Source organism: Giraffa tippelskirchi, chromosome 4, assembly GCF_054371585.1.
Source record: "Giraffa tippelskirchi isolate mGirTip1 chromosome 4, T2T-mGirTip1v1.2.pri, whole genome shotgun sequence".
NCBI lineage: Eukaryota > Metazoa > Chordata > Mammalia > Artiodactyla > Giraffidae > Giraffa > Giraffa tippelskirchi.
In genome coordinates, this window is record NC_137278.1 from 209213139 (window position 1) to 209349781 (window position 136643).

The 136643-nt window shown below is 57.1% G+C and overlaps 5 protein-coding genes and 1 pseudogene across 15 annotated transcripts in view; 3 read left to right on the top strand and 3 right to left on the bottom strand.

The window, feature by feature from the left end:
• Positions 1–3701: 3701 nt before the first annotated feature.
• On the bottom strand, positions 3702–11781 carry LOC145546868 (polycystin family receptor for egg jelly-like). 2 transcript variants are annotated; one of them, XM_081594986.1, is made up of 2 exons: positions 6929–11713; positions 3702–6823 (listed from the first exon to the last, which is right to left on the bottom strand). In XM_081594986.1, the coding sequence occupies exons 1-2, from the start codon at positions 11627–11629 to the stop codon at positions 4637–4639; spliced, it is 6888 nt and encodes a 2295-aa protein (XP_081451112.1). In that variant the 5' UTR covers positions 11630–11713; the 3' UTR covers positions 3702–4636. The 2 variants fall into 2 exon arrangements, with proteins under 2 accessions (XP_081451112.1, XP_081451110.1); XM_081594984.1 differs by having other exon boundaries at positions 3702–11781.
• A 2816-nt stretch (positions 11782–14597) lies between these two features.
• On the top strand, positions 14598–39440 carry TTC38 (tetratricopeptide repeat domain 38). 2 transcript variants are annotated; one of them, XM_081594990.1, is made up of 14 exons: positions 14598–14662; positions 15606–15747; positions 18546–18627; positions 19988–20159; positions 21132–21305; positions 22851–22926; positions 26156–26275; positions 28994–29053; positions 29929–29967; positions 31931–32012; positions 34143–34308; positions 35386–35545; positions 35773–35846; positions 38122–39440. In XM_081594990.1, exons 4-14 carry the CDS (start codon positions 19990–19992, stop codon positions 38213–38215), a joined length of 1215 nt encoding a protein of 404 aa, XP_081451116.1. In that variant the 5' UTR covers positions 14598–14662; positions 15606–15747; positions 18546–18627; positions 19988–19989; the 3' UTR covers positions 38216–39440. The 2 variants fall into 2 exon arrangements, with proteins under 2 accessions (XP_081451116.1, XP_081451115.1); XM_081594989.1 differs by having other exon boundaries at positions 15606–15683.
• Positions 39441–41495: 2055 nt separating this feature from the next.
• Positions 41496–63325, top strand: GTSE1 (G2 and S-phase expressed 1). Of its 2 annotated transcripts, none has more exons than XM_081594987.1 (12): positions 41496–41558; positions 41976–42176; positions 47357–47414; positions 47513–48137; positions 51155–51325; positions 51988–52111; positions 54715–55089; positions 59008–59080; positions 60974–61204; positions 61411–61615; positions 62072–62284; positions 62739–63325. In XM_081594987.1, the coding sequence occupies exons 2-12, from the start codon at positions 42155–42157 to the stop codon at positions 62820–62822; spliced, it is 2181 nt and encodes a 726-aa protein (XP_081451113.1). In that variant the 5' UTR covers positions 41496–41558; positions 41976–42154; the 3' UTR covers positions 62823–63325. The 2 variants fall into 2 exon arrangements, with proteins under 2 accessions (XP_081451113.1, XP_081451114.1); XM_081594988.1 differs by having other exon boundaries at positions 62072–62275.
• On the bottom strand, positions 54103–54634 carry LOC145546871 (microtubule-associated protein 1 light chain 3 beta pseudogene; annotated as a pseudogene). The gene has a single exon (XR_014083360.1). The product of XR_014083360.1 is annotated as a microtubule-associated protein 1 light chain 3 beta pseudogene (transcript).
• Positions 63326–69354: 6029 nt separating the features above from the next.
• TRMU (tRNA mitochondrial 2-thiouridylase) lies at positions 69355–88685 on the top strand. Of its 7 annotated transcripts, XM_081594994.1 has the most exons (13): positions 69355–69475; positions 73325–73490; positions 74218–74324; positions 76049–76171; positions 76272–76349; positions 77442–77518; positions 79397–79510; positions 80119–80172; positions 80257–80323; positions 81462–81562; positions 82770–82914; positions 83632–83714; positions 84151–84531. In XM_081594994.1, exons 1-13 carry the CDS (start codon positions 69394–69396, stop codon positions 84301–84303), a joined length of 1350 nt encoding a protein of 449 aa, XP_081451120.1. In that variant the 5' UTR covers positions 69355–69393; the 3' UTR covers positions 84304–84531. The 7 variants fall into 7 exon arrangements, with proteins under 7 accessions (XP_081451120.1, XP_081451119.1, XP_081451123.1 ...); XM_081594993.1 differs by lacking the exons at positions 76272–76349; positions 77442–77518; positions 84151–84531 and adding an exon at positions 87372–88685 and having other exon boundaries at positions 79338–79510; XM_081594997.1 differs by lacking the exons at positions 76272–76349; positions 77442–77518 and having other exon boundaries at positions 69355–69849; positions 79338–79510.
• Positions 88686–89846: 1161 nt separating this feature from the next.
• The window catches only part of CELSR1 (cadherin EGF LAG seven-pass G-type receptor 1), a 151716-nt gene continuing 104919 nt past the window's right edge, over positions 89847–136643 (bottom strand). The window contains exons 9-35 of the mRNA XM_081594991.1: positions 134618–134784; positions 129390–129575; positions 128310–128423; positions 127384–127558; positions 126702–126843; positions 124580–124700; positions 122781–122964; positions 122335–122436; positions 121639–121733; positions 121003–121212; positions 119639–119822; positions 118018–118161; positions 113262–113466; positions 112067–112234; positions 110322–110448; positions 108376–108576; positions 103187–103361; positions 97845–97957; positions 97382–97461; positions 95702–95828; positions 94873–94998; positions 94432–94526; positions 94086–94189; positions 93808–93957; positions 93183–93413; positions 92677–92938; positions 89847–91851 (exon numbers count right to left, since the gene is read on the bottom strand). Coding sequence (XP_081451117.1) covers positions 91827–91851; positions 92677–92938; positions 93183–93413; positions 93808–93957; positions 94086–94189; positions 94432–94526; positions 94873–94998; positions 95702–95828; positions 97382–97461; positions 97845–97957; positions 103187–103361; positions 108376–108576; positions 110322–110448; positions 112067–112234; positions 113262–113466; positions 118018–118161; positions 119639–119822; positions 121003–121212; positions 121639–121733; positions 122335–122436; positions 122781–122964; positions 124580–124700; positions 126702–126843; positions 127384–127558; positions 128310–128423; positions 129390–129575; positions 134618–134784 — 4013 coding nt within the window. The 3' untranslated portion in view covers positions 89847–91826. The remainder of the gene's footprint in view (positions 91852–92676; positions 92939–93182; positions 93414–93807; positions 93958–94085; positions 94190–94431; positions 94527–94872; positions 94999–95701; positions 95829–97381; positions 97462–97844; positions 97958–103186; positions 103362–108375; positions 108577–110321; positions 110449–112066; positions 112235–113261; positions 113467–118017; positions 118162–119638; positions 119823–121002; positions 121213–121638; positions 121734–122334; positions 122437–122780; positions 122965–124579; positions 124701–126701; positions 126844–127383; positions 127559–128309; positions 128424–129389; positions 129576–134617; positions 134785–136643) is intronic.

A 136643-nucleotide genomic window follows, 5' to 3' on the forward strand; every position in this document is an offset into this window, starting at 1 on the left:
CTGTTTCCCCAGTCCTGTGTAAGTTCTGGCAGCTCTGTGGTGAGGTTAATGGCGACCTCCTCCAAGAGGGCTTATGCCATACCCAGGTCTGCAGCACCCAGAGCCCCTGCCCCTGGGGCAGGCCACTGCTGACCCGTACCTCCTCAGGAGACACTGAAAGGCAGGTCTGACTCAGTCTCTGTGGGGTCTCTGGGTCCTGGTGTGCACAAGGTATGTTTGAGCCTTCTGAGCATCTCTGGCGGGTATGGGGTTTGACTCCAAGCACGAATTAGCCCCTCCTACCATCTTGCTGGGGCTCCTCCTTTGCCCTTGGATGTAGGGTATCTCTTCACGTTGGGTATCTCTTGTAGCTGCTCCAGCACCACTACAAGCTCTATGGTAGGGTTAGTGGTGAATTCCAAGAGGGTTTCCGCCAAGGGGGACCTTCCAGTGCCCCCGTCTCTGTGGTGAGGCCCTGCTGACCCACACCTCCACGGGAGGCCCTCCAACACTAGCAGGCAGTTTTGGTTCAGTCTCCTGTGGGGGTCACTGCTCCTCTCATCTGGGTCTGGGTGCAGGTGAGATGTTGTTTGTGCCCCAAAGACTGGAGTCTCTGTTTCCCCCAGCCTTCTAGAAGTTCTATAATCAAATCCTGCTGGCCTTCAAGGCCAGATTCCCTGGGGATTCCCAGTCCCTTTATCAGATCCCGAGGCTGGCAAGCCTGACATGGAGTTCAAATCCTTCACAATAGTGTGAGAACTTCTTTGGGATTATTGTTCTCCAGTCTGTGGGTCACCCACCCAGTGGGTATAGGATTTGGTTTTATCTTGATTGCACCCCTCCTACCATCTCACTGCAGTTTCTTTGTCTTTGGACATAGGGTATCTTTTCTTGGTGGGTACCAGCATCCTCCTGTTGCTGTTTTTTCAACAGCTAGTTGCAATTTTGGTGCTCTTGCAGGAGGAGATGAGCCCATATCCTTCTACTCTGCCATCTTGAACCAGATCATGTAATGATTGATATGTCTGGACTTAGATCTGTCACCTAATTATTTGTTTTCTTATTATTCCTGATTTTTCCTTATTATATCTGATTTTTTTCCCTTTTCATTCTCCCTTAATTCATTTAATTATAGTTATTTCATACAGGGTTCACAACCAGCTACATTATACCCAGCATCTTCCTAGGCATCAGCCCTAGGCTTAGTTCCCATAGACCTTCCATTATAATGGGGGTAAAAGAAATACAAAATAATCCAAGCATGACATACCATGTGATTTTACTGTGATAAGTGATATGAAGACAAATAAGGCAAATAAGACCTTCTAAGTGTGAGGCCCTGTGCAACCGTCCAGGCCACACCCAGGACAGAGACACCCAGGCTTGGGGCCCTTACAACACGGCCCCTGGTCCCACTTGTTCAAAGGGACCGCTGCCCCAGGACTCTTCTGCCTCCCAGGGGACTCTGCAGTCACCTCTCAGAGGGTCCCCATGGAGAGGGACTCCCTCATCCCACCCACTCGCCCACTCCCGCCCTCCGCCCCTGCCGCCCCTGGCTCCTGTCTGATCGGGTAGGCGGGGGCTCACACCAAAGCTGCCAGCCAGGGGTGGCCCTGGGTTCCCCGCACTGGGAGGGTAAGCCTCCTGGCGCGGTGGGTGTGTCGGAAGCAAGTAGTGGGCGGGGACCGCGCCCGGCCCCGCCACGCCTCCCGCCCCGCCCCCGAGGCTCGACACCCCGCCCCCACGCGGGAGGACGCGGCGACGCGCAGAGCCCGCACCGCGGACGCGGAACCCGCTCACCATGGCCGCCACCGCACCGCTGCGCGACTGTCAGGTACCTGGAGGCCGCCATCGGCAGAGCGCCCGCGGACCCGCATCCCCGGGGTGGCCTGGTGCGCGGGTGGCAGCGCGATCAGACCTTCCAGGGGACCAGACGGGGCGAGGTCCCCAAGAGATGAGTGCGGGTCCTGGGCAGACGGAAGGGACAAGTGGACTCTCCAGTGCAGCCAGGCCCCAAGAAATACGCGGCGTGACCTGGCCGCTCAGAGACCACAGATCGTCCTAAGAAGTTTAGCCCCTTATATAACAATGTAAGTTTTATGTTAGCAGGCTGGCTTCCTGACCTGGCACTGGGGCCTGCTGGCCAGCCCTTCTCTTGAGTACCGCCCCCACCGGAGGGAGCCGCAGCCGAGGGCACAGAGCTGGGTGGGATGCTAAGTGCTTCCCGCAGGCCTGGCCCCTCCCTCTGTGCTGGGGCACATTGGCTGGCCGCACCCTGGACGCACCCTGGACACCCGGGCTTGCAGGCCCCAGGGCCTCGGCTTCTCTGACTCAGAGGCCCCTCCTCCAGCGCCTCCCCTCCCAGGAGCAGAGACTGAGGCTCAGGGAGGGACCAGCATGTACCCAGGAGTGACAACCGCTCCTGGGCCTGGCTCAGCGCTGGCCCTCACTTGGACGTGCCCAGTCCATCTGCTGGATGCAATGCCACAAGGCATTGAGCCCTTCATCACTCAGAGGAGAGCAGCCAGGCTCCGGGAGGCCGAGGCCAAGGCAGCCCAGCCCACAGAAAGCAGCGCCAGGCTCCCCCAGGCTGCCTGAGCACCGTCCATGCTGCCTGGACAGACCTGCTCCCCAGTTTTCAGCAGGGCTCGTCCCCCAGACCTTGCCCTGGAGGGCTCCCAGCACCCTCCCCCTCCGCAGGGGGCAGCGGTGCCCTCCTGGGGCCACAGGGCCTCTGGGTCTCTGCAGACCTCTGGGCTCACAGAAATAGAGGCGGGACTTGACAGGAGGTGACAGGCTCTGTGATGCAGTCCTGAGTGAGGGCTTTTGGGAGGGACACAGGGGACTTCATGGCAACCTTGGCTCCGTGCTCGGGGACCAGGCGTCACCACCCAGGGGGTCAGCTGCAGGAAGGCCCCCTGGACACCTTGGCATTGGGCCCTCCCGCTGGGTGCCATCTGTGTGGGTACCTGTGGGTGGCAGGGTGGTTCAGGAAGGGGTGATATGGCGGCCCCCTCTCTCCTTTCACACTTGTTCTGAGGGCTTCCTTGGTGGTTCAGTTGTAAAGTATCTGCCTACAACTCTAGAGGCTCAGGTTCAATCCCTGGGTCAGATAGATCCTTGGATAAGTAAATGACAACCCACTCCAGCATTCTTATCTTGAGAATCCCAAGGACAGAGGAGGCTGGCAGGCTACAGTCCATGGGTTCTCAAGAGTCGGCCATTCTGACCCCAGAACCAGTCCCGTACAGTTACTGGGCAAGGCCATGGTTCTAAAAAAGTACGTGTGAAAGTTGGGTGATAATGAGAAGTGCTATGCAGGAAGTGCACTTCACCCAGAACCAGCTGACCAGAACCTAGCCACACCCGTGAATCCTACCAGGGAACTGAGAAAACACAGAAATGAGCATTTGATCATGACAGTTTGGGTGGTCTTCGGTGAGTCAGAAAGACTATTGTCTAATTGGCAGGAAGACCACCCCGACCCCAGCGACGAAGGGATGGAAGGCCTTTATGTGTGCCTGTGCCCATACCTGCCAAGGTGCAAGGTGCCATGGCCATGCAGTGCAGCTGAGTGAGCACCATCAGGGCGCCAAGCGAGTGACAGACACTTGGGTCAAAGCGGCCACCACCTGCGGTATATGCTCCCCTTTGCTGGCACTGCATTTGGAGGGCAGGAGCCGTCTGTGTACCTGCACCTCTCACAGAAATCACTACAGGCCTCACAGAGGAATCACATATTTAATTCTGATCAAGCTTAGCAAACATTTACATAAAGGAACACGCTTTGGGTTGAAAATACAGGAGCTGTTAACCAATTTTCTTAAGCAGTGTGTTCTAAACAATCCACCAGGTCATCAACAACCAAAAGCCCAAATCCTGGAGATATATATATATGGCTACACGCATTACATAGACTATTTACTACCTTTAAGTGTGAACCCTACAGCACGCACACACACATACACACCTTCTTGTTTAACAAAAGTCATGTGGCCAGAAACACATTACTATCATAACTTGCAGTGGCCTTAAGGAGCACATGGGAAGCTTCAGATTGCTACGTCCTGGTCCATATTCCTCCATTTCCAGGCACAAGGGCTACTCCTGGGTCCCCTCCTGAGGCCCCTCCAGCCCTGCCCAGCGGGAGTGTGTGTGGTGGCAGGAAGGAGGCGGGGAGGCTCTGCAGTCCCATCAGCAAAGGGAAGGGCCAGCAGGGCTGAGGGACCTGGGCTCTGCCCTGAACCACTAGCCCTGGCCTCCCAGCCTCGGGGAGAAGGGGGCCGGAACAGCAGGAGCATTCACCTGCTGCTTCTGACAAGCTGAGATGAGCTTGGGGGCCCTTTCAGCTCCTTCCCTCAAATCTAGATCTCTAATCCTCTAAACTGCAGTCAGTGCCAAAGACAGCAGCTTCTAAGAAAAAGGGAAATGAACCCAGGACTCACAGATGGTCGCCCTCCTCTCTCCGCAGAGGCCACACTGCCCTTGACCCTCTTTCAAGTCCCAAGAGGGGAGGCCACCACAGCAGACATGTCCAGACGTGGGGTGTGCACTGTGAAGGATACGGGTAGAAACACAACTGAACCATTAAACATTCCTTGATCAGAAACTGAGCCTTTGGGAGAAACCTGCCTGTGGGTCTTGGAACTGTCATGGATCACACGACTAGGTAAACCATTTTCTTCCCATTAATGTGTCTGGTCTTCAGCCCCAGGTAGCGGCGGCTATTCTTCTCTGGCTGCCCGTACACCATGTCGATGAAGAACTTGGGTCCGTCTTCCGCCCTGGGTTTGAAGCACAGGCAGCAAATAGCAGTTCTTAGCCGGCGACACAGATAAGTCATGGCTTCCGCCTCTTCTGAGGGCTCCTCGTACACGGGCTGCTTCATTTCCTCGTAGGCAGACAGAATCACTGCCTGAAATAAGTTGACCAATATGCAGATCATCACCAGCATGAAAGATGAGAGGAAGAGGACCCCGAGAACCCGGTTATTGGAAAATTCCGTGTTCTGAAAAGCGGAGACACAGTAGGAAACTACTGTCTGGGTGGCGTGGGTCAGGTCACTGTAGTTCCACTCGTGCTGGCCGAACACCAAGTACCCGAATGCCATGAAGACAAAGAAATACACGGACACCACCAATGCCATGTGGCAGATGCCAGGAAGGGCAGTCTGGATGGCCCTCTGAGCCAGACGCACATCGTAAAAGACCCTGGAATACCGGAGCGTCTTCAGGACCGTCAGAAATACCAGGAAACCCAAAATCACCCTCATGGTGTGATCCACTCGAGCCACTGCGTGAAAGGGAATGAAATCCTCAGGGTTCGACCGGTAAGCCCGAACTACACCGACGGCCAAGAAGTGCTTCCTGAAAAAGAGCACGATCCACAAGGTAAAGATGCATTTTAGAGCAAAGTTGAGCCAATTATATACACTTTGCACATAGGCAGTCCTTTCTTGTGTGATTACGTAAACCTCATCAGCAGCGTAGGCAAGGAAGAAAATGAAGATGGCCAAGTACAAGGAGTTTTCTGCTGAGTTGGCTGAGTTTTTTCTGTTGAAATCAGTGAGCGAGAAGGAGTGTGCATTCAGGCTAGTGTTCACAACACCTAACTGAGAGACCTCGAAGATGACCGAGATGCTGCAGAGGAGACTGATATCTGGATTGAAGGTGGTCAGTTCCACAATCACAGACCAGGTCTTCTCATCCAGCCAATGGCTTTTCTGGAGTTCGCTGAGCCTCAGTGTGGAATTAAACTGCTGCTCTGCTGGGAAAAAATAGAAGGCGTACCCTCCTGAGCCATAGGTATGCAGCAGCCCATAGGAAGAGTACGCCCATCTCTTCTCTGGAGGCTTATAAGTAAACCCTTTGGTCGTCTTGCCAGTGTTCCGCTTACTAACTTTATTCCACGACCCAGAGTAGTTTTTTGTGTCTTCTGGGTCAATGCCATATTCGGGGTGACAGCGAATCTCTCCTTTGAGGCTGCCCTCCACAAATTTCTTGGCCGGCAGACACGCTCTGTCTCCAGGTTGAGCCCTCAGCTGCCTCATCAGCGGCAGGCCAAGGATTTTAGAGGAGCTGTCAGGGAAAAACGTGGGATTCGGGTCATTGTGGAGCAGCGGCAACAGCACCCTGTTCAGCCACTGATAGATGCCTTCCAGCCTGGTCACGCCTGCCAGATCCACAGAGAACTGGTCACGAATAAACTGATTATAGTAAAAGCTGTCAGTGGGGCGCAGGACGGCAACTAGGCTCAGCAAGAGAGCCAGAAAGATGAAGTGAGTGAAGATGTAACTCAGGAACAGGAAAGCTCTTCTCTTGATCCTCTTCTTTCTTTTGAATATCGTGATTTCATCTTGGGTGAGAGGCTGGTACATTCTCGAGTTTCGGAGCTCCATGACATACCGGTGGCGTCTGTCCATTTCTTCTGGGTCCTTCTGGATGTTGTGCAGCTTGATCTCAGTGAAGCGGCTGTTGCCGATCCACGAAATATTTTTACAGTACTTGGCCTTCCGTGTTCTGTAGCCTGACCCCAGTATGACTTTAGACGGCTGCACTAGAAAGACTGACTGAATGAATGCACAAAACGATGCAAACAGCCACGCTGTTGACTTTTCGAGGCCGTAAGTCAGTCCATAAAAGATAACGAAGAAGGAGGATATGCCAGAGGTAAGAAAAACCAAAAACCAGGCAACACAAACACACCATTGTGGCAAGACTATTCTGGTCTTCTCTTCAAGGGTTGTCGAACCTGCCTGGGGAGTCTTCTCCTCTTCAGAAACATTTGTATTCTCTGCAATATTTGGGTCATTGGTGTTTATATTTCTTCCCTGGATGTGGGAGACCTTGCTTTGTGCTTGAGTGACCTTGCTTTGGGCTCTGGAGACCTTGCTTTGGTTTCTGGAGACCTTGCTTTGGGTACGGGAGACCTTACTTTTGGTGGGAGAGACCTTGCTTTCTGCCTGCTTGGCCGGGGGCTGTCTTTGAGAGGTGACCTTGACAGAAGCCTTGGGTTTCGCACGACGTCCCTTAGACACAGGCTCCAGGGAGCGTGCCTTGTCAGTTTCATAGGCGTGCCAGTTTCCCAGCCGCTCTTCCCAGTGCTCACTTGCGGCCGGTTTCAAAGGATGGATCCGAGGAGTGACCTCACCTCGAGTCACCCGAGGTCTCCGCTGGGAATAGATGAACAAAGATGTGATCACCAGTTGCACCGGGAGGGTAATAAAGGCACTTTCCAATCCGATCACCATCGACCGGATGTACCTCTGCTCTTGTGGCTCCGCTTGGATCTCCTTGCCTAGACTAAAGAACATAATATTACACAGAAGCGTGGACAGCAACATGGCTAAGCAACAGGACAGCCTCTGGAGCCTATTGAACGGTGTAGAAATGACACCAGAAAAAACAGAGAACCACAAGTGGCTTCTCCCCAGCTTGTAACTTAAATCTATGAGGAAAAAGTCCATTTTCTTCAGAGGCTTATCTGGGGGGGTCACATGAAAGGTTCGATCCAGAGAGGTGTCAATAGAAAGCCATTCTCGGCACATGAAGAGCCAGATGTGTCTGCTGAACAGATTCTCCACTTTGATTCTACTTAAATACCATTCGGGGGACCTGCCCTCATTGTTGTGCCACACACGGAGGGAATGGATGTCCCCCAAGTCCTTTTTTGTCGCTAGGAGGAAAGTGCAGATGCTTCCTCGGTAGAGAGTTGTGAACTGCGGGTGGCTTAAACAGTGCACATCGCTGCTACCTTTGGTTCCATGCAGTTGGATAAAGACATTGGCCCTGGTCCCAGAACCACAACGGCTTCCTGTAAAAACAGTGACTAGGTAACACACATTATCATAAGGATCGTTATCAAGCAGAACTATCACATGCTCCCTAAGATACTGGTCCATTTCATCTCTGAGCAAGGCCCAGAACGCAAGGACCAAGTACAACAGCATAATGAGAAGCACCGTTAAGAGGGTCACAGGGTTGTGGGTGATGTTCTTGATGACCTCCACTCGTAAATCCACAGGGTTAGGGACGACAATCACCTTGGCTGTCAAATAGTGGGTACGCAGGCGAAGGTTGGCCTGTTTGATTATATCCAGCTGCCGTTTGGCCCGCCGTGGATTCTTGCAGATACAGTGCACTCTTTGCCAAGTGGTCTTCTCTCCAACAACACAGGTATCTTCTCTCCAATCGCTCTGGATCCCAAACATGTCCAAGCATTCACTGCTGAAAACAGAAATTCTCACCAACTTGTTATTGGGCTTTAGGACGAAACGAGGTGCCTGTAGAAGCACAGCAACGGTGGGCTCGGAGGAATCGGTTCGCTGAGCTATGAGCTGCAGCAGGGCCGCAGGGAGGCAGACCACTCGGGCCTCCTTCACTGTACACTCCGGGTCAAACAGGTCACTCTTGTTGGCAATTGGAGGGATTTTATGGGGCACCAGGTAGCTGGCCATAAAAGTGGTGGGTATGAGCTCGTGGCCGGCGTACACAGACACCGTGAACAACACGGATACTTCTGTCATGATGTGGATCAACACGTCCCTCCCTGCTGCACTGTCCACAACAAAGCTAAACGCCCCTGTCGTCTTTGTCAATGACTCATCCATTGCATAAGGCTCTGCCCTGGGTCCCACCGTGAGATTAAACGTTCCAAAGCTCAGGTTTTTCCTGATGAGGTACACTTCCACTGCATCAGGTGGGATCTCAATCACATCACCCGTGGCCTTGACTCCTGTCATTCGGAATCCAACCACCTGGGTCAAAATGTTTTCCCCATAATTGAGCCAAGGGAAAGGGTCATCTGCAAATTCACAAAACATCGTGGAAATCGGAGCGTTGGCAGGCAGACTAGGAACGCTGTTCACACTTAGGGTGGGATAAAAACAATTTTGACAGTGCTTCTGGGTGCTGAAGAACTTGGTAACATTCCACTTTTCCGTTTTCTTCACATACATTTTAAAGTTGGAGGTCCTCAAGGCAGTGGTCTCGTTCTCTGGCACTTTCACAGCCAATATCGTGTCTGCTAGAGATTCAACCACGTGGAAAGGCTCTTCGAACACTTCGTGTTGAACCAGCAGTTTCAGGATATTAGACAAGGTTATTAATATTCCAATGGACACACTTTTTATTTGCTCAGAAGAAATGTTCTTATCTCTCTGATGACTATCTTGCAGGGCTTGGCTCGCTTGCCAAGTCCTCACTGTGGCCAGTTTCTGAGAGAATGCGTTGATCTCAGAGGTTTTCTCTGTTAATTTAGTAACAGCCATGACCACCTGGCTAATATTCACCAACGTGTTTATAGGAAGAATGAGTGTCTGATTGAAAAGGTGTTCTCGGAGTTTAATTTTGTCAGCTTGCAGACTTAAGTCAGTTTTCATGCTATTCAAGACAGAAGCTACTACGTATATTAAATAACTTGCATTTAAAAAATCCTGCTGTTGAAGCAAAGTAGACAGGGAGGAATTTGGTCCCATGGTGAAGTTGGATAACTCTTCCAGCACAGTTATTGATGACTTTACATCAGTGGGAGGCTGCACAGTGGCGTAAAAGTTCACCTGAGAAAAAGCTCCCAGAGAGGTATTATATGCCTGAGCAATTAGTTTCAAGGCATAATGACTGTCCGACACACCAACAGGGAGAAAGGAAGGGGGCGATGTGCAATTCTTCCCCAAATACAGGATGGACCCAAAGTTATTTTCTTTCAAAGAACTGATCTCACCAAATCCATGTACATCAGGAACTATTATTTTATATGTAAGAACAATGTTCTGAGCCTTGAATTGACTACATTTAATGATAAATTCAGTCATGAAGGAAATTCCTTTTTCTGGAACGATTTTGCATTCTGTGGTTTCAGATACATGGCGAATAACGAAAGGATACCTTAAGGCCAAGGTGACTCCACTCCAAGTTGCTGCATTTAGAGAAATCCAAAACTTATCTTCCTCGAAACTCCAGAAAGCAAAAGCTTTTATAGACAAGTAAGCACCATTCCGTCCTGTTGAAGTTTGCCCTGTCCAGTCAAATGGCACCTCCTGACCTGAAGACGTCAGAATGGACCACCGATAGACATCTCGGCCTGCTGTACAACCTGTGCAATCCAGAGACAACGAGAATCTCTCTGATAGAACCAAAACCTGGTCACAATTTTCAATACACGAAATGCTTGCTACCAGGTCTCCTTGAAGCACCTGCACCGTTGCATCGGCAAATGCTGACCGGCCGGTCTTCTGGATCACAAGTCTGAAAAAATATACACGGCCACCTTGAAGGGTTTCTGGAGAAAGTGTGAGAATAGGACCAGAGGCCCATGTCCACTTGAGATCAACCTGCTCCGGGAGACAAACGTCCTTGCTGATCACTGTTATTTTTTTTCCATCATAGTTTCTTGGGTTTGTGGTACAGTACCAGACAAACTTAAGTCTCTCTTTCTCTAGAGGGCCTGTTTCCTCTGGATCAGAAGACATATTTCCATTGAGGGTCAACCCATCTGTGAAATTAATTGTGATGTTGGAAGGCCCTGAAATAACAGCATTCAGGGGACGTCTAAAAATGACAACATAGATGCCATCTGAGTCCTTCTGCCCTGGAACCTGGGGATCACGCGTTATGACAACCACTGTGAAATTAAACAGATACACCCCCCAAGTGAAAGAATATGGGGGTATAATCAACTCTGTTGAAAATCTACCTGTCTTGATTGGTGGGTTTTTCACAGGTTTAGTCCAGTCAGGCACGTCCCCTACAGAAGCCACGGGATAGATATACCACTTCTGTAGAAAGTACTGTTGGACTGGACAGAAGAGGCTGACTGTGGCATTGAGGGTGCCTTCCATGTCCCTGGTCAGTTGCACCGGTTTATCGTCGTTCCTATTTATCCGCACGGGGTCCAATTTACAGACCGCCGGTCGGGATACCTGACAGGACACCGAGGACTCAATGGGTTCTGAGCTGTTCGGGCTGACAGCTTCTAAGACGACCGGGGTGGGCCCATCCGTGGGACACTCGGTTCGGGCCACGAATCCCGGGTAGGAGCGCCGGCCGCGGTGCAGAGCCCAACGGGGCAACGAGCGGCTGTCGGCGACCGTGGGCCCGAGCAGCCCGAGGCGGAAGGTCCACTCCAGAGGCCCGAGCGTGCGCGGGAGGCGGGACAGCCAGCGCAGGGAGAGCCGGCCGCCGGGCGCGGACAGCTGCAGGTCCACCAGCACGGCGGCGGCAGTAGCGGCCGCCGCGCGGCGGGCGCGCAGCTGGACGTGCGCGCGGAGGCAGCGCTGCGAGAGATCTGGGAGCCGCCCGGCCTGCAGGCAGAGGACGCGACGGCCGCTCAGGAAGATGCCGCCGTCCGGGGTCTCGCGGGCCCGGAGGCTGATGCGGGCGCGGCCGGCTCCAAGGCCGCCAAAGCCTGCGGCCCGCTCCCCAGGGTCCCGGGAGCCCCTGAACGAGCGGAGCGCGGCCTCCGGGCGCCGCGCCTGGACGAGGGCCCGGGTCTCGGACGGGGCACGCCGGGCCGAGGCGGGCGTCGGGACGGGGAGGTCTCGGGTCGGCGAGCCGGGCGCCTGCGGCGGAGCCGGGTGTGGAGGCTGGCGGCCGGAGCCACATCCCAGGCCCAGGCCCAGGCCGAGGAGCAGGAGAGCCGTCCCGGGCCCCATGGCAGCGCCCGGTGCGAGCTGCGTCGGAGGCGCAGGGCGGAGGGCCAACGGACACGGCGTGTAGGGCGCGGGGCGGCCAGGCCGCGGGCCGGGGTCACGGCGGGCGTGGGGTTCGGGGGCCACCGGGGCCTGGGGTCAGCGTGGTCAGTGGGCTTCCTGCGGCCCAGGAAATCAGTCACTTAATTTCCCGTTTGGGTCTGACCTGTGAATTCAAGTTACACTTTCACTTACAGATACTTAGAGGGTGTGTAAAAATCCTCCCAGTTATTGATTTGTAATTCAGTTCTGTTATGGTCACAGAATATTCTGTGCGATGGATGCTTCACGTTTTTGAACAAGTTGAGACTCGTGAAAGTTCACCGTGTGGTCTGTCTTAAGTCCATCTGTGTGTTCATGTCACTTGAAAAGAATGTGTATTCTACTGCTGTTGGGTGTACTGTCCTCTGTTTGGGAGTCAAGTCGAGAAGGGTGGTGCTGTTCCTTAGATCTGTATCTTTTCTGCAGTTTTTTCTAGTTGTATCGGTAGTTAAGGAAGATGATAATCTCTCCTACTGTAACTATGGAATTGTCTATTTGATTCTTTAATTCTGTTAACTTTTGCTTCCTATATTTTGGAGCTCTATTTATTAGGTCGATACACAATTTTGGTTATGTCTTCCTGCTGTATTGTCGCTATTATCATTATTAAATGTCTTTATCTCTGGTCAGAATCCTTGTTTTGAAGTCTCCTTTACCTGATATAAAAATAACCACAGTATTCATTACTTATATCTCAATAAACCAGGGCGGGTTGGGGGATGGTGGGGATGAAGTCAAATAAGATGATCACACTTGCCTTCTCGTGCTTGTTTTCTAGGTAGCATATTTTTTTTCATTTATTTACTTTCAAATTATATCTTTATTTTATAGTGTTCTTTTACAAGCAACTTTTCATAGAGTTTTACAGTTTTATCCACTCAGTCGATCTATTCCTTTTAATTGAGTTATTTAGACCAGCAACCATGAATATTCATCGGAAGGCCTAATGCTGAAGCTCCAATATTTGGTCACCTGATGGAGAGGGGCAGCTCATTGGCAGAGACCCCGATGCTGGGAAATATTGAAGACACATGGAAAAGGGAGGGCAGAGGATGAGATGGTTAGATGGCATCATCGGCTCAATGGGCATGAGTCTGAGCAAGCTCTGAGAGACAGAGGATGACAGAGAAACCTGGGGAGGTTCAGTCTATAGCGTGGCAAGGAATCAGACGGGACTTAGTGACTGCGCAACGATAGATGGCCATCAGTATTTAATGTAAGTACTCTCAGCGTTTCATGTAATTATTGATATGTTTCAATTAGATCTGTCACCTCATTATTTGTTTTCTTATTTTCTCTGATTATCCATTGTTATGTCTGTTTTCCTTTTTGTTCCGCATTAATTCATTTAACTTTGGTCATTTTAGACAGCTCTCAAGCACCTACTATATACCAGGCATTTTTCTAGGCATTAGCCCTAGGCCTAGTTCCCATGGAGCTTCCATTATAACGGGGTTGCGCGACAATCAAAACTAACCTAAGCATGAGGGATTTTGAGTATGATAACTGTGAGATGTGATGTGAAGACAAATAAGGCAGGTACAGAGATAAGAATGACAGTGAGATGGGGAATCAAGGCCTCTTTGAGAAGGTGCCCTCTGAGCCAACAGATCAGCATGAAATGAGGGAGCATGCCTCACAAAGAGCTAGGGAAGGGCATAACTGGGACAGGGAACTGTAAGTACAAATTGTGGGAGGCAGGAAGGAGAGAGGTGAGTAGTGGGGCTTGAGTAAGCAGAGAGGAGACGAAGTGGTAGAAGATGTCACTGGAGAGACGGCCGATGACCAGAGCAAGCTGGGCCTCAGAGACCATGGTCGTGTATTTGAATTTTATCTCAAGTGGGTTGGGCAGTGTTTGAGGGTTTTGAGCGGGGAAGGGCCTGATCTGATTTCCAGGTTGGAAGCATCCTCCTGCTGTGAGGGAGATAGATTGTAGGTGGACAGGATTGAAAGGACAGGGGCCTCTTAGGCGGGGTCCAGGGAAACCAAAGGCACAGGCCTGCCTGCTGCAGGAACACTCGGTATGTGAGTGAGCTGGTCCTGACTCAGTCTGGGGTTAGTGGCTCTGGAGGTGGTGAGCAGTGGGGAATTCAGAAAAGATGCACGTGCTAATGCATTGGCTGTCAGAGGACCGACGACATGATTTTCAGGGCCCTGTGCAAAATCAAAATGTAGGATCCTCGTTCAAAGATGGTCAAGGATTTCAAGATGACCACAGCAGAGCTTTAAAGTGAGCATGGGGTCCTTCTAAGTGTGAGGCCCTGTGCAACCGTCCAGGCCACACCCAGGACAGAGACACCCAGGCGTGGGGCCCTTACAACACGCCCCCTGTTCCCACTTGTTCAAAGCTGCTCCTAGCACCCAAAACCAGCTCTGGACCCAGGCCCTGCAGGGGCACAGGTCAAGGGTCTCCAGAAGGCCCTGCTACTTGCAAGGGTGAGCTGGAGGGGAGGGAAAATGTTACATCACCTCTTTTTGGTCTCAAAGACACTTTTCCTCCCGGCCACTTACAACCTCTACCCTGGAGCGGGTGCAGGGCTAGCTAGCCCTGAGGTCAAAATGACCTCTGTGAATGCCCAATTCGATGATTGGGACCCCCTAGAGCTTCAAAGGGACCGCTGCCCCAGGGCTCCTCTGCCTCCCAGGGGACTGCAGTCATCTCGCAGAGGATTCCCTTGGAGAGGGACTCCCTCATCCCACTCCCCCTCCCACGCCCGCCCTCCGCCCCTGCCGCCCCTGACTCCTGTCTGATCGGGTAGGCGGGGGCTCACACCAAAGCTGCCAGCCTGGGGCGGATGTGTCGGAAGCAAGTAGTGGGCGGGGACCTCCCCGTCCTGCCCCCGAGCCCCGCCCCCGAGGCTCGACACCCCGCCCCCACGCGGAAGGTCGCGGAGTCCGCACCGCGGACGCGGAACCCGCACCATGGCCGCCACCACGCCGCTTCGCGACTGTCAGGTAACCGGAGGCCGCCCTCGGCCGAGCGCCCGCAGCCCCGCAGCCCCGGGGTGGCCCCGCGACATGTGGGCTGGTAGGGCTAGAGCTTCTCGGGGTGCGGTGGTGGCAGGGCCCCCCGACAGCCCCGCGGGCTTCCCGGGCGCACGGAAGGCACCCCGGTGCGCCCCACTACCGAGGGGTCTGTGACAGGAGGCTCGGCCCCTCGGAGACCGCAGATCCTCTTAAACAGCGTAGCCCAGCAACCCCGTCGTCGCACGGAGGGGAGGCCGGGCATTGGAGGGTGTCGTCTGGGTCCCGCTGGGGAAGGGACCTGCCCCCATTTTCACTTGGAGGGGCCGACGGCTGTGCTCCCCGAGCAAGAGGAGAGGCCTGTGCCCCCGGCGGGATGCCTGGGCCGCCACTACAGTGCAGAGTTCTGAGAGCTGGAGGTGTTCCCTAATGTGACTGAAAAGTGGGATGAGAGGAATCCCTTTGGTGGTTGGCACCCTGCCGGCCAGGGAGAAGGACCCCCCTCCTGGTTTTGGACTCCAACTCTAGCCCCCCCTTTGCCCTGGCATTCCCCCCTGCAGCCTGATGAGTGCTTCCCCCTTGCTCGGCGTCGGATCCCTGGGGGACACGTCCCAGTCACCCAGGTATCGTCCAGAGCCCCATTTCACAGATGGGATAGACAAAGGTCAGAGGGAGGGAGGAGCTTGCCTGAGGGCAGTTGGCTGCTCAGAAGTCCCTGGCGTTTACTTAGGGATGGCCCCACCCAGGATCAACTCTCTCTGAACTGCACCATCATTGAAATCTGGGAGTCCACACCTGCCCCACAAGGATGGGGCTTTCCCAGGCCCATACCTGCAGAGTGCAGGCATCAGCATCTTCGGGGTTTGGGGGTGGAGGCTCGCGTGTGCTCCTTGGGAAGGCTACAAGGAATAAGACCACTTCTTGATGTGTGTAGGCGTGGAAGGATGCCAGGCTGCCACTCTCAACCCCAAGCAACGAGGCCTGCAGACTGTTTGATGCCACCCTGACCCAGGTACGCCTGCAGAGACAAGTGGCAGTTCCATCTATAAAGATCCAAGAGGAGGTTTCTTAAATCGGTGAATGGTTTTTATGTTCATGAGATAAATGTTTGGTGTGTCTTACAGCTGCATTTATTTGCGCTACGAGGACATGGTGCTTCCACACGGTCACAGTGATCTCTAGCTTCCATCCGCATAGCTTGCTTAAGGTTACAGCTGAACTGCCGGTCATCCGATGTGCTGTCCAAGTAGAGCTGGTCAGTGGTGACTGCATACAGGCATGGCACTGGAAGCTTTCAAAGCTTTCCCACTTTATCCTGATTTTATAAACATTGCAGCCCGTTAACCCCACTTGTACCCAGAGTTATAGTACCCTGGTAAACTCGAGTGTAGAAAGACTTCCTGGGGACCATGATGCTTTGAAGCATCCTTGGACAGGACCAATGGCTCAGGCTGCTCCCAAGTCCCACAGTCAGTGGCTCAGAAAGCCATGGATGCTTTTTAAGCTGCATGCAGACTTGAGTAATCCAGTGCAATAGAATCCATGTCCTCTCTATCCTCAGGATGGGGGAACAGTTCTGTCTGCCCCAGGACTTAGCTGAGAGGTCCTCCAGGCAGCAGGCGTTGGTCTGTGAGGGTGCTGGGGGTTTTGGTGTGGAGCTCCTCCATTTAGGACATGAGCCCCCCCTCCCCTCTCCTGGGCCTAATCTGTGAATATACTGCTCCACTTGTGGCTGTTCTAAGACCTTCCACTGTATCATCAATCATTTCTAACTGCAGTGAAGGAGCCTATAGTCTTAGAACTAGGAGCGTCTCAGAGGTAAGGTCCAAATACTTTGGTACTTCCCCAAATATTTCCCCTCAGCTCTCAGGGGATCTGAGGCCCAGAGAGTGGGGCTGACTCCTGCAGTGAGTTAAGAGGGGCAGGAGGCACCTGGGTCTACACACCCTGATGGAAAACTCTTCCAAGAGCAGTAAGGCCGCTACCTACTGATTCCATCCATGTAGCATAAGGACCAAGGAAGCTGCTAGAAACATAAGGGCCATCCAAGGGACAACCGGTGAGATGCTGTCGGCTTGCCCAGGGCCTCCGCTGTGTGCATCTGAGCTCTTTGCCTGTTTGTCCCCTTCCCCTTTCGGCTTTTGCAGAGCATGATTTGTTACAGGAAAAATTCCCCAGCGCAACCCCACGCTCCAACCCCTGCCAGTGTGTGTGCTCTCCCACGCGTCCTTGTCTCTGTGCCCACTCCCCTGTGTCGTGGTAAAATGCCACGTGATGATTCTGTATAGAGGGAGGTTGGATATCTGATAGAGCGCATTCTGAAATTTAATGCATTATTATGGTTTTAGGATTTTTTTTTAAAGATTTATGTTTTGATGTGGATCATTTCTAAAGTCTTTATTGAATTTGTTACAGTATCGCTTCTGTTTTATGTTTTGGGTTTTGGGCCACCCAACATGTGGAATCCTAGCTCCCCTAGCAGGGATGGAACTGGAAATGCACCCCCTGCGTTGGAAGCGCACAGACTCTCAACCCCTGAACCGCCAGGAATGTCCCACAGAGTTTTAAAAACTAGGCATTAAGGGACTTTTCCTGGTGGTCTGGTGGCTACAACTTTATACTCCCAATGCTAGGCCGGGTTCCATCCCTGGTCAGGGGTCCTGCCTGCTGCCACTGAGCTCGAATGCTGCAACTAAAAGGTCCCGCTGCCGCAAGGAAGATCAGGGACCTTGAGTGCCACAGCTAAGACCTAGTCCAGCCAAATCAGTAAGTAGGCATTACTTACAGAGAGACTAGAAACAGATTGTCAAGAGTGATAATGAGATGAAATTAGGGTGAAAGTGAAAGTTGCTCAGTCGTGTCTATCTCTCTTTGCGACCCCATGGAATATACAGTCCATGGAATTCTCCAGGCCAGAATACTGGAGTGAGTAGCCATTCCCTTCTCCAGGCGATCTTCCCAAGGCAGGGATCAAACCCAGGTCTCCCACATTGCAGGCGGATTCTTTACCAGCTGAGCCACATAAGGGATGCCCAAGAATACTGGAGTAGGTGGTTGGTAGCCTATCCCTTTTCCAGTGGATCTTCCCAACCCAAATTGAACTGGGTCGGGGTGGGGGGTCCCCTGCATTGCAGGCAGACTCTTTACCAGCTGAGCCACCAGGGAAATTAAGATAAGTTTGATCTTTCGGCTTGTGCGCCTCTTCCTCGTTCTTTTCTTTTTTAATATATATTTTTTTAAATTACTTATTTTTTAATTTATTTTTGGCTGCACTGGGTCTTCACTGCTGCTCAGACTTTTCTCTAGTTGCACCCAGCGGGGGCTTCTTGTTGCAGTGGCTCCTTCTGTTGCAGAGCGTGGCCTCTAGAGCATAGAGCACAGGCTCAATAATCGTGGCACGTGGCCTTAGTTGCTCCACTGTCTGTGGACCATGGACCAGGGATCGAACCCGTGTCCCCTGCATCGGCAGGATTCTTTACCCCTGAGCCACCCGGGAAGCCCTTCCTAACTTTCTATAATGAATGTTTACTATGGTTCTTTTTTTTAAAAGAATAAATAGAAGTACCCAAATGTCAGGTGCCCTCTTGGGGCTGATGAGGCTGACACTGTGGGCAGGTCACCTGTCAGGAAGGACTTTCCTTTAGATGTGTCTTTTTTGAACACAGAGACCTCACTAACCCTCGAAAATGTGCTTTGAGTTACATATATTAAGTCTCTTCATCTGAGATGCACCCAGTTACATTTTCTTTTAGCTAAGGTCCAGAAAATCCTCAGTGTTCTAGAAAGGAAAAAAAGAAAAGTTTAGATACAAACCTTCATTTACATGAACTAAAAGCTCCCTTGGGACAACTTTGTTTCACCTTTTAAATTTCAGTATGTAAAATGGACCAACGACCAGGGCCTTGGTGGCATTGAGGGCTGCCTGTCAAAGCTCAAAGCGGCGGATCCGAACTTCGGTGAGTGATGCTTTCTCTGGGTTGAGGGCCATGTTTCATGAGTCCAGCCCCTTAGTGGTTCTCTGAGTGCAGACCTCAGCTGGGCCGCAGAGGGCAGGCCTGTGGTAGTGACCAGGTTGGAAGGGAAGATCACAGACACCACTGTGCTTGGAATAACAGCTGCTCCCATAAAGAGGCCAGTTTCTATAGAAGGTGTCTTTCAAATGTTTTCCTTAATTGTACATCAATTCTGCAAGGAAGACTCTGATCCCATTTCTCAGATGAGGAAACTGAGGTTCAGACAGAGTAAGAAATACACCCAAAGCTACCCAACTGGTAGTTGGGGATCTGGGATCACACATGGCTGTCTCAGTCCAAAGCTTGGACCCCCCGTGAAACACAAGAAATGGCCACTGCAGCCTCTCTGCACACTGGTGAGCCCTCCCCCTAGTGAGGCCCTCCCCAGAGAGGCTGGGGCAGGGGAGACCGACCTGGGGACAGAGGCTGCGGTCACAGGCAAGCCATGTGCGTGGCAGGCATGGGGGTCAGCCCAGTGCATTCCAGAACCCCAGCAGGGTAGCCCCAGCCTGGGTAAGGTTCTGGGCTGGGGGGAGGGGCTGAGGAGGGGAGGGCAGCAGGGACTCCCGCCATGGCCAGGTTCCACTGAGGGCAAGGGTCACAGAATAGGGGATGAAGGAAGCTGTCAGGGGAGCTAGCCTCTGGGTGTGGGCTCAGGCTCTCTGAGCAGACCCTGGCCCCCATGTCAGACACGGGGGCCACATGTGGTCCCAGCACTGTGGTTGGGTCCTAGGTCCCTGACCCGGGCTAGGGACTGGAGTTTGAAACACCAGTGGACATCCTTCCTCTGTCAGGGTGGGGGCTGGCAATCCCAGGTGGGACCCGGAGGCCTGCACACCTGCCAGCAAGACTGCTGCAAGGCGCACCCCCCCATCTTCCTCGGCCCCCAAGTTCTCAGCGCAGGAAGGCAGCCAAGAGAGGGTCATGGCTTCTGTGCTCTGGGGGCCAGCCCCCCGGCAGCATCTACTGGGAGGCCCTGTGCTGGTGGCAGTGACAGCAGCAGCTGATGGAGGAAGCAGAGGGGCTTCAGAAGCACCCCGAGGCAGCCCCTAACCAGCTCCCCACACTGGCACTCCCCAGAATGTCCTGGCTGGAAAAGTGTTTAGGGGGGTGCAGGATGTTCTAGGATTGCTGCGCCTCCACGCGCACGGTGAGGATCGAGCTCTGCACTGTTGGTGGGGACACAGCCTAAGGCCACCTGACTTACCTCTCCTGGGACGTGGGGTGTTTATTTCACCTGCGGGGCCTGCCTGGGCTGGGCAGGACCATCTGAATCACCAGCTCTTTTCCCACTTTTCGCCAGCCATGGGACACGCCATCGCTAATGGCCTTGTGCTGATTGGCACCGGAAGCTCCGTGAGGCTGGACAAAGAGCTGGATGTGGCCGTGAAGACGATGGTGGAGATTTCCAAAACCCAGCCCCTGACCCACCGGGAGCAGCTGCACGTGTCTGCAGTAGAGACCTTTGCCAAGGGGTGAGGGGCCTCCCTCGGCGGGCTGGCGCTCCAGGGCCACACTCGCTAGCCGATGCCACGGGCTGCCCCAGCGCTGTGCAGAAGGGGCCGGGGGGTGATGCCCACCCTGCCTCCCACGCCGTCTGATTGAGAACCGCACCTTGTCTGCCGCCGTATCCTCAGCTGACGGAGGACGCGGTTGGTTCAGATTCCTAGTCTGACATTCGAAGCAGCTTATTTGGCTTCATTGAATAAGTTGGTTATTATTTTCGTTACAAAAATCATTGCCACAGTCCATGGGGGTTGAAAAGAGTCAGATGTGACTTAGCGACTGGATGACAACATCAAAAATAATAGGATCACAGTAAAGAAATAGATAGAGAGGAAGACCCTTGCCCTTAGACTGCTGATCCTAACACACCAGGTGAGCATCTGCCCATTGCCTCCTGCCCCTGTGGTTCCTGTGCCCCCAGGACAGCTTGTGTGTCTGCTCGTGCAGGGGAGATGCCCACAGACCTGGGTGACCGGAGCTGACAGAATAGGAGTTCTGAAGCAGTGACAGAGCTCCGTCCCGGGCTTCCTGGTGTCATTGCGGTTGTTCAGTCGCTAAGTCATGTCTGAGTCTCCGTGACCCCATGGACTGCAGCACACCAGGCTTCCCTGTCCTTCACTGTCTTCCTGGGGAATCAGTGTGAATGTCAGCGCAGGGCTGGAATTCCACCTCTCAGACTTCCCACAGCTGGTACACAGTCTCAGGTGAATTGGCAACTTGTGAAACCAGTTTTTGTTTGGTTGGTTTTTTTTTGCTTGAATTAGAAAGTAAAACATCCCACCGGCTTTTGCATTTTCTGAGCCACAACCTGCCACAGAAACATGCCTGTGTATTTTAACCAGCTCAGTGCAAGCCGTGACACGGGCAGGAAGTGAAGCCCCTTCCACTCGCCGCGTGTGAACTGGGTTCAGCGTTGCTGAGACACCTCTCTTGGCTTCCAGGAACTTCCCGAAAGCCTGTGAGCTGTGGGAGCAGATTCTCCAGGACCACCCAACAGACATGCTGGCCCTGAAATTTTCTCACGATGCCTACTTTTACCTGGGCTACCAGGAGCAGATGCGCGATTCTGTGGCTCGAGTTTATCCCTTCTGGACGGCCGACATCCCCCTGAGCAGGTCGGTGCCCCCTGGGAGTCACGTCATTCCTGTCTCAGCCTCTCTCTGTCCTAAAAATGTGGCAGCTCTCCCGGCCCTGCCCCGAAACTCGTGAGACTGCTGTTGCTCTTTCCTGTTTCTCTGGAGTGAAAAGGTGGGCATTCCCTGCTGTTCCAGTAGTCAGGTCTCTGTGGCTGGGTTTGACTCCTGGTCAGGGAACTAAGATTTCACAAGTCTCAGCCAGGAAAAAAAGAGTGAAAAGGCTTCATGTCCTCATTTGATCTTTATCCCATCCTGGGAATAAAGTAATACTATTATGTATCAGTCAGCACAAGGTAGTTTTTGCTGCAGTAACAAACATCCTCTAGATCTTTTACTCCACTTATTACAAGAAAGGCGAGCTTCTCTCTCATAATACATGTCCATCACAGGCGGGTGGAGGCTCTGGGCCCATGCCACTGTCCCCCTCTGGGATCCCAGCTGATGAAGCCGCTCCTCCCTGGACACAGCAGCTGCTAAGAGGGAAGAGAGCTCTCCTGGGGGACTCGCAGTGGCATTAGTGCTCAGAGCGAAGTGCTCCGAGTCGCTGGCCAGATCCAGTCACCCACCCACAGGAGGCCAGGAAGCGCAACACTACAGTGGGCTGGAAAGAGAGGGAGGTGTGGGATAGCTGTGAACGGCCCTCGGGACCACCGCACAGGATCAGCTCCACTGCACCTTGGTGTTAGGATTATTGTGAAGGGCAACTGGATTAATAGATTGAAAAGCTGTGTTAGTCAGGGTTCTCCAGAAAACAGAACCAGTAGGACGTGTATTTATTGTTATTTGGTCACTAAGTTTTGTGTCCGACCCCATGGACTTAGCCCGCCAGGCTCCTCTGTCCATGGAATTCTCCAGGAAAGAATACTAGAGCGGGTGGCCATTTCCTCCTCCAGGAGATCTTCCCGACCCAGGGATCCAACCCAAGTCTCCTACATTGGCAGGCAGATTCTTTACCACTGAGCCGCGAGGGAAACCCAGGATATGTATATCTATATCTATATTATTTACACACACACACACACACACACACACACACACAGAGGGAGAGAGAAAGGGGGGAGAGGGAGGGAGGTGCATTTATTTTACAGAATTGGCTCCAGTGACTGTGGGGACTGGCAGGTCTGAAATCATTCCAGTCTCTGCCTTCGTCTCCACGTGACTGTCTGTCCTCTGTGTCTCTGTGTGTGTCCCTTCGTGTGTGTCCCTCCGTGTGTGTCCCTCTGTGTGTGTCTCTGTGAGTGGTGTGTGTCCGTCGTGTGTGTCTCTGTGAGTGTTCTGCGTGCAAATCTGCCTCCCTTTCCTTTCTCTTGTAAGGACACCAGTCATTGGGTTTAGGGCCCACCCTCATACAGGATGACCTCATTTTAACTTGATCTTGATAATGAGCTGCAAAGATTCGAATTCCACGTAGGGCGTATGTTCAGACATACCATCTGTGGGGACACAACCCTGCACCGGCCATGTCGAGGGTGGGGTGGTTCCCATCTGCTTTTAAAAAATAATAATTTTTGTTTCTGTTTCTAGCTACGTGAAAGGCATCTATTCTTTCGGACTGATGGAAACCAACTTCTACGATCGGGCAGAAAAGCTCGCCAAAGAGGTAGGTGTGCCCTTCCCAAGGTGCGGGAGCCCTGGGGGAGCGGTGTCAGGTGGCACAGAGCAGGCCAGGCTCGGCCCCCAACTCTGCACCCCATTTCCTGCTGGGAGGGCTTGTGTTACCAGAGAGGGCAGCTCCCTCCGGTCGCCTGTGCCCCCCGGGTCTGCAGAGCCACCTTGTATGGGTGGGGAAGGCCCGTGAGGTTCCGTCCACCCCCTCCCTCTGGGTCACACGGCGTGGCGGCTCTGTGCACCCCCAGCTCCGTGTCTCCAGGGCCCCCCATTTGTGTCCTGGACCCAGACTGTGTAGGTGGGAAGCGGTTGTCAGTGTTGCTTCTCCCACCGGGAACCGCAGGTTTCTAAGCGTCGCCGATAGCATCAAGACTCCGGGAGGGGACCATTAGATGATGAGTGAGGCTTGTCGCCAAAATTCCACTGAACTGTCAAGTTAAGAAGGAAAGAAAGGGAATTTTACTCGAGCCAAACTGAGGATTGTAAACCGGAAAGCAGACAGTTCTGAGCACTGTTCCGCCTGTTAGAACGTGAAGGTACAGTCACCTACTTTTGTGAGACAAAGGACTGAACATCAAAATGACATCCTGATATTCTCCCTAAAGGTCACCGAGGACACACAGTCTAGATAAGCAAGGACGGAGTGAGCAGCGAGTCACCAGGCCCCACTGCAGCGCTGGGAGGGCGGTGTTCTCTTAGGGACTTAGACTGCTAGCCTCAGAAGAGAGGGAAGACTCCTCCTCTAGGGCTGAGCAGGCACTCCCTTCTTTGAGGAGCTCTGGTTAATGTGTAATGCAGGCGTGCGCTGCACATTGGGAGCCAGGGAGGAGGCCCGAACAAGCACAGAGAGGATCTTAGGCTTAATTTTTCTTGTCCTGCCTTAAAATATACGTTGTATCTCATCAGGCTGCTTCCAGTGGGCCCTGACCTGGCACTGGGGCCTGCTGGCCAGCCCTTCTCTTGAGTACCGCCCCCACCGGAGGGAGCCACAGCCGAGGGCACAGAGCTGGGTGGGATGCTAAGTGCTTCCCGCAGGCCTGGCCCCTCCCTCTGTGCTGGGGCACATTGGCTGGCCGCTACCCTGGATGCACCCTGGACACCCGGGCTTGCAGGCCCCAGGGCCTCGGCTTCTCTGACTCAGAGGCCCCTCCTCCAGCGCCTCCCCTCCCAGGAGCAGAGACTGAGGCCCAGGGAGGGACCACCATGTACCCAGGAGTGACAACCGCTCCTGGGCCTGGCTCAGCGCTGGCCCTCACTTGGACGTGCCCAGTCCATCTGCTGGATGCAATGCTACAAGGCATTGAGCCCTTCATCACTCAGAGGAGAGCAGCCGGGCTCCAGCAGGCCGAGGCCAAGGCCGCCCAGCCCACAGAAGGCAGCGCCAGGCTCCCCCAGGCTGCCTGAGCACCGTCCATGCTGCCTGGACAGACCTGCTCCCCAGCTCTCAGCAGGGCTCGTCCCCCAGACCTTGCCCTGGAGGGCTCCCAGCACCTACCCCCTCCGCAGGGGGCAGCAGTGCCCTCCTGGGGCCACAGGGCCTCTGGGTCTCTGCAGACCTCTGGGCTCACAGAAATAGAGGCGGGACTTGACAGGAGGTGACACGGTCTGTGATGCAGTCCTGAGTGAGGGCTTTTGGGAGGGACACAGGGGACATCATGGCAACCTTGGCTCCATGCTCGGGGACCAGGCGTCACCACCCAGGGGGTCAGCTGCAGGAAGGCCCCCTGGACACCTTGGCATTGGGCCCTCCCGCTGGGTGCCATCTGTGTGGGTACCTGTGGGTGGTAAGATGGTTCAGGAAGTCAGAGGGTGACCAAAAGGTGAAGGGTCACAACCACAGGAGCAGGAAGGGGTGATGTGGGGGGACCCCTTCTCTCCCTTCACACTTGTTCTCCTGCAGGCGCCCACACTCTGACCCCAGCACCAGTCCACCACAGTTACTGGGCAAGGCCAGGTTTCTGAGAAACTGAGAATAGGCTCCACAGGCTCTTCTGGGATCGGGAGACGCTTCATGATGGTGACACCTGGGCCTCATCTGTAGGCTGAAGCCCAGGGCAGAAAGAGCAAAGGGCAGCCTTGGGGAAGCGGAGCGGCAGGCCCAGCCTGGCTGATGGACTGAGCGCTGATAGACCGAGGCTTAGGGCAGAGGCGGGAGGGGCGGGTGCTAGGAGCAAAGTCTGGGGCAGCAGGGCCAGGCTGCGCTGGCCAGGCGGACTCTGCCCCTGGGAACTGTGGGGGGAAGCAGGTCAGCGGGGACGGGCAGCTATGATCCCGGCACGGGTGAGAGTAGCCCCTGCCCTGAGCCCTGGCCCCGCGCTGTACCCTTCGTGGGTCCGTTCACAGGGCCCGGAGCCTCGGCCTGCTCGGCTGCACGCCCGGGATCTTCTGTGGGGCTCCGCCCGAGGCCCCCGGCGTCCCTGCAGACGGGCCCCTTCTCTGTCCCCACGCAGACCAGATGGGCCCGTGCAGTGGGGCTGCACACCGCCCGCTGCAGTGCAGACTGCCTGGCAGGGGCCAGGCCAGGGGCAGAGGTGAAAGGCACGGGGGAACCGAGGTAGCAGGGTGAGGGGGCCTGTGATCGGGTGTGGGGGGCCTGGGCTCGTGTGGGTGGTCCCCAGGGTCATGGTGAAGTTCGGCTTTCTGCCCCATGCCGGGTTCAGTAGGCATTCAGTAACCTCTCGTCCCTCTGCCATGTTGTCGCTGGCAAGCTCATCAGTCCTGTGAGTGGCTGTCGTCATTACTAGCAGTAGTATCAGAACAAGCCTGGAAAGCCACACGTGTGGTCCTTGCGTGTGTACTAGTCGGGAGGGGCAGCTGAGAGCCCTGGAGTCCGTGCACACTCAGTGTTGACTGGTCTCCACGGCAGACCCCAGAGGAAGGTGGGGACGCGGGGCGGCACGCTGCACATGACTCAGCTGTGTGCCTGAGGTTGGGGGCGGAGGGGCTGGATAAGCCCTGCTTTGGAAAGACCCCACTGCCATCCCGCCGTGCAGCTCTGGGCAAGTCACTCAGCCTCCCTGAGCCTTGGTTTCCTCATCCGTGAAGTGGGCACTGACACCCTCGTTGGCAGCATCCAGTGTTTGCTTAACAGGCTGGTCTTTGAGGTCGTTACTCTGAGGCAGAGCGCAGGCCCTGGTGCCCTTGCACTTGGGACGCCTTGTCACCAGACGGACTGACTCACACATCATCTTGATTTGTCCTCCCCACTCCCGCCCACATAGGCTTTATCCATTAACCCGACGGACGCGTGGTCAGTGCACACCATTGCGCATATTCATGAGATGAAAGCCGAGGTCCAGGAAGGACTGGAGTTCATGCAGCACTCAGAAGCCCACTGGAAGGTATGGTTCTCGTCCATCCACCTGCCTGGAAAATTCTGTCTGTCCTCCTAAGTTAAGCTGAGGATTAACAGGGTTGCTGGGTGCAGCTTAGTTCTGGGGAAACTTATGTTCCACTTGGAAACATTTCTATCAAACCACCGGTCCCCTGGGAGCCACACAGCTCCCCAACACCTGCCAGCGTTTTACAGCTGATTCTACAATTGGTCGTGGCCTGAGGCATTTGGCTATAGAAGGAATGGATGAGAAAAATTACTGGGTGAACAAGAACCCAGGCTTCCCAGGTGGCTCAGCAGCAAAGAATCCTTCTATAATGCAGGAGACTCAAGTTCTATCCCTGGGTCAGGAAGATCCCCCCTGGAGAAGGGAATGGCAACCCACTCCAGTATTCTTGCCTGGAGAATCTAATGGACAGAGGAACCTGGCGGGCTAAAGTCTAGGGGGTCGCAAAGTGTCAAAACAACTGAGTGACTAAATAGCGGCAACAAACAGAAGCCTGGCACTGGTGAGAACCACAGAGGCTCTGAGCGGCTTCCTCCGCCACTGGCCAATGGGCTGGACGCTGACCCCAGAGCCACAGAGTGTCCTCAGGGAGCAGCTGGTGCAGCCAGGGGCCGATGGGGTGGATGAGGGCCCGGCGACCATCCGCAGGGCTGGCATACGGGGGTCCGGTCCCTGGTGGGGCAGCGGCACCCATGCCATGTGGACCCCTCAAGCCCTGCCAGGCCCTTTCCTGGGGCCTGATCACCCTGGAGCCTCCCTGTGCCCACCTGCGCCCAGCTGCAGTGGCCCTCCATCTTCACATGTGCCTGTTGTCCTCGGGTTTGTCCCTGGCACACACCCGGGCTACCTGTCCAGGTGTGGTCTGCTGCTCTGCCCTTCTCTGGGCCACGTTGGGCACCCAGCAGCAGGTGGTCAGTGACTGAGCAAACGAAGGAGAGACCAGGAACCAGGCAGGGAGCAGGGGCTGGCTCGGTCACCTCGGTGCGTCCCAGCGGCTCCCTGGCTCAGGAAGGCCAGTGAGAAGTCATTGACAAGAAGGCAGCGTCCTGGCCTCTCCAGAAGGGGTATTAGGTAGAGCAGGCGAGCAGGCGAGCAGGCGCAAGGAAAACTTTGAGAACTGTGACGGCATTAGGTTCAGACTCACATCTTTTTAAGGATCCCCAGACCCTGGGCCTGACCTCAGCCCTGGGTGGGGAGTGGGGGGCGCAGTGTGGGTCGGGCCCTGATCCTCAGCAAACCCCCCCCACCCCGCTGCAGATACTGACCCTGCATGGAGGGGGCGCCTGGGCGGCTGTGCCCTCCGAGGGGGAGGCCGGGGAGGCCTGGCCAGGGCTGGGTCATTTGTATTCATTCCATTTACTTCCTGCCCCAGACTCTGGATTTCCTGGGCCTGGGTGCTTGAGGCCTGGCTCTCCCCCAGGGCAAAAGCCCGATCCCTCTGAGCCTCAGTTTCCTTATCAGAAAAACCTACTGTTGCCACCGCTGTGAGGCCCCTGGCCCCAAAGGAGCACCCTTGGATGTTAGTCTGATTCTGTAACACGAGGCAGCCTGTGACGGCTGGGCTCATCTCCTGGCAGGCGCTGGGCTCCGATGCCTGCACACGGTCCCTGCAGAGGCTCCTGGAAGCCTCCAGCCCAGCTACACGGCCCGGGGGCAGACGGCAGGGCCCGCGGCTCCCCATTCCGGTCCTCCAGTGCCTGCCCCTGGCCCTTGGCTGCTGGCACCAAGCTCAGTTCTTCAGGCTCCAGTCAGTGTCCCAGGCTTTACCTCATCCCGGGGACCCCACTGAGAGTTCTGCTCAGACTTCTCTGTCTTCAAAAGACCCGTTGAGTGGAGCCAGCAGCTCCCAGCATGACCACAGCATGACAGGGGCACTCTTAGGGGTATGGAAACCCGGAGGAAGCATCCTACCCAATTGGGCTTGAGGGGGAAGCAGTCAGAGAACGCTTCCTGGTGGAGGCAGCCTATGAGATGAATGTTGAAGGGTGAGTAGGAGTTTGTAGACAAAGGACAGGGAGGTGTAGGATCACTGTAAACAGAAGCCTGCAGTGGCCTGTGAGGGAGGGGAGCTGGGAGGGTTGAATCCTCAGACATAGGTGTAGACATGGGCCATGGAGGAGGCAGCATCAGCTCCCTCCCAGGAGGTGGGAGGTGGTGTCCAAGCAGAGAAGGAAGTGTCTGCCGCAGCCCTGTAGGCTGGCGTTCGTGGCAGGGCCCAAAGCAGAGCAGCCACAGCTGTCCAGGTGTCACCCCTGCCCCCTTATCCCTTGGGCTGTGCCAGGACCTGCAGAGGTTCGGCCCTGGGCGCAGTGGTCCGTAGGGTTTTACTGGGATGCCCTGCGCTGTTGGGCACGGTCAGCCTCTGCAGCCGTTTGGATGGACTTCCTCATTTTCTCCACTCCACACCTAAGGAAGGCGAGGCTTGGGGTGCCAGGTGGCCCCCTTTGGGTGGTTCTGGTTCTCCTGCCTCCTCGTCCTGGGGCTAAGATGCCAGCCTGCTGTAGCCTCAGCACCCTCGGTAAATTCAGGCACACCGCTTGCCGAGGCTCAGGACCGAAGGAACGGACAGGTGTGGACTTGCCGGCCAGGGCAGCCGAGGCAGGGGCTGGGAAGTGTTTCCTGCACCCAAAGCTTTGGGGTTCTGCGTTAACACAAGACAGCAGCTGCTTACCCCCTGCGCTGTCAGACTTTTCTCTCTCTCTCTTTTTCTTTCCCCAGGACTCTGACATGCTTGCTTGTCATAATTATTGGCACTGGGCTTTATATCTGATTGAAAAGGTAAGATGACTGGCCGTCTTACCCTACAAAGATGTAGGGTCTTAGGTCTTCGTAAGGTCTTACCCTCCAAGGAAAGAAATGCTTCTGTACCTTGTGCTGTACTTTATACCCTGTGGAGCAGTGTTGTGCGTTTCAGCGGTGTTCTGATGCAGTAGGGCACTCATGTTTTCAAACAGTTTTTCAGGTTTGAACTCCTTTAGTTATTTCCCACTGTCCTGGACTCAGAAATCCTGTACACACATGTGCCATTTGTGGAGACAATGTAGACCCAGTGCCTCTCTGCCCCTGGGGTGAACTGCCAGGCCCGCACCCCATGGTTGTACCTGAATGAGCCATGGGACCCGCACAGTGCTTCACCCCAGTGGGGGCGAGGGTGTGGGGTCATGCTTGACCTCAGCGATCCCACCACTGGGTCCCATTTATAAGGGCTCTTCTTACAGTTTGTCGTAGAGTAAATCTAGAAGCTCCCTAAAGGTCCAAAGAGAAATGCTTGGAAGGTAAGGACCCTGAAAGGATATGCAGATGACACAGCATCTTCAAGAAAGCAGTGAACCCAGCCGAATGGGCCATGAGGAAAAGACCGAGAGGAAGAAACCATCCTGGAAGAAATAGATGAAAGAGCTCACAGCCGCTTGACAAGCGCTTCATGCGAAAAACAATGCTTCCGCGGAAGGGCTCCCCTAGCAGCAGCTACTGTCGTGTCTCCTACCTGGGGAAAGAAGGGCTGGGGCGGGGTGGGTTCCTCTCCTCCCATCCTGGGAACCACCAAGCTGTGGGCAGGCAGGCTGGGGCCTTTGTCAAGGTGTTTTCAGTTTATGTCTCAGCATCTCACTTCACCTCCTCCCTGTGTTAATCCCAGAACTTCATTTTTCCAGGGTGAATATGAGGCTGCGTTGACCATTTACGATGACCACGTAAGTCCACGCTTGCACTCGATTTAGTTTATTGTGTGGATTTACCTTCAGTCTTGAAGGTAAATCTCCCTGAGCCGGTCCGTGTTGCCCCAGACAGAACCACAGCCGGAGTGAGAGCACAGCTCTTGTGTAAGACCTCACGGTGTTGATTCTCTCCGAGGGCAGTGTTGAAACCCAGAAAGATTTGACTCTGCTCGCCCGTGGGCGTTGGGAGATTGCTTTCCGAGGTGGCTTGGTGGTAAAGAATCCACCTGCCAATGCAGGAGATGCAAGAGATGCGGGTTCGATCCCTGGGTCGGGAAGATCCCCTGGAGGAGGAAATGGCAACCCACTCCAGTGTTCTTGCCTGGAGAATTTCATGGACAGGGGAGCCTGGTGGGCTACAGTCCAATGGGTTGCAAAGAGTCAAACATGACTGAATTCGCGTGTGCGCACTCACACACAAACACACATACACACACACCTGTGGGCATTGGAAGAGTGCGCATGTCAGACGGTCATCTCTGAAGTCTCGGGCTTCCTTCTCGTCATTTAGATTGCCTTTATTTGGTAAAAACATTGATCTGCCTGAAATGGTTTTGGCTGTGCTGCGTGGCCTGTGGGATCTCAGTTCTCTGACCAGGGATTGGACCCGGGCCATGGCAGTGCAAGCGCTGAATCCTAACCACGAGACCATTAGGGAACTACCAGGAATTTTTTTTTTTTTGGTAGTAAAATATACACTGGGGCTTCCCAGGTGGTGCTAGCAATAAAGAATCTGCCTGCCAATGCAGGACATGTGGGTTCGATCTCTGGGTCGGGAGGATCCCCTGGAGAAGGAAATGGCAACCCACTCCAGTATTCTTGCCTGGAGAATCCCATGGACAGAGGAGCCTGGTGGGCTGCAGTCCATAGGGTTGCAGAGTGCGACACAATTGAGCACTAGAAAAAGCATACATACTGTATTTTATTATGGTAACCAGTGTAACTGTACAGTTACCACGGCAACCAGTTTGTGTGTACAGTTACCATGGTGACCAGTTTAAGTGTGTGGTTGCCACGATAAGCAGTTTACATGTACAGCTCTGTGGTGTTCAATACATTGACGTGGCAGTGCAGCCTTCACCACCATCCATTCCTGCAACTTTTCTATCTTTCCAAACTGAAAATCCCCACCTACTCAACCCTAACTATCCCCGTCTCTCCAGGTCCTAAGTATCTGTTTGAAAGTGAAAGTGTTAGTCACTCAGTCGTGTCTGAGTCTTTGCGACCCTGTGGACTGTAGCCCACCAGGCTCCCCTGTCCATGGAGTTCTCCAGGCAAGAATACTGGAGTGGGTTGCCATTCTCTTCTCCAGGGGGTCTTGCTGACCCAGGGATTGAACCCAAGTCTCCTGCATTAGCAGGCAGACTCATAACTTTTGAGCCAAAGATGTGTTTAAAAGAAAAAAAAAAAAAGCCTAACTCACAACTTCTGGGCACCCCACTGTGGGCTTAAGAACAGAGCCTGGGGCACAAACATGCTAGTGATTTGAGGATCTAAACCCTCAAAGGGAAAAATGCTCAGTAGGGCTTCCTGTAAGAGGAAACCCTATATAAGTTTCATCCTGTACAAGGCACTCCTTGTGGTAGGGAGTGAAGGGTGACGAGAGATTGTGGGGAGGGGTGCAGAGCCGCTGGACGTGGAGTCGTCGGCGGCCCAGGTGATTCTCCACCCGTGTGGCCCGGGGCTGGGGACACGAGGTGGCAGGTGGGCCAGGGCCTGATGCCCACTCCCCCAGGCGCCCGTGTGCTGGGCTCTTTCCCAAGTCTGTCCAGTGTCCCTCGGACACCCGGAGCGGTCCAGGCCCTGAGAGCCGATAGGCCCTGAGGGGTGGGGTGGAGGGGATGCTGGCCGTGGCTTCCATGGGCTGAGGGTCTGGCCCCGACGGGCGGACTTGGGCAGTCCCTGCAGCCCCTCACCCCCCACCCGCCCTGTCTTCCAGATCCTCCCCAGCCTGCGGGCCAGCGGGGCAATGCTGGACGTGGTGGACAGCTGCTCCATGCTGTACCGGATGCAGATGGAAGGTAGCCCTGTCCGGTTCCTGGTTCCTCCCCTCCCGTGTGACGAGGGGGAGGTGCCACGGCCGGACCCCAACCTGGCAGGAGCGCTTGAGCGAGTTTCTCCAGGGCCTCTCAGCCCCGGGACAGCGTGGCCCTGGGTACCGGCTCTGCGGCTGCCTTCCAGCCGGCCCCAGGCCAGGGGCTAGGCCCCCGCTGCCCTTTCTCCTGGTTCCCACCGCCCCTCGGAGTCCGGCTCTGAACCTGGCTGGCGCCTGCCGTTCCCACAGCCTGCCTTCCCAGCCGGCAGGGCACAGGCGGCCCCTGACACCGGTGTCTGGGTGTCACCTGATTTCTCAATGCCTGGGGATGGCACAGAGAAGAGTTTCTCAACAGTGTCACCTGATGCTCGGACGTGGCTGGGACGGGGTTAGTTGTACCGCTGGGGGCCACGGAGCGCTTCCGGCCGACCGCTGGGGGCACCAGATGGCTCTCCCCTCCCTCCCAGGTTCAGCAGAGCCAACCCTCTGCCCACTCTAGGGCCCGGGTCAGCGGGACAGTGTGGGGATGAGGCTGTTTCTAGAGGGTTCTGGGGAGGCTTCCTAGAGGAGGTGAAATGGAAGCCATGAAAGGGAGCGTAGGGTTTTGCTGAGGGGTGACAGGAAAGGACATCATAGCAGGGAGTGGCCTATCCAGCGCCCCAAGGACAGCAACCAGTGGCCTGTTCCGGGGACGAGCGAGAGGCATGGTCCACATACTCAGATGGAGCAGAGGAGGCTGAGCGGCGGGGATGGAGGGTGATGAATGTGGCTTTTATCTGCGTCCTGGAGGGCCCGTGGGGCCAGGTTGAACAGGTTCCGTCCAGCAGGTGGGCTGAGCCAGGGGAGGCCAGACTGGAGGCCAGGGCATCGTCAAGGAGCCCTCACTGCCGTCCAGGCGACAGGGCTGGGACACCACAACCCAGCTGGTGGGGGCCTGTGTCTCTGTTCAGCCAAAACCCTCCAGAACTGTGTGGGGAGGGGAGGGCTGGGGGAAGCTGAGTCCTTTTGACCCCGAGACCCTGTGGACCCTTCGCCTGTGGAGGCCCAGCCCGGGCTGCAAACCTGGGCCCCCCGAATGCCCGTGAGGAGGGGCTCAGAAGGGACAGGCCCTGGTCTGGAGGCTGGGAGGCCCCATTGGGGTGCTGCGGGGCCGGGGAAGGGAGAGGAAGGCCACTCGCTTCCTCACCGCGCAGAGTGGAGCCTCCAGGCTGCTTCCAGTTGACAGGCAGAGACACGGAGGTCCAGGGCAACCACGGGGTCGTGGGAGGAAAGTGAGGAGCAGGAGGGGGAGTCAGGAAACTTGGAGGATCCACGAGGGACGGGAGGGGAGGTGGTGTGAGAGAGCAGAGCAGAAGGGACAGTCTCGAGCTGGAAATCCAGACCCAAAGGAGTGCTCAGTCGCTCAGTCGTGCCCGACCCTTTACGAGCCCATGGACTGTAGCCCACCAGGCTCCTCTGTCCATGGGGATTCTCCAGGCAAGAATACTGGAGTGGGTTGCCATGCCCTCCTCCAGGGGATCTTCTCAACCCAGGGATCGAACCCAGGTCTCCCGTATTGCAAGCAGATTCTTTACCATCTGAGCCACATCTGAGCCACCAGGGAAGCCCCAAAAGGAAGACCTAAAGGATGCTCTTTATGAATTCCGCAGGTTCTGACTGGCCCCCTGCCCTGTGTCAGGGGCCTTCCCAGTGAGAACCACAAGAGGAAGTTTTACAGTGGTTTTGCTCAGCCGCTCAGTCGTGTCTGACTCTTTGCGACCCCATGGACTATAACCCACCAGGCTCCTCTGTCCATGGGATTCTCCAGGCAAGAATACTGGAGTGGGTTGCCATTTTCTTCTCCATTACAGTGGTTTGGAGTTTGTCAAAGGGGCCAGAGACTTCACTGAACACCCTTCCATAGCTTTTATTATTTTAATTTGCTTTCTACCTTACCCATCTGCTGCTTTTATGATTAAACAAAGTTAACGAAAGCCAGGCCCCAAGGCCTAAGCCCGACGCCAGATGCCGCCTGCCGGCTTTGTAGGGCCTCCTCCCCTGGAACCACCTGTGGGTGCCAGAGGCTTGTGCACACAGCGCTCACGCCAGGCCCGCGGGTGTCCCCCCGTGTCCCCAGGGGTCTCCGTGGGTGAGCGGTGGCAGGACGTCCTCTCTGTGACCCAGAAGCACAGCCGAGACCACATCCTGCTCTTCAACGATGCTCACTTCCTGATGGCGTCCCTGGGTGCAGGGGACACCCAGACCACGCAGGAGCTGCTGACCACCCTGCGGGACGCCAGCGAGTACGTGGAGGGCTGGGCCAGGGGGCAGGGGTGGCGCGGGCAGACCGCCTCTGCCAGCTGGGAGGCCGGGGGTGGAGGCCCCAGCTGAACACAGCCACACGGATGCCCGTGGAGGGCTTCTCCCAGGGGTGCCCCTTAGACGTGCATCCTCCGAAGGTGTGTGCCCCGGGTGTTCAGTCTCCCCCAGGTGTGCGTCCCCGTGGGCCGTGCCTTTCGAGGGTACACTTGCTTCCCCCTGGGACACAGAGCAGTCTGTGTCCCCTAGGCCTCAAGGTCAAGGTCAGTGTCATGCTCAGGGGAGGCGGTGAGGCCCTGGAGCCAGAGAGACTGCCCCTTACAGGGTCTCAGCTCTCTACTCTCAGCCTGTTTCCTTGTCTGGTGGGACAGGCTGGTAGGAAAACGGGGGCAGTGACGTGGCAACATCCGTCGCTCCATTCCTGGTGCCACTGGAGCTGGTTCCAATCACAGCGGGGGCCAGAGAGTCCAGAGAGGCACAGTGCAGGGCACCAGGGATGTGGCCAGCCCTGGTCTCCTGACTGGAGGGCTACAGCTGGGGAACCTAGGAGCCCTGGTGGTTTGTCCTGGCTGCCCAGGGGTGGGTGACACCCATGGCCACATGTCCTGCCCCTCCTCCTGGGGCTCTGGCCATAGCTTCTGGCCCCCAGCCCTCATGACCCAGATTAGCCACCTCCTGAGGGCTCTGGGAAGATGAGGCCTGCCCCAGCTGTTCATTCAGTCCAGGGGCGGCACCAGCTCCAGTACCAGCCTTGACCTGCTTTCCCTGCGAGGTCAGCTCTGCTATTCCCATTTTATAGATGAGCAAACTGAGGCCAGGCGTCAGGGCACCGGCCTGAGGCCACAGCACCATTGAACTGAGTTGAGAGCCCTGTTCTCTCCCGTCCCTGGTGGCCTGTCCTCTGTCAGCCCACCTGATCAAAGCCCCTACTGCATGGGGCACGGAGTCAGGGATGCTGGGCTGAGGAGGAGGCCACCCTCTTAGGGACCTGAGTCGGGTGGGAGACCGATGCACTGTCACGGGGGCAGCGCAGGGCTGAGGGCATCTTCTCGGGCCGGCAGGTCCCCGGGGGAGAACTGCCAGCACCTCCTGGCCCGCGACGTGGGGCTGCCCTTGTGCCAAGCCCTGGTGGAGGCCCAGGACGGGAGCCCCGACTGCGTGGTGGAGCTGCTCCTGCCCATCCGCTACCGGCTGGTCCAGATAGGAGGCAGCAACGCCCAGGTGAGCCCCAGCCTCGCACGTGTCAGCAGCTGCCGCGCAAGGGCCCTGGGGCCAGGAGCCCCTGCAGCCCGCAGTCCCCGTCTCCGCGGTGTGGGTGCCTGCGGGGTGGGAGGGTCCTTGTGGTTCACACCCCCGTGAGCTTGTCCCTGAGGACTGGCCAGCCTGCAGTGGGGGAGGGAGTCCCCACCCCTCGTCCCGGGGTCTCACGTGCCCAATGCATCTTTCAGAGAGACATCTTCAACCAGTTACTGATTCACGCGGCCTTGAACTGCTCATCTGGCCTCCATAAGCACGTGGCCCGGTGAGTTCCTCATTCCTGTCCAGAGCTCAGCCAAGAAGGACCCCAAGCCCAGCCCCTCTCACTTGGGGGTCTCCCCCCAGACTTCCAGGGGCCCAGAGGCTCCCGCCTGCCTTGGCCCAAGGTGGTGCCCGTCTCTAAGCCTGCGGAGACACGAGGCCCTGAGGGTGCCTGGTTCTCCCCTCTGAGCATCTTCAACTCGACCAAAGGGGCTGAGGGCCCTGCCTTCAGCACCCCCTGCCTCGACCCCCCAGCACACTCCTCGTCCTGGCCACGCTGAGCTCCTTACTCCTGCAGGCCCCTGGGCCTTAACACGTGCCACCCCTCTGCCTGGGACATCATTCCTTCTCCTGCACCCACTGACGCCCACTGAGCCTTCAGGCATTGGCTCACATTGTCCTGCCAGACTGTGCCAGGTGCCAAGGCGAGAGATGGGCAGGTAGGCCCCAGCCAAGGCTGCGAGGAGCTTCCCTCTCCTGCAGGGAGTAAGCGATTCATCCCACAAATGTGTGTGAAAACGCTGTGGGCGTGGGCATCCTGCCCGGGATGCCATGATGGAGGTGCTGAGTGGACAGGGGGTCAGGCAGGAGGGTGCCCTTGGAGGTGACATTCAGGGGGACTCCTGAGACCAAGCGGGTTTAACCGGCTTAGAGGTGATCTGCTCAGGAGGAGGGGTGCGGCTGGAGGATTGGGGGTGTCGGGGTGGGGGCACCCCAGGAAGAAAGCTCTGGGAAGCTAGCCACTGCCGCAACCTCCATGCTCCCACCCCCGGCTCCTCAGCCCCACTGACCCTGGTGCCCCGGGGGTGAGATGAGACCCCCTCCTCGCCCAAGTCTCCTGGCCAGCTGGAGCGCCAAGGGGAAAGGGGAGCCGGGGTGCCAGGTGGGCAGAAGGGGTGTCCTGAGGCCCCGTGAAGCTGTTGCTGCAGGTCCAGACCGCGCAGGGGGTCCTGGAGGCCCTTGCTGGACTCTGGAGGTTAGCAGTCCGGTGGAAGGGGCCAGAGTCCATGCAGCCCATGGCAGGCAAGGCCCAGCTTCCGCAGTGGCGGTTCCAAGCCGAGCAGCGCAGGGGTTGGCGGCGCTGATGAAACACGCAGATGCTGTGACCCACAACTGTGGACAGACACACAGGAAGTGGCTACACCCTGTAGCGCCCTGGACGCATGGCCCTCTCTGTCAGCCCCCATGGCCACGTGCAAAGCTGCACACATTCGGGGCCCTGTGGACAGAGAGGCGGGCGAGGCCTTGAGCAGGGGAGCCAGGGTCAGCTGGGGGGCACGATGCCGTCCACGCTGGGGGTGCTGGGGAGCCCGCTGCCAGCACAGCTCCTCCAAGTGCCCTCCTGGTGTCCTCACGCTGCTTAGCCCCCCGCCCCTCCAATGCAGAAAGCCTCGGCCCCCTGCCATGGGGTCCCCACCCCCAGTGCCAGGCCCAGCCCCTTAACCCTGCCCTCAGCACACAGGATCACTATGGCCAGTTGTTTGGGGGGTCTTCGCCTGAAATTATCCTCCCTTGTTGAAAGCTGGAATTTCCCCCTCACCGGCCCTCTGGCCACTTGATCTCCCAGAACATTCTCAGGCATGTTGTTGTTGTTCAGTCACTCAGTTGTGTCCGACTCTTTGCGACCCCGTGGACGGCAGCACGCCAGGCTCCCCCGTCCATCACCAGCTCCCGGAGCCTACTCAAACTCATGTCCATTGAGTCGGTGATGCCATCCAACCCTCTCATCCTCTGCCGTCCCCTTCTCCTCCTGCCCCCAGTCTTTCCCAGCATCAGGGTCTTTTCCAGCATTCTCAGGCATGGTCCTCCCCCCTTTCCCACAGTCACGCCCCACCCTCTGGTCCAGGCACTCCTTATGGCGAGAGGACAGTCCTGGGGCAGGTGAGGCCACAGGGGTGTGCCCACCCTGAAACGCTCTGCACTTGGGCATCACCGGGCATCACCTGGAGAGCCAGGGTGCTCTCCAATCACCGACGGCCTGGGCCAGCATGAAGACATGGGAGCCCAGGCTTTCTCAACCTCACGGCTCTGCCCACCTGCTGTCCGGTCCCCGCCCCTGCCAAGGCCCCGTCTCCTGCCTCTGGGCCTTGGTCCCACCTGTCCCCTGGGCCGTGATGCCGGCCCCTCCCTCCCTCTATCACTTGGGGGGGGGTGGGCGTGTCTTGCTTGCTGCCACCTCAGCCCTGGCCCGTGCTGCTCGTGTCCTGCCTTGGGGTAGAGGGCCATCCGTCCCCCAGCTTCTAGAAGTTTCCAACACCGACCCTGTCTTGTTTCCCCAGGAGCCTTCTGATGGAGCGAGATGCCTTAAAGCCCAACTCCCCACTGACCGCCAGGCTCATCCGCAAGGCAGCCGCCGTCCACCTCCTGCAGTGAGCCGGCCTGGCTGCCTGCCCCATGGGGCCTCCACGGCCCTCAGACAGGCTGCTGCATTGGCTTCGCGGGGTTACAACCTGGCCAGTTGGCCAGGCCTACAAAGCAGAAAGCGCTGTAACCAACAGCATTACAGGAAGAGGGGCAGAAATCAATTTTCAGCATGGTTCCAAATCTTCTAATCCTTGCTCAGGGCCACAGTGCGGTTTCAAGCAGAGCTGAAGTGGGGGCTTGCTGTTCCACTTGCCTTGAAAACTGTTTTCCCAGGGGACCCTCTTTTACACCTCCCAGTTGTTCAAGGGTTGGAAGGCGGGGGTGGGGTGGTGGTGGGCTCAGGGAGGGGAGGGGAGTCTCCCACCCACCCCTAGGGGGCACCCCTCTCCCCACTCTAGGCTGCCCCTGGGATAAACCCCATCATTCTGCCTTTCCTCTCCACATTCTGGGAAGGTTCTGTTGTCCCACCTTTTGGGTGAGGGTACCCATGGTAGAGAGTGACTTGCCCAGGGTCCCAACTAGTGGGAGCCCTGTGCCTCCTGGGAGAGAGGGCCCCCACCTCAGTGCCTGGGCCCTCAGCCCTTCTGCTGTGTCTGCAGAGACATCTGCAAGCTTCCCTTGGGGCTTTAGTGGCACTGATTTGGGTTGATTTTCTCTTAATTCTAAACTGCACATTGTCAACCATGATTCTTAAGAATTTTTACTTCTCATGGGAGTATAGTTGATTTATACTGTTGTGTTAGTTTCAGCAAAGTGATTCAGTTATACATACACATATATGTGTTCTTTTTAAAATTCTTTTCCCATTTAGGTTGTTACAGACTACAGAGTAGAGTTTCCTGTGCTCTGCAGTAGGTCCTTGCTGATTATTTTTGTCAACCATTATTTTAATCATACGTATGCACACTCGTTGATCTGCTGTGCTTTCTGAGGTGTGAGGATTGAGCGCAGAGGCAGACACAAAAGCCTTGTGATGTGGCTTTAATAGGATCTGAGCCAGTTTTATAACTGCTGCCTCTGTCTCTCCCCGTGGGTAACCCAGCCCTGACATCCAGCTCGGTGGTGCTGTGAGAGGCATCTCAGCCCACTGGTGTTTCTTAGGTTCCCTCAGAGCAAACTGAAGTTAGGGTAGGGACTCGGGGGGCAGGGAGGGGGCGGGTCTTCCAGGAGGCAGCAGACACCTCTAGATCGACTAGATGCATTTCCTGGGATTAAAATAAATTAGTTAATTGGTTCCTTTGCCTGACTGTTACTGGGTGGGCACCTCTTAGCCTCCTCCACGTGCCAGGCCTGGGCTGGGTCCTGGGGAGACAGGCTTCTTCTTGAATGTGGGGGTTGAGCAGGGCAGTGAGTCAAGAGCAGAGTCATTACAACGGGATTTCAAGAGAGGTGCTGTCTGTCCCCAGGAGCTAGGGACACATCCCAAGGGGAGCCTGCCCTCCCAGTCTGAGCTGTCCCTTCCTGCCAGTTCCCCTGCTCACACCCCATATGCCCTCCCCTCTCCTGGTTCCAAGCAAGATACAGCCTGGCCAGGGGAGCAGGAACCCTGGCCCCCTCCCCCAGGAAGGCCTCCGGCCTCCCACTGCAGGCTGGGGCCGCACAGTCCTTGCTATTGCACCTTTCTCCCCATCTGTGCCCTCCCCAGGTCAGGGACAACATCTGTGTCCCAGCATCACCCAGCACAGAACCCGCCCTGACTACCTGTCAGTGAACCCATGACTGGTGAATGAGCCCTTGAATGAGTGCATTACAAAATGAAGCAGAATCCTACGGGGGACAGGAAGAAAAGAACTGACAGTGGGTAGGCCATTAACAGAAGAGAGGAGGGGCCCAAGAGAAGAGATGGATGAAGGTAGAATTCAGTTAGCCATGATGCGTTATTAACAATTGGTGTGTTCACTGACCGAGTCTCACATGCTGACATGATACAGGGGGAGGGGCATCAGGAATGGGTGTTTGGGGACCCTCGCCCCCAGCAGACACCCACAAGGGCTGTGTGGATCTGACACCTGGGTGAATACCCCTGGAGTCTAGGACCCACTGGGCTCTTGCCACAGTGGCCCTGTGGTCATGAATCAGGCAAACCCAGGCCTTGGGACTGTGGGCTGAGCACACACGACACTAAGCCAGCCACTGTCTTCAGGAGGCCCTGGCCGGCAGAGGGAAGCCCGGGGCCCCTGGGCGGGTGGGCTCAACAAAGGCTCCCGCCGGAAGCTGAGCAGGACCCAGAGAGGCTGCTGGGAGACAGTTCGACCTATTGCCCCCTTCAAGCCCCTCTCTCCATCCGCGCCTGCAGCCAGGGCCGCTCCTGGACTTCCCAGTTCCCGCCAATAAATTCTTTTTCTGAAGCCAACTTGAAGCTGGCTTTCTGTTACTTGCAACCCTGAGGCTCGTGACAAGTATCTGTAGCTGGGATTTGCCTTGGGTCTGCCTGGCCCCATCTCTCTTCTCCAGTTAAGTAGGATCCTGAACAAGTGATGGAACTCAGAAGGGAGCCCGTGGACGGAAGCTCAGGGAGGGTCGAGGGGGTGGGTACCCGGCACATTAGAAGTGAAGGGGACCGCCAGGAGCGAGGCCGAAGGCTGCAGAGGGAGCCTCTAAATAGAAACGAGGTGTCAGGTGGTCCAGGGGCATAAAGTAGGGTGTCTGGTCACCCAGAGTCACTGCGCGCTCCGCGGGCAGGGACCGGGTTTTCTTACCCCCCAGAACGAACCCGCTGCTGCTGCTAAGTCGCTTCAGTTGTGTCCAACTCTGTGCGACCCCATAGACAGCAGCCCACCAGGCTCCGCTGTCCCTGGGATTCTCCAGGCAAGAACACTGGAGTGGGTTGCCATTTCCTTCTCCAGTGCATGAAAGGGAAAAGTGAAAGTGAAGTCACTCTGTCGTGTCCGACTCGTAGCGATCCCATGGATTGTAGCCTACCAGGCTCCTCCATCCATGTAATTTTCCAGGCAACCCGCAGTGCTCTACAAAGCGGGCATACGCACCTACTTCCTACCATAGGAACTGGACCTTCACTTACGGGTGAAGGTCTGGTGTCGAAACCATGTCCCTTGCGACACGTAGCTGTCCAAATGCCGATCCTACGGAGACACCAAGCGAGCCCTAAGGCACCCAGCCCCGCGCGGCCGGGCTCTGGCCGGACGTCGGGCACGCGCAGCGAGCCGAGGCAGTGCGCATGCGCGCCGCCCTCCTTTTCTCCCCCTACTTGGGGCGCCGACTACAACCCCCAGGATGCACCGGGCCCCGCTGCCTTTCAAACTGGCCAATCAGCAGCCCGCAGAGCTTCCTGCGCGCCGCGTTTAAACCCGGGGCGCAGGCTCGTCAGCCGGGGTGTCGCGGCGGCTCTGGGGTAAGGGAGTCGCCGGGCGACTCGGGTGCGGCTGTGTCAGTGGGGAGCGGTCAGGGGTCCTCGGAGGGGGTGGGGTCGGGCCAGGTCGGGGGTTCGGGCCGGGGACGGCGGGCTCCCCCTTGCGCGCTCCGGCGAGGCTGAAGGAGGTCTTCAAGCCGAAGACCGCCGGCTTGAAGCCCAGCCGGGGAGGTCTGGTTGTCCGGGTCCGGGGCCCCCGTTCGGGCCTGCCTCGGACGGCGCCGGCCCGGAGGCGAGCGGGCCCCGGGGCCGAGGGTCTTGGGCTGCGGCCGCGGTGGCCTCTGCCGGCCTCGCGGTGTCTCCCTGACCCGGTGGCCTCTGCCGGCCTCGCGATGTCTCCCTGACCTGGTGGCCTCTGCCGGCCTCGCGGCCTCTCCCTGACCCGCCCTCTCTGCCCAGCCGGTGCTGCAGCGGCCCGCATGGTGAGGGCTTCCCTGGGGGGCTGGAGGAACCCGGGCTCCGACACCCGCCCCGCTTCTGTCTCCTGCTCCTTGCTGTGACCTCTGGCAGCCCTGGCCGCGGAAGGAGGGGGCGGCAGCGACGTGCCTTCAGCCTGCCTGGCCCCCCAGTAAGCGGAGATGGAGACTCCCAAGAAGGAAGGTACGTCCTTGTATCCGCAGCGCTGTCTGTCCGGGAGCTCAGGGAACACGCAGGTCGATTTAATACTCCTGGGACAACTTACTCGTTTATTTATTCAATGCTCACCCGGTTCTCTGCGCCCCAGGAAACTCCCTGTCTTCCCAGAGTTTGCATTCCTCGAAGTTCTTTCTTTTCCCTGTTTCCTACATTCCCTTTACCCCCGCAGTTGTGACTTCCCTGCGGAGCAGGGATTCTTCTCCGTTCTATACACTTCAGTGTCCTCAGGGCCTGACACACTCCATACACACTCAGGTCTGTGGAACTGATGTTGCCTTTTGGCTGGTTGCTGGTGTCCGTTTACTGAGACTTGTCCAGGATCTTTGCCAGCACATCCGTGAGTCGGCCTGGCCTGTAGCCTTGCGGTCGTGTTCTGTTCCTGTCTGCTGTGAATGTGGAAGTGAGAGCACAGCCTCACAAAAGGAGTGGCTCAGACGGTAAAGCGTCTGTCTGCAATGCAGGAGCCCTGGGTTCGATCCCTGGGTTGGGAAGATCCCCTGGAGAAGGAAATGGCAGCCCACTCCAGTATTCTTGCCTGGAAAATCCCGTGAAGGGCAGAGCCTGGTAGGCTACCGTCCATGGGGTCACAAAGAGTCGGACACGACTGAGCAACTTCACTTCTGCTCCTGTCTGCTGTGAATGTGGAAGTGAGAGCACAGCCTCACAAAAGGAGTTAAGGGCCCTGCCCTCTTTTTCTGCTGAAGTGTGGGGATATCCTTTATATCCCTTGTCTTCACGACACGTGTGCGAGTCAGGGAGACTGGGTACCCCAGTTTCTCCTTAACACCCCCATTCTGCAGAAACAGCCCTAAGACTGCCAGTCATCAGCGCTGCTTCCTCGGGTCTAGAATAGCATTTGCTGCTGCAGCCTGTCCTCCATTCTCGCGTATATACGCCCTCCCTTTCCAGTCCCTTCCACATGCAGCTGAATCCCTGTTGCTGCTTCCTGAGGACTTCACCTGTCTGTCACCCATCCTTTACATCTTTTATATCTTTTCTTGTCTGTTTGTTCATGCTCATCACACTCATCACTGATGTACAAATAGGTCCCGTTGTCCGACTTGTCCTCATGTGCTCCACGCCCTCTCCACTGCTGTGCGCCTCATTCAGAGCCAGACTTCAGAGCAAGAGCTTTCTCCACTTGTTCCACTGTGTTTTTCCACAACCTTCAACCCACCCGAACCCTCTCTGCCCTCTCACTTCACCCAGACTGCCTTTGTCCGTCACTGAGCACATCTGTATTGTGAAATCCACGGTCATTTTTTCTGTCCTTTCAGTGACTTTTGAACCTTTCCTTCTACAAGAAACTTGGGCAGCTTGGCTTCTTGCTTTTCCTTCTGCCCACTCTGGCTTGTATATCTCCATCTGTTTGCAGACTTCTGTCCCACCTTCCGAAGCTGAGCTCCCCAGGACCTGGTCTGGGGTCTCTTTGAACTCCCCCTGCCCTCCTACAGGTTCTCAGACAGTCCTTTGAATCCTTTTACTTTAAATGGTTTTAAATCCTTCTGCTTTAAATGGCTTTAAATGCTTCCACCTTCTGGTGGTGCCCATGTTTTGTCTGGAGCACAGCCTCTCCTCTGAGCTCTGGGCTTGTGCCTGCACCTGGCTGGCTGGCGTCTTCACGTGAATGTCTCCCACCTCTTACTCAGTGGGTCCCACCTCCCACCCCATTCTTGGCTGGTTCTTTGTCTTTGTGAAAAGTGAAAAGAAACTTAGTCACTCAGTCCTATCCGACTCTTTATGACCCCATGGACTATAGCCAACCAGGCTCCTCTGTCCATGGAATTCTCCAGGCAAGGATTCTGGAGTGGGTTGCCATTCCCTTCTCTGTTGTCTCTGTAATAGAAGTCAATGGCCTGTCCATTCACCCAGCTGAGAAAGTTGTGAAGCATTTGTTCAGTCGTCAGTTACTCTCATTTCCACCGTATATTTTGGATCCATCTACCTCTTTCTAGCTCCACCCAAATGCCACCACCTTGGTCTCAGCCATATTAACTCGCCTCCTCCTACATCTGTATTTTGCACTTTGGCCAATGTGTGCACTGTAATTTCAGTAGATACCACCTGCTTCCTTTATAGCACATTCACCAGGGTAGCCTTTTAAAAACAGAAGTTAGAGTACAACACTCTTCTGCTTAAAGCCCTTCGATAGCTCCCGTTGCACTCTGAATAAACTGAAAGCTTGCCATGGCTTGGACGCCACCCAGGATCTGACCTGACCTGTGTTTCCACCTCCTCCTGCCACTGGCCTCAGAGGTGTCCCCACTTCCACGGGGGCCCCTCCCTGCACTGCCTTTCACCGTGTGTGCCCGCTAGACAGAGCACCCCCGAGGAGCACCTCACAGAGGACGCAGCCCGTGTTTGCAGAGTGGATGGATGGGGCAGCCAGCCCAAGTCACCCTGAGCCAGTGGCGGAGCCTGGCGTAGAAGGCTTTTCCCCTGACTCCTGGCCCAGGATTCCTTTTCCCACAGCAGATATTTGGAATTTTCTGATAGTGACCCATGAAATTGACTTCCTAGGTTCAGACACATTAAAAAGTAAGACGTCCATCTCCTCCTTTCTATCCCTCTGCTGCCCAGTTACCACCTCCAGAGGCCACCGATCTCATTGATCTCCTGGGCGGTCCAGACCTGACTTGTGCACGTGCAAGGCAGTACCTGTCAGTCCAGCCCCCCTCTTCTATAGCATGTAGAACCCTGGGCGCCATCTTGGGTTTTGCCTCTAATTTATCTTGATGTGCTCTGTGTATCAACATAGGAAATGTTACTATTCTTCGAGCCTATGTCGTGTTCCATTCCACCTTAGGGATGTGCTGTACGCTTCTCTGCCATCCGGGAGCTTTTGCTTTGTGGCTGGTATCTTGCTGTTACAAGTGCTGCTGCAGTAAACCGGGTGGGGTACTTGACAGCAGTGGGCTTCCCGGCAGGGTGTGCGCGTTTCTTACTTGGTAGGTGCTGTCAGGTTACCCTCTGCAGAGCTGTAGTAACTTACAAATCAAGCTTTTAGATTTTTAACAATCTTATAAATGAAAACTGGAGTCCTGGGAATCTCTGAGTTTTTTATTGCTCTTGTTTTTGAGTGCGACTGAACCTCGGGTCATATGTTTCAGAACATTTCATTTTATCTTCTGTGACTTTCCTTAGTTCACGTTCTTTGCCCGTTCTTCCTCCCGCGTCAGGCGTTGTTCCCGTCGGCCGCAGTGCTCACCAGCAGCCTCTGTGACCTGAGCCGCCCGTTCACGTCCTTTGCCCGTTCTTCCTCCCACGTCAGGCGTTGTTCCCGTCGGCCCCAGTGCTCACCAGCAGCCTCTGTGACCTGAGCCGCCCGTTCACGTCCTTTGCCCGTTCTTTCTCCCGCGTCCGGCGTTGTTCCCGTCGGCCCCAGTGCTCACCAGCAGCCTCTGTGACCTGAGCCGCCCGTTCACGTCCTTTGCCCGTTCTTCCTCCCGCGTCAGGCGTTGTTCCCGTCGGCCGCAGTGCTCACCAGCAGCCTCTGTGACCTGAGCCGCCCGTTCACGTCCTTTGCCCGTTCTTCCTCCCGCGTCAGGCGTTGTTCCCGTCGGCCCCAGTGCTCACCAGCAGCCTCTGTGACCTGAGCCGCCTGTGCTGTCTTCCCGTCTGTTGTTTCTTCTTACTCTGCTCGGGGTGATTTCTGTCACGCAGAGATGTTAAATTTTTAATGTGTTGGACTATCAACCTGTTGTTTTATGGCTTCCAGCTTGGTGTCACAGTTAGACCTCTGCACTCCACGCTATAAAGGGATTTCCCGATGGTTCCTTGTTCCTTTTGGGGTTTGTTTTTTCGTCTTTGACCTTTTTGGGATTTGTCCTGGTATGGTAGATGAGCTATGGATCAAACTTCAGATGCATATATTTCTCCCTCTCAAAGGGTTATCTAGTTTATCTCAATACCAGTTATTGAATAATGCATTTTCCCTTTGTATTTGATATGTTACTTTTATGATATGCTAAACTTTCTTTATATCCATCTTGCATATTTCTTGTTAATTCATAGGTGTTTTGCATTTTTTGGTGCTATAGTAAATGAGGTCTTTTTTCCATTATATCCTTTGTAGTTTTTAGATGTGAAACCTGTTGATTTGTTCTGTAATAATTTTGTCCTCAGACACGTGCTTTTATTCTTTCACAATTTATAATAGTTTTCGGTTGATTTTCTTGATATTTCTTGTATGTAATCATAGCATCTGTCCATTGTGGCAGTTTTAACCTCCAAATTCTTTCCATTTGTTCACTTGTTGGTTAATGTTGCTTAGTGTTGGTTAAGGCGGATATTTAACCACTGGGCCACCAGGGAATCCCCAGTTCATTGCATTTTGAGAAATATTTGCTAAGTGTCCAGACCCTGAGGTGGACTTTGGGGAGTTTGGGAGAGTACTAGACATTTACTGTTTTGGAGGAGCTTCCAGGCTAGTTGGGGCCACAGAAGGGGAGAGACACTTACAGGATGGCGATGCTAAAGCAGAGGTCCTGTCTGGGGCTTCGGGAGCCCTGGAGGAGGCGGCGTGAAGTTGGGTGTGGAGCTGGGGAAGGGGGCAGTGGCCCCAGCCAAGCGGTGTGCTCGCCCGGAGGCTCATGGACTGTCAGGGCTGGCAAAGGCCCTGTGTACACAGGGTGTCAGCAGTGCTTTATCAGGCCACTCAGGATGGGCTCCAGGGAGAGGTGATGGTCCTCGGGTGTGCATGGAGCCCCTGCTGTACCTGTGAGGAGCACTAAGTTTGCCTTTGAAAGAGGACTAGGTGTCGTCTGTAAGTGGGGAGTTGGGGGAACTGAGGCAGGTGGTCTTTTGAAAATGGTCTGTACCAGAAAATGACTGACTTAATCTTGCAAAGCTAATCGAATGACTCAGTGAAAGCATTTTAGATCATGTCTTTAACATAAGGACTTAAAAACAAGGACTTGGGCTTTGATGGCAGCTTAGCGAACACAGAATGGCTGATGCTATTTTTTTTTTTTAAAGGAAAAATTAAGATAATCTAGAGCCCCTTGAGAAAATGTGATTATTAAAATACTGATGTCACACTTGGAAAAGTGAAATTTCAAAGCGTTTTGATCGCTGTGGAGACTGGTGATGTTTCCTCATTATTACCCCACCCCTAAGGTAATGGCCGACTTTTTCCTTCCCAGACGTTCTTCTGTTGGCTGATGAAAAGTTTGACTTCGACCTTTCGTTGTCTTCCTCAAGGTAAAAAAATGAGTTTTCTCCCTTTGCCTTGGTGTAACCACATTCAGTCAAGTCTTTCGTGTAATGCCAGTGTTGTTAATCCTTTTCTTTTAAAATAGTGCCAATGAAGATGATGAAGTCTTTTTTGGACCTGTTGGCCATAAAGAAAGATGTATTGCTGCCAGCTTAGAATTAAATAATCAAATTCCCGAAGAACCTCCTTTGCCAGCTTCTGAAAGACACTTCACCTGGAGCCCTCTCACGGGGGAAAAGTTTGTGGAAGTTTATAAAGAAGCTCACTTACTGGCCTTCCAGATACAAAGCAATGGCAGAACCAAGGCGGCCCAGGCTGCCAAGCCCGAAGACCCTGGGAGCCAGGAAGTGGAAGGATTCATACAGGAGTCAAAACTCAAAATAAACCTCTTTGATAGAGAAAACGAAGTGAAGAAAAGCCCCAAGTCACTTAAGAGGGAGACATACTGCCTGTCGGATGGCCTCTGGAGGGCTCCCCTGCTCCGGGGCACTCAGCCCGCCTCCAGCGCAGCCCCTCCGGCCACCCCTGCCAAGGCCAGCTGCCCCGAGACCTTGGGGCCACCGCCCGCCTTGTGCCCTTCTCTGCCAGCAGAGCCCGGTGCTGCTCAGCCTCCGAACCAGGCCGTAGCTCAGAAGAAGGTCACTAGCAAGTTGCCACCTCCCCGAACCTCGTCCCTTCGAGGAAAGAGCCTTCACTCTGCGGTGGAGAAGGTAGCCCCACCCAGCCCCCCCAGCACTTTTATCTGGGGACCAGATGCTGCCTTGCTTCCGAGCCCTCTGGGTTTATGCCCCGAAGCACCACTGTAGGGGGAGCCTGGGGATGTTTTGCTCGGAGGGAGGGCTCAGAGGTGCAGGCGTGGGATGTTCAGAAGGAGCTGTGTCTGTGGCATGGGGAGCCAGGCGGGGGTGGCGTGAGCAGGGCTGCGTCCCTATCATGGTGACTCAAGGACACCTCCTCCTCCTTTCCATTTGAGATCTTCCCTTTCGTTTTGTTACAGCACTGGACATTCCCCCTCGTGTCCCCCTTGCCTTTAGGGATTTTAGGTGCCTTAACAAGCAGCTTCTTCCCCAAATCCCCCACCTGGATGGCCATTAGTCTCCCTCTGAACCGTGACTATGTTTAGATTGCCTTCCTCACAAACATGAGTGGAGGTGCTGCCCTGGGATGTGGTGGGGAACAAATGTGCCTTTGGGGTGCAGTCAGCTAGCTCCAGGAAGCTGGGGGTCCTAGTGGCTCGTGGGAAGCGGGGTAGGGGTCAGACTGCGGCCGCCTCCTGGGTTTGCCTCGTCTGGCTCTGAGCTCAGGGCAGCGCGGCAGCACAGGGGAGGCGAGGGAGCGCCGGGAGCCTGCCCTGGGCCGTCGCCAGCTCCGTGGCCCTGGCCGCTGGCTTCAGCACGCCCAGTCGGTTAGAGAGGAGCGTTGCTTCGCGGGGCTGTCAGCAGGGTTAGGGCAATGCAAAACACCCAGCACGGGCAGAGAAAATCTGTTTCCCTCCACAAGCACGGCTCCTGACCCCCATGACTGCCTGCTAGCAGAACCCGGAATTGAACCAGGCTGGACGCGGGTCTGCACGGAGCCCCTTCGAGGGGGCATGTGGTCTCTGCCTCCCCAGGTCTGAAGCTGTTCTGTAGTCATGCAAATGCCTCTTCCTGGAGATCGTTTGGATGTAAATTTCTGAAGTGACTTTTCCAGAATGAAAGCAATGTGGGTTTATGTGCAACACAGGACTTGGGCCCAGATTTGTGTGGGTAACAGATAGACTCAGGGCCGGGGTTGTGATGTAATTTCAACTGTTCTGTGCTTAGTCGCTCAGTCATGTCCAACTCTTTGTGACCCCATGGACTGCAGATGCCAGGCTCCTCTGTTCACGGGGATTCTCCAGGCAGGAATACTGGAGTGGGTTGCCATGCCCTTCTCCAGGGGATCTTCCCACCCCAGGGATCGAACCCAGGTCTCCTGCATTGCAGGCGGATTCTTTACCATCTGAGCCACCAGGGAAGCCCATGACTGTTCTGGATCCTTTTATTTTCTGGGTTGTAAGAAGTACTCTTTTGCCAGAGAGCTGAGTTTTGGTCAGTGAGGGACTGGCTGGACCACTGAGCTGTTTGAGCCCACACAGGGACCCCTGTCGTTTCTATGGAAAGTGACTCACTGACACCGTCAGCTGTGAGGATCGCCTGTAGACAAGGCTGGACCTCTGACTAGCAACTAGAAGTATCTTTTCAAGACACCTGCTAGGATGGCTGTGGTGGTGGTGAAGTCGCTAAGTCCTGTCCTACTCTTGCGACCCCATGGGCTGGAGCCCGCCAGGCTCCTCTGTCCATGGGATTCTCCAGGCCAGAATACTGGAGTAGGGTGCCATTTCCTTCTCCAGGGCATCTTCCCGACCCAGGAATCAAACCAGGGTCTCCTGCATTGCAGGCAGATGATTTACCAACTGAGCTATGTGGAAAGCCCAGGATGGCGGTAGTGAGAATTAAAAAACAAAGTAAGTGTTGATGAGGACGTGGAGAGTCACGCCCCCTTGCGTTGCCCATAGGGCTGTGCAGTGGTGCAGCTGCTGTGGAAAAACAGTTGGGCAGTTCCTGGAAAAGTTAAACTCAGAATCATCACATGATCAGCAATTCCACATGTTCCACTTGGGCATATTCCCAAGAAAATTGAGAACATACGTCCACACAGAAACCTGTGTAGCAGTGTTGAAAGCAGCTTCATTCATAATAACCAAAAAGCAGGAACAATTGAGATGCCCCCCAGCTGATGAGGGAAAGGTGATTTGTCCATGCGGTGGGAAACTTTCGGCTGTGAAGAAATGCTGGACTGACACGCAGTAAACATGGGTGACCCTGGGAAATGCGGTCAGAGGGACAAGCCAGATGCAGAAGGTCCTGTCGTATGGTCTCATTTATAGGAAGTGACCGTAGCAGGCAAGTCGTGTCATGCACTGGAGACAGTGGATCCGTGGTCACCTGGCTGGGAGGTGCAAGGAGTGCTGATGGCCAGGGGTTGCTTTTAGGGGCAACAAAAATGTTGTCAAGTGACGCTGTGACAGTATTCTAAAAACCACTGAAGTGTACACTTTAAAATGGTGGACTTTAACTTACATGAAGCATATCTCAATGTAAACAATGATGTAAAGGAGAAAGATGGTTACTACTTTATGAGCTGCTTTTGCGTCTTATGAACTCTTCTTGGTATGAGGGGTTATTTATGGAAGCATGAATTACTTCCATGAGTGCCCTTGTACCTAAATGTGAGGAATTTATTCTTTGTTGGGCTCTGCTCGCCCAAGAAAAATGGCCCTCAGTACTAGATGAAGATTTATTGCCACTGAGCAGCTCCCCTGGCAGAGGGCATGACCATTTAATGAATGATTCCTTTCCGTGCGGCATTTTAAAATTTGTGTAATGAGATCCAGTTTCCTCATTATCACCCTTAAATAAGAATCCTGATTGAGGACTAGCCCTAGAGGAGTTCTCTCCCACTAATGGTCTGTCTCGGTATTATTTTACCCTGTTTTTAATGAGGAAGCGGGCTCCATCATCATTTTTTTTCTGTGGTAATTTGGTGGAGGAAGTGAACCGCTGTATTCTTTTTTCTCCCGTTGATGACTTGAGGACTGCGTGTTGGGAAGATGGATGGTGCCGGCACCCTAATTGAAGCCTGCGTGTGTCTCGACGTTGTGAGAGACTAGACAGTTCTCACATTTCAATTCACAATTTTTCAGCCTGCGAGAGAGAAACCAGCTAGTCCTCCCAGGGTGAAAATCCAAAATGAAAAGGAACCCCACAGCAGCATGCCCCTGGACAAGCCCAGCACCACCCGGGACGTCACCAGCCTGCCAGCCAGTGGAAGCCACTTGGTCCCAGGCAAGCGGTCACTCCCAGTTCCAAACAAGGTGGGTTGGCTGGGGCTGGGGCAGGGGTGGGGTTGGCCTGTGAGCACAGGGAGTGAGGGGCAGCTCTGAGGATGGGGGACGCCTCGGAACCAAACTCAGGGCTTCGGAGGTTGGAGATAGGACTCAGGAGGGGCAGCGTGCTGAAATGTAGGGCACGCAGGCCTGGCACACGCGAGGGCCTGGCCACTGCCCCCGGGGAGCCGTGGGCATCGCGGAACATCGGCCCCCCTGAGCCGACATCAGGGGTCTGACGGCAGAGGTGCCCCTGCTTCCCTCATAGGGTTGGCGCGCCAAGGAGGCGGGCGGTCGGTGCTTTGAAAACTGCAGCTCCCCCACGTGGGGAGGCGCCCGTCCTCATCTCTGCTGTTTGTTTTCCAGCGCTGAGCTCTCTGCTTGTGAAAGTGCCACGTCCCTGGCGGTACTTGCTAAGCTTGCCTGCACTGGGCCCCACAGCTATCGACTCCACAGGCTGGGGTCCAGGCCCTACGCCCGTGGTCAACAGAATCCCAGTGTTCTTCACAGGGAACCTGGCGGCCACACCGGGAAGCACTGCTTGGCCTTTCTCTGATTCAGGACGATAACTTGTAAACTACTGAAAACTATTGAAAACCCCGACTTTTGCCGAAATAAGTCTTAGGTAGGTAACGAACTCTCTGTTTTAGTCTGGGCCGAAGAAAACCATGCTAAAACCTTCTGGATGTGCTGGCGGCCTGGCGGGAAGGTCCTCGTCGGGGTCTGTCTCGGGCCTGAGCTCCGCTGCGAGTGCTTCTCCTGCAGCTGGCAGAGGTAAGGCCAGCCCCGAGCGCCTTGTTCCTGCCAGACTCTTCACAGAGCCACTCAGCGCAGCCACGGGTTCTGGAAGCTTGCTGTGGTCTGGGGCGGGGAGACTGTTGCGGCCTCCATCCTCAAGGTGCCTCCCCTCCTCTGAGGAGAGGCACAGTCAGGCGGGCGATCTTAGTTTCGGCTGAGATAAACTGTCACAGGTAGCTCTGTAGGTAAAGAATCCTTCTGCCAATGCAGGAGACGCAAGCGACATGGGTCTGATGCCTGAGTTGGAAAGATCCCCTGGAGAAAGGAATGGCAACCCACTCCAGTATTCTTGCCTGGGAAATCCCATGGACAGACGAGCCTGGTGGGCTGCAGTCCGTGGGGTCGCAGAGTTGGACACGAATGAGCACAAGCTGTCATAAGGTGGGCATACCCTCCTGGTGCCAGAGGACCTGGAATGACCCTGAGACCAGCCTCAGTCACGTGATCAAACGTAGGATTTTAAAGTAGGGCTGTTCCAGATAGTCTAGAGCGTAGGAGCCATAACTCCTGGGTGTTTGTTTAAATCTGCTCAAACCTGTTTCAGTTCAGGCCACTTTGCTGTCTTTGCAAGCTGAGGGTGCCATCTCCTGGTAAAGGGGAGAAAGTCTAGGAGGCTGTGGGGAAGGCACGCGGCCTCCTGCTCTCCAGGACTAAAACCTCTTCAAAGCAGATGTGCTGTGTAGGCTCCAAGCTGGGCAGCAGGGCCTGCATTTTGTACACAAAAGTGAGAAGTCTCTCCTCTGGAGCGAGGCTGGTCCGATCTGGAGTCCCGACTGCCTGGGTGGTTAGGAGAACTGAAGTTACATCTGTACCTTTACAAACCAGGGGGATGGCACCTCCTTCGCAGTGTCCCTGTGGGCCTGAGAACCACATGATGCCCCAGCCCTGTGTCTGGCACATGGCACGTGTTCAGGGAAACGAAGTTTTGTTACATTAGGCACCATGAATCGGTTTGGCTGTGTTGGGTCAGGCATCAGCACTGGTTCTGTCTATGATTTCTGATCCTACCTCTGGGAGAGGCCAAGACAGGCTGGGGGCCTTCCGGTGAGTGTGTGTGTCTCTGTTTTCTGTGGCAAAATCCCCAGGGTCAGCTCTGACAGTGTGAGGGGGAGAGCATCGTGAGCCTTACACACTGTGTGATGTGGGCTGTGGTTTAATCCTTCTCCTGAATTTCTTTAAGAACCTTTCACCAGGCTGGCCTCCGTGTTGGCTATATTAGCAACTGAATGTTTTCACCCTGGTTTATCTCTGTGCTCATTTAAACAGAGCTGGTGACTGACAGGACCCAGCCTCCCTGTGGCTGAAGGCACTGACCAGTAAGGAGCATCTGCTCCCTGTGCCCCTGCCCGCGCCCCTGATTGGCCAGGTGGGGCGTCTGACCACACTGTCGGTCTTCACCTGCTCAGCGGGGGGAGCGTTCTGCTGTCGACAGTCAGTGAGGACAGGAGAGCTTGAGTTCACGCATCCTTGTGCATCTTGGCGATTGTGTCTAGAATTCGCGCCTTAGATCACCACACTCAGCTAAGCCACGAGCAGCCCGAGTTGTCCCGTGTTTGAGGGTGTCGCCTGGTGGACATGCAGAATATTGTTCCTATGTCGTATTTTTTAATATGGAAATCACCATGATAGAAATAAGTCATCTTCCTTTCCACATTCTAAAGGTAGATATGCTAACGATAGCATATCTTGTATGTGTGTGTTAAATAACTTCGTCATTTATTTTATTTTATTTTTTTTAACTTGAAGGTCTATTTTATTGGCAACTTATAATGCAAAGTATTTTATTTTTAAACATTAAATTTAAAAACAAGATAGCCTAGGTTAAATAATAAAGTTTCCCAAAGCTGAATGTGCTCATTTGGAGCTCAGTTTTTTGCTTGAAGCACAAAAAAAACAACTTCCTAAAACTCCTAGGCAGGAAACTACTGTTTTGATGATCGGTGATTAGATGAACTGATCAACCTCAGTTGGTAACATCCCTTTTTTATTCCTTGGTAAGCGTTTAAAAAATTCTGTAACAGATGCATTTTTCTTTTAAGTCTTACACAGATAATTTCATTCCAAAAGTCTCCTGAGAGGCATATACCATGTACAGGAATCCATCTTCATCCTTCTCGCTTTCATACACTTCACAAATTGGAGTGGACACACTCACCATGCTATGTCCATTCACTAAAAGGAAGAAGGCTTGATTAGCATTGAGCTGTAAGCGCCTTCTTATTATCTTGATGAGCTCACTCATGTTGACATGATCAGGCACCAGGAACTTTGTTTTATCCAGAACAGGAAGCTGTTTCTCACCTTTGTATCGTTCTATTATTACCGGGATTTTGGTAGGATGCTACTCTTGGGTAAGTCGGACATCTTCTACTCGTTGTTCGAAGGTTCGGCGCTGTTTGAAGGTTTTCTCGGACGGCATGGCGCTGCAGGCTGGGTGGGGGTGGCGAATTGGAGGGTCCAGGCGGCGGCGGAGGCGGCGACGGCTCCGACGGTGGCGACAGCGACGTCTCTTGTCAACTTCGTCATTTAAACATAGCATCAGCTTGAGTGACAACCAGATTTCTTGTCTCCTCTTCCAGCTAAACTGAATGAACGTCCAGGCATTCATGCGGACAGTGCCCGGCCAAGCTCCAGCCAGTTGGGCAGGACGGGACTCGCCCTGCTGCGGCCGTCCCTGAAGGCGGGCCCCGGGGGTGTGGCCTGCAGGCAAAGCCAGAGGCCAGGGGCTGCGGAGTGGACAGCGGAGCAGCCCAGGGGGCCCCCCAGAGCGGCTCTCATGCATCCTCAGGCCCCGGGACAGGGCGGCCCTGGGCCGAGCCCTCACTGTGGTCTGTCGCAGGCTTCCCAAATGGATGAGACCAGGAGCACCAGAAGGCGCAGCTCCTGTCTGCACGCCAAGACAGAGGCTGTTCCTACCCCTACGAATCGATTTAAAATTCCCAGGTTTTCTACTGGTAAGTCATGGATAAAGTTTGACATACTTTTAAAATAGTGAACAAATTATATTTAAAGTTCAAATAATTATCAGTCTTGGTGATGGTGGTTGCTTTCATTTTTTATAAAGCATGTTATATGCCTTCTAATTTTTGTAGGTTTGGATAAGTTAGTGAATTTCTTAAATTACTCCCCTCTGTGTAAACATATCACTGTTCCATGGCTGCTCTTAAGATTCTCTGTTGTTACTGTCAGCATTTTGATCACTGATGAATTTTTGTGTGGCTTTCTTCGTGTTTATCCTGCTTGGCTGTTCTTGAGCTCCTTTGTCCCGTGGGTTGATATTTCTAATTGGAGCTGGGAGGAATGTAGCTGTTGTTTCTTCAGGCTTGTTTTCTTGCTCCCCCTCTGGTCCAGGGACGCCAGGCGCTTGTGGCAGAGGCCTCCTGTGTTGTCCTCTGGGTCACCCGAGCCCTGTCCCCTACCCCACCTTCCTCTGGCGGTTGTTTGGCTCCTTCCTACTGGTGTGTCCCCACGTGCATGGGTCTTTGTTCCCACAGTGTGTCTAATCTGCTCATGAGTCCTTCCAGCTATTTTCATTTCTGGCCTTACACTTTCCCCTTTTATTGTCCTCATGGCATTTATGTTTTCCTTTGAATTCTGGAACGTATCTGTAATGGTTGCTCTAAAGTCTGTCTTTTCTAATTCCATCCTCCGTATCATTTTGGGCCTGGTTATGGTCACATTTTCCTGCTTCTTCATGTGTCTAATGATTTTTTATTGCATGCTAGACATTATGAATTTTCTGCATGTCTGGACTTGGTTGTCTTTCTTTAAGGAGTTGAATCTTGCTTTGACAGGTAGTTAGGTTTCAGGAGAACTTCATTCATTCAAGGCTTCCTTTAGAGCTTTGATGGGGGCGGTCTCGGCCTTTACTATCGGGATAGTTCAGCCCTGCTACTCACGTGTGGCCCTTCCGAGCCCCTCCTGCCTGCGCCGTGTGTCCTCGAGGTGTCCCCTCTGGCCGGTTGGTGGGCGTGTTTCCCAGCCCTGTGAGGAGGCAGAGTTCCCAGCGCTGGCTCTTGCCCACGTGGTGCCGCTGCTCCCTGCACAGCCAGGACCTGGGGTCCCTCTCGGGCTCTTAGAGCTCCTTCTCTCTCTAGTCCTCTCTTCTCTAACTCCCTCCTCTCTAGTCCTCTGCCCCTCCCAACTCCAACCTCCTCGGGTTCTCCCACCTGCAGCAGCGTCCTGCCGGGGCCACCAGGCAGAAACCCCGCGTGGTATCTGGCAGGTCGTAGGTGCGGCGTCTGGTCAAGGTGAGCTCATCTGAGGACCGTGCGTCACGCAGGAGGCTGCACGGCGCTGATGAAGGGCTGGGGTGGTTCTGGCCTCCTCTTTCAAGCACGTGCTATCTAGCAGCTTCAGGATCTTGAAGTCGTCAGCTTTGCTGACCAATTCAGATGGCTGTTAACACCGGAAAGCCTCACTGGAGCTCCTGCTCGTGTAAGAAAGAGCCGCTCTGGGGTTTCCCTGGCCCAGTGGTTGAGACTGCGTGTCCATGGCAGGCGGTGCACGCTCGATCCCTGCCTGGGGAGCTGTCACACGCCACTCGCTCACCCCCTGCCCCCTCCAGAGAAGGAATGAGCCGTCAGCTGAGGGTTGTCCATTGCTCGGCAGTCTTACAGGTACAAGGGACATCATGGCTCCTACTGATGGAACTTACATTTTTCTAGTAAAAGATAAGAAATGCAGTCAGATAAGCGTACTGTCAGATCATAAGTATCAGTTCAGTTTAGTTCGGTCACTCAGTCGTGTCTGACTCTTCGCGACCCCATGAACGCCAGGCCTCCCTGTCCATCACCAGCTCCCAGAGTTTACTCAAACTCATGTCTATCAAGCTGGTGATGCCGTCCAACCATCCCATCCTCTGTTGTCCCCTTCTCCTCCCGCCTTCAATCTTTCCCAGCATCAGGGTCTTTTCCAAGGAGTCACCTCTTCACGTCAGGTGGCCAAAGTATTGGAGTTTCAGCTTCAGCATCAGTCCTTCCAATGAACACCCAGGACTGATCTCCTTTAGGATGGACTGGTTGGATCTCCTTGCAGTCCAGGGGACTCTCAAGAGTCTTCTCCAACACCACACTTCAAAAGCATCAATTCTGCGGCGGTCAGCTTTCTTCACCGTCCAACTCTCACATCCATACATGACCACTGGAAAAACCATAGCCTTGACTAAACAGACCTTTGTCGGCAAAGTAATGTCTCTGCTTTCTAATATGCTGTCTAGGTTGGTCATAACTTTCCTTCCAAGGAGTAAGCGTCTTTTAATTACATGGCTGCAGTCATCATCTGCAGTGATTTTGGAGCCCCCAAAAATAAAGTCAGCCACTGTTTCCACTGTTCTCCCCATCTATTTGCCATGAAGTGATGGGACCGGATGCCATGGTCTTAGTTTTCTGAATGTTGAGCTTTAAGCCAACTTTTTCACTCTCCTCTTTCACTTTCATCAAGAGGCTCTTTAGTTCCTCTTCACTTTCTGCCATAAGGGTGGTGTCATCTGCATATCTGAGGTTATTGATATTTCTCCCGGCAGTCTTGATTCCAGCTTGTGCTTAATGGCAGAATAAAAGAAGCTGGAGAACAGTTTAGACAGACAGATTCTCTCAGCTTGCTGGTCAGCGCAGGCTCCCTCAGGAGGTGGCCTGAAACGTGTGGAGGGATGTTTCATCACAGGGCGCCCAGTAAGAAACCAGCAAAAGACGGAAGCAGTTCGCAGCCCTCGAGGTGGGGTGGGCAGGTGCTGCAGGGCGGTGGGCTGTGTGCTTCTCTTAGACTCCTGTGGCCAAAACAGAAACCTTGGGGCCAGGCGGCTGTGTGGGCTAGGGTGGGGAACCTGGGGGAGCCGCCGTGTGGGCTGGGACGGGGACCCTGAGGGAGCCGGCTCTGGTCGAGATATCTCAAGAAGTCTCAGGATGTGTGATGTAGAGACAGAAGGCAAGCATTTCAGGAAACAGGTTGGAGGTGGGCTGGCTTTTACCCTGTGTTGTCTTTTTTTTTGGTGCGGGAATCACTTGGATAAGATCAACTTCTACAGGGAACAGGAGGTGGGCTGGGTATGAGCATGTACAGGCGGCTCTCTGAGACCCTGCTGTGAAGAGGCGCAGGGATGTGGACGGGGGCAGGGAGCGGGCCTGGCGCGCGGGGGCCGGTGCAGGCTGCTGTGAGATGGGGGCCTGGCCTGGGCCTTTCCCGGCTCCTTGGAGACCCGGGCCGCCTTCCCCTCTGGGGCTGTAGTGGCCTCTGCCCGTGGCCTCCAAAACAGCACAGTGTTTCCCAGGGCCTTGGTGCCTGAGCCTTGGCCCTGGGTGAGTCTGGGACTCTGTCCCGTGGATGGTAGCCCCGGGGCTCAGTCCTCTGAGACTGCTTGTCGTCGCCCCGTGACCAGGTGAGATCACACGGGGAAACACTTGTCAGCTGCCAGATGACATGGAAATACTGTTGCGTCTTGTGATGACCCCGGGCTGTCCGAGCTCCTGAGAGCAGAGGCGGTGGCAGGCTCCGTGGGGCCCGTCTGGAACCTTCTTGCAACCCCCCTTATCAGCTCTGCTGCGGGGGGCTCGTGGGAGACCTGACAGGGTCATCTGCCCAGTGCTCCGTCCCCATCTAGGGGTCAGCCGGGCTGAGGGCAGCGGTGGGACCAGGGCTCTGCCTCTTCTGCACCCGCTGGTCCCTGGGTGGGTCCCCGGGGAGGGAGGACGTGTCCCCCCCGCCCCCACCCTGGGGCCGCAGGTTTTCCCTGTGGGCCTGTCTGACCTCTGGGTCCACTCTCCATGCCATCCTCACCGCAGCTTGGGAGGACAGAGACGCTTAGAGGAGGCTGCCCGTGTGGTGAAGGTGGGTGCGCCCCAGCTGTCTGAACGCTCACTTCCTTCTCGTCTCAGGTGAACCCCCGGATGGTGCGACGCCAAAGTCCTGTCGGGCGCAGAGGCCGCAGTCCTGCACGTCGGTGGGGAGGTACTGAGTCTGGCTGCTTCCTCTCTTCTTACGAGAACAGACTGCATCCCCTGCTAACCTCTGAGAGCGTGTCCTTCGACGTGCGGTGCCCCCACAGCCTGGCCCCACATGCTCGGCCTGAGCCCGGTCTCCTGAGCCACTGCGGTGTCCCTCGAGGCGGACGGTGGCACAGACTGGCCCCCGGGGGCGGATTGCTGGTCCTCAGCCCTGACATGCGGGTCTCCGGCCAGACTGCCCAGCCTGCTCGGAGGTTCCACTCAGTCGGTCTGGGGTGGAGCCAAGGGCCCGCAGGGCCTCAGTTGAGGACTGAGGCTCTGGTTTGAGTCCCTGGGCTGCCACTGCCTGGTCAGCATCTCATGCGGGTTATGGAAGTTTGCTGGCCTCATTTCCTTAATCTGCCCAGTGGGAGTGGAACCAGGCGAACAGTAAGAAAACGCACAGGCACGCATGCACACACACGACACACACCCCACTCACGTGTGCACTCCTGGGGGTCCTTCACACAGAGGGTGGTCCCCCGTGAGGGCGGGCAGCTCCGTCCACATGCCTGGCCCTCCCCAGCTCCGAGTGCTGTCACAGAGCAGGGACCCGGCCCCTCGGTCCTGTGCCCGTCAGCTGGGGGTGGGACGCAGTGAGGTCACCCAACCCTTGGGCACGCCGTACCCAGGGCAGGGTCCTGGTGCTAGTGCCTGTGAGCAGGGTGGGAGTGCGGCCTCGGACCCCGCGGGGTGGGATGGGCAGGACGAGCGAGCCCTGGAGCCAGGGCCCTCCTCCCGGCTCTGCCCCGGGCTAGCCTGGCCGTCCTCCCGTCTCTCCGGGGCTCTGGGCCTGCCTCTGCTCGTATGTGAACTTGGCAGGCACTTCCTGGGGTTGGGCTAGGCCTCCCCTCCCAGCACTAGCCCGCTGGGCCGCCTCCCTGCCACGCACGCGGGGTCAGAGCCGGACCAGAGTGGACGGCCGCTGGCCGCCTCGCTTCACCTCCCTGTGCCTCGGTTTTCTCACCATGCCGTAGGGAAGTATTCCTACCTGCTGGGGCTACTCTGAAGGCTGCGTTTGTTTGTGTTTTTATTTTCACTGGAGTCTGTGTGGCGCTGCCAGTGCTCTCAGTGGAGGACACGGGGCAGATTTCGGAAGTCTGCAGGGAGCAGCGGCAGGTTACAGCCCTCTCTCCCGCCCACGCTCCTGCGGCGACTCTGTCTTTCAGCTGGTGCTGATGCAAGTTTGCTTTTAGATTCTCCTTGAACACGCACGCACACTGTCACTGATAGAATGACGTGTGTCTCCCAGCCTCCCACGGGCTCCTGTTGGTAGGAGGTCTTAGACTTGTTTATCTTAAGGTAACAGTTTATTGTCCCCAGACTCTCTTTATCAGCAGCAACAAGACAAAGCAGCAGTGAGGCAGGATTTGTAGGCAGCTGAAGTCACAATCGTCAGGGTGGGAAGGAGAGATGCGTGGGGAACCTGGCGCCCGGGTCGCTCGCCTGTGCTCACCCCTGGCTCAGGGGCCTTCGACTCGGAGCAGGAGCACACGGGGAAACCGCGCGATCCCGCCGGGCCCGCCCTGGGCCTGGGCTCCCCGTGGAAACAGCAATGCCAGCAAGAGGGGCCTGGGAGCACACCATGAACTCCCACGAACTGTCTCCTGGTTCCGCCCCTAATGTGCAGCCAAACCAGGTCGGAACCTCAAATGGGCCCACTGAGGATCCAAAGCCCACCCCAGGGCTCCCAGGGGTTGGTGCCCCTGCCCTGTGCCCCCCGCCACCCAGGGCTCTAACCGGCTTCACTGGCTTGAGTCTTTCACATTAAAGCCACAGGTTTTCTACTGTTAGTGTGCTGCTGAGTCGTTAGGTTTTTGTTTTAGGTCATCTCTTCTGAAGGCTTTCCTCTTTCCAGGGTGGCCCACAGCACTCCCGTGAGGTGGTCCTCAGCCTCGCAGAGCCTTGTCAGCAGCGTGAGGACCCCCGTGAGCACGAGGCGCCTGTCGGCCCTGCCCACGCCTGCCGGCCGCCGGCTCTCCAGCCACCCTCTGGCACCCCCCACGACCACGCCCAGGCCTCAGGCTTCTCCCCTGCCTGCGTCTGCTCAGCGACTCTCTTTTGAGCCCCAGAAAAAATCTGCAGTGAGGTAAGAGTTAAAGGCTGCAGTCCGTTCGTCATGAATTCATAAAACCTCAAGTGACCGTGTGCTGGGGGGTCATGGTTAGGACCGAGGCAGCTGGCCGCTCTCCACCAGATGCCGCTCTCTTCCGCTCCCGCCACGGTCCTCCCAGGTCACAGGCAGACGAGAGCATCGTGTGGAGCGTCCTGACGGATGCCCTCTTCTTTCTGCAGAGCTGCGCCCGCCAGGGAGGGCGACGGCCAGCCTGCGTCCAGGCGTCCCGACTTGTCCCCCGACGGGAGCTGCTCGCCTCCGTCTGCTGTGCCGCGGGCACTGGACTTTTCTCCAGAAAAGAGTGATTTTACTTTTGCACAAAGTATCACTGCAGAAGTCGCCCTGGACGAAGCGCAGCCCCCTGAAGCCACAGCCCCCAGTGAGGTGAGGGGCGCAGGCAGGGCTGACGTGTGCAGTCCTGGGCCCTACGGGTGACCGAGGACGTCACCTGTGACCCAGGGCCTGTGGTGTCATCCGGGTCACGGCTGGGAGGTGGGAGGGCGTGGGGACCTCCTCCCCTGGAGGAGACGGAAGCTGCATCTCCCTGTGTCCGACATCGAGGCGACCGGGGTTCATAGAGGAGGGTGGGAAGTCGGGACGGGGGTTCACAGGGAGAATGCCTCCTGTGTTGACCACTGGCAGGAGGGGGTGGATGGGGTGGATGCAGAAGGGGAGCCCTTGGTGCTCACACACCACAGCCTGGCCCACCAGGCCCGTCCCAGCCTCCTTCCTTAGGCCTCCAGACCGGCAGCCCCCGGGACCTAGGCAGAACCCACCTGCTTTCCCAAGACGGCTGACAAAAGATGCTGGGATGGCCCTTCAGTCTAGTTTCTCATCCAGGCTCTCCTTGTGGATCTCAAACTGGATCAACTCAGCCTCACCGTGGAGGCCACAGCCGCAGCCCTGGACGACCTCCCACTCATTGACTTCTGCAGGAGCCCTGAGGCAGTCGTGGCTCTGCGGTCTGGAAGCGGGCCCCTAGTCGACCTCCTGACAAACACCCCAGAGGCAAACAGGACGGCTGTGGCCAAGATCTCCGACGAGGTGGGACAGGTGAGCTGTAGCGGGGCCTGCTGGCTCTGGCCTCGGGTGGTCTCTGCTGGGCTAGATGCTCAGGCACGTCACAGTGACCCTGGAGAGTGGCCACTGGGGCTTCCGAGGGCCACGTGGCTTGGCTCACCTCACCCTCAGCAGTGTGAGTGCCAAGAAGGCATCTCACCCGGAGCCCTTTTGGGGCCACGGCCCCCAGCGCTTATTAACAGGGAGCAGAAATGCCGGAGGAACTCAGAGTTCTTCTGGGAGTGGCACTTTCTCCCTCCAGCTGCTTAAATATGGTGGTCAGGGTGCCTTTCCACTGGGCCCAAGTCAAGTTCACCCAGTAGTTTGGCTAAACCGTGGGGAACTGGCCGCAGGCAGCCCCGGCTTCAGAGAGCCAGTCCTTCAGGGTCTGTGGGCCGGGAAGGGGGTCGCGGACGCTCCATTCACCTGTGTGGCTTTTCTCCTGCAGCTCATAGACTTGGCTTCCCCTCTGATCTTGCTGAGCCCCGAGGCTAACAAGGAAAACATGGAATCTCCACTTCTCAAGTTCTGAGTGGAGTGAAATTCTGCACTTCACTCAGTTACAAGAACAGTCCTAAAGTGGTATTCAACTGTCAGAGATAAACTTGAAAAGAATTTGTGTTGGAAAAGTTGGAAAAGGAAACAAAAGCCTAAGTAAAGACACCGTGCCTGGAGTGGGCTGTGGGGCTGGGGGCACTGTGTGGCCACCTGAGGTCATTGCAGGCCAACGGCCTCCATCCTCCTGGCCTCGCTTGCATGCTGGGTGCAGGGTGAAGGTTGGGTACGCTCTGGATGAGTCTGGATTTTTTGCATGTAAAATAGCAAGTGACCATCTTTAAAGTTAAGATTGTATGAAAAGTTAGATATTCTAGTTTAAGTTAAATGGTAAAGTAAATGAAAATGGATTAAACCACCTCTTGATGTTTAAGATTATCCTAATTTTCAAAGACAGATGGCTGTTTTTATTACTAATCAGTATGCACAATGTATATTATTCAAAACGTTAATTCTTTCTATCAAAGTGATTTTTCGAAATTGAGCGTGAAGAAAAATTTGTTAAGTGCAGACCCCAGGCCCCAGCCCCTGGGTCTGGGGCAGCCTAGTCATCTGCACTGTCAGTGGGCAGCCAGGTGGTCCCGATGTGATGGTCCGCAGACCACACCTGAGGGGAGGGGGGTGGAGAGGGGAGCATGGGGAGGAGGGGCCCGTGTGAATGCTGGGGTGATGGCTGGTGTGCGGGGGACAGACCCCCCGGGTGCTGGAGCAGGAGCCCTCCGTGTGGAGGGCGGGGCCCCTGGAAGGCGCACTCCCGGCTGCAGCTGCTCTGACTGGATCTCCGTTGACAACAAGCGGGCCTGAAAGCCGCTAGTCTGTACGGGTGATTCCTCACAGTCTGCGGTGGCCCCACAGCAAACAGTAGAGAAGCTGCTAAGTGGACCCGCTCTGGGGCTCCCCTCCAGGGCTCCCTGCACGGAGCCAGGCGGCCTCTGACCCCTCTGGGGTGTCCCGCACTTCCAGGTCATCGTTTGGAAGGGCGACCCCCGTGGATCGAGAGTGAAACAGTGCATCCTCGGTGGCGCTGCCACACCCGCCACGCCCGCCACACCCGCCACACCTGCAGGAAGCGCCGCGATTGAAGGAGGGGCTGCTCGGGAGGCGGGGTTCCTGCCTGGAGTCCACCGTGCGGGTGACCAGCGGCTACCGGGGGGTGGCCCTCCCGCGTTCTGACTTAGAACATCCCTCGCCCCGGGAGCTCCCCCGGGCCGGTGGAGCCGAGCCCACGGGAGTCACGGCGGTCCGCTCCTCTGCCCTTGTCTCCATCCCGGTGGCCAGTGTGGTGGTAATCCACCACTAGGGCCCTCGGATGTCTGGTCTGGCTCCTCATTTCACCGGGGAAAACAAAATCTGGGGTTGAATCCATTCACTGAGTATGCATGGAGACTCTCCTGTGGGCAGCGGTCATGGGGGTGCAAAGCTCGCACATGGCTGTCTTCTGGGGGCGTGGCGGTGGGCAGGAAAGAGGGGCTCTGGCCGTCCCGCCTACAGCCGAGGGGTGAGCTGGGCCTTGGCCCCCGCCTGCTACCCCAGGCTCCTTGCAGCAGCCATGCTCTCCTGTGGGCGACGGTGCCATGTCCAGTCGACAAGTGTCCCCAGGCAGGACAGAAGTCTGACCTAAAGTCTTCAGACAGCTGGGAGGAGGCCCCGGAGTGCACAGTGGGTAAAGCAGTGCCTGCCACCCCACACCTATGTCACTCCCTTCCCTTCCTGTCTGGGCTTCCGTATAGCTGGTCCCACTAAGCACTTTTCCTCTCTGGCTCCCGAGTCCTAAGCCCACCACTGGAAGGGAGACCAAGGGGAGGGAAGGTGCCGCCCTTTTCTGTACATGGAGGTGAACAACCTCAGCTGCCAGCAGAGCCCCACCCTCCCAGCTTCAGAGGTCCAACTTCACATGGTCCTCAGGTGCAAACGCTTTCACGTTTCACAGCTGACATCCACACAGCTCACAGGTGCCATTGTCATTTACACGGCTGGTCCATCATGCCCCTGGGTTAGGCAGTGATTAAACACTTGGAGCTACTAAGTAGCTAATGGTTGTTCAGTCGCACAGTCGTGTCTGACTCTTTTCGACCCCAAGTAGCTAATGCGACCCATTTAACAGAAGGAGAAAATACGTTGCCAAGGTGTCACGTTTCAGCCACTGTAGGGGTGGGTGGCAGCTTTCCTAACCCCAAAGCCATGTGCTGGGCATGATACTGGACTCTGCCTCAGGCAGGCGGGGTCCCTCAGGCAGAGCCCAGAGTCCAGTGACATCAGCTGGACCCCCCACAACCTCAGCTAAACAAATGCTCACCCTGAAACCCTCTGAAGGCCAGGTATCATCTCTCCTAGGAAACGCAAGATGCCATTGCCCCCCTTGTAGGATGTTTCTTGGCACCTTATTCTGAAATGTAGTCCTTTTTCTGTTTCCCTGCAGGGCCCCATGCCCTTCCGTCCGACCACAGAGCTTACCCCTCCTGCTCTTGGCACTCTCAGTTGGCAGTTCCTGCTTCTCATCTCAGAAACGGGGACATGGGGCCTTCCTCAGTTCACTCCAGACTTTTTTTTTTCATTATGTGGGATCCTAGTTCCCCAGTTAGGGATCAAACCAGAGCCCCCTGCAGGGGAAGCATGGAGACTTACCCATGGGACTGCCAGGGAGTTCCTTCACTCTGAACTCTTAAAACTACTCCTGTTCTCAAGAAAATGACTTGCCTTAAGAATTATCCACTTTTAGATATTAATGCCCACTGTTAACCTTTTAAGAAACTAATGTGATTTTAATGCCAAGCTTTGATGTGTGTGTTATTGGCCTGATTTAAAAAACCATCGGCAGGACTTACCTGGTGGCCCAGTGGTTAAGACTCCGAGCTTCCACTGCAGGCTGCGTGGGTTCCATCCCTGCTTGGGAACTAAGATCCCACATGCCATGTGGCCAAAAGTAAATAAAAATAAAAACCATCTGCATCTCTAGTGCATTTTCTCCCCTGCTTTTTTCAAACCGTGATTCAAGTCCTACCTGAAATCAATTTTGTGAATCGCCCCAGCAGTTATCTGAAAGTGAAAGTCGCTCAGCTGTGTCCGACTCTTTGCAGCCCCATGGACTTTACAGTCCATGGCACTCTCCAGGCCAGAATACTGGAGTGGGTAGCCTTTCCCTTCTTCAGGGGATCTTCCCAACCCAGGGATCGAACCCAGGTCTCCCACATTGCAGGCGGATTCTTTACCTGCTGAGCCACAAGGGGAACCCTAACTTTTCCAGCAGTTTTAAACAGGAAAAATAAGATTTCCCTGGTGGTCCAGTGGCTGAGAATTCGCCTGCTCGTTAGTGTAAGGGACACGAGTTCCATCCCTGTTCTGGGAAGACTCCACAGGCCGCAGGGCAGCTAAGCCCTGGGGCCCTAGAGGCTGTACTAGACTCTAGGGAAAACCACCGCAGCGGCAAGCCTGAGCACCACAGCTAGAGAAAGCCAGTGCACAGCAGTGAAGACCCAGCGCAGCCATACGTAAATCAGTAAATAAAACCTTAAATTTGGAAAAAAAAACTACTGGCGACGCTGACCGCCTATCTCAATGACTGAGACTGCTTCTCTGTTCCCCTTCAAAAACTCATAACCGAGCAGAATCTCTGGAGGTGGTTTATGGGGGACGGAGAGCCCTCCACCTTCCCCAGATTGCAGCACTGGACTAAAGGCAGTTTGCCTTTCTGCCATTCGTGACTACTGATTTGGGAAGCAGAGAGCAGCAGGACCAGCACTGATGACAAGATGCCTGATCTAGCAGCCTCCCAACCAAGTTCTCAGCACCCGTCCGCAGGGCAGCCACGAACATCTCCCCTGGAACTGAACTGGAATCAGCCGCTTGCCTGCCCCTGCTGGGTCTGGCCCCACACTCCGTCCCCAGGCCCAGGGCCTTCGCTCAGGGCCGGGCCCTCTGCCTGCTCATCCTCCCCTCCTGGTCAGCTAAGGGAAGGCCCGCGCCTGCTTCCAGAAGCACCCAGCTTGACAAAACGCCCCCGGGGCGACCTCACACCCTTCATTCCTTTAGCAGCCTGTTCACCAGGCACCTGCCTAAGTCACTGTTGACTAAAAAAAGATGTACAACTTGAGAGTTGCGAGTTAAGTTTTATTTGCGGCAAAATGAGGACTGCAGCCTAGGAGGCAGCATCTCAGCTCGCTCTGAGACTGCTCCAAAGCGGCAGTGGGGGAAAGTCAATATATAAGGTTTTGGTGAAGGAGGAGTTCAATACAATGAAGCACTCGATTTACACAAGGTTTTTTGTTAATCATGAGGATCTGATGTCACCATGAAGGGATTTAGTGCTTTTCTAGATATGAGGAGATGCAAGGATGGAGATAATAAAATCTGTTCCTAAAAACATCCAACTATCCAAAGACCTGTCCCACCAGATTCCCTGGAGCACAGAGCGCCTCACTCCACCCTGAACTCCCTCAGGGGTTGTTGAAGGTCAAGAGCTATTTTAGCAGCATGGGGTTCAGTCTCTGTAGAGGCAGATGGCAAATGCCTTTGTTGTTCAGTCGTTGGTGATGCTCTTCAGTTCAGTTCAGTTCGGTCGCTCAGTCATGTCTGTCTCTTTGCGACCCCATGGACTGCAGCACGGCAGGCCTCCCTGTCCATCACCAACTCCCAGAGCTTGCTGAGACTCATGTCTATTGAGTTGGTGATGCCAACCATCTCATCCTCTGTCGTCCCCTTCTCCTCCTGCCCTCAATCTTTTCCAGCATCAGGGTCTTTTCCAAGGAGTCAGCTCTTCGCATCAGGTGGCCAAAGTATTGGAATTTCAGCTTCAACATCAGTCCTTCCAATGAACACCCAGGACTGATCTCCTTTAGGATGGACTGGTTGGATCTCCTTGCAGTCCAAGGGACTCTCAAGAGTCTTTTCCAACACCACACTTCAAAAGCATCAATTCTTCGACGCTCAGCTTTCTTCACGGTCCAACTCTCACATCCATACATGACTATTGGAAAAACCATAGCCTTGACTAGACAGACCTTTGTTGGCAAAGTAATATCTCTGCTTTTTAATATGCTGTCTAGGTTGGTCATAACTTACCTTCCAAGGAGTAAGCGTCTTTTAATTTCATGGCTGCAGTCACCATCTGCAGTGATTTTGGAGCCCCAAAAAATAAAGTCTGACACTGTTTCCACTGTTTCCCCATCTATTTGCCATGAAGTGATAGGACCAGATGCCATGATCTTAGTTTTCTAAATATTGAGCTTTAAGCCAACTTTTTCAGTCTCCTCTTTCACTTTCATCAAGAGGCTCTTTAGTTCTTCTTTGCTCTCTGCCATAAGGGTGGTGTCATCCGCATATCTGAGGTTATTGATATTTCTCCCGGCAATCTTGATTCCAGCTTGTGTTTCTTCCAGCCCAGCGTTTCTCATGATGTACTCTGCACATAAGTTAAATAAGCAGGGTGACAATATACAGCCTTGATGTACTCCTTTTCCTATTTGGAACCAGTCTGTTGTTCCATGTCTAGTTCTAACTGTTGCTTCCTGACCTGCATACAGATTTCTCAAGAGATAGGTCAGGTGGTCTGGTATTCCCCATCTCTTTCAGAATTTTCCACAGTTTATTGTGATCCACACAGTCAAAGGCTTTGGCATAGTCAATAAAGCAGATGTTTTTCTGGAACTCTCTTGCTTTTTCGATGATCCAGCAGATGTTGGCAATTTGATCTCTGGTTCCTCTGCCCTTTGTAAATCCAGCTTGAACATCTGGAAGTTCACGGTTCACGTACTGTTGGAGCCTGGGTCGGAGAATTTTGATCATTTCTTTGCTAGCGTGTGAAATGCGTGCAATTGTGCGGTAGTTTGAGCATTCTTTGGCATTGCCCTTCTTTGGGATTGGAGTGAAAACTGACCTTTTCCAGTCGTGTGGCCACTGCTGAGTGTTCCAAATTTGCTGGCATATTGAGTGCAGCACTTTCACAGCATCGTCTTTTAGGATCTGAAATAGCTCAACTGGAATTCCATCACCTCCACTAGCTTTGTTCGTAGTGATGCTTCCTAAGGCCCACTTGACTTCACATTGCAGGATGTCTGGCTCTAGGTGAGTGATCACACCATCGTGATTATCTGGGTCGTGAAGATCTTTTTTGTACAGTTCTGTGTATTCTTGCCACCACTTCTTAATACCTTCTGCTTCTGTAAGTGCTCTTAATATCTTCTGCTTCTGCTCTTGGTAAGCGCCAATTTGTAGTTGACATCACACACACCCCTGTGTGTGCTGGGAACACACACAGACACACACACACACATTTGTAGTTGACATTACATACACACACACAGACACACGCGCGCGCGCGCGCAGGAGGCGCTGAGGGTGTCTGGCAGCTGCACGCAGAGAGGTAAGCCAGAGCCAGGAGCGCAGGGGGCGAGGTCACTGGCCTGCCAGGGAGCAGCGGGCAGGTAGGAACGTAGGGCGCCGAGCACCTGCTTCCGCCCGGGCCTCTTCTGCGGTCTCACAGCCTAGGGAGGGCGGGACTTCCGGCTAGAAGCGGAAGCGACGGCAGCAGTGAGGGAAATCGGACGCTCTCGATGAAGGCAGTGCGGCATGTCGTGTGCGCCGTGTCCGGCGGCGTGGACAGCGCCGTGGCAGCGCTGCTGCTGAGGCGGAGAGGTGAGGAGGCCGAGGGGCCCGGCCGCCCCCGAGCGGCCCCTTCTCGGAGAGCCCCGCCTGGTGGCGCGGCGCCCCGGCCCGCACTCTGCGCCTGGGGGTCGGAGACCGCGCGGCCGCCGCTCCGCCTGTCGGGGAGAGGTCAGGCCCCCAGATGCCGCCGGGGTCGGGCAGGGGAGAGTGGGTCTCCGACTCCGGGCGGCCGCGTTTCTCGCTGGCCCCGAGGCCCTGCTCCCGCGGCGGTGGTGGCAGCGTCCACACTCAGCCCAGGCCTGAGGAGCGCTGACCTGGGCACTGCTGCCTCCGTGGAGGTCCTGGTCTCCACGACACACGACGTGGCCGTCTGGCGACGTGTGCGACCAGCCCCGACGAGCGGTGTGGGTATCAAGTCACAGCTGTGTTTTCCACTCGGTGGATGACAGACTCGTGCTCAGGAGCGCTTCCGTTTCCTCAGGCGCCTACCGGGCGCCCCTGGTCGCGATCCGAGATTCACTGCCCATCTAATTCGCCGTCCGTGTGACCGTCTCCCGTTGTGACCCTTCCTGTATCAAGAGGCACTTGTAGACCCTCTGTTGTTGAGGCGCCTTTCGTTTTTAGGCACTTGGAATGCAGAGGGAACCCAAGGTTCCTGACCTGGGACAAGTGATTCCAGCTCTCCCTGTTTGTAAAGTGGAGGGAACGCCTACCTCCCAGGGTTACTGGAGGTAGTGTTAATAAATAACAAGACACACGAAGTCTTTACCTCAGTGCCCAGCGCACCTTAGGCACTCAGCAGGAGAGGTTATTAGTTCGTGCTAATAACCAAACTGTTACAAAAGGTATAATAAAAAGTGTCAAATACAAGTAGAGGTAGGCTGTGAGCATATATAATTGTGATAAAGCAGGAAATCAAAGCATCATAGAGATGGTGGTGTTTGCGCTGAGACTACTGTCAAACCCAAGTTCATGTGTTCAATGGTACAGTGAGGCCAGACAAACTGAAAGTTTGAGTTTGGAGCAGAGAAAGGTTTATTCCTCAAGGAGGTACCAACCTGGAAGATAGACCTAAGATCCTCTCATCCGTGGTATCACGACTTGGAGGAGGAGGAGGAGTTCACTAAGCAAAGACTGGGGCTCACGAGGTGTGGAGGTATTCTTAATAACCATAGCTGTTAGAAAAGTTATAATAAAAAGTGTTAAATACAAGTAGAGGCAGGCTGTGGGCATATATAATTGTGATAAAGCAGGGAATTCAAGCATCACAGAGATGGTGGTGTTTGCGCTGAGGCTACTGTCAAAGCCAAGTTCATGTGTCCAATAAACAGTGAGGCCAGACAAAGTGAAAGTTTGAGTTTGGAGCAGAGAAAGGTTTATTCGTCGAGGAGGTACCAGCCTGGAAGATGAGATACCTAAGATCCTCTCAAATCTCTGGTATCACGACTTGGAGGAGGGGTAGGAGTTGCGTAAGCAAAGGTTGGGGCTCAGGAGGTAAGGAGGAAGCATTTCTGGCGGAGTCAGCAGCAGCTGCAAAGCTCAGAGGCACAGAAGTGCTGGGTGGGTCTGGGAGGTAGAGAGGAGGTGGGGTGAGTGCTGCTTATGGAAAATGGCCCGTTAGGGACTTCAGACTGTGTTGGGTAGCAGTGCAGAGCCCTTGAAAGGTGGTGACACATCTGGGGAGATGTGGCAGACGTCCCTGGGGAGACTAGTTAGGGTATTTCACTCCTTCAGGAAGGCAAGCACTCCTTCCCAGAATCCTGGCTGAGCAGCTTCATGCAGCTTCCTTGGGTTTTGCTTCTCCGGGGGGGAAGCTGATGGACACAGCAGAGAAGCAGCATGGTGCTCTCCCCTTGACACGGAGGTCTTTTCCAGTCTCGTCGGAGGTGCATATTCTGTCACATGCCTCCTGAAAAGGTAAGGGCCAGCAAAGCCCTGTGGTCTCCTTCTGGAGCGCCAGGGCCTGAGCCACGTGAGTGGTCACGTCTCTAGGAGAAGGATGATCAGGCAGATGAGGCCGTGGAAGAGGGGAATTTTAAAGCTCTGGGTGTGCAGTTGTGTATTTGTTCTGCTTAAGCTCTTGTTGTGTGCTGGGCACTGCTGGGCTCTGGACACACGGGTGTGTGAGACAGCATTGGCGGGTGGAAGAGTGCCTCATTTTAGTAGCTGCAGGGACGCGGACAGGAACGGCTGGCGCCCCGTGTAGTGTGCACTGCTCGGGAAGCAGGGGAGGGAGGACCTGCTGGCATGGGGTAGAGGCCTCGCTCACGTGGCCTTTTAGTGTTTGGCAGAGCTTTGTCACCGAGTCTCTGCTCCTTGGAGTACCGTGTTAAACCGTTCATAGTCCAGTGCCCTGTCTTTCATTACACTGAGCCGGCCCAAAAGAAACGTTGCTCGTACGTGGTGGGGAGAAGGCAGTGGCACCCCGTTCCAGTACCCTTGCCTGGAAAATCCCATGGGTGGAGGAGCCTGGTAGGCTGTGGTCCAGGGGGTCGCTATGAGTAGGACACGACTGACCGCCTTCACTTTCACTTTTCACTTGCATGCATTGGAGAAGGAAATGGCAGCCCACTCCAGTGTTCTTGCCTGGAGAATCCCAGGGATGGCGGAGCCTAGTGGGCTGCCGTCTGTGGGGTCGCACAGAGTTGGACACGACTGAGGTGACTCGGCAGCAGCATACGTGGTAGACCCCTATGTAGTTACAAAGTTGGTCTCCTCGACGTTTGGTTTGGTACTTTGTCTGCAAGAGAAAAAGGAAAAAACAGGTCTCAAAGTATATAGATGTGTGTGCGTGTGTGTGTGTTAGTTGCTCAGTCATGTCCAACTCTTTGCAACCCCAAGGACTGTAGCCCACCAGGCTCCACCGTCCCTGGGATTCTCCAGGCAAGAACACTGGAGTGGGTTGCCATTTCCTTCTCCAATGCATGAAAGTGAAAAGTGAAAGTGAATTCGCTCAGTCGTGTCCGACTCTTTGCAACCCCATGGACTGTAGCCTGCCAGGCTCCTCCGTCCATGGAATTTTCCAGGCAAGAGTACTGGAGTGGGGTGCCTTTGCCTTCTCCTCAAAAGCTCTAGGGCTCACCAGTTATCATGATCAATTAAGCAATTATACTCGGCTTTCTGCTAATCCCAGGGTCCACCTACATTAAGTCCATGTGTGTGTGTGCTGAATCATACCCAACTCTTTGCAACCCCAAGGACTGTAGCCCACCAGGCTCCTCTGTCCATGGAATTCTCCAGGCAAGAGTACTGGAGCGGGTTGCTATTCTCTTCTCCAGGGGATCTTCCCGACCCAGAAGTTGAACCTGGTCTCCTGTATTGCAGGCAGATTCTTTACCGTCTGAGCCACCAGGAAAGCCCGATGATAAAGCAACCAAAATTTTAAATGTCTTTATGTCTGATGACTTAGAATCTAATTCTTAGTGGGTAATTGGAAATAACTTTTGAATTGAGTTTACTTTTCTGATAACTGAATGGCTGTTTTTATTTGTTTTGAAAAATTGTGCAGAATTTCTGATCTTCTTTCATTCAGTCACATTGCTAAGTCTCTCTATATGCTGACAGAGTGGGGACGTGAAGATGAAAAGATGCCATCTTGTTCACACCTCCAGGATGGTCACACCTCTGAGATGCACACCGTCAGTTCAGCCCCACAGGGTGTTTACCAAATGTAGCAGACGGTCAGGCTGGGAGCCTCTGCCGGAGCGCCAGGGGCAGTTTGCGTTAAGATGTGTTCAGAGCACAGCAGGCCACGTGGTAGTGGCAGAGCCTGCCAGGCCCCGTGCACAGAGGCGCGGGAGAGCTCAGAAGTCACTGCTTTTTCAACAGAAGGCTGATGCTACATCCTCTCTTGACCTTGTCCTTCACTCCTCCCTGCAGGTTACCAGGTGACAGGGGTGTTTATGAAGAACTGGGACTCCCTGGATGAGCATGGCGTTTGCACCGCCGACAGAGACTGCGAGGATGCTTACAGAGTGTGCCAGATCCTGGACATCCCCTTCCGTCAGGTGTCCTATGTGAAGGAGTACTGGAACGACGTGTTCAGGTGGGAGCACTCCCGATGCAGGGGGCTTCCTGCGGTCACGTGAGCCCTTTCCACGGCAGGACTGCCAGGGTCAGCCAGCCTAAGGGGCGCAGCTGGCGCTTTCTGTTTTTAGGCCGTGGTGCCGGAGACTGCGTGTGGGAGGCCTTGGCCGCCCCTGGGGAGTCTGGGTTAGAAGCCAGACCTGCATCCTGAGCACCCCAACCCTTATTCCTATTACTGTGCCACCTGCCACAAGTCTCTTTAATGTCTCGTGAACCTTGAGATGTTTCTGTTGCTAAATTAGCATAAGAGAGCGAAGGCTCAGGTCTATTCTGGAAGGCCAGCTATGGCTGGTCCCTGAGTCCGAAGCCCCTGGGCCGTCAGTGTCAGGCTGAGGAACCAGCTGGGGTGCTGGTTAAACAGACACCCGAGCCTGGGCAGGGCCCTGCAACCTGCACCTCAACAGGCGCGTCAGTTGATTCTCAGATGGGGTCCCATGGGTCTTACTTTGGGAAATGGCACAGTGGGGCTTGGTGCCTGGTGAGTGCAGATTCAGATGGAAAGTGCAGCTGGCTTTAAACGTTTGATGAAAATACTGAAAATGATTCTGTACTGAAGCTCCTATCTTGGCAGAAAATTACAGTTTTAGTAAAACAGGGAGAAGCTCTAAGCAAGTCATGTACCTGATTTATTTTTCTGTAAGATGTTTGACACTTAGAGATAAAAAGGCTTTTCTTTTTCATTCCAGTGATTTTTTAAATGAATATGAAAAAGGAAGAACTCCCAATCCTGACATAGTCTGCAACAAACATATCAAATTCCATTGTTTTTTTAATTATGCTGTGGATAATCTTGGTAAGTGATTTGGATTATCTTCATTTGTCTCTTTAAAAATCATGAGATTTCCAGGAGCTGAGGTTGGTTTCAGCATATATCTGCTGGATCTGAGGATGTAAAGCTTAAATTTGAAGAGCTCACCCAGCATCGGACAAGTATTTTCCCTCCGACTCGAGTGAGAATCACAGCTGAGCAGGCAGAACTGATGCTTTTGAACTGTGGTGTTGGAGAAAACTGTTGAGAGTCCCTTGGACTGCAAGGAGATCCAACCAGCCCATCCTAAAGGAGATCAGTCCTGAATATTGATTGGAAGGACTGATGCTGAAGCTGAAGTTCCAGTCCTTTGGCCACCTGATGCAAAGAGCTGACTCATTGAAAAAGACCCTGATGCTGGGAAAGATTGAGGGCAGGAGGAGAAGGGGACGACAGAGGATGAGATGGGTGGTATCACCAACTCAACAGACATGAGTTTGAGCAAGCTCTGGGAGTTGGTGATGGACAGGGATGCTTGGCGTGCTGCAGTCATGGAGTCGCAAAGAGTCGGACACAACTGAGCAACTGAACAACGACAACTGATTAATGGGCTTCCCTGTTGGCTTAGTGGTAAAGAATCTGCCTGCCAAGAAAGGAGACGTGGGTTTGATCCCTGGAGAAGGAAATGGCAACCCACTCCAGTATTCTTGCTTGGAGAATCCCATGGACAGAGGAGCCTGGCAGGCTACAGTCTGTGGGGTCACAAAGAGTTGGACACAACTTAGCGACTAAACAATTCTTTGGTTAAGTGCTGGGTCAGTTTTGCTGCAGCTTCCAGGAAACAGTCTCACAATTCTGAATATCTATGAAGTTTTCACACAATGCAAGGCCTGAGGATTAATATATGCCTTGGTAGATTCTTTCACTTTTTTGCATAGTGTGGAAAGAAGAAATTGATTTTACTGGATGGTCCTTCACTGTGATAAAAGTAATAAGCATTTATTAAAGAAAGTTTAAAACTTAGAAGCATAAGAAGAGGAGGGAAAGTGTCATCTGTAATTTCCTCCCAGAATCAAAGAGAAAGACTGTCTGATGTTTGTCTTCTGGTTTTCCTGTACATTGAGAAGAGTGGGATCCTGTACTTTCTTTCTCTGCTGAACAATATCATAAGCGTTTCCCCAGTGCCATTAAAAATTCTGTGTATGTGGCACTGTTATTACGGCAGTGGCGCTTTTTTCGTAGTCTCCTGGCGTGAAACATTTTGGTTGTTTTCAGTTTTTCCTTAGTATAAAAAGCACTGAAATGAGGTTTTTGTACTTAAACCTTTGGGTACGTGTTTGACGTTTTCCTTAAGCTAGAATGAATGAATAGATGTTAACTTTTTTTTTTGGACGTGTGGCCTGTGGGGTCTTAGTTCCCCAGTCAGGCATTGAACCTGGGCTCTGGCAGTGAAAGCACTGAGTCTAACCACTAGACTCCCAGGGACGTCCCAGTATTAACTTTCGGAAGGCTCTTAGAGAGGCAGCAAAACCTGGCAGCTAAGATTTTATCAGTTTAGAGACTTGAAAGACCACCTGTTTAACAGAACCCCAGGAGTGTGTCTCTTCCCCGGGATCCGGGCATTTGGGAATGGGGCGGGTCCCCTGCACAGATCACCTGGTATGAGACCTGGCGTCTCTCTGCCCCGTGGAGCACCCTGGGCTTGGACCGACTGAGACCAGCAAGCGCACGTCTAAACTCTGACCCTTGTGCTTTTAAAAACCTCCCAGGTGCAGATGCAGTGGCGACAGGTCACTACGCAAGAACGTCCTTGGAAGATGAAGAAGTGTTCCAGCAGAAGCACATCAAGAGGCCAGAAGGCCTCTTCAGAAACCGGTTTGAAGTTAGGAACGGTGAGTACACGTGTCCAGGCCAGGGCTGAATGATTCGTGAATGAAGTAATGACGGCGGGTTGTCAGAGTGCTCTGCCTAACTTCTCTCCGTGTTTTCCAGGCGAGCTCATTGGCTTTGGTTTCCTCTTTGAAAAAGGACGGTTACTGAGATGGTCATTCCCCCCGGGGCCTCTGATTGGTACTGGGGAAGGCTCGGGCGGGCACCCAGTCAGGGCTGCTGGGAAGCTTAGCCAGTTCTGGGGGGAAGCAGGCGGCAGTGTTGGAGTGTCACAGGCCCAGTTCTTAGCCTTGAGTTTTCGAGATTGAGGTGTGACGTGGCACTTCAGTATGAAATGAGGCTGGCTCCTGACAGTCATGGCACAGGCCTGGCAGCAAGCTTAGGAAGATTATGTGTATAAATTAAGTTATCAGTGTCAAAGGGCCCAAGGTATCACCAGGCTAGAAGGTGCCAAGCAGGTGACTGAAAGGCTGTTGGCTTGTCCTGGTGCACATTTGTGTAGAAAAGAGAAATTTACATCCTTACGAAGTGAGGGACGGCATGGGGCTCAGAGCCATGTCTCTGCAAACAGTTGCCACGTCTGCAGGACTGTAGGGAACTTGGCATTTCTCCAGGTCTGGCCTGCCCTGGCCCGCGTCCTGTCCACCACCTCCCTCTCCGACCCCAGCGTGAGGTGTCCCCTCCCTGCACCCATCTTAGCAGGGCCAGCAGGTGGGTCTCTGGGTCCTTTTCTCCGATGAGGTAGCTGAAGCCTGGCTGCATCGCTGGCAGGGGGGCCTTGGGTCGGGGGCCGGACCCAGCCCAGTCCACCCAGCACACCCAGCTCCACAGGCTGAGCTCCTTCCCAGTCCTCCATGTTGTGCTGCCCAGTTACAGGCCGCAGCTCAGCTGCCCTGTTTTCTCTCCTCCTCCCTCCACCTCACGGCAGCCGAGGCCACAGATCAGTGTACTGACCGGGCCCAGATAAGGCCACCGCTTTGCTAGTGTTGGGAAGGCCTCCTGCTGCCGCCTGCCCAGCACTGTGTCTCTGTGTCCCCTGGGGGGTGCTGGTCAGTAGGGAGAGATGACCGCTTCCCTCCCCGGGTGCTGCCTGTACACTCCTGGGCACCCCTCACCAGGAAGACAGCCCCCCGCCCCCCACACTAGGAGGACCTGGCCGTGACCGCCCAGCCCTGCCGCCTGGGGACGCCACAGTGGAGTCAAGCCCCAAGACCCAGTGGTTGTGGGTCTCGGGGCGTCAGTAGATGAAGGATTTGTTTCTGTGTCGCGTAGCGTGCCTGCTTATCTCCTGGAAAGGTGCTGCCACGCAGAGCTGGCTGGGCCTTGCTGACCAGACCTCTGATCACATGGTGCGTGCTGGGGTCTGTGTAGCTGTTGTAACAGTACCGAGTGTCTTTGTTCTCTGTGTGTTGTCAAGACACCTAGAGATTTTTTATTTTGTCCTGACTCAGTTGCCCTGGAGGCTGGACTAAGCCGCCTGGCCTGAGTCCTTGGGGAGAGGGCACGGGGTCAGCGAGCCCAGCCTGAGCTCCTGGGTCCTACCTGTCCCAGGGGCAGCCTGTGCCCTCACCCGTCTCGGGGCAGGTGGCACGCTGGCCAACCTGGAGAAGGGAAGGTGCTGAAGGGAGCTTTGGGTGCCGGCAAACCCTCCCTTAGTGGGGGTCCCTCTTCCCGGTCAAGGGTTACCCCTTTTCTTTTTTAAAAATAGATTTTTTGTTTGTTTGTTTAAATTTAGTTTTGAAACAAAAAATAGCATTTGGCAAATGAGTCTGCCTACCTGATGACTGGTTAACTGGACTCTCTTTCACTTTTCACTTGATTTTGTTTTATACGTAAACTTACTGGTGGAGTGGAGCTCATGTGATTGGGCTCAGCTTCCAGCTCTGCCCTCATCTTCCTGCAGCCCCGTGGGCGGTCACTTTAATTGTCTAAGCCTCGGTTTCCTCACCTGAAGATGGGGCTAATGTGAGGGTCAGATTTGAGGTCACAGAAGGAAAACAGAGAGCACGTTACACATGGGACGGGCCGGGCCACACGCTGTGCCTGCGCTCATCATGCCTTTTGCACGGGTGTGAGCTCGGCGTGTGACTTGCTGAGGCTTCGCTTAGCCCTGGTCATGAGACACGTGGAGAGAGGCCGTGACACTGGTGTCACGCTCCATTGCCTCCACTGGTCACTGATCTGCAGAGTGAAGGACCCAGTGTTCATGGGTGTAGAAGGTCTGTAACTGCCAGGCAGGACCAGCGGCCCAGAGGCGGAGCCAGGCTTTGGTTTCCGAACCCCGTCCCAAGGCCAGGGTCAGGCAGAGCTCTGCACCATTGCCGTCAAGCTGGGAACAGTCTTTACAATGAAACAGACCTTTGGAGGGGCTTCCCAGGTGCTGCTAATGGTAGAGGACCCACCTGCCAATGCAGGTGATGTAAGAGATGCGGGTTCGATCCCTGGGCTGGAAAGAGCCCCTGCAGGAGGGCATGGCAACCCACCCCCGTATTCTTGCCTGGAGAATCCCCACGGACAGAGGAGCCTGGCGGGCTGCAGTCTGTGGGCTCGCAAAGAGTCAGACACGACTGAAGCAACTTAGCGCACACACAGACCTTTAGAGAAACCGCAGAGGAGCGGCTGACAGGCGTCAGCTTAGACTCTAAGCAGTCCATTGTCACCAAGCGGGGAAGCGGGTTGAGACGCGGGCGCTGCTGGGGAGTAAGGTCGGGTCCACTGGGGGCGGGAGGGGAGGAGAGCAGCCAAGGCGTGAACTCCTATGCTTAATGGGAAACAGCGCAGCCCACGCCGTCTCAGGAGGGTTTGCTGTGAGGCATCTCATCTGATTTTCCCAAAAGTGGCTCATTTTGTTTTCTTCTTAACACTTCATAACGTTTTTGTCATGTGATGTTTAATCTTTGAAAACAGCCTAACACGTGAACCGGAATAAATGTCCTTCTCACATAAGGTCTCCCTTCCATGTCTTTTTTTCAACAGTAAATAAATTAGGGATGGGAATTTTTCTTACCTGATCCATGGCAGATCTTTTTTCCGGAAGTCTGCTGTTGAGTATTGATCTTTGCTTCTGCCAGACCAGGGCTAATCTGTCAGTAAACAGAAGGACACCGTTAAAAGCAAAGTATGGTTATTTTTGTTCCTGCAACATCTTTTGTTCTTTACTCTTGGCAGCGGTAAAACTCCTCCAAGCAGCTGACAGCTTTAAAGACCAGACCTTCTTTCTCAGCCAGGTTCCCCAGGAGGCGCTAAGGAGAACCCTCTTTCCCCTGGGGGAGTTAACGAAAGATTTCGTAAAGAAAATAGCTTCTGAGAATAGACTTCATCATGTGCTTCAGAAGAAGGAGGTAGGATTGAGGGGCATTGCCGCTGGTAGGGGGTGCGGGCGCCGCCCTCAGGGGAGGCCCATTCCAGGGAGACTCAAGGCAGAGTGTAGGCGAGGACGCCTGGCAACAGCCATTCCCACTCGCTCATCTCACGCTAGTCGGGTCACCTCGAGAAGGGACCCTGACCCCGACCTCTGACCCTCCTGCGACCTCACCCCGTGGCCTGGCCTGTGCTTCCTGCTCCCATTCTGGCTGCTGTCTCTCCCCCGAGGCTCACGGACAGGGCCTGAGGGCTCCAGCAGCTCTGAGTTGCTTTCCTGGCGGCCAGCCTGAGGCCCTGCCGCGAGCGCGGGCCCAGCCGGTAGTGGCGGTGGCACCGCTTGCGTAGCCGCCAGGTCCTTGTCTGGGGACCTGAAAGAAGCCCCTTGAGGTCTGTGCGTGGCTCTGACTGGTGTCTGTGGCCCTGGAGGAGGGGAGCTGAGCCCCTGGCCCGGAGGGTGGGGTGGCTCAGGGCGGGTGGGCCCCGGGAGGCCCTGTGTTTTACCCCCATCCTTGCCTGGGGTCTCCAAGTGGAGCGCGGGACCCCCGCCCGGCCGCTCATCTCACATCTGGCCTTCCGTTCATTTCAGAGCATGGGCATCTGTTTTATTGGTAAAAGAAACTTTGAAAATTTCATCCTTGAGGTGAGTGTTCTTCGAGGCAAAAGAATGGGGCCCTGTTTCTGCTCTGAACCTGGAGCTGTTGGTGACGGAGCACTTGTTTTCCAGTATTTACAGCCTCGGCCTGGTCGATTTATTTCTATAGAAGACAGCAAGGTTCTGGGGACACACAAAGGTGAGACGCAGCCTGGGGCTGCTTTTCATCCTGAGCTCCTTGACGCTTGGGGCGCACCTGTGCTCCGGGGGTTCAGGTGGAGGGGGGTCGGAGGGCCGCGGGGAGGGGTGGGCGTCGCTCTGACGGGGGTCTGCATCTCGAGATGTGGCTCCTCAGGCATCGCAGGCTGCATCTAGCTCAGAAAGCCTCACTCTGAGATAGGTGGTCATCCACGTGAAAGAGAGTAGTAGGCTGCAGGAAAGTCCCACCCTGAGGGAAGGAGTCAGGTTGACTGCAGAGTGCGAGTTTCATGATTTAGGACGACGTGAAGAGCCGGGACCACCCCGCTTCCTGGTGGGCTGCCGCTCCCTCATTCGCAGACTCTGCTGGGTTGGGCACCCCCAGCCTGCGCTGGGCTGGTGTGGGCAGGACAGGTCAGGTGCCCAGGTGGGAGGGCAGAGGTGGGGCTGTGCCCTGGGGGCCTGATGACAGGCGAAACTCGGCCCAGCAGGGTCTGACCTGCCGGAAGGAGGAGGGCTGGGGCTCAGACGTGGACACTTACAAGGGGCTTGTTCCTTGGAGAACTCCACCTTGGTTTGGGCTGGGCAGCCTCCCCTTCCTAGTGCTGGTGGGGGAGTGGGGCTTGGATGTCACGGGCTCCCCAAGAACTGCGTGTTCCTGAGGCAGGAGGAGGTGCCGGCTCTGCTGGAGACAGCTGCAGGGTGCTCCCAGCCTGTCCCGACGGGAGACAGAGCCTCAGGAAGCCCGGTCCAGGAGGGGAACGCTGAGCCTGCACGCCGTGGTTCCCCTGGTCCCCGCCGGGTCTTGTCTGCTGGTGGTGGAGCTGGGGGTGCCCAGAGGAAGCGAGCCCGCTCTGGTGGCCCCCGCTTGTGGTTAATACACAGGAGCTGGACGTGCCTGTGAAACCCATGGAGGCTCAGCAAGAGGGGCTCGTGGACCGAGGGGCACTTGGTCCACCTTCTAGAGGAGGGACCCTGCTCACTGCCGGCCGGGTGGCCCCGCGGCTGGAACTGCTTCTCGCCAAACCCCAGCTGCCACAAGCAGTCCACAGAGAGGCGCCTCCTGCCTGCCGCCCCCCGTCCCACCAGGACGTTCGCGAGGGGACTCCTCCCACCTCACCAAGAAACTGTCTCCGTAGGTTGGTTCCTGTACACTTTAGGCCAGAGAGCCAACATCGGAGGCTTACGGGAGCCCTGGTATGTGGTGGAGAAGGATGGTGCCAAGGGCGACGTGCTTGTGGTGAGTCGGCAGGGAGATGACGGAGGCCGCGTGGGGCAGAGCCCACGATGCTGAGCAGGCAGGGTGGGGGCTCTGCAGGGCTTTTGCTCTCTGTCCTCCGGGATTGGCACTGGTACCAAAGGTTTTGTGTGAGGTACTTGTTAGCTCTCTTGTATGCCCATCACGCTGGTCATCATCACATCAGTCCCTGTAAGTAGATGCCACTCCTCTGATTGTACAAAGCCGACGGACCCAAAGATGAAGTAGCGTGCGGAAGGCCTCGTGGACTGGGTGGTCATTGCCCAGGACTGGCCTGCTCACGAGGGGCTCCAGCGAGTCACTGTTGAACAGACCAGAAGGACAGAGCTGGGACCAGCCCAGGCCATCTGCTGTAGTGGGGCTCTGGGACCTGGGACATTTCACAGGGCCTGGGGATGTTTTTAGTGTCACAGCGTTGGGGCGGGCACAGGTCCTGCTGGTGTGTAGCGGGTGAAGCCCGGGGCCCTGTCCGCTGCAGAATGATCCAGTCCCAGTCTCGGCAGGGCCGGGTGGTGAGCAGCCTGGCTGAGTGCACGCTCTGTTCTTAGACTGGGTGGAGGGCCAGCGACCTTGCCTACCAGTGCCGGGACATCTCCTCCCGGGGGAGCCCTGGTGCAGAAGTCTGGACCCTGATTCTGATCGGGCTGAGTTAAAGTGACTTTAGCGTGATGTTCAGTAGTGGCTTTTCCTCTGCGAAAGGCCGCTCCACTGACGCTGGTCCCTGTGTGGGTCTCCTTGTCTACTTAGAGCCCAAGGGCGCTGGACTCGATGTTCTCGGTCCTGCCTCAGGGGGCCTGCTGGGTGCTAGGAGGCCGGGGTGTGTGGAGGCCCCAGGAGCCTGTTCCCGGCCACGTGGGGCTTGGTGGGATCCCTGTGGGAGTGTGGCTGGCCTTGTGCCCCTGGCACTGGGCAGGCAGAGTGTGGCGGAGATGAGAGGAGTGAGGTTGTGGGTGGATTGCGTGCTCTTCTGCCGCTCGCCGAGGGTGCATGACGAGCGGCTTTCCCTCAGTGCGCTCATGTGCGCAGGTTAGGGGGAGGCTCCAGGGATAAGCGTGCAGGTCTCCACAGGTCAGCGTGGTTTTCAGTGCGTGTCCGCCATTACAGTCGTGAATGGAGTGCAGTGAGGGGGCTTTGGGCAGGGACTCTGCTGGGGGCGCAGGGTGTCACAGCCTCACGTTCCGTTCTGCAGGCCCCCCGGACAGACCACCCGGCCCTGTACAGGGACCTGCTGCGGACCGGCCGCGTTCACTGGATCGCGGGGGAGCCGCCTGCTGCCCTGGTCCGCGACAAGATGATGGAGTGTCACTTCCGGTTCCGCCACCAGATGGCGCTAGGTGACTGCTTAGGGACCTGTGGGCCAGGGCAGAGTTAGGACAGGCAGTCAGACCTGGGGCAGGGAGGGCCTGTGGGCCAGGGCAGGGTTAGGACAGGCGGTCAGACCTGGAGCAGGGAGGGCCCATGGGCAGGGCAGAGTTAGGACGGGATCATACCTGGGGCAGGGAGGGCCCGTGGGCCAGGGCAGGGTTAGGACAGGCAGTCAGACCTGGGGCAGGGAGGGCCCGTGGGCCAGGGCAGGGTTAGGACAGGGGATCAGACCTAGAGCAGGGAGGGCCCGTGGGCCAGGGCAGGGTTAGGACAGGCAGTCAGACCTGGGGCAGGGAGGGCCCGTGGGCCAGGGCAGGGTTAGGACAGGCAGTCAGACCTGGAGCAGGGAGGGCCACAGTGTCCAGATCACATAGCCTGTTCAGCTCTCCTCGCCCTCTGCCTACTTGGAGACAGGCTAGGGGGCACTGAGGCCAGCTGAGCCTCCTTTGTCCGGGATGCAGGGAAGGTCTTGGGAAGGGGATGGGGGCCTCGGTCCAGCTGGCAGGTGGGTGGCAGGTAGTGTGTGTCCACCTGGCCCTGGTTGGGCGGCGCTGAGCCCCTCTAGCTGTTGTTGCCCTGAGCTTCCTTTGTCCCCACTGCCTGCTCCTCCTCCCCGGGGGCTAAGACCTGAGGCTGCACACTCAGCAAGGCTAGCACCTCCTCCAAGGTCCTTCTCTTCCACCCAGTGCCCTGCGTGCTGACCCTCAATCAGGATGGCACCGTGTGGGTGACGGCCGTGAAGGCTGTGCGCGCTCTCGCTCCGGGACAGGTGAGTGGGGGACTCTGGCTGGCAGGTCGGATGGGGTCATGGCCCTGCAGCTGTGTGTGGCCCTTCCTAGCACGTGCTCGGCCTGCAGAGAAGCAGGCTTGTGGTAGTGGGCTTCATGCTCTGGAAGGACGGAGGGCCTGCCCTTCCTCCAGACGGGCTGAGGGCGGGGGGGTGTGGGGGTGCTGGTCACACGGCCAGCCCTGCACCTGACGCTCCTCTCCCCACCGCTGTGAGCACGAGGCCTGGCTCCTGCGCGGCCCCTGGGAGGGCCAGTGGCCGCGCCCTGGCCTGCCTGTGGCCTGGGCCCCAGACAGAAGCAGGGGAGGCGGTGCGGGGCCTGCCTCCCCGCAGCGCTAGACCAGCCGCGCAGATCCAGGCTGCTCGGGGCACCCGGAGGCCGAGTCCTGCTGCAGGTGACAGCCTCTGTCCCCCCCAGTTCGCCGTGTTCTATAAAGGGGATGAGTGCCTGGGAAGCGGGAAGATCCTGCGTCTGGGGCCGTCCGCCTACACACTGCAGAAGGGCCAGAGAATGTCCAGCATGGCCATGGAGGGCTCCAGCGACAGCCCGGACCTGGGGCCCGCACCCTGATGGAGGCTGAGCAGCCGCTGCGGAGCTTGTGGGAGGAGGGGTGGGGGAGTGGAGCCAGGGGGCCGCCGGGGGCTTGGCGCTGCCACCCAAACCTGCAGGAGCCTGGCCTGACCTGCTGCCCTCGTGACCTGGCAGCCTCTCCAGTGCTGGCTGGAGGGTCTGTCCCAGATGCCTGTTTGTAGACACTCCCAGGAAGGGCAGCGTCCAATAAAAACTGTTCAGGATGTAGATTCTGTCGGTGACCTCCGGGGGGCAGGGCCCAGGGGGCTGTCTCGGGGCTCCAGGGCACTGCTGCATGTGGCCAGGCAGGGAGATAGCATGGAGGGGATGAGTCCTCCTTCTCTGCCTCTGCATTCATGCCTGTGCCCAGCCTCCCCTGTGGCAGGGCCGTGTAAGCAGCCTGGAGCCAAGTCCCAGCCTGCAGGGTGTCTGGCGGGGAGGGCTGCAGGCCTGAGGCCCCTCTGAGTGCGGCCCTGCCCTGAGTCCAGGCAGCTGCACAGAAGCCCCACCCGTCACCCCAGCACAGAGTGCCCAGCACCCTGGCCAGTCACATCAGAGACTGAGGGGGCCTGGGCCCCTGGGCGGGGTCACCGTGAGGCCGTTGGTGGGTGCACGTCCTTGGTGTGCTGAGGTTGCCGTGACAGAACCCCACAGAGCTGGCGGCTCACTGACATGGGAGTCCCCGCTCTCGGCTGCCCGGGCCCCACGTCTGAGACCAGGGTCCAGCCTCGGATGGGGCAGGGTGCGTTCACAGGCCACGGATGGCCGGCTTCCCGGTGTCCTCATGCTGGGAGGCCAGGACCCTTCTGGGGTCCCAGTTCCCGTTCCCGAGGGCCTCACCTTCAGGACCCAGTTGCCTCCCAGAGGCCTCCTGACCCCAGTGTGCGTGGCGTTAGGCTTCACCTCTGTGCTTCGGGACCCAGACATGGGCCCGGGTTATGTGTGTGTGTGCGAGTTCTGGGGGGCGGCTGGCTCGGGGCCGGCTGGAGCTGCTTGGCAGGTGAGAATACAGACCTTCGGAGCTGGCTTGGGCAGGGCGTCTTGGTCTCCACTGAGTCCTGGGGCGACTGTCTTCCTACCGTGGGGGGTTGAGGCTGCCTGGGCGGGAGGTTTGGAGCTGTTCCGCCTGGACTCCGCATGGCCTCGTGGCATCTGTGCCACGGGAGGGGCCGTTGTCCAGTTGGGGGGAAGTTGTCCTTCCGGGGCATGAGTCCGCCCGCCCCACTGGCTCTGGGGTCCCTGGTGCGCTGCCCGGAGGCCCCTGCCACGCTCTCTGTGTGCCAGGACGGACAGCCTCGAGCACCCAGCACTGCCTTGTGCTTCCCTCCGGCGCCTAGGGGCTAGAAGTGTGGTCCCCACCTCCTGCGGGGTAGAAGGTTCTAGAGCAGCGGCCGCGCAGTACAGCCCTCCCGGTGCAGCTGATGGGGACACCTGCAGGGGTAGTCTCTCAACCCCCCGGGCTCAGAAGCCCCCAGTGCTGAGGTCCAGAGCTGCAGGGTCAGACCGCCCAGCACGGTGCCCCTTCTCTCTGAGGCAGGTCACGGGGAGGGGCCTGAAGTCGGGGCCGGGACCTGGGCCCCAGTGTGCAGGGCCTGAGGTCCAGTGAGGCCTGGGCTTCCTGCTGAACAGGAGGGATGGCCGAGGGGGCGGGGTGGCAAAGGATCCTACTGGCCTGTGTGAGGCCCAGATGGGAGGGGCCAGGTGGGCCGTGGAGGGTTCTGGTTCTCCAGCAGAGGGGTCACCCTCCTGTGTAGCCAGGTCCTGCCCCCCGGGCCGCGGGAGGGGGAGGTGGGAGCGGCACCATGCCTGGAACTTGCTTCAGGGCTGGTGTAAGAGCTGCCACCTGCTCAGGGGACCCACCTCATGCCTGGCACCACGGCCCTGCTGGCCTCACCTGTGAGCCTGTGTCAGCGTGACCAGTGTGGTGTTGGGAGCTTCCAGAGCTACAGCAGCCCCCTGCTCAGGGGTGCCTGGGCCTGGAGCAGCACAGCTGCTCTGCCTTGGGGCCCGGTGAGGGGCCGGGGGGCCCGGCTCTGGGTTCTGCCCTGTGAGGTGAGCAAGCCCCACAAGGAGAAGGCTGCAGCTCCATAGGGACTGCAGGCCCCAGTCACCCCAGGCTCTTCTCTCTGTGCTGCTCCATCTGTAGAGCTGGAGCCCCCCCACGTCCCCCTCCCCCAGTTCCAGGCCCCCCCAGCAGGGCGCTTCCCCAGGGTGGGGCAGGGGCCAGAGCAGACACAGCTGGCACTTCCCACTGTGCTGCATGGCTTCCAAGACCAGGGGCCCTCCAGCCAGGCTGGGCCAGAGAGGCTCTGCTCAGCCCCGGCCCAGAGGCAGACCTGGAGCCACTCACTGCGTTGTGCTGGGCAGGGGGAGCAGACAGGCCAGCAGCGCCCTTGGGCACCTTCAGCCCAGCTGGGAGGCCAGGGCTGAGACACTGCCTGTGTTGCGCCAGCTCCAGGGGCAGCGTGGAGCCACCCTGGGCTCAGGCTCCCCAGGGTCCGCTGCCCTGGGCCTGGGGCTCTTCGACATCTGGGGACCCTCCACGGTGAGAGGAAGGGTGGCTGGTGGGGGGCAGTTGGCATGGACATGGACCAGCAGAGGGGAGGCTGCCCTTCTAGCCTCCGGATGGCTCTGCCTGTCCTGCTGGCCCGACGCCAGGCCTCCAGTCAGGTCAGCTGGTGGAGCCGTGAGGAGGGTCACAAACCTGCCGCTGTCCCTGGCTCAGCAGTGCCCATGAGTCCTCCAGGCCCGCAGTGCCAGCTCTGGGGGCACAGCGTGTCTCCCGTGTGTCCTCCAGGCCACTGACAGACCCTGGGAGGTCTGTGGGCGATGCCTCCAACTCAGCTGTAGCTGTCGGCAGGGAGCGTGGCTGGGCCTCTGGCCCCACCCCCCCAGACTCCAGGGCTGTAACCCCGTGACCTTCAGAGGGGCTGGGGCTGGGAGTGGGCTTCCCTGCCTTCTTCCCCATGGGCGCCCTGCCGCCAGACCACGGTCACCCCCACACTGGGCATCCCGAGAGAGTGCCTGGGCCGGTGCTTTTACCCACCGACCCCTATCTCTTGATGCAGATAAAGGGTTGCCCCACTCCACACCTCCACCCGCCCACGTCACTTCAGAGCAACCTCAGCAAGACAGACCCCAGCACTTGGCCTGTGCTCCACTCGTGGAAGGCTCAAGCCCGTGTCAAGGTCTGCCCCTGGGGCCTGTCTTCTGCCTGCAGCCCTTGGGCTCTAGAGGCCTCCCGTCCACGTCCAGGGAAGCCTTCACGAGGCGCAGACCTCCCAGCACCCTCGGTGTTTGCAGGGAGGGAGGCTGGGGCGAGGCGACAGCTGTGACATGAGGGGGCAGTTACTACTGTACTCGGGACGGGGGATGTTTGGGTATTTCCGTGGCCTGGACGAGGTTCAGGGTTCACGTCTGTTCAGTGTTTTTGTCTTGAGGTGTGGGTCCCGGAGCAGCCGTGGCTGGGGTTGGTGTGGAGGGCAATTATTTATGTCCACGGGAGGACACCCAGGCCCAGCAGATGCAGCTGCTCCCCTTTCCCCAGGGGCTACTCGCCTTCTCAAGTGTGTCCCCCACAAGAGGGCTTTGGGGTTGAGATGGAGCTGGTCTGTTGCTCTTGTGACCGAGCTCTCTGAGAGGCGATTGTTGGCAGGTGGAGTGAAGAGGCAAGACCTGAAGAATGGCCTTTGGGGGAGGGCGTCTCTGGGTGGTTTTCCTCTTTCTCCTCCCAGACCTGACAAGGGTGGCCCCAACCTCTGGAGTTGTGTGGCCAACACTGGGGCAAGGACTCCCAGAGGCCTGGGAAGAGGGGCCCTGTGGGCTGAGATCGTGGGGTCCCCGCTGTTTCTCTTTGGCCCACGGGTTCTCCCCAAAGGTGGCCCCAGTTGGGTGGAAGCGGGGCAGTGCTGGTGGCTAGGACCCTGGGGGCAACCCGTCTTTCTGGACAGAGGAACCAAGGAAGGGGCCCCAGGAGTAAGTGTGTGTGAGGCGAACCCCAGAGCAGAGCGCCGGCAGAGCGGACCCCTCACTCTCCACAAACGCTGCCAGGCGCTGGCTCACCCCAGTTGGAACAGACCCCAAGCAGCACATGAAAGGCTCTGAGAGCAAATGGGCCGAAAACCACCCCGGGTCCCAGGCTGACCGTGTACCAGGTGTGCAGGGCGGGCCCAGGGGGGCACGGCAGAGGCAGCACAGAGGGTGACAGAGCTGTGGTCTGAGCCTCACTGGGTTGACTGCCTTCTGAAACCAACAAAACCAACATCTGCCAGAGGAGTTTAACAGGACCCAGAAGCTCATGATGGAACGTTCAGAGTGTCAAGGAGTCAGTGTGAAATTAGCCAGCTTACAGAGAACCAGGAAAATGCCAAGAGAAAAGAAAACAGATTTTGGGCCCCTAGACATCCAAATTATCAAAGAATTTAAAGTTACAATCATGCTCTGTGAGGTAAAAGTAAACACTTCTGAAATTCATGGAAAATTAGACGTCTTTAGTGGAGAAATAAAAATGATAAAAAGGAGCCACGTGGAAATTTTAGAGCTTACAATATTTGAAATTAAAAAAATCACTGGATGGACTTCATAACAGAATGGATATTAAAGAAGAAAGAATCAGTGAACTTGAAAATGGATCACTAAGGGGTGGGATGGACGGTGGGTGGGAGGGAGTCCCAAGGGGAAAGGGATTTATATATACTTAGGGCTGACTCATGTCGCTGTATGGCAGAAACCAACATAACATTATGTATATCACAATTTAAAAATTTTTAAATTTAATAGTAAAATGGTAGCCAACAATTTGGTTTAAAAAGTACAATCTATATATATATATGTGTATAGTTTTGATTTAGGTTTAGTTGCTTGAGTCATGTCTGACTCTTTGCAACCCCCAGACTGTAGCCCTCCAGGCTCCTCTCTCCATGGGATTCTCCAGGCAAAAATACTGAAGTGGGTAGTCATTCCCTTCTCCAGAGGATCTTCCTGACCCACGGATCAAACCTGGGTCTCCTGCATTGCAGGCAGATTCTTTGCTGATTGAGACACCAGGGAAGCCCAACTGTGTCTATATGTGTGTTACCCCACATACATAGATAGATTGATCATTTGTGTATTTAAATATGCAGGCCAAGTACTCCCAAATCCTCTAGCCTTGGGTCACCCTTTCCTTTGTTATGTAAGTAAAATGATTTGAGGCTCCTCTCCCCACCCCCTCCAAAAAAGAAAAAGAACATTCATCTCTAGAAATGATCTAACCTGAAGAGCAGAGAGATACAAAGAATGAACACAGATGAATGAAGCCACAGGAACCGTTTGTGTTCACGGGAGTCCCCGAAGGACTGGAAATAGAGACTGGGGCTGGAAGATTTTGAAGTGTGAGGTGCAAGAGTCTGAATGAACAGAAGAACATGCAGAAAGTTCTAGAATGGCTCCTGCCCCCGAGGCTTGTCAGCATCCTGTTCGTGGTACCTTCTCCAGGGCTGCCTCAGAACAGGGAGGGAACGGGTGCAGAAGTAGGTAGGGATGGGGCGAAAGCGGTGCAGAAGTACAAATTCAAAAACACCTTAATTTATTGTAGACTCTTTCCTCATTTGTGTTGCAATTCCAGTGTTCCGAACATTAATAAATACACATTTGTTAAAAAAAAAACCTCTCCAGTGTCTAGTATTTCTCATAAAGTCTTAAGTCACAAAAATAGGTTTACATTTTTCCTGTCTTAATGATAACTGACTTTTCTTTTTGGTAACAGTTCTGATCTAATTAAAAACTAAATACATCTCAAGGGGCAAAATCCAGTTGCAGAAGAATATGGGATAATAACAAAATGGAGTGTTCAAAGAATCAAAAATATTTCCACTTTTTTTTTTGCTTAGAAAATGCCTCCTCCATGGTAAACATTTGAAGGTACTATTATTTTGTGTCTTGAAAAGGCCACTTCCCCGCTAAGGCACATTTATAATTCATTTTGCTGTGAGGGCTCTGGGATCTCATTTCACTTTTGCTTGTGGTCTTGGACCAGTATCAGATAAGCTTTCGTCTACGCCACAAACACCACTCGCATTTCCATTAGAACAATACAGTCTATGGACATCTTTGCATTTTACTTGATTCTCATCATATTTTACGCTTTCTCATATTTGGAAGCAGCTGGGCCGATCATTTATTTGGGCACCGATCAGAGAACAAAAGAAACACTGAAATGAGACGTGTCTGAATAATTCTGGGCCCCGTTCCACAGCCCCTCGGGCCACGCTGCACCAACGGCCCACAGAGGGGCAGTCCCAGCCGGTCCTCGGTGTGAATTTCCCAAAAACAGCCTGGTAACCATTGAACAGTGCGCTGCGGCTTTGTCCCTCCGCACAATTGGCCATTTGAAGCAAAATGAAGTAATTGGTCCGACTCTGGGGGTGAGACCTCCGCCTGCCTGGAGTTCCTCGGAGCCTCAAAGAACTGGGAAACTGGCAGGAAGGAACGTGACGTCCTGGAAGGCCTCACCCCCGCCTGAATCGGGGACGTGTGAACACTCGACAGTCCTGCCGAGAACAGGAGCAGAGACAGGGCGCCCCATCTGCAGCACCCCGCCCGGGGAGGGGGCCGGGGAGGCCCTGCGGGGCTGAGAGGGGCCTGGCGAGGGGGTGGGAGTTGACCAGCATGCCCGTCTCAGCCATGTGCACCTGCATCTGCGCTCAGAAGGGCTCCTGAGTCCTGCCCAGTCCCGGGTGGTCCTGTCTCGGAGCCATACCCACATCCAGGCAGGTGGGAGCCGAAGGCAAGCAGCTCAGATTCATCCGGGGCAGCCAGGTGTGACGCCCATGGGCTCCGGGCTCCTGGCTGGAAGCAGCATGGGAACCTCGGTCCAGCACATGCCCTACACACGTCCCATCTCTGCTTTCCTGGGATACCTACTGCTGGTTGCATGCCAGACTCCAGGCTGGCTGTGCGATCTTCCTCATAGAAAAAACGGAGAGATCACCCCCACAGATCTCCCAGTGTAGACTCAGTACAGATGCAAAATATACAGGTTTTTGCCTTTTCAAAGTTCCATACAAATATACAAAAGTATCTACACGTTTGCAACAAAGCAAAGGGATTTGCTTTAAGACACGGGCTGCCTTTGCAGACGGCTGTGGAGCTAGCTGCTGGCCCGGGGCCCTGAGTCGTGGCTAGCCGGCCTGGCGGCTCGTCTCTAGGCGGCTCTCGTGCGGGGCCCGGTCCCGGCCAGGCCGGCACACGGTCTGGGCTCTGCAGTCTGAGGATTGAGCCATGCGGCTCTGGGAGTCCGAGCCCCCCGTGGCCTTTGGCACTTGTCACGGGGCCTAAGGGCCCGGAGCCTCCAGGCAACTCAGGGCTTCGCATCTGGACCTTCAGTCACACCAGTCGTGGGGCTGCCCCTGCAGGGACCCCTGCCCTTGGGGCCTGCTTCGCTGACCCGGCGGGGGCCTTGGGGCTCCGAGGCCCAGGAGCGTGACCACACGGCACAGAGGCCTAGTGGAGGTGGCGGGCTTGTCTCACGGTTTCCTGACGGTTCAAATTGAAGTTTCGTTACTGCCTCTGCACGTGGGAAGAAGCCGGCAGGCAGGCGGAGGGTCAGCGAGGACGGCCCTGCCACCCGTGGAGCCAGCAGCGGGGCTGGGTCTGAGGTCGTGCAGGGGCAGAGCCCCCACTCGGGGGACAGGGGACGCCTGGAGGCTCCACAGAGGGCAAGCTCGCGTGTTGGACACAGTGACACTGGCAGGCAGGGGACGGGGCAGGTCGAAACTGCACCCCCGCCCACAGGGGCCACAGAGACCCAGGCTCATCTGAGTGTCCTCCACAGAGCTGGCCTCACAGGGGCCCACGGAGCGCCACTGGCAACCAGACTCATTCTCTAGGTTTAGGAAAGTCATTCTGTTAATGTACTAGAAGACCCAGGTCCCAGTCTTCCCACCTCCCTGGGCCATCTGGAGACATGAGCAGACTGGTCTGGAGCTGGAGCCCACTTCCACGCCTCTGCGGCTAGGTGCCCCCCCCACCCCTAGCCTCAGTCTCCTCAACCACGAAATGGGTCAGCAACGACCCCGGGCCGAGGAGACGATGCTTAGTTCCACATACTCTCACATCCTAGAATTTTAGGGCTGGACAGGATTCAGGGCTGTGGCTGACTCAGCCCCCAGGACAGGGGGTCTGGCCCACCTCCAGCTGGTTCCTCCTGACCCCCACAGAGCTCTCCTGAGTGGAAGCCCCCCTACGGCCCCCAGGCCTCAACCTGGGTGCGCCCCTGTGCTCAGACCCTGCCCACGGCCCCCTGGACCCGGCGTCCACCCTCCAGATGGGAAGCCGAGGGGAGGCTGGCTGGGAGTCACCGCCAACGCCCCTCCCGAGGCCCAGCCTACTCACTCGGAGCCGGAGCCGTGGGCCTGGGCGCTGCCGGCCCGCACGTTCATGGCCACCCCGTTGAGGTGCTCGCGGCCCGGCTCACGGCACGGCGTCTTGACGGTGATGGCGCTGTCAGGGGCGCGGAGCCCGTCGCTGGAGCCCACGGAGGACGAGCGTGAGGACGCGGGGCTCTGCTCACACTCGGCCAGCTTCTCCCGTAGCCGCGACTTCAGCGTCTTTTCGGTCAGTGGTGGCGGATAGGTGACTTTGTTTTTCAGGATGCCTGGGTCCGGGGTTGGGGGAGATGGAGGATGTCACGGCCAGGCTGGTCCTGCCGGACGCGGGGGACTCGGGGAAGGACAGTCACGCGGGGCTGTGGGCACGGCCGCGGGCCTCCCCCCCTTCTCGGGTCTCCCCTGTGTCCTGCGGGGGGGGTGGCCCCTCTGGAGCATCCCGTCCCCCGGGCCCCTCTCCCAGGAGCAGGGACTCCCCAGCCCCCAGTTTTGGGGAGCCCAGGCCCTCGGCACCTTTCCTCTGCTCAGGGGGCTGGCTGGGTGGCGCGGCCGCAGGCCTGGGGCCCCCGCCGTCCCGGGCCGGGAGGCGCTCGCTGCAGTGGTTGCCCTGCTCATCCAGGTGCAGCTCCACGCTGACCTTGGTCTCCACCTTCAGGCGGGGCGGCTCGCCCGGCTCCTCACTGTCGCTCCCAGCCAGGCTCTCGTCGGGCCAGCCGGCCGGGACGTGGTTGCCCACAGCGTCCCCTGAGGCGCAAGACAGACCCTCAACGTGCGGACGCCGGCTCAGCTCATGAGCCCCACCATCTCCCGCTCCCGCTCGGCTGAGCCTCTCCGGAGGGGCGCTGACCCCCGCCCCTCACCCGCAGGCCCGGGGGGGGGACGCCAGGACCCAGGGAGGGCCGGTCCCAACACGGGGTCCCTGGCTGCAAGCCCCCTGCACCCCTGTCCCCAGGAGCCTCGTGTTCCCCGAGCGGTTAGGTTGGCTCCACGGAGTTCTTGCGGGAGAGTCCCAAGGAGGCCCTGCTTGTGCTCTGCGGATGGCGAGCAGGGGGCTGTCCTTGCCGCCGCCGCAGCTCTGCCCTGGGGGCGGGAGGCCACGGCTGAGGTCTGCTCCGTGCATGGCCTGGGGCTCACTCACCTTTGGGGGTGCTGTGCACGGGGCCCTGGGCTGGGTCCCACTTGTCCTCAGCCTCGCCCCCATCGTCCTCACTGTCGGACGAGCGGGAGGAGGCGTAGGAGCTGCTCTGCTCGTCCAGGGAGAGCTCGCTGTCTGAGTCTGAGTCGTGGCCTGGGGAGGGGACAGAGGGGGGGCTTCCTGTCAAGGGCCGAGTGGAGCCACCTGGGCCCAGGCCAGGGGTGGGGGCCTCGGGGCAGCCGGCCCCCCGAGAGGGAGGCCACCCCCCACGGGACACGTACCGTGGGGCTTCTTGGCATTCCTGGGGACAAAGGACGCGTCCGGCTCCCCGTGGCCGCCCCGTGCTGGCCCCGAGGACACGCTGAGTTTCTGGCCCCCTTCGTCCCTGGAGAGGGGAGAGGGTGGGCTCAGCGCCCCTGCGTGGGGGGGACACGTGACTGGCCACCCAGCCTCGCCCTCACCCTGTGCCTCGTGCGTGTGCCAGGGCGGCCCCGTCGGGCACACAGGGAAACACGCGGGAACCCAGACGGAGGGACACACGACGGGGCGGAGGCGACAAAGCTGGCGTTTGCTCTGGGAGCGCCCCCCGCCCCCGCGACCGCAGCAGGGTGTCCGGCGCGGCCTGACCTGACGGTGCTGTCCAGTGAGGCAGTGGACTCGCCCAGGGCCGTGCGGAACATGTCGGGCTCCCCGCCGTACGTGCTGTTGCAGTTGAGGGAGCGCTGCGGGGCGGAGGGCTGCTTAGCGGCCGAGCAGAGGCCACCGGGCCGTGGGGAATGTCTGAGTCCCCTCTGCAGGGCGCCACGCAGCACCCTGCCTGCACCCGCTGGGCGCCGGGCACAGCGGCCTCTCTGCCCCTGGTCAGGACCCCCGCTGGTCTCGCGCTCAGGGGACCAGGAGCTGTGCCCGGACAGACCCCGCCCTGTCGACCTGCTCCTCCCAGGCTGCAAGGAAGGGTCTGTGACGTGCTTGTGGTGGGGGGAGGCGAGACCAAGGGGCTGTGTCTGATCTGGTCCAGACGCCCCCAAGCCCGGCCCCCAGGCCCCGGGGCCCCCGGGCGCCCCCTACCGTCAGCAGGGTGGCCCTCGTGGTGGCCGAGTCGTCAGCGTATGGCTTCTTCCCGGCGAGCACGCCCCTCAGGTGTTTGCGGACCTCCCTGTTGAACACGCAGTGCAGCAGGAGCACAGCCAGGCCCTGCGGGGCGGGAGGGGTCAGCGTGGCTCGGCCTTGGGAGGGACGCCAGGGCCTGGCCCGCCCGGAGACTGTGCAGAGCTCAGCAGAGCTGACGGTGCCCGGGGCAGGCCTGGCCGCCAGGACCGTGTGGATGCCCAGCACGGCCCACACCTGGCCTCCCTGCCCTGGGCGCTTTCGATTTCTCCAGAGGGGGCCTGGTCAGGGCAGGCAGCCTGCCGCCCAGGGCCTGGAGGACCCCCCCGACCCCGGGCCCCAGCCCGCGGGGCATCTGGGCCTCCAATGTCGCATCATCAGTCAGGGTCTGGGGAAGCCCTCGGTGTGGGCTGTAGATGGTCAGCACTCTCAGGACACAGCAGGGTCTACACCAGGCTGGGAGAGGGTGAGGCCCATTCTAGCTGAGCAGACCACTGTGTCCTGACAGACACAGGGGCTCGTGGAGCGGGGTCCTGGGGGGGGTGCTCCGGACAGAGCTGGGTTTGCAGCAGCAGGCCCGTCTTTGGCAGCAGGAAGACGAGGCATTGCCGTAACCCCGCACACACCACGGTGACCCCGGCCGGACAGCCGTGGCACGGTCCTGTGTGTGCGGAGAGCCAGGATGCAGCCTGGATGGCAGGTCAAGGGTCTCCCCAGGGGCAGGAAGCAGCATGGGTGAGCCCTGACCGCCCCAGGGCCGGTCCCGCCGGGTCACTCCCCAGCTGCCCACCTGTAAGCAGCTGAAGACAGCGAAGAGGTAGTGGAGGGTGAGCACGTCGCCGTTGACGGCCAGCAGCCCCAGCAGCCAGGTGGTGCTGATGAGCAGCAGCAGCAGAAAGGCGGTCCTCAGGAGGGCGCTGGGGGCAGGGGCACCGGCTGAGTGTCGGGCATCCCCCGCCCTCCGCCATCACCCACCCCCCGTTCTTTCCCACCCCCTCTCCAGGCATCTACCACGAGGCTCACAGGGGAAAAAGCAGGTGGAGCTTAGCGGGGAGGCGAAACGCAGGCGAGGAATTAACCAGCAAAGAGAAAGGTCTTTTCATTGGACAAGACCCTGATGCTGGGAAAGACTGAAGGCAGGGGGAGAAGGGGACGACAGAGGATGAGATGGTTGGATGGCATCACTGACTCGATGGACATGAGTTTGAGTAAACTCCGGGAGTTGGTGATGGACAGGGAGGCCTGGTGCCCTGCAGTCCATGGGGTCACAAAGAGTTGGACATGACTGAGTGACTGAACTGAAGTGAAGTAAATAAGAAGCTCGGGGCCAAGACGGGGGACAGGCCATGTCCACAGCGATGTGGGGGAGCCTGGTGCACAGGCCTGGGAGTTTCCGTGGACCCGGAGGAGGTGAGGGGCAAGAAGAGGGGAGTCAGGCCTGCCGTGCAGGCTACTCGCTAGGGCTCCCCGCTCTCTGCCTCTGTCTCCCCAGCTGTCAGGGGGCTGGCGAGGTGCACCCCTCATGGGGTCATGGGGTCGTGGGGTCGTTGGGGTGGCAAGACCGTGTGCATTAAGGTGAATCAAGTGCTCGGAAAGGTGCGTGCACGTGGGGGAGGAGGTGGAGGGCGGTGGAGCCGATGACCAGGCTGCCCCACGTCCCCTGCCCGGGGTCTCTGCCCCTTCACAGCTGTTTCCAACTCTGCTCCTCCGGAGACTGCGCGGACAGGACCCTCCTGCTTCCTCGAAGCCCTCCTCACACACCCTCTGTTCCTGGCCCCCAGCTTGGGTCTCCCGGCCCAGTGGTCACCCCTGCTCTGACCCTTTCGGGGCTCCTGGACTCCACGCTGTGCTCTCAGCTGCCGCCCTGCCTCCCCAAGGCCTTTCTGTGGGTCCCCCGCCCTCGTCCAACCTCCAAACGCTGGAGGCGCCCTCTCTGCGGGGCCCCCACTCTCGCTGTGCTGCGTCCTCTCAATGGGCAAGCGCCTCCCTTCCTGTGGCACCAACATCACCATCATCACCACCGCCTGGAATGTTCCGCCCCTGCCCCCACCCCGTCTGACTCCAGGCACCTCCCCCATCTGCTGTCCCTGCCCCCCCCCCCCCGCCAGTCCCAGGCGAGGATGCCGGGCATCACTGCTCACCCGTCTCCCCTCGGGGACTCCGCCACCAAGCCCTGTGTGTCCTGCACCCCGGACACCTCTGGGATCCAGCGCACCCCCTCCCTGGTCCACACTGCCATCCCGACCCCCCACCCCAGGCCCGCCGGGGTCAGCCCAGACATGTCCAGACGCAGCTGGCCTGTCCCCACTGTGGCCCGCCGATCCCCACTGCTGTGACCCCCTGACCTGGCCCGGAAAGGCCAGTAGCTGACCCGCTGGGTGACGGGCATGTTCACAGGCTCTGCCTGGCGGGGGTCTCATATGAGGCTGGCTCTGGTCCCGCCCACCGCCCAAGTTTAGCACCAACTTACACAACCCGTTTTCTTTCATAATAATGGCGCTTCCTCTGGCAGGAAACCTTTGCAGACAGGACAAAAATGACTGTGTTGACCTGAAAAAAAAAACAAAACAGAAAATCCCGAAGTCCGGTGGCAGCCTTCACAGTACTGTCACAACACACGTTCACAACCCAAAGGCTTCTAGGGGTCTTCAGCCCTCATCTCAGCGTCGGGGGGCACCCCTGAAATGAGCCCTCAGGGCCCAGGAGCCTGCTGGGGGTGGGTGCGGAGTGGCCTCAGTGTGAACGTGGACATGGACCAAAGGCTGGAATCCACAGGTCTGAGGACAAGGCTTCATCACCAGGAGGTCAGCCCCTCCAGTCCTGTGCAGATGGTCAGTGGAGCCGGTAACCCATTGGCTCTCAACACCACTCAACTCATGCGAGGGGCACCCAGCCTACCACGCCCCTGAGAATCAGGGCTTCTGAGCACTCACAACTATCACAGTCCCGATGGGCCCCGCGAAGCTCCAGATCAGGGTGTCGCGAAGGGACAGCCAGCAGAAGTCCGGGTTTCCGTAGCCCTGCGGGTCCAGGCCCACCGCGAGTCCTGGACAACAGGCAGAGGACGAGTGAGGGCCACCCCGGGGAGAGGACGCCTCCTAGGGCCGGCCCGATGGGGTGCGGCCACAACGGGGGTGACCCCAGCCCCCCAGGCAGGACTCTTTACCCTAGAGGGCTCATAGGAGCCAGGCTGTGGGGCTGGGGGCGTGTGTCCCCAGGGCCCAGCATGTGGGAGACCTGATGGGAGCGAGGCTGCCTGGGGACTGACCCGAGGCCGGGCCGGGCTGGAGTGGGGGTCCACGTGGGCCGGGGTGTGGCCAGAACCACGCCTTGTTCCAGCCAAGGTCCTGGGGACCACCTTAAGTTCTTTTGCAAGGGGATTAGGTGTTAAAAAAAAGGAAAGCACACAAAACCGTTCTTAAGGCAAGTTAGAAATGTGAACGATCTGAACTGAGACTCCAGAGCCGCCTTAGAGGAGTGGCGTTTCTGCACAGCTGGTGTCCCTGCCCAGATCGGGGTCGACCAGGAGGGTGTGAGATGAAAGGGCACTGACTTGGGGGGAGAGGCCACCTGTAAGAGGCAGCCCCCTGCTGGCCCCCTCGCTGCGTCCCTCAAGCCAGCCTGGGGCCAACAGCGCCCATGATGTGAGCCGGGGGTCGGCACCTCCGGCTCGCAGGTGAGGACGGCCCCACTCAGAGCGCCCACGTGGACCCAGCTCGGGTCCACCGGCGCAGGAGCCCTTCGTGGGGGCTCGAGTTTCTTTTATGAAGGCCTCGCATGTCCCAGCGGGGGCTCGGCATGGCCTCGGCCCCGTGACCTCCCACGTGGCTGCCTCAGAGCCGCCTGAATGGTGTTTCTGAACCTCTGTATGCGGCCTCGTGTGGAAATACGGTCTTAGCAGATGGAAGTACGCTGAGGATCTAAGATGAGGTCATCCTGGATTTAGGGTGGGGCCTCCGTCCAATGACTGGTGTGCTCAGAAGAAGGAGGAGATGGAGGTCTGGACACAGACACGGCGGAGGAGAGACTGCAGGGACGCAGCCACAAGGCCAGGGCTGCCGGCAGCCAGGGGGACCAGAGCGGGGCAGACTCCCCCCAGAGCCCCCGGAAGAGAGCAGTCCTGCCCACACCTTGATTCTGCATTCAGGCCTCCAGGCCTGCGAGAGAATAAGCTTCTGTTTGTCTTTTAATCCCTGCAGTGTGTGGTACTTCGTCCCGGAAGCCCTGAAGTGAGAACACCTGTGCTTGAACCTCAACCCATGCCGGCCAGGACACTGGCTCCCTGAACGTGGCCCTGGGGCTGCCCATCAGGGACTGGGGCTCATCTACAGGTGGGACGTCACCTGTGCGTGCAGCGAACTCCTTTCCCATCACAACTACTACTACAGCCCCAGGCCGCGGATAACTGGCCACGGGGTACATTACAGACCAGAAGCCACACTAAGTTTACTGGGGGCACAGAGAAGTGTTAGTCACTCAGTCGTGTCTGACTCTTTGCGACCCCGTGGACTTTAGCCCGCCAGGTGCCTCTGTCCATGGGATTCTCCAGGCAAGAACACTGGAGTGGGTTGCCGTGCCCTTCTCCAGGGGATCTTCCCGACCCAGGGATCGAACCTGGTCTTTTGCATTGCGGGCAGATTCTTTACGTCTGAGCCACCAGGGAAGCCCAGAAAACTAGATGGCAAACTTTAACCCTTCGCTTTGTAAAATAAGCAAATTGGCAAATAATTCTGACCTGACTTCTTCACTTCTCTTCATAGAATTTAACGTAAATAAAATCTGACATTCTGGTCTCTGAAGTTAATTTGCTAACTAAAAAAAACACAAAACCCAAATAATAATTGAGGCTCTGGGCAGATTGAAGATGAAATTAAAGATGAAGGGAGTGTCCTCAGTGTCCAAGCATGACCAGGTCTTGGCCTCAGGGGTTCAGCAGACAGGCAGTGGGGGCACCTCTGAAAACCGCTGCTCTGAGCCCTTGTTCTTCCCGGTCTTTGGGGCTCAGACACCACCTGATTCAGCACCTTTCTCACGAGTTGACCAGAGACACGGGGTGTAGTGTGTCTGCCAGGTTCAGTCTCTGGGTCAAGAGAGGTGGCTGCCGGCAAGGGAGGCCCCACTTCACCCCCCCAGCAGCCCTGGATGGAGGTGACAATGGTCACTCAGGGTCCCCGGGAGCCCAGGGAGAGGGGTCACAACAGGAGAGCCCGTTGCCCAGACTGTCTGGGCGGGAGCAGGGCAGGAGAGAGCAGAGCAGTCAGAGATGCTACCGTGGAAACCAGGAGGCACGATGATGGGCCCCGGCTCTGACCCCAGGGTGGCTGCCGGACAGAGCCCTGGGGCAGCAACTGCCCCAGCCTCAGACTCCCTGTCTGGGTCTCTAGAACCCAGGGGCTGCGAGGAGAGAGGGTGCCACTCACCCTTTGTGATACCAGTGGGGATCTTGCCCCTCAGGAAGCAAACTTTGACTTCCTGATATTTAGTGAAAAGTGTGCTGAGGAGGTGCCAGTGTTCTGGTCATTCATTAACTCCTTCTTCCATCCGTCCACCCACTGATCCAAACACTCATCTACCTATCCACCCATCCTACCCACCCATCCATCCATCCATGTGTCCATCCACCCATCCATCCTACCCACCTATCCATCCATCCACCCATCCATCCATCCATCCATCCATCCGTCCATCCACCCATCCATCCTACCCACCTATCCATCCATCCACCCATTCATCCATCCCTCCATCCACCCATCCATCCCTCCATCCATCCATCCATCCATCCACCCATCCATCCATCCACCCACCCACTCATCCATCCATTCATCCACCCATCCATCCTACCCACCCATCCCTCCATCCACCCACCTACCCATCCATCCTACCCACCCATCCATCCACCCACCCATCCATCCACCCACCCACTCATCCCTCCATCCACCCATCCATCCATCCATCCTACCCACCCATCCATCCACCCACCCACCCATCCATCCATCCATCCACCCACCCATCCACCCATCCATCCATCCACCCACCCATCCATCCCTCCATCTACCCACCCATCCATCCCTCCATCCACCCATCCATCCCTCCATCCACCCATCCATCCATCCATCCTACCCACCCATCCACCCATCCACCCATCCATCCATCCACCCATCCATCCACCCATCCTACCCACCCATCCATCCATCCATCCGTCCATCCACCCATCCATCCTACCCACCTATCCATCCATCCACCCATTCATCCATCCCTCCATCCACCCATCCATCCCTCCATCCATCCATCCATCCATCCATCCACCCATCCATCCATCCACCCACCCACTCATCCATCCATTCATCCACCCATCCATCCTACCCACCCATCCCTCCATCCACCCACCTATCCATCCATCCTACCCACCCATCCATCCCTCCACCCACCCACCCATCCATCCATCCATCCACCCATCCATCCCTCCATCCACCCATCCATCCATCCACCCACCCATCCATCCCTCCATCTACCCACCCATCCATCCCTCCATCCACCCATCCATCCCTCCATCCACCCATCCATCCATCCATCCTACCCACCCATCCACCCATCCACCCATCCATCCATCCACCCATCCATCCACCCATCCTACCCACCCATCCATCCATCCATCCGTCCATCCACCCATCCATCCTACCCACCTATCCATCCATCCACCCATTCATCCATCCCTCCATCCACCCATCCATCCCTCCATCCATCCATCCATCCATCCATCCACCCATCCATCCATCCACCCACCCACTCATCCATCCATTCATCCACCCATCCATCCTACCCACCCATCCCTCCATCCACCCATCCATCCATCCATCCTACCCACCCATCCATCCCTCCACCCACCCACCCATCCATCCCTCCATCCACCCATCCACCCCTCCATCCACCCATCCATCCATCCATCCTATCCACCCATCCATCCATCCACCCACCCATCCATCCATCCATCCACCCACCCATCCATCCCTCCATCCTACCCACCCATCCATCCATCCTACCCACCCATCCATCCATCCACCCACCCATCCATCCCTCCATCCACCCACCCATCCATCCCTCCATCCACCCACCCATCCATCCATCCACCCATCCATCCCTCCATCCATCCATCCACCCACCCATCCACCCATCCTACCCACCCATACATACATCCACCCATCCATCCCTCCATCCATCCATCCACCCATCCATCCTACCCATCCATCCATCCACCCATCCTACCCACCCACCCATCCATCCTACCCACCCACCCATCCATCCTACCCACTCATACATACATCCACCCACCCATCCCTCCATCCATCCATCCACCCACCCATCCATACATCCATCCACCTATCCATCCCTCCATCCACCCATCCATCCTACCCATCCACCCACCCATCCTACCCACCCATACATCCATCCACCCACTCATCCATCCATCCACCCATCCATCCTACCCATCCACCCACCCATCCTACCCACCCATACATCCATCCACCCACTCATCCATCCATCCACCCATACATCCACCCACTCATCCATCCATCCACCCATCCATCCTACCCATCCACCCATCCATCCTACCCACCCATACATCCATCCACCCACTCATCCATCCATCCACCCATCCATCCTACCCATCCACCCATCCATCCTACCCACCCATACATCCATCCATCCACTCATCCATTCATCCACCCATCCATCCCTCCATCCACCCACCCATCCATCCATCCACCCACCCACCCATTGATCCAACCACTCATTTACCTACCCACCCATCCATCCACCCACCCACCCATCCATCCATCCACCCATTCACCCACCCACCCATCCATCCACCCACCCATCCATCCATCCATCCATCCTACCCACTCATCCATCCATCCACCCACTCATCCATCCATCCGTCCACTCACCGACCCGTCCACCCACCCATCTGTCCCTCATTCACCTCCCATCCACCCAACCATCTGTCCACAAAGCAGGCAGACATGGGAGTGTTTGTCTGTTAGGTGCCACAGACAACCCTGAATGGTCTGAGCCCAGCCCTCAATGTGCTCACACCTGACAGGAGACACTGAGTGATCACACTCCTGTGAGCAGATGGGGGTGCTGAGTGCCCAGGGGGCCAGAGAGCTCCCCTGCCAGCACCTGGGGGCGCTGCCGCGGGTTCCTGCGATGCCCCGCTGGTCCCGGGAGTGGTGGTCAGTCCCTGGCTGGGCGTGGCCGCTCTGCGCATGCTCACCTGTGACGATGGCCGGGATGCCCCAGCCCACCACGTAGTAGAAGCGCATGGGCCCCGCGTCGATGTTGCGCACCTCGGTCAGCATGCGGTAGACGTGCAGGCTCTCCACGAAGGTCCAGGCGAAGGTGCTCATGTAGACGTAGTGCAGGAGGATGGCGATCACCGAGCACAGAAACTGTGGGAGAGGCTGCGGCTGAGTGCGGCCCGCGACCCTATACGGGGAGCTGACAGCCAGGCGGCTCCGGACGGGGGTGGGGGCGCCTGGGGGTGGGGGGGCTGGAGGGAGTGGGGGTGGGGTGAGGGCCCGACGGCACGGGGCCGGGAGGGGCCGGGGGGGCGGCCCTGGAGAGGGACCAAATCCAGCACTTCGCAAACAGGAGGGCACGCAGGTCTGAGAAAGGAAAGCAGCTCAGTCGTCTTCCCTGATTGACCCAGGTGCAGCTGAGCACCAACAGTGCCAGCGTCTCAGGCTCCGGACGCGGAACAGAACGCAGGGAGTAAGGCGCCTGGGGGCCCCAGGACACCTGCCCCCCAACCCGGGTCAGCGCCACGAGCGAGCCTAACCCGGGGTGATGGGTGCACACAGCCTCTAGAGTTTTTATCAGAAGCTGGAAATTTGTATTTTCACCTCAAGCCTCCAAATTTTTAAATGTTGACATTTCATTTAACACTAAAAAATACGTATCATGGAGGCAGCTCAGGCTGTGGCCCCAGTGGTGACAGTGGCCTTCATCCACCACTCGGTCTCTCCTGCAGGTCCCCGGTCCAGGGATGTGGCCGGCGGGAAGGAGCCTCAGGACTGTGACCTCGCCATCAAATAAGAAAGAAGTCACCGCGCCTGTGCCAATTTATCTGGGCCTTTGCCTCCCGTGGAAGAAAGCAGGGTGGGCAGCGTTTGTTCTGTTTCTGTCCCCGGCTGGTGGGGCCGAGTGTCGGGAAGAGAAAGTCAACCTCCACAGTCGAGGCTCAGCTTCCCGGCCTCTGGGGGCCTTGGCGACCAGCCCTGAGTCCCTGGACACCGAAGGTGGGGCGAGAATAGGAGGAAAGTAGTGGTGGGGGGACGGGGCTGGGGACACTGTGGGATCCGGGGCGTCCAGCCTGAGGCCATCGGTGCACATTCAGTCCCAGGTGCCCAGGGACGGAACTTCAAGACCTCTGCCTTGGCCCAGAGCAGCCTCACCCGTCCTGCTGGGAGGGGGCTGGCTGCCCGGTCCGGGAACCCAAGGCCCAGAGGCTGGGCAGGCTTCCCTCCAGGTCCCAGGAGGCAGAAGAGTAGAGGAAGGACAGAGGAGGCGAGGAGGAGAAAGTCCCTGGCCAGCCCTGCGGGGGCCCCACACCCAACCTCCGCGGAGCCACGCCCCGCGGAGCCACGCCCCATGGAACCACGCCCACAGCCGAGCCCCGCCCCGCGGAGCCATACCCAGCTGGGCCACGCCTCCCGCGGAGCCACGCCCCCTGAGACATCCTGTCCAATCCTCGGTGCTGTCTGGCCAGCCCGACCTCCCCGGGTTTCAGTGTCGGTGCCAAGGAGACATTTCCGTCCCAACAGACACCGAGCTGGAGACGGAGGGCCACCACTTGATGCACGCCGAGGCCTCTGTCCAGTCCCGGGCAGCCTCCCCGTGAGGGGTCCCCGGGGCCCAGTGCCACCTGCCATTGAGTCTACCTGGTGTTCTCTCCAGGAACAGGACCCCGGAGATGTGGGAGGGACCCATTTTAGGATTAACATCTGTCCAATGCAGCACAAAGCGGGAGCCCAAGCAGAAACAAAAACAGAATCTTAGGTGATGACTGGAGACACGCCCTCTGCCTCTGACGCTGCACAGGAAACGGGGGACTCCACCCTTAGGGATGGGCAGAGCGGTCAGCCTGGCCGTAAAGGGTGAGCCTAAGGCTAGGTCCGCCCCATACCAACCCCCAGCCCCGCTGTGCAAAGCACAGCTGGCTCATGTGTGTCCGACTCCTTGTGACCCCGTGGACTGAAGCCCACCAGGCTCCTCTGTCCATGGGATTCTCCAGCAAGAATACTGGAGTGGGTTGCCATTTCCTTCTCCAGGGGATCTTCTTGACCCAGGGATTGAACCTTGCGTCTCCAGAACTGGCAGGAGAATTCTTTACCACTGAGCCACCTTTGACCCACGGTTGGCTCAGGAGAATGAAGAAGGGGAAGAGGCTGGTGCGCTGCCTTATATAACATGAAAAGTAAACCCACAAAACCACCTTTGGGGGAAAAAACGTGTCAGAAGCCGATGTTTTAAAATGTAATGGGGCCATACATGCAGGGGCTTCTGCACCAAAGGCACTACCTTTTCCAGAAACAGAACAAAGGCAAACACTAATGCACAATAAATCATTCCAACCTGCCAGTAATCTGGGAGATGAAAACCTCGCCCGGAGAGGGGACTTGAGTTTACAGAAAACCCATCAAAACCAGGCGTGGCGCCAAGCCCCAGAATTATGTGCACGGCATTCCTCTTATTCGTGCTCACCAGCGCGTGGAGGCCGTTCGGCTCTCCTTCCAGGGGCTGGTGAGTCAGAGCTTGAAGCCAGCGACAGCCTCTGAGCGTTTCTCACGCCGGGTTTGGTTGCGAGGAGTGGCCCGTCCCCAGCTCTCCGTCCCTCTGTTCAGACCACTCAAAGACACCCTTGAGGGGTTTTGCCCTGAGTCACGCAGCCCCTCTTCCCCCCCGGCTGGGGGGAAGGGACAGGGACACGCGGGCAGGGAGAGGGGTGCTGAGCCCGGCGGGTGCAGAGGGGCAGCCCAGCCAGCCCAGCGCCCCGCCTGCCCTGGGAGCCTGACAGACATGGGCCCGTCCTCTGTGCCAGACCTGGCGAGCCGCCAAGGTCATCATGGAGCCCTCTCAAGGTCATCTGCTTGGACGCCCTGCCTCTCTCCCTAACACCCTCCTCCAGAGGGTCAGAGAACGGAGAGTTCCAACCTGCAAGGGCCCCCGGGCCAGTGAGCCAGTAATGCTGTCTGCATCTTTTTACTAACACTGCATCCTCTCCAGGCCGTCCACTCGCACAGACACGGTTCCTCCTGCAGTGAGGGCTGTCCCCCCACGCGCAGCTTTGCACTTTCCTGCTCACCCAGACCTGCCACTGCTTCCGGCTCACCTGGTGGCGCTCCCTTCTGGACACTCGAGGCATCGCCCCCTCCTCCTGCCCCCTCCCTCCATGTCCACCTGGTCCAGACTCCTGGCCCTCTCCTCCTGCCTCCCCACTGTCCTGGTGCGGCTCCACCCACCAGACCCAGGACGATGCCGTCCTGGTGCCTCTCAGACCTCCAGCCTCAGCCCTACCCACCCTTCTTCCCTGTCACCACCGTCCGTTTCCCAAAACACAGACCTGGTCATGGCTGTCTGTGGCACAGGGCTGCCTGCAAACAGAGATGACCAGAGATCTGGAACCCTCCTACTGGACAGTGATGGGATCGTCCTGCTCAGCCATCCTCTGAGCTGGCGCAGCACTCCCATCAGCCACCGCAGTGCCAGGTTGGCACCTGACACTCCTGACCCACCACCCCATCCATGTCTGTGTCTGACAGTGGGCTCCGTGGACAGAGACTGCAGTGCTTATAGGGTCTGGGTCTTGGGTAGATTTAATACAGTGACAACCACGAGTCCTCACTGCATGAGGAGTGGAGAAATGACACCTATGTTGGGAGCAGGTGGTAGCTGGAACGGCCCACTGAAAGGGTAAGGTCCCACTGCTCACCGCGGGAGAGATCGGAATTAGGTGAGTAAACTCTGAACTTCCTGCCATCACTACGTAGGCACACGTGACAGTCAGTTGGCCTCATGTCCTCCCAGGGCCATCGGGGTCACCATTTAGTGATGGACACCTGAACTAAGACACGATGAACTGTCGGCCCTGGGCCAGGTCACTCAACCTGGCCAGCCCCAGGGCTCCCCACCTGTGAGCAAGAATGCTACCACCCCCCAGGGCCCCAGGGAGGTTGCCAAGAGCACAGCACGCAGGTAAAGCCTTGGGCACAGAGCCCGTGCCTCCTCCTTCTCCCCCATCAAGGGGCTGTGACCCCTGGTCTCTGAAAACCTCCTTTGTGAAAAAGGAAAAGCCACTCGCAGCCAGCCGGGGACCAAGCCACAAGCCTCCCTCCTCCTCCTTCCCTTTCTCTCCCCTTCCAGGGCAGGTCCCTACCCCACGCACCAGGGACCTCGACCCAGCCCCGCCAGCCATTTCTCTGGGGCTCAGATGGCTCACATCCTACAGAAGTGCCTGTGCCCTGCCCCCGCTCTGGCTGCAGCCAGTATCTTATCCTCTCCTCCCTGAAGCCAAACTACTTCAGTCTTGACCAGGTTCTCCAAGTGCTGTCGTTTCCACCCCCTCCTTTGTATGCTACGTTTTAAATACACCGTGGCTGGTGGGCAAGAATGTAACTGATTATATACATCTGGCCCCATAATAGGCAGCTACCTTGCTAAACTCTTTAATTATTTCTCATAATGTGTCTGTAGGTTGGTCTGGATTTTTCTGTGAGGTCCATCATATCAATGTATAATCACCTAACGATAACTTCCAGGAGCCTAGGTAACACCCCATGAACCCATGTGACGCCCCAGGAGCCCACGTGACCTGGGGTGGCTTGAGCGAGATGCCCCATATTTAACATGATCACACTGATGTTCACCCTCCCTCCTCTCCCCCACGATTCTCTCTCTCCACAAGCTCCCTGCTCTCGTCACCCTGCTGACCCCAGGACCACCGCTTCGCCAAGTTCTGGGCCTGTCCTAAACGCCAGTGCTTTCACGGAGAGTGTGGCTGTGACTCCCCAGAAAGTGCAGGGCTGGAAGACGCGGCCCAGCAGGGATGGCTTCAGGCTCAAGTGACAGCTCGCAGGACTCTGGGGTCTCATGAGCGTACTCTCTGATGTAATCACAAGCGTCTGGATCAGGAAAGTGAGAGCTGACGTGCACAGAGCCCTTGGCTCCCAAGGTGACCTTGCAGGGAGATTCCTGCAGAGGGCAAAGCAACAGGCCCATGTGCCAGGCCTGGGTCCCCAACTTCCCACCAGACTCTCAGCCTCACCCATCCCTGGAAACAGCCGCAGACACGCCGCCCGGCCCCAAGAACGGGTTAGAGGACCCCTCCTGCTCCAGCCCTGGAGGAAGGTCAGCCCGTCCGTGCACCCAGGTGGCCCCACGGGGGGCCGGGGGCAGGGTCCTCACCGGGTTTTCGGTCTGGGCGATCCCAATGACAAAGACCAGTTGGGAGGAGAAGAGCGCGGCGATGAGGTTCTTGTGGATGCCGTTCAGGTTGGAGCGCAGCGTCCGCACCAGCGCCAGGAGCACGAAGGCCAGCAGCAGCGCGGCCAGCGACAAGGACACGGCCGCGTAGGTCACGATCTTCAGAGGCAGGACCTCCCCATGCTGTGGGCGGGTGGGCCAAAGGCGGGAGAACGGTAAGGGTCGTGGCTGTGACGGCGCTTTTGCACAATCAAGCAACATTAACACTTACTGCGGACAAGAGCCAGGGTGACGACCACGTGGCTCTCAGGGGAGCAGAAACCAAGGACAACAATGAAACGAACAGTCTGGGCTGATGGCAAAGTTCTGCAGATGCCGGGGGTGACGGCTGCAAGCACCGTGGACGGACACAGTGCCCATGACCTGTACACTCAGACTTGGCCGAGATGGCGCCTTTCATGTGAGGTGTGTTATGCCATAGTAAAAACAGACTAAAAAGCAAAAAAAACCCTCACACGTAACTCCTGCTGTCTGGCAGGTACGGAGCCTGTCCACCCAAATTCTGAGCTGAGAGACCTTGGAACAGAGTCTCAGCTCACACAAAAGACAAGAGGTGTCAGAGCTGCAGGAAACCGCAGTCATCCCCTCTGATTTTTTTTTTAATATTCTTCAAAATAGGACACCCGTCTAGGGTCCAGTGCCCAGCGGGGGTTCGGTACTTGGGGAACAAACAAACTGGTTCTATGGTAACTTCTAGAAAGCACTGTTCTGAACTCGCACAGAACTGTGAGCCGGGCTGCCAGGGGGAAGCAAGGAGCCAGGCCTGGGTGGGCCAGGGGGGCACCGAGTGTTCTGGAAGCTGTAGCAGCACCTACTCCCCGAGGCTGGGGGCTCCTTGGACGCCTCTGGTTTCAAGGTACCTGGGCGTGGTGGGGGGGCCTCGGTTCCTAGCCTTGTCTAATTTCTTCTACCTGGACTTCCTTCTGCTTCCTTTGCCTGCGAGGCTGCTCCTGGCGCTGCCCAGCTTCCTGGCCATCAGGGGACCCCCAAGCCCACCCCTCTGTGGACAAAGATGATTCACAATTAACCCTGTCCAGGCCGGAGCCCAGTGCTTCCCGCTGGAAAGTGCCTCTGCCCATGGAAAGTGCCTCTGCCCACGGGAGCCTAGCGCCCAGAGGCAGTCTCTGCTGTTGACACCTGACTCCCCGTCAGCAGCAACTTGTGACTGACTCACCTCCCAAGAATGAGAACGTGACAGACACTTGGGCTGCTGCAGACCGGGAGTCCCGGGAGGGATGATGGCTGGGCTGCCCGGGGCACATGGCAGGCCTGAAAACAGGGTGAGGTCCCCGAGGCGCCCGGGCCGGCTCCTCGACACCAGCACACGCCCCCGCCAGCTCCCAGGCCCACTGCCACATGGGAAGCCCACGGAGGCCACTGAAGATGCTGGAGGTTTAACATCAGCTGCCCGCTGCTTCTGATCGGGCCTCCTCTGTCCTGCCAGGGGCAGTGTGTATGGCACTGGAGGGAAATAACTCTGTTGTTCCCACCCCATCTCGACCTTAAAACTTTACGTGCAGCAGAAACCGCATCACCTAACAGACTGCTGAGCACCCGTCTTTGAAGTGAGGTGTATATTCCAGGAGTTTCCTTTCAGCCTGAGGTTCGGGGCGGCCATCACAGTTTTTAACTTACAACGTGGCCTCTTTGAACACCCCTTTGGGGGAGGTTTATTATGGAAATCCTAACAGAGTCTGGCCAGTCCTCCTGGAACACAGTTTGCAATTTTGGCGTCGGTTTGTTCAGAGCCCTTAGGAGAGGCAGAGCTGGTGGAGGGTAACTTTGGGGGCCGGGCTGATTTTCCAGGGGGACGGGTCCCTGGACACACTGGCCCGGTGGGCAGGGGCTGCCCTGGGGGTGGCGCCCACCTCACGCCGGGAGACGTCCATGAGCACGGCCGAGCTGGCGGCGTGGCTACACCGGCAGGCGACGTGGGTCCGGTTCCGGGACAGCAGCTCACAGCCTTTGGCCGACCACCCTCCAGTCCCGCCGGTGCTGCAGAGGACAAGGGGGTGAGGGGGGGTCTCCGAGGCCCTCCCGTCCCCGCTGGAGCCCAGCAACGTCCTTGCTGAGCCCTGGCCAGGCGCCACCGTCACCGCCGTGACGACCGCAGCCTGGCTGCCCCGGGGAACGTGTGAACCCTCTCCCTTCCCTTCCCAGGCCTCTAATGAGCACCCTCGCAAGTTCACATCTCATGCATCATCCAGCAGTAAAACTTCAATGGGTGTGTGTCACAGGGCTCTTTGTCGGAGACATTAGTCAGTTGTTCAAACAGCCACTTTGTGCTTCAGTCTCCTTTTGAGTCTCGGTGATTTAAGAGGAAACCTGGGGCATCTGTTCACACTTTCATCTTCACGTTGCACAAAGGTTTATGGCAGCCGCCTGGAGGCGGGGCCCCATCGTTACCCCGTTTTACGGAAGGGAAGCCCCAAATGACAGGCTGCCGCAGGGCCCTGCCCTCCTGACTCTGGGAAAGCCGAGCGACACCTCTGATCCTTAGTCTATTCATCTGTGAAATGGGATGTGAAGGCTCCCGCGTGTTTGCCAAGAACGTGAAGATCTGGGCCGGCAGGTGCTGCACAAAGCAGGGCCGATAATTAGCGCTCCCACTAATTGCCGGGATCCAATCAGGTGACCACGAGAGACAGCCAGGCCCAGCGCGCGCCAGACAGACCTCAACGCTGCCCTGCTCCTCAAAGGGGGCCCTTCATTCTCTGTTGTAAGCCAAGCGTCTGCTACCCTCCGGGCACTATGCTGGCTGCTCGTTAACTAGAATTTGGAAAAACCAGAAGGAGGGGGAGTGACGCGTGGTCTGTGCCGAGCCAAACCTGCTTTGCAGCGCCAGTCCACGGTGCCGCAGAGACCCCGCGGCAGACACCCCGCCGTCCAGCGGAACCGCAATGTCAGGGAAGATCTGGGTTGCACCAGAGCGACCACAGGGCACTGTCCTGGGTGCAAGCGTGGCAGGCGGGGATGGGAGGCAGACGGATGCTGCTGCTGTGGGCAGGGCCTCTGAGCCGTAAAGCCAGCCCCAGCAGCTGCCATGTGGGTCTCTGGGGTGGGACGGCTGAGGTCAGGAACCCTGATCTGCTACGGGGACCCCTCCCTCACATCTGGGATTTCCCACTGTCAGTGCGGGAGGACCCTGGACCCAGTCTGACTCCCGCCCCCGTGCGTGTCCAGAACGAGCCCCTGCCTCGTCTGGTGGCGACCGGGGCACCTGTTGGCAGGAGTCCTGCAGGTGAGCGGCCTTGTCCCCGTGCTGGGCTTCTCAAGAGATCACCGTGTGTGCCTTTGCACGTGTGTGCACATCTGTGTTTCCAGGCATGTGTCCATGTGCATTCACGTACACATGTGCGTGCTCATAACTGGGTGTGTGTGCACACACGTCTGTGTTTCCAGGTGTGCATGTGTGTACATCCATGCGCACTTGTGCTTATGGAGGGCTCTGACACCCCAGGAGGGACTGAAAGGGGAGAAATGGACCACAGACAAACGCCCCCCCAGGACGCTCTGCCAGCGGAGCTGTGGGGACCTGTGAGCAGGCACCCCGCCTCAGCAAAGCGCCCCAGAGACACACGGCGATGAGGGCAGGGGATGACGTCTCCCTTACATGATGGAGTGGTTCCAGAACACGCAGACCGGCTTGGCGCGCTCCTCGGTCTCCAAGAGGGCGTACTCCACCAGGACGGGCCTCTCCAGGGGGCTGGGCAGCGGGGCCCCCTCGCTGTACACCACTGTGCTCACTACCGGCGTGTTGATGACGGGCCGGTTAGGCAGCCTGCGGGGAGAAAGCAGAGCACAGGACAAACCCGCGTGCGGCCTCGGCGAGGACAAGGCTCGGGGGTCTCTCCGGGAGGGACCGGACCAAGCACGAGAGCTCAGGGCCTCTGCCCTTGAGCGCGTGTGATGGGCTGGGGGGAGGAGGAGGGGTGTGGGCTTGGCGAAGGTTTACCAGGCGAGCACCTGCCACATCTGGGACAGAGGCGGACTCGGAAATTCAACAGGAAGAGAAGGAATGAGCGAGCAGATGTCGGGCCCCACAACACAGAACTGGACAACCCTGGCCCGCGGGCAACGTCCAGGAAAAGGACCGCGATGCCGTGGTTGCGGCTCAGGGAGCCCTGTCGTCCAGCCCCCGGGAGGGGTGCACGTGAGGACCGCAGCCCCGGGCAGGAGAGCTGGAGAGTGGCTCAGAGGTTGCGAAGAGCCAAGCCTCCACGGGCACCTGCCTCTGCTCAGGCCTCAAAGCCCGTGGGTGGCGTTTGATTCTTCAGCCAGTGTTTACTGAGCTGCCCTTGGTGAGAAGAGCCACCTCATTGGGAAAGACCCTGATGGGAAGGACTGAAGGCGGGAGGAGGAGGGGAAACAGGATGAGATGGCTGGACGCGTCACGGACTCGGTGGACGTGAGTCTGAGCACGCTCCGGGAGGTGGTGGAGGACGGAGGAGCCTAGGGTGCCGCGGTCCACAGGGTCTCAGAGTCGGACACGACTGAGCAACTGAACAGCTTGGGGCTCGGGTCACTGGCAGCTGGTGGCAGGCCGGGCCGAGGGGACAGCGCTCCAAGCAGGAGTGACCCTGCCAAGCCGGGGGCGTAAGTCGGGGAGGGGCGTTCCTGGCAGAAACACCAGGCAGACTCAGAGCGCCTGTCCAAGGGAGAGCGCGGGGCAGCGGCCTCTGGCCTGGAGCCAGGGTCACTGTGCAGGGTCCTCGTACAGATGTTCCGGGGGTCGAGATTTTGACTTACAGACGCCTTGGAACCTTCTGGAAATCCCCCCCAGCCCCGACTTCTGGAGTCAGCCTCACCTGAGGCTGCGGCGATCCGGGTCATACTGCTCCGGCAGCAGCTGCCCCAGGGTCCGGTAGACAAGGACCAGGGCGATGGCGAACTGCCCAGGCTCCTCGGGGTGTCTCTTCCGCCTCCTGGACGGGCCCTCCGTCTCTGCGCTGGGCCGTGGGCGCGCTGTCTGGAGGGTGGTCTTGCGACCGGCCGGCTTCACTGTAGGGCCCTCTGCAACGTAAGCACACAGTGAGGGCGAGGGCCAGATGCCTGTGAGCCCACCAGACCGCTTCCTCCTCGACCCAGGGAAGTCCACAGAGCTTCTGTGGAAAACCATATGTGGTTCCTCAGAAGTGCGAACACACAACCGCCCAGGACCCTGCAGCCCCACTTCTGGGTGTGCCCTGAAGAGCCGGGAGCAAGGACTTCACCGAGGCTTGCACACCCGCGCTCATGGCCCCGTGAGTCACGGCAGCCGCAAGGTGGAAGCAACCCAGGTGTCCTTCCATGGATGACAGGCTGGCAAAACGTGGTCCACCCGCACGGCCACAGCGTGGGTGAACCCTGAGGACACGATGCTCGTAAGAATCCAGTCGAACGCTGTCGATCCTGCTCCCGTGGGGGACCCAGAGACCCCCTAGGACCCACAGAAAGCAGCTCCCCGCTACCCTTGCAGGAGGCTCACGGCCACACTCACCCACGCTTTCAACAACCCACAGAGTGCCCTCCGGGCCTCATCCAGAGGTCACCTCGGGAAGCATCTCCGCCCAGCACGGGCTCCAGGGAGGCGGGCAGTGGGAGAGGGTCTTCCTCTGCCCCCATTATAGGGGTGCTGCAGGTAGGGGGCCAGGCTCAGGGTGGCCAGCCAATTCCAGCAGACTCCCCTCTGCTCAGCCAATGATGCCCCGAGGCAGCCACCCACTTTCCACATCCTCTTCACCCTGCTCAGGGCCATGCCAGTCAGCGGCTGGTTAACAGCTCCAGTTGACCATAGTCAGGCTGGTTAGCAACTCTAACAAGCCACCCTCAGGCTGGTTAACAACCCTGGTTAGCCACCCTCTGGCTGGTTAACAACCCTGGTTAGCCACCCTCAGGCTGGTTAACAACCCTGGTTAGCCACCCTCAGGCTGGTTAACAACCCTGGGTAGTCACCCTCAGGATGGTTAACAACCCTGGTTAGTCACCCTCAGGCTGCTTAGTGAGGCAGGCTGGTCGACACTCTGGCTTTGGGGTCAGCGGGGCGGGGCTCTGACCGCGGCCAGGGTTGCTGCTTTCAGGGTCTGGCTGCCAGGGTCTGGTTGGTTAACAACCCTGGTTAGCCACCCTCAGGCTGGTTAACAACCCTGGTTAGTCACCCTCAGGCTGGTTAACAACCCTGGTTAGTCACCCTCAGGCTGGTTAACAACCCTGGTTAGTCACCCTCAGGCTGGTTAACAACCCTGGTTAGCCACCCTCAGGCTGGTTAACAACCCTGGTTAGCCACCCTCAAGATGGTTAACAACCCTGGTTAGTCACCCTCAGGCTGGTTAACAACCCTGGTTAGTCACCCTCAGGCTGCTTAGTGAGGCAGGCTGGTCGACACTCTGGCTTTGGGGTCAGCGGGGCGGGGCTCTGACCGCGGCCAGGGTTGCTGCTTTCAGGGTCTGGCTGCCAGCTTTCTGGAAGGTGCAGGAGGCACGGCCCCCTCTCCTGCTTCAGCCGGCTGGTCATTTCACGGGGCTGTCCGGGATCTTCCCCGGGCGGGCAGCACAGGCCGTGGGCTTCCTGTGTGGAGGCCCTGGTGCCCCCCAGGCTGGGGGATCCTGCCAGGCCCTCCGACTTGGGACAGACGCCGCCCTGTCGAGGGCGCGGACTGACAAGCCGAGGTAACTGTCTTTAGCAGCAAGGGCATCTGCACGCCGCCCCCTCCTGCACATCCCACACAGGAGCCGACTCGGTCCTCCCCAAGCCGCCCACCGTCTGCTCCCACTGCCAAGGTTCAGTCGCCCCGGGCCCCCTCCTCCAGCAAGGCTGCCGCCTCCCGGGGGCATCATGTGAGAGGCCGCGGTGGGGGCACTGGGCAGCACCCCAAGGCATCAAGGTGGCCTCTCGGGAGCACATCACGACCCCAGAGCACACACACGCCTTCCCGTGTCAGCTCCCGGCCCCAGACGAACCGCTGGGTCTAGAGCCCAGTTTCTTCCGTGACTGGCCCATCATGTCTCCAACAACCCATCAGCCGGCAGGCGGGTACCAGAGGCCCCAACTGGACGATGAATCCAGGGGTTCCTCGCCCCAGTGGAACAGACAGCATTCATGCACGCGGTCGGGGCCAAGGGTGGAAAGTCAGTGTCTGAGGAAGGAGAACGTGAGCCTGGCGAAGCCCGAGGCGGGGGTGAGAGTGGACAGAGGCCTGGAGCCCCTAGGGCCCACGTGGTCACCCTGTAGGCGATGGGCCGGGGAGAAGGGGGTCTTCCAGGAGGGACACCTGAGCAGCTGGTAGGACACCGGGGGGCCAGGCTGCACCCCGGGAAGCCTATCCATGAGGGTCTCAGCCACACCTGGGCTGAGGGAGCTTAGGGTCCCGGTCCTCAGCTTCCCGGCCACGTGGCAAGTCAGGTGTCTGGGAAAGTGGCGGGGGGAGGCCGCAGAGGCCCTGGGGGGGATCTTATCAATAAGAGAATCGGTGGGTTTACTACGGGGTGACTGTGCTGGTCAACTGACATTTTGGCAACTTAAGTAAATACCATATCGAATAAAGGCCATGTGCAGGGGGCCAGGGCATCAGCTGGGGGCTTCCCAAGGAGAGCAGGGAAGCAGGTAACAGCAGCTTCTCCCATGGGGTTTCTTAAAGCAAACAGCCTTGTGTGCGTCCATTCCTGATGCTACAGGCCCCGAGAGAGGGTGACCCAGGGGCCAGTTCAGAGGCAGAAACACTGACGCCCTCACAGAGAAAGAGCCTGATTTTAGGTCAAGACACTAAACTATATGCAGATACACACACACACACAGTTGTCCGTCCCACCTTATCTGCAGGGGTTGCGTTTCAGGACCCCCTGTGGATGCCTGGAACCATAGATAGCTGTTGATGCTGTTCAGTCACCCAGACGTGTCCAACACTTTGCAACCCCCTGGACTGCACCACACCAGGCCTCCCTGTCCCTCACCGTTCCTAGAGTTGCCCAAATTAATGTTCTTTGCATCAGTGATGCCATCCAGCCATCTCATCCTCTGATGCCCTCTTCTCCTCCTGCCCTCAATCTTTCCCAGCATCGCAGACTTTTCCAATGAGTCAGCTGTTCACATCAAGTGACCAAAATATTGGAGCTTCAGCTTCAGCATCAGTCCTTTCAGTGAATATTCAGGGTTGATCTCCCTTAAGATTGACTGGTTGGATCTCCTTGCAGTCCAAGGGACTTTCAGGAGTCTTCTCCAGCACCACAGTTCGAAGGCATCAATTCTTCAGCATTCTGCCTTCTTTACAGTCCAGCTCACACAACCGTACATGACCATTGGGAAGATCATAGCCTTGACTAGACGGACCTTTGCTGGCAGAGTAACGTCTCTGCTTTTCAACACGCTCTCTAGGTTTGTCATCGCTTTCCTGCCAAGAAGCAATCATCTTCTGATTTCATGGCTGCAGTTACAGTCCACAGTGATTTCAGAGCCCAAGGAGAGGAAATCTGTCACTACTTTCACCTTTTACCCTTCTGTTTGCCAAGAAGTAAAGGGGCCGGATGCCATGATCTTAGTTTTCTTAATATTTAGTCTTAAGTCTTAGTACCAAACCCTATATATTATATTTTTCCCTATGCATACATACAAAGTTTAATTGGTAAATAAGCATATTAAAAACTTAATAGCAAATATCTGTGAAAGTAGGACCATAAACAAGGCTGAGCATCGAAGAACTGATGCTTTTGAACTGTGGTGTTGGAGAAGACTCTTGAGAGTCCCCTAGACTGCAAGGAGATCCAACCAGTCCATCCTAAATGAAATCAATCCTGAATATTCATTGGAAGGACCGTTGCTAAAGCTCCAGTACTTTGACCACCTGATGTGAAGAGATGACTCACTGGAAAAGACCCTGATGCCGGGAAAGACTGAAGGCAAGAGAAGGGGACGACAGAGGATGAGATGGTTGGATGACATCACTGACTCAATGGACATGAGTTTGAGTAAACTCCAGGAGATGGTGACGGACAGGGCAGCCTGGCGTGCTGCAGTCCATGGGGTCGCAAACAGTCGGACACGACTGAACAACAACAATACCCAAAAGTTTTTAGGATGTCTGAATAATACCCAGATAACTGACGAAACAAACTGACTAAAAAGGTTTCAAATTTTAAACTGTTACAGAATTGTACATAAGTCCCTGTTTGGGGAGAGATGTTTTCAGTAGCTGGAGTAGATCTGTGAAAAAGACTTGAAGAAAATTCGCCATGCTTAAGCTTCGCGGTATTAGTCTTAACTTAGGACTGGAGAACGGCACTCAGATGGCTCTGGTCAGTTTTTGGGGGGTTGGGGAGGAGTCTAAAGTCTTACGTCCATGGAGAGGCAGCTTTTCACTGCACAAGGAAGACTAGCTCACACACAATGTGGGTACTCACTCCATCACCATGTTAGAAATCAGCCCAATTTCCGTAAGGCACCCCCCGCGGCTGTCTTTCCCTCTGAGCTGGCAAATGCCAGCTGCAGGGTGCAGGGCAGAGGGCCGGGGCCACGGTAGGCCGACCCACCCCCCTCGCCCGTCCTCCCCCACCTGCCAGCCCCCGGGGGAGCCCTCTGTCTCATCGGCTTTACCTCTCCTCTCGGCTGGTTTGAAGACGTCCTCCGAGAAGAAGACTGAGGACTCCAGGTCTTTGGGGACCTCGCCCCGAAGGTGCTCGAGCCGTGGCACGCGGGCTCCCGTGAAGTTCAGCTTGTCAAAGACGTCGACGGCAAGGACTGGGGGGACGGGGGGGCCCATCACACGCGGCTCCCGACCACCCCGCGGAGAGCCCGCCCGGGCCCCTGTCGCTTCCTAACGACCCAGAAGGGCTATCCCCGGTCACCGTCTCCTCTGAACAGACCCTACGCCCACTTCCGGCTGAGTCAGACAGCCGGGGCCTGACCTGGGGACTTGGGGAGCTTCAGGAGGGGCGCCCTCAGCCCCCCACGGGAGTGTCATTCCCTGCAGCCGTGTCCCTGCCGATGGTCACCCCTGCAGGCTCCAGGGAGAACCCCCAGGTCATCCTGCTGAGCTGTTTGATTCAACACCCCCTCTGTGAAGGGTACCCTCAAGTCACTGCACAGCAAAGGGGGGTTCTCCCGCCCCCGGCAGTCAGGGTCAGGGGCAGAGGGAGCCCTGGAATGCGGGAGGCAGGGGTGGCTGGCCCCAAGGACTGGGAAGGTGGATGGGCTGGCCTATGGCCCCAGCACAAGGAGCAGCAAGGAGGAAGCTCTCGGTCCAGGGCAGGGGGAGGGCCCAAACCCCAGAGCATCGGGGTGGATGCTGGAGGGTGTGCGGGCAGAGGAGCTGGGAGGCTTGGCCAGGACCTGCCTCTCAAAGGGGCTGGGGCGCAGCGGCTGCACCAGGCACCCCTCAGGTGCCCGCATCCTGTCTGCCCTGGGAGTCTGCAGGCCAGCTCTGCCGGACCCTCTCCACAGATAAGAGGCAGGGACCCCGGGCGCTCACCCTTCTCTGCTGCCCCAGTGATGACAGGGTCCCATGCCCTCCTCCACCCCAGCATCCTGGGCTCAGGTGAGCTCAGCATGAGCATCTGGTCAGCAGTGAGGGCCCCTCCCCGTGAGCCCAAGGGTCCACGACAGGGACGTCAGATCTGGGTTAAAGGCTCAGCCCTCTGAAGACAGATGATCCCGGAAATTAAGAGGCAACTCCCAGGGAAGGGGCAGTGCTGGGGTCCTGCCTGAGGCCCCGCGGGGGAGCTTAATAAACATAGGAGGGAAACCAGCAGCCCGGGGTGCAGGACGGCCCCCTCCAGGGTCTCTCTGCCTGGGCGGGTGGGGCTGGCTCTACCATCAAGGCCTCCTTCCCAGGAAGAAAGCCGACTGTTTAAGCCCCGAGCCCAGAAGAGTGCGTCCTGGGTACCCGGGGCAACTTGGTCTACAGGCATTCGCTGTGCGGAGGGCTCAGCCCCCCACCCGGGGTGGGCGACATTCCCCTCCACCTGGCGCCAGTGGCCTGTCTCCGCCCCTCTGGGGTCTGCGCCTCTGCCTGAGCCTGGAGGCTGGACCTGTGGCCAGACCCTCCAGCCCACCTCCCCAGGAAGCCCCCCCACTAGTTCTGGAAGGCCTGTGGACCACCAAGATCCTCCCTGCGTCGACCCTTCCCCGAGACGTGGCCAAGGGGGGAAGCACTGCAGACGGGCCTGGGGGTCCCCAACCCCCGCCGCCCGCCACCCCCGCCAGGCCGCGGCCTCACCCATGTTGGCCGTGACGATGACGAAGGGCCGCAGGTACGTCCTCCGCAGGTTCCGGGCCATGTTGCTGAAATAGGCCTCGAAGTGCCGCAGCAGCTGTGCGGTGCCAGCCTCGCTCCGCTGGATCTGCTCCCAGGCGGCCCTGGTGGCCGGGGCCAGGAGGGCGCTGCCCGCCTGGATGACGTCCTGCTCAGACAGACAGACAGACAGGCGACGCTCAGCTCACGTGGGGCCAGCCCTCGGGAGTCTGATTGACGAGACGTGGCCCAGGCTCTGGGGAGCCTTCAGGACCAGGCTGGGCCCAGACGGTCAGAGATGGGGAGAGACGCTGGGGTCTAATCTCCACGGTCGGGGAAATCTTGCAGGGCATCACCCCGAGATGCAAAGGGGAGAGGCAGGCGGAGACGCTCCCCGGTTGCGGCAGCAACCCCCACCCCACCAGAAGAGCCGGGCGTGGGGACCCCGGCCGCTGCTGAGCCCACAGGGAAGGCAGCCCAGGACGCGCGGTGCACGCCGGTTCAGGTGATGCCCCCTACCCGAACACTGCAGATGAACGGGGGGCAGCGTGGTGAGGACATGGGGATGCCACCGGGACTCGGGGGGCCACAACCCAGACTGAAGGGAGGATGACAAGCTTCTGTTTTCAAACAGTTGAAAACGGGAACAAAAGTCCCTTGGCGCAAACTCTCAGGCCTGGATTGAAATGCAGGTGACAGGACCCTCCAAGGCCCTGAGGACTCTGCGTGGAGGTTCCGTGGGGGTCAGCACGGATAGGAATGTTCCTGGGGGCTCTGCATGGGCTGGGAGGCCTTCCGAGTGAAGAGGAAGCATGAGGCTAGGCCAGCCACTCCCCTGACATAAGAGCAGTTTATAAGCTAGATGAACGCATCTCCTCACTGATTATTCTCAACAGACGCTTCGTAGGGACCAATCACTTCAACACAATGCAGGGCTGTCTCTAGGGCAGGAGATGCCAGGCCATCCAAGATTGGGGCCTCGGGGGCCGGGAGACCCTGGCACCCACCTCTTACAGGCTGCGTGCCTTGGCCCCCTCCGATTCCTTGACTGTAAAGCCGGGCCACAGTGGGCTCCACAGAGGATGGGTGTGGCAGTCAGCGGGCTGACTCAGGTAGACCACCCAGAACGCTGGTGTGCACGCGGCATCACGTGCTTCCCCATCAGGCCTGCTCCTTTGTCGCGATGCTCCTAACCCTTGGGAGTCCCCCTTCCGGTCACTGAACTGGCCTGAGCTCACATCGGGAAAGTGGGGTCTTGCCCTGAGGACACCGGACACGCAGGCCGATCACAGCCCCACCTGGACCCCGGGACGTGCTGGCGGGGGGGCCCGTGCCTGCCGCCCTCCTACCTCATGGAAGTCGGCATCCCGCGTGGCCGCCAGCTCGAAACCCTGCTGGCTACTCTCGTGCAGCAGGACGTGGCCCAGCAGCTGGTAGGCCGTCCGCACGTCGTTGCCGAAGAGCGCAGCCGTGTGCTGCGTGGCGTTGCGCAGCGCCCGGGCCAGCCGCAGGGACCGCTCCCCGTCCATCTGCGTCTCGTTCCGGCTCAGCTTCTCGTTCTGGGTCAGGGAGCAAGCACCACATCAGCCCTGGGCCCCTCCTGGGACGCAGGACCCGTCGCTTTCCAGTGGAAATCCCCTTCTTAGAAAAGAACTTTAAAAATCCCCGGGCTCCTAGATGAACTCGGGCCGATGGCCGTGGCACACACAAAAGGAGGGTGTGTCAGGCTCAGAAGAACCTGGAGAAAGAGCCCAGGTGGACGAGGGACAGGGCAGGATGCGGTGAGCTGTGGGCGAGGGGCCCTAGCCCGGGGGCCTGGAGTCTGCAGAACCAGACATGGGCCGGGGTCTGGAAGGGGAGGAGGAGGCTGCCTCCAAAGGGCCCCAACAGGTGTGCGGCCCTGGGCCTCGGCTGGCCTGGGACCACACGATCCCGCGGGCCTGGACGCCCAGCACCCTCCTGCGCATCCCCAGGGCACAGCCTACCATGGCTTTGAGGTCCATGAAGGAGATGGTGGTGCAGTTAAAGAGCTCCGGGGGCAGCCAGCCCTTCTCGCCGCTGCAGTGCCGGACCGCGTTTCCTAGGGAGCAGGGAAGGACCCGTCGAGCCTGAAAGCTGACTTGTGAATCAACCCCTGGCTGGCCCAGGGCCCGCGGGTGCTGGAGCCACGAAGCCAGCACAGCTCTTGCCTCAGGTCGGGGGCCAGGCCCACACCTTCCCGACATCCACAACCTTCCAACTGACCTGGGCTGCTCAGTTACTACGCGTGGGCAGCTGAGCAAGTCCGTGAAAAGATAAATTGGCTGGGTGGTCTCTGGAGCGCCCACTGTGTCCACGTGCGCTGCCCTGGGCCCCACTCGGGGCTGGCGCTTTCTGCATCATCTCACTGGACCTTCCAGGTCCCTCGAGGTATGGGTGCAGGCATCACCTCCGTCTCACCGAGAGACCCCCCCAACCCTCCCGCCACTGTGCTCTTCCTGTTTTCCTGTGCTCTCTCCAGGGTTTGCTATTTACGATTGAGGAAAATGTTATCTTATTCCCCTGGCACTTTGGCTAAAGGAACTCTTTCAACACGGAACATCCGGTGAGCTCCGATGCCTTGGCCAGCCCTCCTGCGAGCCCCACGCCACTGACCGTCCTGCCTGGAACGGATGCCACGGGACACACCCCGTGGTACTTACCCACGGACCCTTTGGGGCACGGCACCGCAGCTGGCTGCCCGAACTTGGTCTGTGGCCACCATATGCCAGCCTCAAACGCTCTGGGGCATCCGTTGTAGATCACTGGGGACAGAGAGAGAGGTGCTCAGCCTGGCACACAGGTGCACAGTGCTCCCCGCACGCTCCTCCCGGGAGGGAGCCCAGCCCCACCGAGAACCAGACCCGGCGCGCGTCCACCACGGGTGTTAGAACCGGGCAGGGGGACACAGGCGCTGACCCACACCTCCTGGAGGGTCAGCCGATAGAAGGCCAAGCAGACACAACTGGACCACGAGGCTGTTGGGCGCCCCCCACGCCCCAGGAGTGTGCAGTGCACGCATGCACACACACACACACCACCCCCAGAGGCAGACACACAGTGGCCTGTCCCTGTCACACGGCCTGAGGGGGTTCTGGGCGACGCAGACCTTCGCAGCCGAGGATGGTGACCTCGGCGAAAGGGTTGTCGCAGCGGTTGCACTGGCGGCCGATGACCCCAGGCTTGCAGCTGCACTGGCCGGTGTCCATGTCGCAGACGCGGCTGTGGGAGCCGTGCGGGAAGCAGTCACAGGGCAGGCAGGCGTCCTGCCCCAGGGGCTTGTAGTAATTCTCCTGCGGGAGCCAGAAGCAGAGCCTGGACATCAGTGCCACAGAGGCCCCGCTCCTGGAGGACGTTTCCTGAGTGACGTCAGGGTCCCAGCCCGGCCGGCCAGCCTCCTGGCTGCCGTCCACCCACGGCCTCCAGGCTGATGGGGCGGGGGTGTCCGCTCTCACATCTCAGCAAGTGCCTACCGTGGGCCACCTTCTGTCCTAAAGAGGATCTGAGACTCAGTGGCGACCTATGCACGAGGGCACCAGGGTGCCTGATGGAGCTTTGTTGTTGTTTTTTTTAATTATAAGAAATTAGAAGCTGTCTGAACATCTGTCATCGGGCAGGTCAGAGTGATGGTCAAGAGCATGGGCTTCAGTTTTGGAAAGTCCTGGACTGACGCCCAGCTGGGTGGTTCACGGGCCACAGTGCCTTTGCCAGGTCACTCGGCCCCCCGAGGTCCATGGGTCGCCAGCTGGAAACTGGGACAGGCAGTGACTTGGGCAACTCGTGGCCTGGGACACAGTGACACAGGCTTCCGTGTCGGGCAGGGACCCGGAACTGTCCCCCGGGGGTCCCAACCGCATGCCTTCAGGGCCTAGAGGGGGCACCACACGTGAGCAGTCACCCTGGGAGGGGACAGGGAAGTCACCGTCACCGTTCACAGTTCTGCGTTTTCTGTAACTTTTTATGGAAAAAAAAAACAAACCTAGGCATGCTTTCCCCAAGCACCCGCCCCCTTTCCCTCTGCCCTGCTCCCCACCGAGGCTACGACCCCATCTACCACCACGTGGCTTGTGTGGTCCTGGTCTGCAAGGGCCCTTGTGATTTTTCAGACCCCAAGCGACACGCAGATGTCAGAGTGCCGGGGGGGCTGCAGAGAGCGCCGTGAGGGCAGGTTCCCTTCCTGGGTCAGCAGGCCGGGCCAGCAGACTGCGCGTCCCTCTGAGCAGCTACTGTTATGGACAGACCTTCCCTTTGGGATTCAAGTTATTGGCAGCTCACGGCAGTTGTTGACACAATATTCTGAAGGTACGTGGTGTTTTCCAGGAGGCCAAGGGGGCCGGGGTTCCATGTGATTTGGGCTGAGAACCCAGGCTGTGCATGAGGGCGACAGGTATCCAAGGCCAGGGGAGTGGGCATCACTTTCCTTATTTATTTTTTTATATTTTTTAAAAATGTTTTATGTGGGCCATTGTTTACTCTTTGCTGAATTTGTTACAATATTGCTTCTGTTTTATGTTTTGGCTTTTTGGCCATGAGGCACGCAGGATCATAGTTCCCTGACCAGGGATTGAACCCATTCCGTTTGCATTGAAAGGCTGTCTTAACCACAGGACTGCCAGGAAAGTCCTGAACCACCAGGAAAGTCCCTCATATTTTAAATGTTGGTCGTTGTTGGGTGGTTTGATAAAAGACCAGAAAAACGGTCAACTGGGGAGACCATGGTTGGTGCTGAAGATGAGCCAAACTTATAGACATGTCTCAGCTTCCTATGACCCCGTGTGGGGCTGAGCCAGCAGGCCTGGGGTACTCAGGGTGAACCCCGTGAACACCTAAGTGTGTGTGCTCCTGTCCAGGTAGACACGTGTGCACACCCCGCACTCTCCCTGGGTCCCTGCCGTCTGCAGGCCTCACCTTGCACTGGCATTGCCCGCTGGTCTTGTTGCAGTCGGGGTCGAAGCCTTTGCTGACCGCACAGTGGCAAGGCCCGCACACGGGATTCCCCCACCAGCCTTTGGGGCACGGAAGGTCGATTCTGTTGGGAAATCAGACAGCAGGTGGAAGGTATGTAACTGCCCCTTTTGGAACCAGAGGGATGTTGGAGGCCCGGGCCCCGACTGGCCTAGAGCTGGGCATCCCCCACCCCTGTGAGTGGTGTGTTTGCCCCTGCTGGCCTCCACTGAAGGCCTTAGCGTTTCATGTGCTATGCCCAGCCTTCAGGGGCCCGTGTCTGGAAGGGGTCTACCTACAATACTGCTATTTCAGTGATTTGCCCGCTTTTCCCTTCCCCCAGGAAGACACAGGTAACACCCCGACCCAGCCTCCCACAAGCACCATGTCAGCAGGTTCATACTGCCCAGCACCCCCCACCAGGACGCCTGGCCCACGGGGAGGGTGACAACCGACCTCATGCCAGGCTGGCTCTCCGTGACCCAGCTCCACCCAACACACATGTCCTTCAGGCTCCACAAAATGAGACCCTGCCGTATGTTTACTATCCTGGCTGATGGCTTTCCATCTGCCCGCCCACGAGCCGTCAACCCTCCTTCTCACCTGTTCACCTAACCAGGAACTGTTAACTACTGACTGTGCACACACTAGGGGAATACAAATGACCGGGCCGGGGTGGGGCTCCAGTCTGGTGTTCACAGATCTGCATCGACAGGGTGAGGACCCCAGAGCCCTGGCATCCTGCCCCTTCCCCCTGCCTCCTCAGCCCTGCCCTATGGGCAACGCCAGGCCTCAGGGAGGCCACATGGCCTCCCAGCCAGTGCCCTGGCCTCTGGCTTCCACCTGCTTGAGCCGCATTCCACAGAGAGTCGGAGGCTCTCTGACACCCAGTCTTGATGCCCCCACTGTTTTTCTGCGGGGCTCCCATGGCCTCCACAAAGCTGAGCTCTGTTCCCAGTTTGCGGGCAGGCCCTCCACTCAGGCCTGGGAGTCTCCCCAGCCCAGAAGCTGCCTGGGACAGCATGTGCCAACTCTGCCCGGGACTGACCGGGCCTCTGAGCTCCTCAGACAGGCCTCATCCCATCGCTGCTCAGCAGCTCTGCCCTCTGGTGTCCCCCCTGCAATGCCCCACCCTTCGGCCTCTCTGACTCCATCCACCATCGCCCAGCAGGCTGGGCAGTGCTGAGTGCATCCTGCCCACGGGCAGGGTAACAGCACACACTCTGGTGCCCAGTGGACAGAGCAGAGCAAGGGGTCCCTGCCAGGTAGAGCAGGCTGGCACCCACATGGCTCCTGCACCAGGATGGCCGGCACTGGCCCAGGACCACCAGCCGTGACTGCACCACCTCTCAAACGGGCTGGAATCCTGGCGTGTGCAGAACCCTGCGGCTCCTACCTGTGATGCCCACACTCCTGGGCTCCGAGGGCCTGGAGAGCACGGTGCCCCCAGTGGACTACGCACAGCAGAGATGATTACGACCCCCCAACTCGAAAGGTAAAGCATTTTCTGTAGTTACCCTCGCCTTCCCACATCGCAGCACCTGCCTGCTCTGTGCACAGCCGGGCTCTGGATAAACGAGCTCTGCTGTGCATTTGTGGGGTGGAAACAAGCTCAGCAGGGGTTGGTGAGAGATGCCCAGCTGGATTCTCATTTATTTCATGCCAAGTTGAAAAACATGTCCTTGTGATCCAGAAGCATGTGTGGTTGTTTAGTCGCTCAGTTGTGTCCGACTTTGCGACCCCATGGACGGTACCCCGCCAGGCTCCCCTGTCCATGGGATTCTCCAGGCAAGAACACTGGAGTGGGTTGCCATTTCCTCCTCCAGGGGATCTTCCTGACCCGGGGATCGAACCCACGTCTCCCGTGTCTCCTGCTTCACAGGCAGATTCTTTACCACTGAGCCACCTGGGAAGGCTTTTAAATGCCGTAATGAAGCTATTGTAAACTCACTGAGTGGCGATGAACGGGGAATCAGATGCAGGGGATCAAAAGGTACCAGGCCTACTTGGGGTTCAGTAACGAAGAGGAGAGAGCAGGTGGGGAGCAGGAGCGGTGCGTGGGCCCGACGGCGGAGGCGGCGCTCACCTGTTCTCACAGTACTGCCCGTAGTGGCTGGACCCGCACTCACACACGTAGCCACGCGGGGACTCGGGGCTGTGCACGCAGGCCGCCACGTGCCGGCAGGGGTTCACGTGACACGCGTCCACACACCTCCTCCCGAAGTACCCTGTGGGGACAGGCTGGCGTTACCCCACCCCGGGACCCGCCTCTCACACCGCAGGCCCGCTTTCTGGGGGCGGGGGGAGACCCTCTGCGTGAGGCTGTGTTCGCAATCTGCGGCCGCCCTGAGACCCCCTTTCCGCAGAGGCCCTCGGAATCACGGGAAGCATGGACGCTCAGGGGTCCGACCTGGAAACACGGAGGTGAGGGCCTCCCAGGCTGCCCGGGGGGTGGGAGGCTGGGGGAGCTGACGGGTACCAGCCGAGCATCACCCCGACAGGCAGAGGCGGGCACCCAATGTATTATTCTCAAACGTGTGCCCTTCACTAACGCTCCCTCGTGTCAGTGTGTGCCCGGAGGATACAGCGGGAGTGTCCCTGCCCCTGGGTGAAGAAGGGACAGCGCAGGGGCCCCTCCCTAGCTACGAAACACAGACCCGCAGAGAGGCGATGGGGGAACCAGCGCCCGGCTCGGCGTGCCTCGGTGGGTTAACGCACTGAAGGCGTTGCCCCCCAGGCGGGCGCAGACAGGGCCGGTGGGCGCCCACCTCTGTCGCAGACGCAGGTGTAGCCGTCCCAGGTGTTGCGGCAGCGGCTGTGGGGAGGGCAGGGGCCAGAGGAGCAGGGGTCCTCCACATCACAGCCGTCCTTCACCCTGACCTTGAGGGCGTCGTTCATGTTCAGCGTGGCGATGTTGGTGGCCGTCTCCCCCATTCTCACTCCCTGCGTTTCAGAAAGGGGTGCCTAGAGTCAGTCCCTCAGGGCTGGAGGAACCCCCAAAAGGGAGCCAGAGGTTGAGAGAACCTCAGATTCTCTTGGGTCTCTTGTTGCAAAAGTGAGGCCAGGATGCAGGCACTGCTGCCTCCCTAGGTGTGGGCCCCAGGACGGGGTTCAGGCCACCTGAGGGTCACAGAGGAAGCATGGCTGCTGGAGACAGAGGGCGGGGTGGCTCCTGGGAGAAGCGGGTGGGTGTGCAGAGGGTGTCCAGAGTGGAGGCACCGTGCAAGGCACTGTGGGGCCAGACCACGGAGGTGCAAGGGCGCAGGGGCAGGCACGAAGGACTGCTGCCTGCGGTGGGAGGCCGGGGGCAGGCGGACGTGAGCGGAGCTACTTTATAAATGGCTCCCTCGGGCTGCTGCCAGCGCACCTGGTCTAGGGGATGGCGTGGGGCCCGTCCAGCTGACGATGGGGCTGCTGCAGCAGCCGGGGGAGGCTCTGGACGGGACACGAAGGCAGGGCTGCAGGTGGGTGGTGGGGTGGCGGGGGGGGGGGTGTGAACTCAAGGGGAGGCAGGGAGGAGGAGGGCCGCAAGTGGGAAACAGGATCTGTTTAAGTTGGGTGGACGATTAGACAAGTTAACTCGTTTTCTGTAAACTATCAGGACGATCAGTGACACCAACGGCGGTGCTGGCCACCCCTGAGCCCGCCGTGGACGCCCAGCGCGGGGGTCAGGGAGGGCACGCGCGCGGGGTACCTGCATGCAGCCCCGGAAGCCGCGGCGCACGGACACCTTGTCTTCAGACACGCCCCCCACGACAAGGCTTCTCATCCGCAGCCCGGGAAGCTGGTTCCCGATCTGCACCGTGTCCTGTGCAAAGAGAGGGGCTGGTCCACTGCCTGCAGACACCCGGCTTGGAAGAGCGCACTCAGAGGCTGCAACCCAGCCGCGCTGGGTGCTCCCCAGGCGTCCCTGCCTCAGACAGGGGGCCGCGCAGTCATTTCTGTGGAGAACACAGCTGTGTGTGCGTGAGATGGGCGGGGTGTGGGAACCAGTCAGAGGACACGTGTCCATGTCCCAGCCCGGCCAAGGTGGACAGCTGGGGGGACGTGGGCCACCCTCCCACTTCCATCGTGGGCACCGCCAATGAGCCACTGTGTAAGAAAGCTCGATAAACTAGAAAATGTAAAACTCGTCCATGGTGGCAGGAACCTAAGAAAGTCTCAGCTGGATCCTCAGGCTCAGAACATGGCAGCTGTTCATTCTCAGAACGAGGTGTGGGAAGAGCCTGGACTCCAAAAGCTCTTAGGACTCACAAGGAAGCCCCCCAGTGTGGGGGTCCCCTCGACACACCTCTGGTCCCCTGGCTGCACACTCTGCAGATCCAGCGTTCCCTGAGTCACCTGCCTGGAATGCCGCCTGCCCAGCTGGGACAGGTGGGCCTCTCCAGGGGCCTACAGCCCCCTCCGGCACCTCGGTCACATGGCTCCCTCTACCCAGGTCCATCTCTGTACCCCAGAGGCACAGTACAGAACAGCTGTGGCTCAAGCCAGCTTTGCTACAAGAAACCACTGCTGAAGGCACCGCTGGCGGCCACGGTGGGACACACAGCTGGACCGAGTCCAGTTCTTGGTGCCAGGAGCTGACCATCTAGGAAGGGATGAGGTGCAGGCTCCCGTGACCCCAGAAGAAGGAGGAACATGAGACTGGAACTCAGGGGAGCCCAGAAAGCACTTATCCAAATCCACAAGCACCTGGCACCTGGCGGGGTCCCCCTGTGTCCCCGCAGGCCCAGGGAAAGGGTCTGTTCCAAACAGGGTGCAGATGCCCACTCACCTGGTCCATGCCATAGTCCAAGGTCATGACTGCCAGGTACTTGATGTCTTTGCCCTCCTTGGCACTCTTCAGTTCTATCAACAGGTGATGCCACTCCCCGTCGGTCACGCGGGACCTGGACAGTTGCATGGACACCACATCCGAGGCGCCGTGGGACACCTCGAACTGGACATAGTTGTTCAGGATCTGCAGGACGGGAAGAGCTCCACTAGGGATCGAGGCAATGATGACAACAGACAAACTACACTGCAGTCACTTAAGGAACAAAGCCACACAAACAGACCTACCCTGGGGCGCTGAGTTAAAGATGAACTTAAAAATTAGGCAAAGTCTAATTTGCTGTTGCCTGTCACACGTTCCAGAATCACATGCCTTCTTCTATGGTGAAGTGAACTGAAGTGAAAGTTGCTCAGTCATGCCCGACTCTTTGCAACTCTAATTCTCCAGGCCAGAATACTGGAGTGGGTAGCCATTCCCTTCTCCAGGGGATCTTCCCAACCCAGGGATCGAAACCAGGTATCCTGAATTGCAGGCAGATTCTTTACCAGCTGAGTCATGAGGGGAGCCCAAGAACACTGGAGTGGGTAGCCTGTCCTTTCTCCAGCGGATCTTCTGGACTCAGGAATTGAACCAGGGTCTCCTGCATTGCAGGCGGATTCTTTACCACCTGAGCCACCAGGAAAGCCCTTCTTCTATGGTAAGAGGCGTCAAATGTTGGAAGAGATCAAGTAAGATGAAGACCACTGGACTTAAGTATCAGGAATAATCGCAGATTCAGGTGACTATTGGGCTCTTATTTTTGGATGTAAATGTTTCATTTTACGGAATAAGATTCAGGCCACCATGTTCAAATATATGTATGAAAAGACAGAAATCAGCATGGTAACTGGCCTAAGATGCTCATGTTTTAAGAAAACATAGCTGGGGCAATGCTGAGATCATGGTTCCCTTTCTCCAGTGAAGGACTGGGCAGTTTGGACCAGCCCGTCTCCTGAGCACACCCGGGAAAATGAGACAAAATCTTAGAGTACAGCTGTCCAGGGCATCAGAGTGACGCAAGTCACTGCAAGTGACAGAAGCACAACCAGGCAGAAGATGGGGATCTGAAGAAATGCGCTCAGCGCCTCGCCATCCGGCTGTCAGAGGGCCCCGGGAGGAAGGGCTGAGGTTGAGAGCTGTGCGAAGCTTTCTTGGCTCATGCGGCTGGGAGGAGAGGAAGCGGAACTCTGGGCCTGCCCAGGGTGAGGGCTGCAACCAGAAGCAAACATAGGGGATAATGGCAGCACCATCCTAGTTTCAAACTGTCTCTTGCTTTTCAACATGATGTTCAGCATTCAATCAAAAATAACCAAGTACATGAGGAGAGAGGACAGTGTGCTTGAAACAGACCCACGGAAACCCAGATGAGAGAACCATCAGACGCAGACATGAAAACAGTAACGGGAACCACAGAGCTTTCAAGGAAACTGATTCAGGTGCCAGCAGACTCTTATTTCTGGATGTAATTATTCCTTGTTTCATGAGATAAGACTCAAGCTACCATGTTTAAACACTGTAAGATTGTAAATCAACTACACTTCCAAAAATACATGTTAGAGATCTAAAAAAACAGTGTTGTAACTAACCTAACTTCAAATTAAATACAGAGCATATTAAAAAAAAACTATTAGTGCACTGCTTAATACAAGGAACCTCAAATACAAGGAAACAGAAATGTTGAAAGGAGAAAGATAGAAAAAGATATACCACATAAACACCAACAAAAGCTAGCATAGCTTTATTAACAGGAGACAAAGTAGATTCTAAGGCAAAAATAATTATGAAAAATAAAGTGGATTTTCATCGTGATAATGGAGTCAATATTCCAGAAAGATAGAACAATTCTAAAATTGTATGCTCCTAATAACATAGCCTAACAACATCACGCAGAGCCAGACATTGTGGACAGCGAAGTCAAGTGGGCCTTAGGAAGCCTGGCTGCTAACAAAGCTAGTGGATGTGATGGAATTCCAGTAGAACTATTCAAAACCCTAAAGGATGATGCCAGCAAGGTGTTGCATTCAATTTGTCAGCAAATCTGAAAGACCCTGCAGTGGCCACAGGACTGGAAAAGATCAATCCTCACCCTAGTTCCCAAGAAGGGTAGTACTAAACATCGGATAATTGCACTCATCTCCCATGCTAGTAAGCTCATGCTTAAAATCTTACATGAGGCTTCAGCATTATGTGAACCAAGAACTTCCAGATGTCCAAGCTGGGTTTAGAAAAGGAAGGGGAACCAGAGATCAAATTGCCAACATTCCCTGGACTATAAAGAAAGCTAGGGAATTTCAGAAAAACATCTACCTCTGTTTCATCGACCACACTAAAGCCTTTGACTGTGTGGATCATAACAAACTGGAAAGCTCTTAAAGAGATGGGAATACCAGACCATCGTACCTGTCTCCTGAGAAACAACAGTCAGAACCCTGTATGGAACAACTGATTGATTTAAGATTGAGAAAGAATACAACAGGCTGTCTGCTGTCACTCTGTTTAACCTCTACACTGAGCACATCATGAGAAACGCCAGGCGGGATGAGTAACAAGCCGGAATCACGACAGGTGGGAGAAGCATCAACAACCTCAGATGTGCTGATGACACCGTGCTAATGGCAGAAAGCGAAGAAGAGCTAGAGAGCCTCTGGATGAGGGTGAAGCAGAGGGTGAAAGGGCCAGCTTAAGGCTAAATGTTAGAACCACTGAGATCATGGCATCCGGCCCCATTACTTCATGGCAAACAGAAGGGGAAAAGGCGGAAGTGGTGACAGATTTCGTCCTCTTGTCTCTAAAATCACTGTGAATGTGACTGCAGCCATGAAATCAGAAGACGACTGTTTCTTGGCAGGAAAGTGATGACAACCCTAGACAGGGTGTTGGAAAGCAGAGACGTTACTCTGCTGACAAAGGTCCATACAGTCAAGGCTACGGTCGTCCCAGTGGTCACATACGGTTGTGAGAGCTGGACTGTAAAGAAGGCTGAGCGCCAAACAATGATGCCTTCGAACTGTGGTGCTGGAGATGACTCTTGAAAATCCCTTGGATAGCAAGGAGATCAAACCAGTCAATCTTGAGGGAAATCAACCCTGAGTACTGGTTGGAAGGACTGATGCTGAAGCTGAAACTCCAGTACCTTGGCCATCTGATGCAAACAGCGGACTCACTGGAAAAGTCCCTGATGCTGGGAAAGACTGAGGGCAGAAGGAGAAGAAGGAGTCAGAGGAGGAGATGGCAGGATGGCATCACCGAGGCAATGGAAGTGAACTTGGGCAAACTTCAGGAGATAGTGAGGGACAGGGAGCCGGGCGGGCTGCAGTTCATGTCACAAAGAGTCGGATACAACTGGGCAACTGAACAACGACAACCACAACAACAACACAGCCTCCAAAGCTACCAAGCAAAAACGGCCAGATCTAGAGGGAGTAAGAGATAAGCCACAACCAAGGCTGGAGATCCTTAACTCACCTCTCTCAGTAACTGAGTAAACAAACTCCCTAAATCAATAAGGACAGAAAAAATCTGAATGCTCCATGAACACACGTCGCCTACTTGACATACACAGAACATTCAGAACACAACTGCAATATACATATCTTTTTTTCAAGTATAGGTAGAACATTCACAAAAATGACCAAAGCGGGGCTCAAAAGCAAGTCTCAACACATCTCAAAGGTCTGAAATCACCCAGCGAACGTCCTCTGTCCTGCAGTTACGCTGAAACCACAACAAAATGGTTGAAAACACTACCTGTTTGCCAACTGAGAGATACGCTTATCAACACCCGATGGGCCAAAGAGGAAATCTTGACGGAAAACAGAAAATGTATTTAGCTGATTATAAAGACAACGCAACTGATAATGCACTTCGCTTTTCAGTCTTAACTGAGAGTCAATGGAAGAAGACAATTCCCCACCTTTTTATATTTCGCTTCCTTATGTTTCGCAGAAGCCCCATCAGCTCACTAACTTGCCCTGCCATTCTCTCTCGCTGTCCTCACTAACAAAACCCCGAAGCCAGCAGCTCCACAATGAAATGACGTCTGTCCAGAAACAAAAGCAGTGCCTGCATGCAGAATGATCCCCGGGCGTTGGCAGCAGCTGCTGGCCACCTCAGATCTGTCACCGGATTTAGGAGAGCGTTTAGCAGCAGCCAGGTGATCCCCACTTGACAATGAAGGTGGATTCAGGGTGCCTGAGAGCAATCAGCCGAATTGTTCACGCTGCAGGACGACTCTGTACCTTGTCTGGGCCACTGCGGAGGCCGCCCCCAGAGCCCACGGGCGGCGGGAGGCCTGCATCCCACAAACGTCGTGTGGAAACAGCCCAGAACACGTCTGTAATCCCCAGCTGACCAGCCTTTGGGAGGGGCCCTGGGGCGGCCTTCTGGGTGGCCACCGGGGTCTGGAAGATCCCCCCACCGCCGCCCCGGGGTCACCACCTTTGCCACCCAGCCTTCCGCAGGGAGGCGCTGGCTGCGGTCCCTGGCAGAAACCCTTCATGTTTGAATTAGCTACCCATACCTTAACCACTCAGACAATACGGGCGTTTGGGGCTTTGGCTGCTGTTCCACTGAAAGCGCATTTTTTTCCGACGGCAACCCCACTGCCAGTGTCGACCTGCGAGCGCCCACTCATCACCTGAATCAGCCAATTTAATTTGTTCTAGCAGCTAAACCACCAGAGGGAAACCCCATCCCCAGGCAGAACAGTGCCTGCCATGTTCTGGCCCAGCGCTGGCTTCTGGGGCCGCCTGGTAAACCGATACAATTCCTGGTTAATAAGGGGAAAACAATAGTGTCTGTAATTACCCAAGAGGTACACACTGCACCTTCAGTGCAGCCTGAACAGGCCTGCGCTGGAGACACACCTGAGTGGCGACCCCGGGAAGGGACAGGGAGGGGCGAGCGGCAGGCGGGAAGAGAGAAGGGGGCTCCCCCGGGCTCTGAGCCCCCAGCCCCCGCCCAGGCAGCGTTGTCAGGCTGACTGACCTGCTGCTGGGCGCTGGGTGGTCACGTTCTCCTGGTCCTTCCCGGAGGACCACCAGTGGTGTGGGCAGAGAGAAGTGCCCAGGCGCCCCTCGAGGGCAGTGGGAAGGCCCGGCTTCAGGGCAGATGGCCCGAGCCTCTGGTTGCCTCATGCGGGTGCACATCTGTCCTGCAGGTGCCCGGGGTGGGACGGGGCTCTCACTCACCTGGAGATGGAGCCGGGAGGACACGCCCGCCATGGCCTCCATCAGCACGCCGTCCTCCTTCCTGGTCCGGAACATGAGCCCCAGGTACCAGGGCACGGAGATGGTGATGTCCAGGTCGCTCCAGGACACGACGCTCTCCCCGCTGAAGCGCTGGGGGTGGGGCATGGCTGTGGACACAGGCACGGGCCCCCGCATCAGACGGGCCCCTGAGAGTCTGTTTCAGCGGCAGAGGGCAGACAGGGCCCCAAGGAGGGGGAAGAGAGAAACCCTGAGCCTTTCTTATTTTAATGCAGAACCTGATCTCAGACTTGCATGTTAGAGCACTCACCCTCAGAGTCCAGGAGCCCTGGGCCCTGCAGAAACCTCCTCTCAACCCCAGAAAACAGGCCACCCTCCTGGGGAGCGAGGCTCAGGCCTGGGGGTTCTCAAGCAGGCCCGTGGGTGGGGAGGGGCTCGCAGGCAGAGCGGGACAGCCCAAGACCCCTGGGCTCCGTGGGGGTCCGGACACCTAGTCTATCTGCCCCCCTGACCCCTCCCCGACACACACCTGCTGGGTGGGGAACCCAGGGCACGGACAGGGGCCGTAGAGGGCACGGTCTCCTGGCGGGACCGTGTGAGCCTGCAGTGGACCCTGCACACGTGTGTTCCCGCACACACACCTCAACCTTCAGCCTGGACCCCCCCGCCCCCGCCATCAGCTGGAGTCTGGGGTGGATTTCCAACCCCAACACACAGGACCACTGTTTCTCTCCTCCTGCTGATGGGCACAGAGGTGGGAAGGCTGCCGGCCAGCTGAGGGTTCCCAGACGGTTTGGGGGAGACCAGCAGTCTCCTCCAAACTGTGACACTTAGGAAAACTGTGGGCGCCAGACAGGCCGGTGGGCAGGGTGATGCTGAGCCAACCCAGCTTCAGCACTCTGCCTCCAAACTCCTGCGTACCACAGGCTTCAGGGTCCCTCCCAGAATCTCACCCCAGGTGCCCAGGTGGGCCCGCGGCCATCCCCACGAGGTGCTGAACAGCACGGGGCACGCCAGGCGGGGGCCGCCTTTGGGGACGACGGAGCCCCGCGAGCACCGGCATCTGTCTCCTGCTCTCAGGAACCCAGACCCTGGAGGCTGTTTGCTCTGGCACGGTCGTAGCCAGGCTCTCAGCCTCCATCACAGGAACTCTGAGTGCACGGGTGGCCTGATGGCGCTGCGTCCCCCAGGGGCCTCTGCCCCTCCCCGGGACCCAAGTTTCCTGCAGGCAGCGATCAGCCGGGGCTGGACCTAACCTGGCTACGCCCACCTGCTACACGGAAAACAGACCTTCGGGGCCTTGAAAGGTGTCCGGGCCCTGACCAGTGACTGTCCCGGACAAGGACTGCAGTCGTAACACAACGCCTCGGCTCCCACGTCACGCGTCTCAGCTCCGTTGCTGCGGCCCTGGGCAGGGTGGTCTGCCCGGCACAGGTGGGCTGCCCGCTAGCTCCCTCTCGCCCGCACTGTGACCTTGGCTCCCCTTGAGAACACCCTATCACGGGTCCCGCCTACTTCTGCTCATCGCCTCCTTAGAGAATCTCAGGAAAGCTGCGGTCCCCACTCCCGCAAACAGCCACAGGAGAACCCCGAGCCCATCCCTCGGGACGTGCAGGCTAGGGTGAGGGGCGTCTGACTTCTGTGGAGAGGCTGTGGGTTGGGGGCCAGCGGGCAGCCGCAGGCAGGACTTCCCCAGGCCATCAACTCGCTAATGGGCTCTGAGCCTCTCCAAACCTGGCATCCATGGGGGTGCAAAGAGTCGCACGTGATTGAGCGACTGAACTACAACAATATCCCTGAGGCAGGTCAGGCAGAGCCCAAGCTGATCTGGCCCCAACCCCCCTAGGTTAACTTGAGGGGCGTCAGTGATTTTTAAATCATGACTCTTATTTAACACCATGTTGCTTCAAAATAAACGAATTGTTTAAAACCTGCCAGTTTCTACAACAGCAGGGCTGGGGTCGGGGCAGAGGCCCAGGCTTTGATGCCCACGGTGCGCGCGGTCCGG

Coding starts and splice junctions, on each gene's coding strand:
- LOC145546868 (XM_081594984.1), bottom strand. CDS start 11,629: ATGGGGCCCGGGACGGCTCTCCTGCTCCTCGGCCTGGGCCTGGGCCTG.
- TTC38 (XM_081594989.1), top strand. CDS start 14,630: ATGGCCGCCACCACGCCGCTTCGCGACTGTCAG. Junction 21,306..22,850: donor GCCGACATCCCCCTGAGCAG/GTCGGTGCCCCC, acceptor TTCTGTTTCTAG/CTACGTGAAAGGCATCTATT. Junction 35,847..38,121: donor CTCCATAAGCACGTGGCCCG/GTGAGTTCCTCA, acceptor TTGTTTCCCCAG/GAGCCTTCTGATGGAGCGAG.
- GTSE1 (XM_081594987.1), top strand. CDS start 42,155: ATGGAGACTCCCAAGAAGGAAG. Junction 42,177..47,356: donor GGAGACTCCCAAGAAGGAAG/GTACGTCCTTGT, acceptor TTTCCTTCCCAG/ACGTTCTTCTGTTGGCTGAT. Junction 61,205..61,410: donor CAGAAAAAATCTGCAGTGAG/GTAAGAGTTAAA, acceptor TTCTTTCTGCAG/AGCTGCGCCCGCCAGGGAGG.
- TRMU (XM_081594993.1), top strand. CDS start 69,394: ATGAAGGCAGTGCGGCATGTCGTGTGCGCCGTGTCCGGCGGCGTGGAC. Junction 69,476..73,324: donor GCTGCTGCTGAGGCGGAGAG/GTGAGGAGGCCG, acceptor TCCTCCCTGCAG/GTTACCAGGTGACAGGGGTG. Junction 81,563..82,769: donor CCAAGGGCGACGTGCTTGTG/GTGAGTCGGCAG, acceptor TCCGTTCTGCAG/GCCCCCCGGACAGACCACCC.